This window comes from Anser cygnoides, chromosome Z (assembly GCF_040182565.1).
Source record: "Anser cygnoides isolate HZ-2024a breed goose chromosome Z, Taihu_goose_T2T_genome, whole genome shotgun sequence".
NCBI classification, from domain to species: domain Eukaryota; kingdom Metazoa; phylum Chordata; class Aves; order Anseriformes; family Anatidae; genus Anser; species Anser cygnoides.
The window spans coordinates 55,454,691-55,598,869 of NC_089912.1; the positions used below are offsets into that span (position 1 = coordinate 55,454,691).

A 144,179-nucleotide genomic window follows, 5' to 3' on the forward strand; every position below is an offset into this window, starting at 1 on the left:
CTTTGGAATCTAAATCCAGCAATAAATCTGACTACCACATCCTGCTTCTTATGGGAAGCTGGAAAACTGTCTTTTCTATTGTTTAATTGCTTCCTTTCTGATCTATGAAGGGGAAAACACAGGTCCTTAACTCTGCCACTGATACAGGTTAAAAACAACCCAGTTTGTATGTCAGACTTGGGTGACACTAAGAGCAAATGATGAATTCTGCTGGTTTAAAAAAAAAAAAAAAAAAAAAAAAAAAAAAAAGAGTAGCAAGATTTTTTTCTAGGTTAAGTGAACAACATGTTGCAAATGTGTATTTTTCTATTCATCCATGTCTTTTCATGATCATTTCTGAACTGCCCAATATAGTGATTATAAAGTATTCAGTTCATAAAGTTTTTGTAAAATAGGTAAGTAGTGAAAGGAGTGAGGATGCATTATTTACCCATTTGAGAGTAAAGCAGACATGCAAACTCACCTCTTATGAGACATGAGAAAATCAGCACTGAACTCCAAATTTTATTAATGACCAATGTTCAGGAAAGTCTTTAGTCAGAGCTTGTCTCTTGCTAGAAAGCCCAACAGCATGCCACAAAGCTGTAGGAAACCAAGCATGACATTCTCTATCACCAGGAGATGGTACGGTTTTCATCTGTTTGAGGTTGTTCAGAACTGTTGCCAGATGTTTTCAGAGCAGACAGGGCAGTCAGAATCAATGTGCTTTGTCTTCTGTTCCTCTGATGTACCTCAGGAAGGTTCTGTGAGGGTCCTTTTGAGAGGTAATGTTTAAGATAACATACATATTTGGCATGCAAGTCATCTTCCATAACTGCAAGAGTAAATACGGGCTATGAATCTTTTTATATATATCAGCTTTTCATATTCATTCTCTGACCATGATGCTGACCCCAGTAGTGTCATTGAAAAGTCCTTTAAAACCCAGTTTATTGAAGGAGGGATCTTTCTCAAGGGTAGAGCCATATCCAGCCTGACTCTCCAAGGGAGCAGGAGAGACATCTAACATGTCATGCCAACAGCTAGGCAGGAAACTTTTCAAAGTGTTCTTGGGTTAGATAGCATTCAATGAAGTCTATTGATGGCTTTTAATCTATTCTTCTGAAATATTTTGATTCTGAAATCATTATGGTTGTGAGTCAGGATAAATGTGGCACCTAATTTTACTCCCAGGTGGGTAAACTGTAAACCACAGCATATCTGGAAGAGATTTAGTTGCTATTGTTTTTCTTTACATATGCAGCTCAGTGTGCCTTTGAAGAACATCAGTAGATTGCTTTGATTCTAGATCAACAGTGCTAAAATACTCAACAGATGATCGAATGCCATTGTTTGTAGGGAAAGTTTTGTCAGTAGCAGCCTCAAGCAAAATACAAATATTTTACCAATAGATTTCAATAGATTTCCTCTATCTGATTCTCAGGCCCTCTAAACTTTGGTGAGCCTTGCACACAAGTGTGAATTTGAGCCATCTGTTTGTCTCACAAATATAACAAGAAAAATCAGCCAGTATGCTTCTTTTTTTTTGCCATTGCTTTTCAATATTTGATCTTACAAAGCTTCTCTCATTCTTGCTGGGAACTGTTGGATTCCGAATTTGTCATTTCGAATCTGTTTAAATTTTCTTATCTTTCCTTCAGGAATTTTTACATACATAAACACACAAAAGAAAAAACAATTCACACATACACAAACACATACACAGTACTGATTTTTATTTGCTGTTCAGAACAGGTTTTAACAAAGGAGAAAAAACAAACCCCAAACCTACCCTTGTTTTCACTTCCTTCTGTTTTAACATAGTGGGCAGATGAAAGCTTTCCTGACGTGAAAGGACCCTTCACTTGTCTTGAAAAGGATATTTTTTCAGACTGTTCTACTTAAGCTTTTTTTTAGTTATTTGCAACTTCACAATCCCATTCACAAACTGTTGCCATGGTAAATAATTATATCACAGATGAATTGTGTATGCTTCCACTTCATGGCTAGAAGAGAAATTGTAAAAGGAGAGGTGAGAAGAGGAGGGGTTGGGGGGGGGAGAGAGGAATCAAAATCCTTTAAAATTACAGGAGAGAGAGCTGAGAAATGATTTTCTTCTCGTTAACATAATTAACTCTATGAATTATAAATTGGTATTAGAACTTCTGACAAAAGGAGTAATTATATTTACTCATGTAAAATTAAACAATACAAAAAAAAAAAAAAGTGATTCACCAGAAGCTCTGTTAATATTATCATAAAATTTGGAGATCCAAATAACTCAGATTCAGAGTGATTTAAGCAGCATAAACTTTAGCACTTTTTAGTTTTGGATAGAGAGTGAACATATTTCCTCAGTGGTTTATAACCAAACTGTGACAAAAAGCACATAAAAGTACTTATTCTTCAGATGAGGGAGTACTAATATACAGAGAGAGCTGCATTCTTCCTAAACAGGGACTGCTCATAGGTATCTTCTAGTTTTTGCAGGAAATTTGTACATACACACACAGAACTATATACAGTTACACAGACATTCTCATGAGAAAAATAAATCCTGCAGTTGATCTTGAGCTCTGAGAAAAGGAGATAGATTGTAACAGATACAATGGTAAGGAGAGAGGTAATTTAATGCCGTTGATATTACCACTCCCAAATTCTCTTCCATTTAATGCACATCCACCTCATCAACCTTCTTGCTTAAATTTAGATGTATATAACTTAGAGGTTAGTCTTATATAGTGGGATTTTTTTTTTATTATTTTTATTTTTTTTCTGGAATCAGTGGAGAGAGACAGACAGCTCAGAACAAGTCATTTGGTGTATCCAAAGAAAGAGTTCTATAGTAGATGGGAAGAACCCTGTAGTAGATGGGACCAATTTCCTTTTGGAGCTACCCTCCCTTTTTTTCTCTAAATGTAAAGGACATCTGATGTAAAGTTGTTGTAGTAGTATTTGTTGTTGTTCTTTTGTTTTGTTCATTTGTTTACTTCTTTCACAAAAACACTTTGAGGTGGTTTTGACACTTTTTTTCATTTCCAGGCTCCTATAAATTTTCCTGCTTTGTGTTGAAAATATCCAACAACATTTTTTCCCTCTTGATGGCTTAAATCGTTGGCCATTTCTTAATGCTTCAGGTTTGCAACATGGTTTTATCTATTTGTTTGTCTATTTAGTTATTTATTTTTTACTTTTGCCTTTATTTCTGTCCCGGCACAGAGCACTCATGCAATCCTTCCTGCACCATGATGCATTATCCATGAGGTTTCAGCCATAGGTCTATAAAATAGTAATAACATCTCTGGATCTAAAGAGGTTGGTCTACTGACAGGGGGACAAGGATGGTGCAAGAGGTGGTATAAAGGCAGTGGCCCACTTTAATTGCTCAAGGGTGCAAAATATACCCAGTTTGTAAAGTTCTGATTCTCTAACTCCCACACCAACTAGGTGGCCATATTCTCTTCAGCTTGTGGACATAGCTAGACATTTTCAGTCATTAGATGAATGATATGCTTTGAAATCCTCCCCCCAACAAATTGTATGTGGGGGGCTGCATTTAACTTTCAACAGTGTTTTGTATCTGAGTCCTTCTTTCCCCATCTTGATCAGACACATAGAAAAGAGTATTTATTTCACCCAAGGATTGTCTGCATTTAGTGTTTCAACCAGGGCATTAATTTCAATTTTCTTGTTTCTACAGTATTTTTTCCTGCTCTCTCTTTCTCTGTCTCAACTTTATATATGCCAAAAACCTTACCTGCCAACTGTTGGGGAAAAAAAAAATGTGATTTCTATTGAATAGTGCACTTTGGAATGAAAGAAAACATTGTATAAACGAGGCTGAGGAACTCATTCACCTATGCCTATATTACTGTGAAATCAATTATGCAGGGCTCTTTCGAAAGTTACTGATTGTAGCAAATTGAATGGCCTCCATTTCAGCATAATTTGGAGAGGTTGATGTAATCAGAGACCTTACACCATGGTGAGATACAAGATTCGTGATATTCAGATGGGAAAAAGGCTACAATGGTTAAGCTTATTCCGTACTCTCCGCTTACCGGCTGCAATGCTTTCATAAGTACAAATGAAATTGTTTTGATGAAGGCAGAGATGGTTCTAAGGGACAGGAAAAGGGGAGAGAAAGGGGGGTGGGAGGAATGGTATCAGGTTGTTTGAAATCAAGGTACTGTACTGTTAAGCGAGGCAGCAGTGGAATTTAATCCTGAGCATAATTGGTTGCAAATGAAACACTTTAATATCAAATCTTGAGTTGTGCCCTCGAGCTGCAGTTCAGGTTTGCATGAGATACATGTAAGTGGAGGTAAAATGTGCCTTTTTTTTTTTTTTTCCTTTGCAAATGTATTTTTTATTTCAGCCTGCTGGAAATTTGTGGGGAAAAATAATTGTTCTTCACTTTATACACAAGGATATTCTGCCCTAAGAAGTTTTATCCTCCCCAAAATAATATGGAAAAAAATAATATACAAAGTACACTCAATAACAACAAAAATAAGCAAACTTCTAACAAAATCTGTCTTATAATGTTAGCCTGTGGCTCAGTGTTCTGTGATGTGCGGACGTTTATTAAACTTACAGTGATACTATATAATGACATTTTATTTGTTCTGACAATATTTTGTACAAGAGTTAAACTAAACAGACAGGAAACAGCTGAAAGTGAAGTTGTGTGGCTAAGGGGAAAAGGAATATTAGTACTTCGACTTCTTAATTTTGCCATGCACTGGAAAGCTTCACATTCCAAATCTAGTCGAGCTGAATTCCACCATTTAGAGTAGTCTCTTTTTGTGAAAAAAAATTTACACTAATTGGATGCTCCAGGAACATTTCTGGAGGGAAATAATAAAATAAATAAAATAATAATAATAATAATAAATAGTATAGTTCTTGGATCAAAGTTTAAAGAAAACAGCTCAAATCACTTTCTACTATGTTCAAGTCACTTAGGCCAGGATCCCCCAGTGTATCCTCTCACTTTAGAGGATCTACAAAAAAAAATAACAGTTCTTTCATCTGGTAGCTATTTGTATTTTAAGATTTTTGGAGGTAAGAATGAGACCATATCATTTCCATGAAAAATACCATGCATGTAGTGACAACCTTTTCCTCCTTCCACAATCCCTCTACAATATTGACAATAAATTGAACTTACATTTCTCAATTTTTCCACTTATATTGCTAAGCAGATTTCAGTTTTTCAAGTCTAGTATAACTTGAGTATAGAAGCAGTAAATTTTTCGTAAAGAATCTTCCAGTTACCTTATGACACCTTTCAGTTTAGACAATCCTAAATATGAGTAAATTATTTTATTTGATTTTCAGTGTTTGTAGATGTAAAGAATTATTGCTTTATTCCTAATTCTTATGCTCAGTTCTAAAGAAAAAAAAAATCGCACATATAAATCTAATTATAAATGTTAAAAAGGAATAATTTTTTTTTTTTTTTTTTTTTTTTTTTAACTATCTGAATGTGGAAACCTGAATCTCACACATATTGTGTTCCTTTAGAAGTACTGGGTTCATGCAGTCCTCTCTCTGAAGATGCTCACTGAATAGGTTCCAAGGGACTGAAAATTCATGTATCTTCTACAGGATACATGTTTACTCAGTTACATTTACCCTAGGTGATAGCAGAGCTGTTCATACCCATTTTCCTATCCATGGAAACATGAAATTTGACCCCTTGCTTGGCAGTTTTTGACTCTTTCTCTGAATGACAAATTTAGTCTGTATTATAGGTAGCTGTTTTGCCTTAACAGTGAAAAAATGTTAGAAAACCTGGATTGCACATATTTAATATAGAATGCTCCTTGGCAAAAAATTCATACCAAAAAAAAAAAAGTAAAAAGAGAATGAAGCATAGAAACATTATTGATTATTGACTGAGACTATATGCAAAGATAATTGAATGGAATTAGGTTGATAGGGAGTTTGATGGAAAGGAACTATAGCATCATCTGTTGTCACAGTATCACAGTATCACAGTATCACAGATTTCTAGGTTGGAAGAGACCTCAAGATCATCGAGTCCAACCTCCGACCTAACACTAAGTACTCCACTAAACCATATCGCTAAGCTCTACATCTAAACGTCTTTTAAAGACCTCCAGGGATGGTGACTCCACCACCTCCCTGGGCAGCCCATTCCAATGCTTAATAACCCTTTCGGTAAAGAAGTACTTCCTAACATCCAACCTAAAACTCCCCTGTCGCAACTTTCGCCCATTCCCCCTCGTCCTGTCACCAGGCACGTAGGAGAACAGACCAACCCCCACCTCTTTACAGCCTCCTTTAAGGTAACTGTAGAGAGCGATAAGGTCGTCCCTGAGCCTCCTCTTCTCCAGGCTGAACAAGCCCAGCTCCCTCAGCCGCTCCTCGTAAGACTTGTTCTTCAGACCCCTCACCAGCTTGGTCGCCCTTCTCTGGACTCGCTCGAGCACGTCCATGTCCTTCCTGTAGCGAGGGGCCCAAAACTGAACACAGTACTCGAGGTGCGGCCTCACCAGAGCCGAGTACAGGGGCACAATCACTTCCCTAGACCTGCTGGCCACACTGCTTCTTATGCAGGCCAGGATGCTGTTGGCCTTCTTGGCCACCTGGGCACACTGCTGGCTCATATTCAGCCGACTATCAACCAATACTCCCAGGTCCCTCTCGGCCAGGCAGCTTTCCAGCCACTCATCTCCCAGCCTGTACCTCTGCTTGGGGTTGTTGCGCCCCAGGTGCAGGACCCGGCACTTGGCCTTGTTGAACTTCATACAGTTGACCTCAGCCCATCGCTCCAGCCTATCCAGATCCTCCTGCACAGCCTTCCTGCCCTCGAGCAGATCGACACACACACTTAGCTTGCTGTCGTCTGCAAACTTACTGAGGGTGCACTGGACGCCCTCATCCAGATCATCGATAAAGATATTAAAGAGGACCGGCCCCAGTACCGAGCCCTGGGGGACGCCACTAGTGACCGGCCTCCAACCAGATTTGACTCCATTCACCACAACTCTTTGGGCCCGGCTACCCAGCCAGTTTCTAACCCAGCGAAGCGTACGCCAGTCCAAGCCCCGAGTAGCCAGTTTCTTGAGGAGAATGTTGTGGGGAACTGTGTCAAAAGCCTTACTGAGGTCAAGGTAAACCACATCCACAGCCTTTCCCTCATCCACCAAGCGCGTCACTTGGTCATAGAAGGAGATCAGGTTCGTCAAGCAGGACCTGCCTTTAATAAACCCATGCTGACTGGGCCTGATCGCCTGGTTGCCCTGCAAGTGCCGCGTGATGACCCTCAAGATAATCTGCTCCATGAGCTTTCCTGGCACTGAGGTCAAACTGACAGGCCTATAGTTCCCCGGGTCTGCCCTGCGGCCCTTCTTGTAGATGGGCGTCACATTGGCTAGCCGCCAGTCAACTGGGACCTCCCCCGATAGCCAGGACTGCCGATAAATGATGGAAAGCGGCTCGGCCAGCTCCTCCACCAGTTCTTTCAGTACCCTCGGGTGCATCCCATCCGGCCCCATCGACTTGCGCACATCCAAGCTCCGTAGCAGGTCGCCAACCATTTCCTCATGGATAGCGAGGGCCACGTCCTGCTCCCCATCCCCTTCCACCAGCTCAAGGCACTGGGTATCCAGAGAACAGCCGGTATTGCCGCTAAAGACTGAGGCAAAGGCGGCATTAAGCACCTCAGCCTTTTCCTCACCCTTAGTAACTAGGTTTCCCCTCGCATCCAGTAAAGGATGGAGATTCTCCTTAGTCCTCCATTTCGCGTTGATATATTTGTAAAAGGATTTTTTGTTGTCTTTAACGGCAGTAGCCAGGTTGAGCTCCAGATGAGCTTTGACCTTTCTAATTTTCTCCCTGCACAGCCTCGCTACATCCTTGTAGTCCTCCTCAGTGGCCCGCCCTTTTTTCCAAAGATTATAAACCCTCTTTTTTCTGCTAAGCACAAGCCGCAACTCTCTGTTGAGCCAGGCCGGTCTTCTTCCACGCCGGCTCGTCTTTGGACACGTGGGGACGGACCGCTCCTGTGCCATCACGATTTCCTTCTTGAGGAGCGCTCAGCCTTCCTGGACTCCTCTGCCCTTCAGAACCGCCTCCCAATGGACTCGGCCAACCAGCGTCCTGAGCAGCTCAAAGTCAGCCCTCCGAAAGTCCAAGACAGCAGTTTTACTGGTCCCCTTCCTGGCCTCGCCAAGAATAGAGAACTCTACCATTTCGTGGTCACTCTGCCCAAGACAGTTTCCGACCACCACATCTCCCACCAGTCCTTCTCTGTTTGTGAAGAGAAGGTCTAGCGGGGCACCACCCCTGGTAGGTTCACTGACCAGCTGCGTCAGGAAGCTATCTCCCACGCTCTCCAGAAACCTCCTAGACTGCTTTCTCTGTGCCGTGTTGTGTTTCCAGGATATGTCCGGGAAGTTGAAGTCCCCCACGAGGACAAGCGCCGACGATTTTGCAACTTCTGTCAGTTGCCTATAAAACTCCTCATCCGTCTCCTCATCCTGGTTCGGCGGTCTATAACAGACCCCGACCAGGAAGCTAGCCTTGCCGGCCTTCCCGCGGATCCTAACCCACAGGGATTCAACCTTATCATTCCCAGCCTGGAGTTCCACAACATCAACATCAAAAGATTCTCTAATGTAGAGAGCCACGCCACCACCCCCTCTGTGCTGCCTGTCCCTCCTGAAGAGCCGATAGCCAGGCATTGCAGCACTCCAGTCGTGGGAGCGGTCCCACCACGTCTCCGTGATGGCAACCAAGTCGTAGCCTGCCTGCTGCACGATGGCTTCCAGCTCCTCCTGTTTGTTACCCATGCTGCGTGCATTAGTGTAGATGCACTTCAGCTGGGCCATCGCCTTCTTCCCCGGCCCAGCCATTGTTTCCCCCGGCACAGCTCCAACAAGCCTTGTTTGAGCCCCGTCCCCCTTCTTACCTAGTTTAAAGCGCTCTCTATGAGTCCCGCCAGCTCCTGGCCTAGGATCCGTTTTCCCCTTGGAGATAAGGACCCGTCTGGGGCCATCAGGCCGGGTGCCGAGTAAAGCTCCCCATGGTGAAAAAACCCAAAATTTCTGTGCTGGCACCAGCCTCTGAGCCACCTATTAACCACGCGAGTTTTCCATGTCCTCTCCGTGCCTCTCCCTTCCCCCGTAGGGATGGACGAAAACACCACCTGCACTCCCGCTCCCTCCACCAATCGTCCCAGCCCCCTATAGTCCTGTTTGATAGCCTTGAGGTTTCTCTTTTCAACATCGTCACTGCCAGCCTGGACTATCAAAAGCGGGTAATAGTCAGAGGGGCGAACCAGGTTTGGAAGCTTCCTGGTAATGTCTCTGACCCTGGCCCCAGGGAGGCAGCAGACTTCCCTATGTGTGGGGTCAGGCCGACAAATAGGGCCCTCCGTTCCCCTGAGGAGGGAGTCGCCCACAACAATCACCCTTCTTTCTTTCTTGGTGGAGGCAGTCCTGAGGCGTGGAGTCAACTTCCTCACCTCAGGCATCCTCCTGGGTAGGCTTCCTACCTCATCCTCACCCACCGGTCTCTCCAGCTCCAGGGCCTCAAACCTATTGTTCAAGGGCACCTGGGAAGGCGGCACCGGAAGAGGAGGGCATCTCCTGCGAGGTCGAGCAGGGACCTGTCTCCATTCCTCCTCAACTCGCAGGTCCCCTCCCTCTGCCCGATGGCGACAGGGCAGGGGGTCCACCCCCCTTTGGAGCGTCTCACCCTGGTCCCTCTCCCTCCGGTCCTGCAGGGAGTCGCTCCACCAGTCTATCTCCCGCTCGCACTCCCTGATATCCCTCAACCTCTGCACCTCCTCCTTGAGCTCTGTTGGAGCTCTGTCCTCTCTTTCTCTGTTGGAACTAGAAGACTAAATCTGTTGTATATCCAGATCCTTTACATTTATGGTTATGAAACTATACACATTCTACTCCTAAAAAACGATTCTTGGAAACTATTGCAATCCTATGGATGAAGTTCCTTAAAGCACACCCTGTGTCACCATATGCTAACCGGCAGCTTGCTGGCACAACAGCATTATCATTATAGAAAATGGATTAAAGGTAATATAGACTTCATTCAATTGTAGAATATACAGAGAAGTGCCCAAAGGAAATTTTAAAAGACATTAGCTTTGAAATTTCCTTATTCTTTTTCAGATCTGAAGAAGTGTTTGTATGTCCAAAAAAACATGTACTACACATGTTGTTCAAATAAAGTTCTTCCTACAAACATTTCTTTGCCTCATCTGCTGAAGATTATTTCTTTTCATAGCTGTTATGTTGTCTCTTTAGCTAAATTATTTTCCAAACACTCCAAAATGCAACCTGCTTTATTTTCTCTTGCATTTTCTTAAGTACAACAAAACAAAACCAAAAAGATGTTATCTTTCAATTACAACTAGTTCTCCAACTTCATTCTTAGTCTGTATTGCATGTCAAGAAAAAAAAAAAAGTAACAGCTTAGCTCAGCAATTGCATACAGTAAATACAATTGAATGGCAGCTGAACAATAAATTATCTACAATATAGAATTCCCATTAGCTTCTTCAGGCCATAAATCTGGAGTCCTCTACATAGCTTATAAGTGGGGAAACAGCTAAACCCCTGTCTCCACTGGTGGAAAGATTTCTTGGATACTGTTTCTCATTTGCTTGAATTGCACCCTGGTGTTAATGTGAAAGGAGATGGGAATAGAAGCAAGAAAGGGACAAGAAAAGTGCTGATAAATTTTAAAATTTTACAAGGGGTAAAATAACTATAAACAAGGGGGAAAATACAGTATAACCCAACAAGAAGCATGTCTCTTAGAAATAAATATCACTCAAGCTCATAAACAGTGAGGCCAGTGGTCATGAATGTAGCAGATGTTTATTGCCTTGTGTACCCTCTGCTATTTCGGAATAATCACTTAAATATTGCCAAATCCAGTTTTAATTTAAATTAGCTTCATATTTTCTTTCATGATTATTCCATTAAAGAAAAAGATCATATGATTAGTCAATTAAACAGAGAGGGAGAAACAAACAAACAAAAAACAAAACAAACACACACACACACGAATAAAATAGGAGAGCAATAGCCTTTAATATTTTCAATTAAGATGTAGTGCCACCAATAAAAGATGCTTACATTTTAATTTTATAGGCACCTATGGAGAGCATTATGACACAAATGACTCAAAGCAAGGTAATCGTTTCAAAATATATTGTAGTGGAGGACCGTAAACAGTGCAGTGTATTAGCTTAGATGGTATGTGATGAAAATATCAAGTTTCCAGGAGTGCATTCAGTATTAGTTTCAATATTTCTTAGGGCACACATTTGCGATGCATGTCTTCTATTATGGGAGCCAAAGCAATGTCCTTACACAGAGAAAAACCCATTGCCAAAGGGATAGAGGAACTGACTCCTTGAGCTGTGCTTATGTGTCATGCTGGCTTTTGAACTATACCCAGATACATCAGTTTGAGGCACCAGGCTGTGGAAGAGGTTTCTAACAGTATGCATTTCCATGAAATCATTTGAGGCTGGTCTAAATGAGCCGTGGACAGAGAAGGAAATCACATAGTTATCAGCAAAAAAAAAATCATCTAGAATCCACTATCACTGTCCATACATAACTAGAAAATGCAAAACGAGTTTGTCAAAAATCATGGTATCTTTGAAGTACATACAAAACCTATGTTATCTTCCTTACGGTAACATTCAAGAAAATGTATCCATTCCAGAAACTCTGGGTTTAAATTTTAGCAAGGGGCAATCACTTCCAGCAAACTTCAATATGTGGCTTGCTCTTTAAAAAGGTCTTTTAAATTTTGTTATTTTTAACTAATATTAACTACTTTTTTTGTTTTGTTTTCTTTTGTTTTCTTTTGTTTGTAATTCTTGCCAGAAGACAAAATCTCAGGACAGTGTTTATGTTGACCTTCTCCAACAAAACCAAACAACCTTCCTTCCTTCATTTCTCCCTTTCTCCCTTCTTCTCTTTCTTTTCTTTCTCTTTCTTTCTTTCTTTCTTTCTTTCTTTCTTTCTTTCTTTCTTTCTTTCTTTCTTTCTTTCTTTCTCTCTCTCTCTCTCTCTCTCTCTTTCTCTCTTTCTCTCTTTCTCTCTTTCTCTCTTTCTCTCTTTCTCTCTCTCTTTCTCTCTTTTTCTCTCTTTCTCTCTTTCTCTCTCTCTTTCTTTCTCTCTTTCTCCCTTTCTCTCTTTCTCTCTTTCTCTCTCTCTTTCTCTCTCTCTCTCTTTCTCTTTCTTTCTCTCTTTCTTTTTCTCTTCCTTCCTTCCTTCCTTCCTTCCTTCCTTCCTTCCTTCCTTCCTTCCTTCCTTCCTTCCTTCCTTCCTTCCTTCCTTCCTTCCTTCCTTCCTTCCTTCCTTCCTTCCTTTCCTTCCTTCCTTCCTTCCTTCCTTCCTTCCTTCCTTCCTTCCTTCCTTCCTTCCTTCCTTCCTTCTCTTTCCTTCTTTCTTTCCTTCTTTCCGTCTTTCTTCCTCTCTCTTTCTTCCTCTTCCTCTTCCTCTTCCTCTTCCTCTTCCTCTTCCTCTTTCTCTTCCTCTTCCTCTTCCTCCTCCTCCTCCTCCTCCTCCTCCTCCTCCTCCTCCTCCTCCTCCTCCTCTTCCTCCTCCTCTTCCTCTTCCTCTCTTTCTCTCTCTCTTTCTCTTCTATTTTTCTTTCTCTCTCTTTCTCTGTTTTTCTTCTCTTTTTGTTTCTCTCTTTCTCTCCCATCTCTGTCTCTCTTTCCTCTTTCTTTTCTTTCTTTCTTTTTTTTTTTTTGTGTGGTTTGGCTTGTTGTGTCTTTTTTTTTTTTTTTGTAACTCCACACTTTTGTGTTCTTTGAAAAGGGTCTGCAAAATACAGGAAATGGATAGATATGCTTGGTTAATACCTTACTAAGTGATCTCCCACTACCTTGCTGGCAACAAAACTCATGTCATACCTGCTACTTGTTACTTGTAATTCCCCTATGAGGTAGCTTCAGGCAACATCCATTTCAGGAAAGGTTTTAACTTGACTCTATTTACAAGGGCGTTTCCTTTATCTTTTGAGAGTCTTCTTCTCTTTTAATTAAAATATTAAAATGATTACACAGTGTCACATAGGAAGGCACCTTTGGGCAACTCCACCTTCCTTGCTAAAGGGGAAAAGGTGTCAGGTGAAGGAATGCACAGTCCATTAGGAGTGTGTATAAGAAAAGAGCAGCAACTCAACCCTGAAACAAAAAGGTCATTAGAAGTTGGGGGAATTTGGAACCAATGGAGATGATACAACTCTGTTGTTATTTCATATATGTAATGTGACCAAACAGCATTTTCCATTGTCTCTCTGTAAACTGTACTATACCCTTTCTGTACTGTAAACCCCCTAAGGAAATCTTGGAGAGTAACTTCCAGCTATGTACTAGTATCCACGACTGGCTTAGTGGAACATTGTTCCTCTTTTTAAAATGTAACCTAAGAGAAAGATATATTTTAGTGCAAACGTCACATGAAATTTATCATCAGACAGCTAAGACTCATCCTTGCCTTTTGTTATTTTGCCAAGAAGGTCAAGTTCATGACCAACGTTTTAAAACACAAATATTTGAACTGGAGATCAAATTCAGTTAAAGTTACTTGACCAAACATTGAAATGTCTTCTTTTCAATATATTGAGTAAAAACAGTATAACTTCGGATCAAAAGGAAATTGTCATTATCAGGGTGGAATGACAGTGGAGAATTTCACAATCTCTCTTTCAGTCACTCTGCCACCTTGGATGTTTTTCAGTAAGATATTTTATAATGGGAACAGTATTCATGTGTTTTGCATATCCTAGCAAAAGATTCTGCTAATTTGCTCTACTCTGGTGTTTTATTAGAGAATAGTTTGTCAGACTCCCAACAAAGGAATAGAGGTATACAGACATTACCAGTGGAGAAATTGGTAAATGACACCAATGGAGGATAGGGGTTACAGGGGGTTAATGCTGTGTGCTGTTAAAATTGTTGCTTCCTTAAACTGCAAATGCAACTCCTTAATAATGTTTTTGGGTGCTCTTTAATATTAAAATTTGCAGGAATGGTTTCATTTCAGAGTCAAGTGAAAATCAAGACCTTTATGTCTCATATCTGTATACATCTAGGTGTACCAAATGGGACTGCTGCTGTGGGGAAAGCTGACCACAAACCTTCAAAATGGTGGTAAATCCATGAACAGAGAGGTTGATCATCTGTATATTCAGCTTCAAAACACACAGGAAACTTTCACATCCACGTGCCAATGCCTCCCACTATTCAAGCTGAAATAAGCAGAGATTGAATATATCCAAATGCAATCCAACAAGCATGCCTCTCAAATGTTTGAGTGAAGAATTTAATGGTCAAAGAAAATGATAGTGGCAAGAGGTTTGCATGTAGCAATGTATAAGAGGAATATTTTCAGGTTTTGACCTTAAGCTCAACTAAGCATCATCAGGTGCTAATTTATTTGTCTGTGAGGGAAAGGCTTCAGGGAAAAGGGTGAAGCTAGAGTAGCAATGACAAAGACACATGCTTGTCAAGGTCATAATTCAGAAGCAGGAACTGGACATAATTACTCAATGACATATGCATTGTTTCAGAACAGGGAATGAAAATAAAGAAGCAACATTAATCAGAATGATAATGAGTCAATGATGAAATAATGGTGATCTAGCTGTACTTAGTTAGAACACCTGATGTCCAGGAAAATATCCAGGTAGTCACCATTTTCATACTGATTATATCATGAAAAATGAGGGTAATGATTCAGGTTTGGCATCCACATAGTTTCCCTGCACTAAGAAACTAATAAATGGACACTAAATCTTGATATACTTATCACATTGGACCTGTCAGGTGTGCATAATCTTTTCCAAAAAAGTTTCTTGGTCATTCAGTGCACCACAGTTTACTTTTTTCCACTTGACTCTCACTTTAATTGCATTAAAATACTTAATACTGCATTAACACTTCTTTTGGATATCATGTTTCTGAAATACTCGAATTGTATCTCCCTTCAGTAGCAGAAGGTGCCTCAAATAAGAAGGGACATATTGTGAAACAGCCTGGATAAAGAACTATGTTATATTTCAATTAAAAACTTGAATGAAGACATTGAGAATCTCCCAATGTAAAATCCCATGCCTAGCAATCAGCCAACAATACAAATACAGGCATGAGTGACTGTTCGGGCAGTAATTCATGCTGAAGGGACAAAACAATGTAGAAACAGGAACAGTTTCAAGGAGGCACATAAAAATTTGCAGGCATACCTGGTAACAGCTTATCTGGAAAAAAAAAATAAATAAAAATAGGAATTTCTCTCACTGAGTGTTTTTAAGGAGATACTGGGCAACTGGGGAACGACTGTTCTGTTTATTGCCATACATCATGTGGGAAGACATTAGGGGAAGATAGAGAACTTTCAGATTTATTTACTGTGATTTCTGAAACAGTATTCTCTACTAAATTCCAGCCAGGAAAAATGCAATCATATAATAAGTCCTTCCCACACACATCTAAAGTAATGTACCTGTGTAATGTACCTCTGAGATATCTGATGCATTTTTACAGATCACTTCCATATGTGAATACTCCTGTAGCCTTCTTTCCTCATGGGCGTGTATATGTCTGGGGAAGAGATCCTGGTGAAGCAAAACAGAACATACCTACTACAGAGATATGCTTCTCACTCCATACCAATACCACTGATGCATCCCATGTCCTCTTAAGACATGCATCACTGCTGTGAGGAACCCACTCTCTTTTACGCCCATATCTGTTTGTTCTTTATAAACACGTTATAGGGTTTTGTTACTTTGCTTGTTTTACAAACCTGTCCAGACAATACCAATAACACGGTGCAACATGAAAGCCCATTGCCTTTAAATTGTATTTTCTTCCCCTTCAGTGCCTATTTTGGAGCACCTCTTTTCCCTTTTATATTTCCAATTTATCAGTCACTTAAATACCTTATGGGAGAATGAAGCCAACTAATTGTCCGTTTGATTTCTTGGCTCAGTCAGCTGCTTAAGGATTTCTTTTTTACATGGCATTTCTCATTATAAATAGGATAGACTATTACCCACACACAAATATGCCATCTTTGTCACTGAAGCAATAGCACTTTAACTCCAGGAATTTTCAATAAAGTAGTCCACATTCAGCATCTCACTCTTCCCTATATACCTGCTGTGAATGAGCTTTCTGTTTCCTGCTGCTTTGAAATGAACAATTAAAGGGATTTCAACCTTGAGTAAGTCTGGGAACATGTGAGCATTTCTGTGGTCAATGGAGGATGTCTCATCCTGTGTTATCACCATTTGGTTTTCTTTCTCACAATATGATAGTCATTTCCTTTGTAAAGTTCATACGAAAAATGCAACAAACAAACAAACAAACAAACAAACAAAAGAACCAATCTGGATAAAAAGATAGATTGTTAATAATAATCTGAGTTTACAGTACGTTTTAGCCATTTACTACTAATCCAAACTAGAGACTCTTACCATAAAGTGATTTAATTCAACAAAGGCACAAACTTGACTACAGCTGGAGCCTGTTAGGGTTCTTCAGATTTTCACACATTATTACTTCATTTTTCTGCTTCCATACTCTTCCCTGATTGAATTCCTTAAGTTATACCTATCTACATCGCCTGATTCAAAACCTATCAAAGTCAATGGAAATGGTCATATTAACTTCATTGGGCGTTGGTCCAGGTTTTGAGCCATATGAAGCCTGAACCAACCTTGACCTTAGCGGAGATGAAACAAGTCACTCTGACATCATATCAGTAGTTTTGTACAATCCATCAGTAAGAAATATCACATATACAGCATGAGTGAATCCACCTGCCAAGAGCGATACTTTTGTGTTACTGGCTGGTGGTCAGTGTCATGCTCAGTCATGCTCTTCTCCCTGTATGATATCAGAAGTTATTCATATTAGGCATGTATTCCTCCTATTTAAAAATGAGAGCCTGGGTTCTAACTTTGCATTAACTGCTCATAAAGTTCTGCAAATTTCTCTCCTTTCTTTTGTGATTAGCACATTAATGATCTTCAGATGGTTCAGAGCAATGCTGCAGAAACTTTGGATGACTAACAGACCTTTCTATTGTTACTGCTGGGGAATGTATTAAAAAAAAAAAAAAAAAAAAAAAGGAGATGTAATTAAGCAATACTCAATTATGAATTAAGCAATACAAATTATGAAAGGAAATGAATTGTGGTTTTGAGATAGATGGCAAAGCATTAATAAATTCCTCACAGCAAAATGTCCTTGCATCTTTAGTACACTCAGGTCATAAGTATGCAGCATAGGCTAGCGCTGAGCTGTGATTCACCTCAGTGGGTGAAGTAAATAGTGCCCTAAAACTGACAAAGAATTTATAAACTGTACATAATATGTGCAATGTAAAACTATTCCAATAACTTTATCATAATAATAAAAATTAGGATTTTGTTGCCTAGCCTGTATCACCCATGGACATGTTACTGAAGAATTCTTTGGCTCAATATATGCAATACATTGATAGGCTTCAGGAATTTTTATTTTTTTCTTCTTTTTTTTCCTTCTTACAGGTATTTTCAAGAACTGATTTTTTTTTTTTCCCTGTTCAAGGTACTTGAAATCAAATCAAAAGTCAGAATCTCAAAAATGTCCCTGAAAATTTACTGTCATTACTACAGCTACCATAAACCTAGTAAGACTAACTATTATGTCAGTAAAGTATTCTAAACCTTTTCCTATCAGTATATTCTAACCCTAATTCACAGAATCACAGAATTGTCTAGGTTGGAAGAGACCTCCAAGATCATCTAGTCCAACCTCTGTCCTAACACTAACAAGACCTCCACTAAACCATATCACTAAGCTCTACATCTAAACGTCTTTTAAAGACCTCCAGGGATGGTGACTCAACCACCTGGGCAGTCCATTCCAATGCCTTACAACCCTTTCAGTAAAGAAGTTCTTCTTAACATCCAACCTAAACCTCCCCTGGCACAACTTTAGCCCATTCCCCCTCGCCCTGTCACCAGGCACATGGGAGAATAGACCAACCCCCACCTCTCTACAGCCTCCTTTAAGGTACCTATAGAGAGCGATGAGGTCTCCCCTGAGCCTCCTCTTCTCCAGGCTGAACAACCCCAGCTCCCTCAGCCGCTCCTCATAAGACTTGTTCTCCAGACCCCTCGCCAGCTTCGTTGCCCTTCTCTGGACTCTCTCAAGCACCTCCATGTCCTTCCTGTAGCGAGGGGCCCAAAACTGAACACAGTACTCGAGGTGCGGCCTCACCAGAGCCGAGTACAGGGGCACAATCTCTTCCCTAGACCTGCTGGCCACACTGCTTCTTATACAGGCCAGGATGCTGTTGGCCTTCTTGGCCACCTGAGCACACTGCTGGCTCATATTCAGTCGACTATCAACCAGTACTCCCAGGTCCTTCTCGGCCAGGCAGCTTTCCAACCACTCATCTCCCAGCCTGTAGCTCTGCTTGGGGTTGTTGTGCCCCAGGTGCAGGACCCGGCACTTGGCCTTGTTGAACTTCATACAGTTGACCTCAGCCCATCGCTCCAGCCTGTCCAGATCCTCCTGCACAGCCTTCCTTCCCTCGAGCAGATCGACACACGCACCTAACTTGGTGTCGTCTGCAAACTTACTGAGGGTGCACTTGATCCCCTCATCCAGGTCATCGATAAAGATATTAAAGAGGACCGGCCCCAGCACTGAGCCCTGGGGGACTCCACTAGTAACCGGCCTCCAACTGAATTTGGCTCCATCCACCACAATTCTTTGGGCCCGGCCATCCAGCCAGTTTTTAAACCAACAAAGCGTACGCCAGTTCAAGCCAAGAGCAGCCAGTTTCTTGAGGAGAATGTTGTGGGAAACGGTGTCAAAAGCCTTACTGAAGTCAAGGTAGATCACATCCACAGCCTTTCCCTCATCCACCAAGCGAGTCACTTGGTCATAGAAGGAGATCAGTTTCATCAAGCAGGATCTACCTTTCATAAACCAATGCTGACTGGGCCTGATTGCCTGGTTGCCCTGCAAGTGCCGCGTGATGACATTCAAGATAATCTGCTCCATGAGCTTCCCTGGCACTGATGTCAAACTAACAAGCCTATAGTTCCCTGGATCTACCCTCTGACCCTTCTTTTAGATGGGCGTCACATTTGCTAGCCGCCAGTTGACTGGGACCTCTCCTGATAACCAGGGCTGCCAATAAATGATGGAAAGCAGCTTGGCCAGCTCCTCTGCCAGTTCGCTCAGTACCCTCAGGTGGATCCCTTCTGGCCCCATCGACTTGCGTACATCCAAGTGCTGTAGCAGGTCTCCAACCATTTCCTCGTGGATAGTGAGGGCCACATCCTGTTCCCCATCCCCTTCCATCAGCTCAGGGTACTGGGTATCCAGAGAACAACTGGTCTTGCTGCTAAAGACTGAGGCAAAGAAGGCATTGAGCACCTCAGCCTTTTCCTCATCCCTTGTAACTAAGTTTCCCCCCACATCCAGTAAAGGATGGAGATTCTCCTTAGTCCTCCTTTTTGTGTTGATGTATTTGTAAAATCGTTTTTGGTTATCTTTAACGGCAGTAGCCAGATTGAGCTCCAGATGAGCTTTAGCCTTCCTAATTTTGTCCCTGCACAGCCTCGCAACATCCTTATAGTCCTCTTGAGTAGCCCGCCCTCTTTTCCAAAGATTGTAAACCCTCCTTTTTCTCCTAAGCTCGAGCCACAACTCTCTGTTCAGCCAGGCCAGTCTAGTTCTGCGCCGGTTCGTCTTTGGGCACGTGGGGACAGACTGCTCCTGAGCCATTAAGATTTCCTTCTTGAAGAGTGCCCAGCCTTCCTGGACTCCTTTGCCCTTCAGAACCACCTCCCAAGGGACTCTGCCAACCAGTGTCCTGAACAGCTCAAAGTCAGCCCTCCGGAAGTCCAAGACAGCAGTTTTACTGGTCCCCTTCCTGACTTCGCCAAGAATAGAGAACTGAACCATTTCGTGGTCACTCTGCCCAAGACAGCTCTCGACCACCACATCTCCCACCAGTCCATCACTGTTTGTGAACAGTGACCTTTTAATTGCTTTTAATTCATTTTGCTTTCTGTATAAAAATATTTACTTAAAAGAAACAGTCTACTTTAAATATATATATATATATATTAACCAATTTTTCAAAGGAAACACTGTACCTTTGACAAAGAAAAGTTTTGACTTTGAAAAGTAAATAGGTTGCATATCAGTGAGGAAACAGAGACAGAAAGCTGAAAAACCCAAATTGCACCAGAAAATTCCTAACCAGAGCTACTAAGCCATGTTAAGATTAGACCTCAGCTGAAAATACTCCAGGGATAACCAGTATCTTGACTTTTTGTTTTTAAATTACTACTAAACTAGTGTTACAGAACAGTGTTAAAAGGCTCGCTATAATTTAAATGATTGTATTCTCTGAGAAGTGTTGATAACACTTGATAACTATCTGTTAAGTTACTTGACATCAATTACAGGACATGGCATGTACAATGCAAAGCCCAAATGAAATAGCTTCTTGGCTACATCCAAACTAGCTAACATCTTGTGATTTCTTACAGAACAACAACAAAAGTGTTCTTCCTTCTAACTTTATTGCTCATCCACTTCACTGCAGAAGTAGCTGTGTGTTCCTCAACAAAACAGTTCCTACTGCATGACAACACACATTGTATGAGATAGTGCATCAGGCATTCTTAGATAGGCATTTTTTTTTCGGTTTGCTACGGCAAGAAGAGGTGGCAGTCTGTGTCAGTGAAATATTTCACAGGGATCCCAGGAGCTGATGTTTTCCTAATTATTCTGTGCTGTTTATCTCTGAGATGGTGCTTTATCAATCTCTAGTGGGGATAGACAGACCTTAAAACCCTTAGGAAATTCTTAGCATGGAAATCATCGCATAGCACTAATAATCATTACCTTTCAAAATTTCTGTCTGTGCAGCATTTTAGAATAAAGTATGTGAAGGAGGTGTCTTGCAGATGAAAGGAAAAAGAGAAAAATTTCCCCTGGGAGATGTTAGTCACAGTGTATGGTGGTCCTGTTATTTCTTCCCACTGGCAATAGGTGCTGATTCTAATTTAACAATATAAACCTCCCATCATCGAACTATTTCATATTGGCACAATGCCAGTTATGAATTTACCTATGGGTTTCTTAGTTCATGTCGGACTGAGTGTTACAAGTCACAGGTCTGGCAGCTGAATGATCTTGGAGAGCTCTGCAGAAATATCTCCTCAAATCAGTCTGATATACACAGCACAGATGGCTACACAGATTTATTTATTTCTTTATTCCCTTTCAAAGTATGAATTGGCTTTTTTCTCTAATCAAGTAGCCTCTGTGTTTGTACTTGGATTACTGCATATTTTAGGCTATATCTAACAAATTGTTCATAGAGAAGTAATTGTGCTTCCAGGCTTCAACTTCTCTCTTATTCTTATTGGTCATACAGGCATCATTTCCACAAAGGTCAGTTGATGAGACCAAATTCAGAAATGCAATATCAGAAACACAATGACTGTGTAAGATTTATCAACAACAAAAGATTATTATAAACAGCTGTGAATGCAAAATAACTTTTAATTTTTAGAGGAAAAGCACGAGGGAATAATGAGAACTTTTTATAAAATCCAGAAATTCCTGCAACTCACAGCACCTATTATATAGGTTCACTAGTAATGAGTATGTGTCCGTAAGCACAGGTTGCACAGTCTGTCTTTGGGGACTTCTCCATAGCAATATGCTCCAAAGAAAGGTATTCTGTAAGTGGGGATCATTTATATTGAATTATTGCTTTTGTCTTCCATTACTTTTTCTAGGCATAGTTTGGACCCAGGGCTGGAATATCTGTTGGGAAAGGGTCCCATATTTCTGTCTGAGATTTATGCACCAACTGTGCAAAAAGTTCAAGGTGTCCAATCTACTGCATGAACGTAATGGGAGTGTACTCCCATATGCAACTGGGACATGTTGGCTATACGACAGGCACATGTAGAAGGTGACAGCCTAATAAGTGTACAATGAATCTAGAGCTCCAGGATACATCACATTCCCAATGTATGTACTGCACAGTTGATAAAATAGTTGTCAGAAAGCTTGGCACATCTGGAAAGCCTTTGGACTTGCAACACCTGTGCAGGCAATCTTGCAGTGTTTGTGCACCCAAGGTAAGTGTTTTCAAGGCACATCTGTGTTGTGCAAGCTTCATAAAATTGATTAGGGTGCAAAACATTACACAGTGACATTTTGGCCAGCACTCCAGGTGCCCATAAGTCTGTTACAACCAATTACTCAGTCAGGACAAAGTCTTCATGCTTTTGTTTATTTGCTCACTTGTTTCATTTCTACTCCTTGGAAATATGTCTGGGAAACTCAGTCAAATGGCAGCCCTACTTCAGAGGAATCTGGCATCCAAGACTGAATTTACCATTGCTGTAAGAATCTGCTATGACCTTGATTTAGTCACTTCTTTTTGTTCCTCATCTTCTATCTGTAAAATGGAGATAAATGTATTTCCATACCTCACGGGGGCCTGCTAAAATGCATTTTTTAACAAGAAGTACATTTTATCTCCAATTTACACATTTTTTCTCCACTGTCATTGCTAGAAATCTGATTGTCCAACCAGTCCCAATAAAAACCCTCTTGTTTCTGAGTGGATGCCAGGATCTACCAACAGAACTTTTTTGTAATTGTCAATTTTGTAATTTCTCAATTATTATTATTATTATTATTCATATTTTTCTTCTTTGAAACCATCATCACTACTTCTTTATATACAGAATTCTGGACCAAACAGGCAGCTTTTTTGACCCAGTCTAACTGTTCCTGTATTGCTGATTTTGTGTGCTGTGTACAGTTTAGTGAATAGTGTCAGTGTTTAAGAACAACTATCCCTAGGCCATCAAAATGCAGCCATTGTTAATAGAGGAACTTGTGCTAACTAAATTGGAGAGATACAGATTGGAGAGTTTATGGAGATCATCTGGTCTTACATTTTCAGATCACTAAAGAGAAGGGAAACAATCTCTGGATCAATATCCATCTGCATAAAAAGCATCCTTTTTATGATGTAATATCTTCGGAGAAGCATTACCCTACGGTGCTCTTCTAGAACACTGATGCTATCCTAAATCTATTAAATGCAATCTAACATTTATATATATATATAATCATACATATATATATGTGTATGTATATATGTAAACATACATAAATCAAGAGAAAGATGTGCTGGTGAAACACTAAGAATGGTTTATAAGATGTTTTGTAGAACAAAAATGAAAATGTTAAAAAAATATCAAGATACCTTCTACTTCTACTCATGGTGTTTTTAATTGTATTTTTTCACCCCTGAGCATACAATTTCTTTCGCCTAGGCTGGAGTACATTTTATACTTGTTATATGGAAAAAGTCACTTGGCTGTTATTTCTAGCTTGTTTTTAATGTGGACTGCAGGAAAAACAAACAAACAAACATAAACATATACATACACATACACATACATATTTGTATCCTATATTCTGATCATTTCTACTTTAAAACTTCAGATGAACAGATGTTTTCAGGAAATACCACAATCACAGAATAGTTAAGGTTGGAAGGGATCTCTGGATGCCATCTGGACCAACCCCTAGCTCAAGCAGAGCCACCCAGAGTAGGTTGCACAGGACCATGTCCATGAGGCTTTTGAAGATCTTCAAGGAGAAAGACTGCTACCTTTCTTTGCAGTGGAGTCTTTATCATATATATATCATATCATACATATCTCCATCATATATATACATATATACCTGAATGGGCCAAAAGACGCTTGCTTTTCTGTAGTTTGAGAGTTGGGACAAGAGGATTAGATGCCTTTAGTGGAGGGGTCACCTTTGTCCTCAGCAGTGAGGTCATAAAGATCTAAGAAAGACAAGAAACAATATAGCTTTTGCTTAGAAATCCATCTGTGACAGGCATGCAGCTGGGATCCTGTCTACTATTGAGTTCATCATTTAAAAGTTCAAATTTAACACAGATGCTGAAGTTATCTAACAGTTAGTACTGGGCTATTAATTAAAGAATTATATCAACACACTGTACAGGACTTAATATAGAAATGGCACTTGTATATTAGCCTTGTATGAAGGCTTGGATACATTTCACCTAATGTTTTGACACCCAGCTGAAGTTCACTGAGGATCTGAAAATGCTCGAGACACTACCAGTTTTCTCAGTTTTCTGAAAAAGTAGCACAGGAGTTTAGGCTTTCTGTTTATATAACTGGGTGTGTTAAAACGAGATGAGGTGAGACTGGACCAGTGAGTTTCAGCTGCCACAGTGTCACCCTCTATGATTCTAACAGGCTTAAAGTCTGGAGCATCAAATATAGTGTGTTCTGAAATGCCTTGCTGGCCAGCCATTTGTCAGTGCTTTAATAGAGCCATAGGACTTTAACGGCATTTTTGTTTCATAACAAATTGCTTTTTGCTAATCTCAGTTATCTCATGAACTCCTAGTTGCAGGAATCCTACATTTCCATTGTGGATGTACCATAGACAATTCCATAGCGCAGTCATAAAACTTTGTGTATGCAGACTTGAAGTTCACTTTCCAAGGTCAAAAAATCTCCCCACTCTGTGGAGTTGCAAGGCCACTGTTCAAATATTCAGTTAGGCATCTCTTTCAAGTTGTATCTCCAGCATATTCCACACAGAGAGCAACGCTGAGTTGACTTGACTTTCATGAGACAACTCTTGCCTTTAGCTCTGCGTCTTTGATATGCCATGGGCTTCTCTGCATTGTAAGCTGGCCTTAAGCTTCAAAGCCTGGCTCCACATGAGAAATCCACAGTGTCACTTTTTTATGGCAGTCAGAGAAGTGAGACTGCACATCAGATGCTGATTAAACCATCTGTTCTGGGGCAGGTGCTTTCAAACCATATGGGGCAGGAACATCTGATTGCTATTTGCAAAGCTCAGTAGCAGTGCTGTTTACTACATTGTACAATCCACTGTACTTGTCACCTGAGCAAGCCCTAGCACAATCTTAAAGACTTGCACTGTTATTTGTCTTAAATGCAAAAGAGAGAGAGAAAAGCGAGAGTAAAAGTTGCCAAAGCTCAGAACATGGGGTTAAACATGACATTTTCTGAGCAAGGGCAACTCCCAGCTGTACCTCTGAAGAGAAAGTGTCTAGGACAAGGAAATAAGTTGCTATCGGACTACGCAAACAAAGATTACTTTTTATTGTCTTAGTTCCTGTTAGCTATCTCTAATGTGCTCTCCACTTGCTGAAATTGCTGACTTTTTTTTTTGTCATAATAATAAGACTCATAACTGTAATTGAAAACTGAACTTGTTACATTAAGATAATCATTAATATCTACAAAAGTAGTGCATGTCAGAAGATAACATTGTTGGTGTAACTTCCTTACAAAGAAGTCACAAATTTCAGTCTTTCCCACAATGAATGTAGCACCCTAGGGAAATGGTAAGACCAATGACTGACGTGATTGTTACTAAGAAGAATCCTCTTGATATTGGATGAGCATATTCTATCCCACACCTCCCCCCTCCCCTGTTCCCCCCCACCCCCAAAGGAATAGTGATGCAAAATGCCATATTTTTTATTTTTTAAAAATGTTGGTTGGTTGTTTTTTTGTTGCTGGTGGTGGTTGTTCTTTGTTGTTGTTGTTGTTGTTGTTATTATTATTATTATTATTATTATTATTATTATTATTACTACTGTTATTATTGGAAAACCTGCCACCACCACCACCACACACATGCACACAATAGGATAGAAAGGATTTTTATAGGTGGAAAGAAATTGCACAAACATGTAAAAAAGAATTACTTGGAGGAAAAATAAGCAAATTTTTCTTTGTGTTTATTTTGCTTTCTAAGAAAACCAAGCACTATACCTCTCAATCCATTAATAAATGTCCTCAAAATGTTGAAAAAAATGTCCCATACATACTGGCAATTTGTGAGGGAAGAGGGTAAAATCCAGACTATCTTGCTTTCTCTTAAGAGGGTCACAGTCTGTGGGACATCAGGTGCACTAAAACCTAAGGAAGAACAATTCAGCTGGTTTTGTTCATCCTCAACAGTTTTTTTTTCTTCCTCTATTACTTTATCTGAGTTTTAATTGTCCAGTCTCCCACAAATGAGGTACACAGAAGGATGCCTGTCTGTGATGGGTCAGAGAGGAGAAACCAGAAAAGTATGTTATTACATAGTATAATGTTTCCAGCTAGCCAACTGTTGCATCATTTTCCATTCAATGAGCACTTGAGTGTTAGCAGATTGCCTCCAGGTTGAGTGCACAAAATGCTTTAGGTGTTTTTTTGTGGCTCACAGAAGGGAATGTAACTGATACTGACACTATCTGGAGCTGAGACAACATTAATACAATGAGACAGAAACCGGGTCAGGCCACGGGAAAAGAATTTGGCCTGAGTGCTGGTTCCAGATTTCTTTTCTCTTTTTCTTTTGGGAGCTGCCCATGTTCCACCTCAAAGGTGACTGCATTGGAGCAATCCTCTGCTCCAGTACATTACAGTCTTTTCTCAAATATATCCACAGAATTTGTAGGGACTTAAGGGGAACTTGACAAAAGAGTGTTTTATTCTTGCTTGGTAAATGTCTTCAGAAGCACCTGGAGTGAAAGACATATGACAGCATGAGGCACTTGACTATCACAGTGCAATAATTAATCTATTTTTATCAAGGATCCTGTAGGAATATCTGTACAAATAAATTGAACTAGTTTAGTGCTATGGAATATATCTGGGCATGGGAACCTGATCAGCTACCATGTTATTTATTTAGACCAGCCTGTGGCATATTTTTGACCAAAGCCAATGTGAAATCGTTGAAATAATTCTCAGACACGGATCAAGAGTTAGCTTAATCCAGAGATGATTTCATACATTGTACGTTCACATAAAATTACTTGGTTTCAGAGGATAAACAAGTTAAGCTAATAATGTTCAGGGTCATTCAGCTGTTTTCATTGTCCCAGAAAAATCTCAGGTGCTTTTCATTTTTTAGGATAGATGTAGCCACTAGTATCACAGTGGAGTTTCACTGTACTCTTCCAATATCAGAAAAGAGCCTGGTCACCTCTGCATTAACATTTTATTTTATTTTTTCCTTGGATGAAACCAGTGAACACAAAAGATCATTTTTTTACCTATTCTGGATGAGGTTCCCACTTAAAAGTTCTTGTGGCAAGTTATTTGAAGGGAATGAGGAGAAGGACAAAAGCACAGATGGTTCACCAGGCTACAAAATGGGTATAAAAGTAGCAGAACTAGCTCTGGATTCACAGAAATTCACAGGTGTGCCATAGATTCAGCACCAGGATGCAAGTGAGTAAAATAGCTAAGGGGCTTTCCACAAAGAGACAGCCGTCAAGGTCACCTCACCTTGTGGTTTAACTTGGAGGCAGCAAACACTATGCAGCCATTCACTCACTCCCCTGTCCCCTCAGTGGGATCTAGAAGAAAACTGAAAAGAAAAGTGCAAGAACTCATGAACTGGGATAAGGACAGTTTAGTAAGAAAAGAAGAAGAAAAAACAAACAAAAAACAGACAAAAAAAATCACGACAAAAAGAATAAACAAAACAAGTGATGCTCAGTGCAATTTCTTACCACCCACCAACCAATGCCCACTCAGCCAGTCCCTGAGCAATGGCAGCTCCCCTGGTCAACGCCCCCAGTTTTATTGTTCAGCATGATGCAGGGTATGGAATACCCCTTTGGCCAGGCTGGGCCAGCTGTCCTGGTTCTGTCCCCTCCCAGCTCCCGGTGCACCCCAGCCCCCTTGCTGGCAGGGCAGCACGGGAAGCTGAACAATCCTTGGCTCTGTGTGAGTGATGTTCTGCAACAACTGAAACATCGGTGTGCTATCAGCATTATTCTCATCTTACATGTAAAACACAATGCCATGCCAGGTACCAGGAAGAAAATGACCTCTATCCCATCCAAAACCTATCCCAGTCAAAACATTATCAGAGAAAATACTTCATGAGAAATTCAACACATCCTTGCAGGTTGATCTTCAGAGATTTATTTAGTTCTTGAAAAGATGATGTCCAGTATTACACTGTGGGTGATATGGACTGCTTGCAAGGATGTAAGATTGTCCTTAGTGACTGAAAGCCCTGAATCAAAATGTCAGTTATCAATTAAATAGAGAATGATCCCTGCTGAAGAAAGAGGCATAACAGCAAAACATATCTAAATCTTGGTTACAAAGATAAAGAAAAATCAAGTGTGAGCTCTCCATTTAGTAAAGAATACATATACATAATATTTAAGCAGTTTAAGGCATGAGATGAAGCCCAGTAAAAGCTTTTAAGAGACATCTGAAATGAACCAAAAAGATAGTCACATCATAAAGTGATGTGGGTAAGAAGCTGAGACTTTTGGAAAGTCAGTCTCCATTACCCTGACAAATAAGCCACTGTTGTGATAAAAATAAAAGAGAAGCATAGTATAGCTTTTGTATACTTCTGCATTGAGTAGTTAGAAGGGTTTATCTTATTGAACTATCATAGTTGAAAAATGTTAAAGATAAAAAAATTTCAGTAATATAAGCAGTTAATTGTCATAGGTCATGAGGTCATAACATTACTTCAAAACACTACAAGTGAGTTTGTTTGAGTAGTAAATACAAACATTCAATGTTCAAGGAATTTGGCCACTTTCAAATCTACTTCTATATGTTTCCTTTATGCCTAGGCTCAACTTGATTCCTGTTGCTTCATGACCCACCACTTTAGGAGCTGTAGTTCTCAGTCCCACCTATCCTCCTTGTTCTGCTTCTCAGGAGACATCCAGCTTCATCATTACAATGAGCTACTCTGATAACTTACTAAAACGAAGCAAAACAAAAAACTTTTTTTTTTTTTCTTTTCAGAGATATCATTAAAAGTGAAACAAAGATCAAATAAAACATTCCCAGAATTTTTAGAATTGTTAGACTTTTTGGAATTCAAATTTCCATTTCAGATTGACTTTAAAATTCAATGTTACTTTTAATTTAATAATGGCAAAGTATATATTTTTAAAATCTGAAGTCAGCATGACATATTTTGATTTCACTGATGTATTTCAATTTACCTTAAATATTTAATATTTTATTTCACAGGAATGATGAGTAGTGTGTGCACATTTTAGTTGCTTTTGTATTTTTTTTTTCTTTCTTTGTTTAATATGTTCATAGAAAAATATTGAAGTAATGTTATTTAACATATTTACGTGCTAAGAAAAAAGAAGAAAAAAAAAGCCAATTATTTTCTGTCTTGGAAATGTCATGTTAAGTAGTCCTGACTATAACAGAATGTTGAATTTTCAGGCAGAGAGATGTTTTCTCACTTTGCAAGGACATATTACTTAAATATATCTGAAAAGTATATGTTCGCTAACTTTGAATTTCTAAATGAACACAGTGAAGTGAGTTTTGTAGGAAGTATTTACATCTCAATGAAATGGGTCATGTTACATTGTCACAAAGTTCAATTATTTTCTGTACTGCACCCTGTGTTTCACACCTATATATTTTATACTTTGTGATACCTTAGAGGAATGAAATGCAATAACATCAAATAATTCAATACTAAGAAATGCTTCTCTTTTAATAGTAAAAATGGCAATATGTTCAAAAGGATGTTTATGAGTAGGCAGATGGAAAAGTCAGAGTGAGAGAAGCTGAGATTGGAAAACCAAGAGTGTTAAAACAGAAATGAAAATTACAAGAAAAAAAAAAAAAAAAGGAAAAAAAAGAAAAAAAGCCTACTTTTTGTTTTACTTTCAAGTAAGCTAAAGGAATCAAGGAACTGATTTGTGATCACTAGAGTATAATCAGACATGTTTTGTTTCACCTATGTCTGCTTTGGCTTCATTATAACCACATATCCCCTTAAAATCAATCATATGCAAACCACTCAGTGTCATTCCACACATCTTTAACTCCTTATGTCCTATGAATGATTCTTTATTCCATAAGCATATGTCTATACCTCTCTATTTGTATTAATATATATATATATTAATTATTTTTTGAAATGTAAAATTTACTCAAAATTAGGATGTGTCAGAATCAAGGTTCCCTAAGCAACATAATTCCCTCATGCCTGTACATGGAAATGCATGGTCCAATGCTATATGATTTCCATGCTGGCTAAAGCTGTGTGAGTCACTGCAGTATCACAGCAGTTGTAACTCCATTTCTTTCATGTTGTTTTCCTAAGCACTGTACTTAATCTGCCCACCTCCTGTATGGTGGGTGCACTGATGTCTCTCTCTGTAGCTGTGGGGCAGCTTCCACACCAAAACAGTTCCTGTCTTCTGTCCTCTCCAAATCCCCGCCTCAGATCCTCCCTCCCCTTTGGACCTTTCCTTCCAATAAGGTCTGTGCCATGCTGCAGGAGTGCAGATGTAAAGTGCCAGTGGAAGGCACAAAAGAGTTTCTACAATTGTTTCGCTAAACTCAGAATACTTATTATGATCCTCAAAAGAAATGAGTTAGAGTATGTGATTTTCAAATAAAGGTATTAGTAGCCCAGGGATCAGTATGACAGACTGGTGTTTTCCTTTGGTTGATTTGAGTGTGGAATCCATGAGAAGCTTTAAGAAACCTTATTTTCAGTGCTAGCACAGAACAAATGTCTATGGTTTTTCATGACAATGGAAGCCCTCTGTGAAAAGTATGAAAAGTAAAAGGTTTCTCTCTCTGTCTTTTTTTTTTTTTTTTTTTTTTTTTTGGCTTGTTAGCTGACAGGATTTTAAATCCATGAGATTCATGAGGGTCTGTTTCCTGTGTCGTGGCAGTAAGCTTTTCATGTTACAGGACTAGAATCTGTAACATCACCATCCTTTGAGGTCCTGTGAAATCATGCCAGTAAAGACTGTTTGAGGAGAAAATTTTGCAGACTGCATCCCTTTCATTAGTAAGGAAATATCACTGGGGTTGTTATCAACTAGATTTCTCTGGTGACATTTTGTATTCCTTTATATAAGCTAAAGAAAGGCCTACAATATTTAAATACCCCAAATTTAGTTTCTATTGGAGGGATTGTCAAATGAATCCTAAGCAACATATATTGTAAAAAATATGGATTATATGTCTATTATTGTTTTTAATCCAAAACTAGTATCTCACTGAATTCTTATTTATTTATTTATTTATTATTTTTCATGAATACATGTTTATAAAGTGGTAGGTTTTTTGTGCGTTTCTGTGTGTATTTCCTCCAAAATACTCAGTATCAAAGCATGTGGAGGACAAAAGCTTTATGAAGTAAGAGTTTCAATACTGATATTTGTTCTCATTTTTTCTAATGACTTTCCAGCAATGTAAGAAAGCGTGTGTGCATGAGGGAACTGCAGGGGAAAGGAATAGTACCACCTCTTCCTAGTTTCTAGAAAAGTAGAATAACATGAAAAGAGCATCTTGAATTGGGGAAATATGGGAAATATTCAGGTCTTCTAAGTAGATGCAATTTAAAAGAAACCCAAAGAAACCTGAGGAAAGCAGAATAATTTCACGAAGGAAACATTCTTTCTGTTTTCTATGCAGAAACCACGGACTCTTTTACTAATCAAAGAACATAGAAAATTCAGTTTGAATGCTATTATGCCAAAGCAAGAGAGAAAATTCAATCTTTCAGCTGTAAAAAAGAGATTTTACTCTTATTTTAAATGCAAATCCCCAGACATGTTTGCATAGTGTCTCTAGTCACCCATTATAACAAATGGATTCTTCACCACCGAAATCTTGAAATCTTTATCAGAACTAAGTGCCTTTCACCATTGTGTGTTCTAGTTCAATGACAGGTTTTAGGATTATGTATAGGGACGGTGAAAGCCTATGCTATGACTCACGCAGGTCAGATTATTTATCCACAAGGTCCTTTGTGGTTGTAAAACCAATGAACCTAATAATCATATATAAAGGTGTAAAAGTACATGGGTGAGAAAGGAGGTAAAGCAGAGGAGGAAAAATCCAACAGTTTTATAAATTACCGACTGAAATATAAAATAACAAAAATGTCTCGGAAGGGGAAAATATGAAAAAAATATTCTAATTTTCCTATGCATATACATACACATATCACATATTGGAGATGTTCTTAATTTAGAAGCTCAGAGAAGTGTAGACTATTTTTATAAGATGTTGCATTAATGCAGTTTATATGTCACCTGCCACAGCAATTGATAACCAGATTTTACTTTATCAAAAACTTGTTTTGCTGTACAAAATCATTAAAAAGGCAGTGTAACTACAGGCCAAGAGTGATTGCTGCTATCCTGGACATCCTGTAATTGGGAAGCAACAAATGAAACTTTGCAAGATAGGAATATATAATTCAACTCACAAGATACAAATCCTCAACACGATGTTGCCTGATGTTTGTTAAAGTTATATTTCTCTTCACAGTAGGTTATACAATGGGACAAACAATCACAAAGCATTTCATGATTCAGTGCTTGTTCAAACCATTGATGAGTCACTACTCACCATCTGAGATATGGACTACATGCATGTTTCCAGCCTGTTGCAAATAAAAAGTAAAATGGTTTACTTGAACCTTTATAGTTATTCAGTATGGGATGTCTAGAATGCAGAGAGCCTAGACAGTGTCAGTAGGTTTTCTTTATGTTGTCAATCATTTGGCATATAGAAGAGATGTTTTGGAAAAAGCTATAATAAATTTCTTATTGATGACCATATATATAGAAAGGTGTCTTAGAAAGACATAATGAATTAGAGTGAAGCATTATTTTTGGTTATTACAGCTTGACTGACTTGCTGAAATCATGTTAATGATCATCTCACAATGATATCGATGTCTCTGACACTGAATTTCATTCAAATTATTGGATTTAATGGAATTTCATTCCACTTCAAAATCATATTCTATGGACAAGTACAGTGTTTGTGGAGCAGAGAAAGAAAACTCCAGTGAAACAGATGACATCCATCCCTAAACAGATAATCATTTTGAGACTTAGAGTAATGAAAAAATAGTGTGTCTTCATCCACCTCCCTGTCTGGGGGCAAAATTTTAGGCATTACTCTCTAGTCATGCTATATGAGAGGCAGAAAACACTTGTTTCAGGTTTAATGATTTTTTGTTTGTTTGTTTGTAAGTGTTCAGGGAAAGAGTAATATTACAATTCTTCTTTCTTTTTCTTTCATTTACTATTATATGTGGGTGAGTAGGGGATAGTGAACAATAAATTACACTACTTAGAGATGTAGGCTAAGGCTTTTCTTGTCAGTTGTGTCAATAAAGTACACACATAACATCAGTTTCCCATTACACACATCATTCAGACTCATATATTACTCAGTATAATGGGAAAAGGGGCCACTGAAATCTAAAATGAAAAGAGAAATTGAAGTACAACCAGCAAGCAGCAGCTGAGCCAAAAAGCAGCTGTGGCAGTGAAACATTTAGTCACTGCTGCTGTAAAGAGAAGAGCTATCAGCATTGAGGGCATACAGTGCCACATGCTGGGAAGATTCACAGCAGATGGTTTTCTGTGGGACTGCACGGTTCTCATCTCTTATTTATTTTTATTTTTATTTTTATTTTATTTTATTATTTCCTAATGCATTTGCATTTCATTTAAAATAATTGAATACAAGTGAAAAACACAACCCAGGTCATGCTTACTGGTCAGGTCCTGCCAGTACCTTTATTGTTTGTTCACACTACACAGCAAATGCTACAATTTTTTCTCAGGCTAAATTCTTATCTTACAAGTTGTTTTACTGGGTTGCTTTGCAGTAATGCTGGAAAGCTTCATTTCTGAATCTCTTTAGGTTCAGAGTGCGTGATAGATCTTGGAATGATAAGGTTCACTCATATTACTTGTAAGACCAATCTTCCTCTTTCAAGCAAAGTCCATTCTATAAAATTTAGTGGTCAAACCAATGTTTTTCCATGTAGAGTTTGTAATAACACTCAGAAATATGTGAAGAGTGGCCACAGGACCATTCACTAAAAGCTTATGGATAACATGTACAAAACCTCTATTATATGCTGTCAGAAAGAGACAATTAATGTTCCACGGAAGTATATACTAGTCTTTGAACAACTTTTAACAATTATTTACTACTGTTAGAAATAAGAGATGTACGTTTAGAATAACGGTAAGAAAGCAGAGGGTGTATTATATACAGTCTAATGTTAAAACTGGCAAATTCTCCCTGGCTTCACCAAAGCTGTCTAGGATGCATGGAACGCTCCTGTGATGCTTGCTATTGCTGTTGCTTGAATTTGATTGTTATTTTTATTTCATAGTAAGGCAAATGCATATGTAACTTGCTGGACCAGTTAGTCTATTTGGATAGCCAATTGTTTCCAGATATTGCTATTCAATATCTTAGGAAGGGTCATAGATAGCTTTTTTTTTTAAAGGACACATGCGCTAAAAAGAGAAAAGATGTTATCAACCCTATTTCACAGAAATATGGGAAGACTAAAGAGTAAGGAGGCAGAAACTGAATCCCAGATGATTGTTTTAACATATGAGTAGTCTTTCCATAAAATTTATGAAGTGAATGAAAGATGGAAGAGCAGCCTTAGTTCTGACTTCAAAGCTGTGAAGAGGAAAACAATGCTGAGGTTCATTATTAATTAAAAGAGGGAGGTGGTGGTGGAATTAAAGTCTATTTTCTGAACTAATACTTATAAAAACTGGATAGCATCATCTGTGATTTCATAAATGTTCTGGAAGAAAGTGTAGTGATTACATAATAACCTCATCAAAAGGGTGGTTGATTAGTTTAGTCAATTTGGCATACATTTCAGCTATTATTTTCATTTGTGAAGCAGAAGATGAATGACACTGCTGCCTTTATCCTGTGCACTTTACAAATGAGCACCCTAATGTCTGAAGTGGTTCTTCTTACTTCCTAGTAACTTGGGACATAACTGTGCCAATAGTGTTAGCAGATTACAGAATCACAAAAGTACTCAATACTTCAGATTTGAAATGATATATATATATGTCTTATCTGCAACCATCCATTCAAAACAGGGCCAATAACCTACATAATTTACATAATCTCATATGGGTATTCCAGGTTATTTCTTCCATTACTAGATCACTGGAATACATCTAGATTATTAACAATATTATAATGATGTTACTCTTTGTGCCATTTGTCAATCAACTAGACATTTCCATCTTCTCTACTCCTATCAAATCTATGGTAAAGCCCTTTGGTTGGAACTGGGTGCTCTGTGAAACATTTATCCAAAAGAACATCATTATCTTCAGGAGGGGTGAAATTCATAGCTGACACTGTGCTGGAAAACATATAGACAGGCTCAAATTTGGACCCCAAAACGTCTATTTTAGAAGATATTTTTCTGATAAACTCTTTAGTTATATCCACTCTCAATATTTTACACAAATCTGAAGTCATCAGATTCGTTGTCGTTTGGGACACATTTGTTGGTTCTAAACAATACTTCAATGTCATATCCTTCCCCACTCATCACATTCAGAGCAGGATTCATTAGATCAAATATAATGTTGCATTAGTATGGCTCTGTGGAAACCACACTGATGTTCTGAACAGCTTAACTTGTGAGAAAAGGAGTTTAATCTTGTTTTCACGCATCTAAATAGTCATGTCCTAGATGAGACTAGAAGAGATGCAGATACTGAAACTACACTGTCCGCATCTAAACAGGGGGAAATTGGAGCACTCTGAATTTTTGAATCCAAGGTATAGACCATTCAAGGTCTAGATCTTCATCAGAAGGAACTAGCCATGTCCTACAGGTCCTTATCTTATATTTTTGTTTCCACAGAAAAGAAAGCTGTATGAGCAGAGCTAGCATCACTGACAGTATGTTAACAACTAAATCTTAGTCTAGTCTACTGGGAGGAACAGGATCTTGGTGTGTGTTTTGCTGCACAGCCCAGGCCATTTGAGACATATTCACTGACCTGGACTGATAATGATATGAAAAGATTATCATAAATTACTTTTATTATCTCTGTAGCACATATTCTTTTGTCTCCCAGTCCTTGCTACTGTTCTGAAATGTACTTCACTCTAGGGAGTTTTGGTAGATTTTCAGAATAGTGTGAGAGAAGTCTAAGAAAGGAACAAAACCATCATTGTCCATATTTGCATATATGTTAACAGATACACAAAGTTAAATGGGATGTAGAGCCAATCTATGTATCGTATGGCTATAAGAATCCCCCATGTCTCTTACCGGGGACCTTCTCTTTTCTGTACAAACCTAGAGAGCACCTACGCAGGAGCAGAACAACTATGTCTTCTCCCCTTGTTGTACGAGAGAGGCAATACCAGTTCTTCCAGCCATTTTCTTTTATCCATTCTTATCTTGTCGTCTCTCCCCAAACTTCCTTTGTATTCCTCTCTTTCACATCCCTATTCTTGTTTGTAGTCTCACATTCACTTTCTTGCCTTTTGTCTTATTTTTCCTTTTCTTTCTTCCCTCTACAGTCACTCCCTCTTTGTCAGTTTGCATCCCTCCCCCCTCTATAAAATAAAGCTTTCAAAGTTTATGTAGTTAGTGAATGTTGCTTGCTCTGAGAGAACGAGTGACACAGAAAGTAGTGACTAATATCAGAATCATGAGTGAAGATATGTTTTATTCATAAACCCTGCATCTCCAGTGAAATTAAAAGCAAAGCAAAGGGTCGAAGCTCTGAACCCTCTTTCCTGGAGCCTGTAAACCAATAAAGGCTTTATATTAGCTATCGATATCTATCTCTGACTTGGCTTAATAACATCTTATTCCCTGTTTTCAGCAGCCATCAATAATATTTCTGCCTGCCCGCTCAGGTCCCCATCTCTGCGTGCAATTGCATTATAAGGGTCTATAAGCCCAATTTGCTTCACATTCTTATTTTTGGAAAAGGCTGGCTGGCTTTTGTAATGAGAGCAGCTGCCAAGAAGGCTTGACAGAATTTGTGGCCCATCTGGCTTATAATCTTCATTCAATATCGCAGGAGCCTAAACTCCCAGACCAACTGATAAGTCAGAGCATATAGGCAAGCGATGGCAGTAATCTTCCTTGTGATTTCTCATTAAGGACAGGGACATCTCAGTGAATCTCTCATATCCTGGATATCACATATATATATATATTTACTAAAAAGACTAGTGTTCCACTTTTTAAAATTACGATTAAAAAATACGGTAGTTTAAAAAGCATTTGTGTTTCTTGCATAGCGCTTAAGAAACAAGGAAACTGAGGATCTGATTATGCCTTTGAAATCAATGGCAGTTTGCCACTGTTCACACTTAAATTATTTGTGCATATGTTGTCCTCACAGAATACAGAAAGCAAGGTAAGAAATTACACTGAGAAATTATGAAGTGCATTACCCAACCTTAAAGCAGGATCAGTTGCATCTCCAGGATCCTCAGGTCTCAGTTATCTCTGTATCATCCCCAGACAGTCTCTTTAGTGTTTTAAAACCTCAGTTTGAAGGGTTTGCCTCAAGTTTTCCATAATGTGCAGTTACCATTCCAAACACAAGAACTAGATGACTCTTCCTGCATGCAGCAGTGTCCCACATGTCCCTCGCTTCTTGAACATAAAACCTTGAGTTCTTTTACTCTTCCCTTATAAGTTTTGTTGTTGTTGTTGTTGTTTTTCATCTCGTCTCCTTTCACACTCTGTCACTCAATTCATTCTGAAAACCACTAAATGATGTACAGAGATAAACTGTGCCCCAGGTGCATGTCCCACATAAGACACCCCCCCAAATAGAACGCGTGGACAGCTAATCATTCCACCTAGTTTAGATATTATCTTCAGAAGGGTTGAGATCTCTTTTGAGATACTGGACTTTCTCCATTGACCACAGTGGGGACAATCGATGATCAGAGACCCAACTTTTATAGGACTATCAAGACCAGCTCTTCTGTTAACAGAGGATATATATATATATATATATATATATATATATATATATATTATTTTTTTTCCTTATAGTTCTGCATGTCTCATCATTCTTTTAATATGAGAAATCCAAATTCCCCTCTGCTAGGGCATTCATCATCCTTGTGCTAACATTGAGCTCATACAATGGTTATCATTAATATCTTTAGTGTGGTTTTGTGATTTGATTTGATTTTTTTGTTTTGTTTTGTTTTGTTTTTGAGATCTCAGAGCCCTCTGCCACAGCCAATCAGAAACAGGCCAGGAGATATTTAGGGGAAGGGACAGCAGTTCAACTAGAGAAACAGGAAAAAGAATACATTTGTGCCATGTTTTTTCACACAGCTTTATGAAACAATTTTATAATGTTGAAAACCTCTCTCAAATAATAAGTACATAAATAATAATAAATAGATTAATAGTAATAATGAATAAATAAATTATGAGTGATACTAGCTTACCTGAAAGGACAGTTTCATAAATATGAGGATAAAAAGTATCTGAAAGGCATATGAACTGGCATTAGAAAAGGGAGTGGATAGTTTCAAAAATTTATGAACCTATAATCCAATAATCTTAATTTATTATTATTATTATTTTAAAAATAAATAAATAGTTTATTATTATTATTATTGTTATTGTTATTATTATTATTATTATTAATCAGATCATGCTGCAAACGGGTTAAAAATTATCATAAAAGTATTCAAGTGGACATTTTTCTTTAAAACCTTTTCAGCTGTGTGGTTGTCTTCTGTTTCATAGCATGAGGCTTTATGGGGATGAAGAAAAATTAAAAAGAATGTTATGAAACCATGGCACACATGGCTAATAGTTTACTTCACAGTTGGGTCTACTGATTTTTATAGGGCTCATTGCAGTTTGGGTAAAGATGTTGCTTAAGTTTTAGCACTATTTATTGTACTGCTACTGTGTCATAAGAAATATAGGTTAAAAAATATAATTTGTTAAAATAATATATATATATATTACTTCCCTTTTTGTCTAAACTCTTCTCTGCCCAAGTCATTCTCTATGGTCTCAGTTACTGTGGACGGGTGTGGAAAAGTCATACTAGTTTTCATACGCATGACAAGAAGGGATTTTGAAGTTTGACATTTTGTTACACAAATGTATAACTGAAGTTAGAAATAGGTAAGCCACAAACTTAAAACTGCATATTATCACCTTGAAGCAGAGAACCTAAACTCAATAGATTATTAACTCACAAACTCATTAACTCTCTGCTTATTAACTACTTAGTTCCATTTAGCTTGCTGGTCATCTTTCTATTCAACTCTCACTTATTATTTGCTCTGTGCACCATACCTGGACTCATAGTTCATGTAAGTACCATATTTTGTTGAAGCTCATTGAGGTTCAATTATAAAACTCCCACCCCCTCCCGATCCCCCATCTCATTTTGCATCTGTATTATATAGAATTTATATGATGAGAACAATAAAATCAAACCAAGCAAAAACATAGTCACCAGCCTTTAATGTAGCTGGGAAAAATGGCAGAACAGATTTGTTTCCAAATTTAGTCCTTATTGTGTTTTTTTCATCAGACTTGAAAACCATATTTTCCTGAAGGTTTTAAAACTGCAGATTGGTTGGCATGTGAAGGACCGATGCTTGTTCAGTTCAGGGATGCCTGCTTCTGATTTGCAAAAGAATTTCAGCTCCTTATAACATTAAAAACATTATTATAGTCACTGAAGTCAAAAGGATTAGTCATGCGCTAAAAGTGAAATGTGTGGTTAGGTGCATACTTGAGTCATTTTCAGAATATGCTACAGAAAATTTAAAATTGAAAGAAAAAGCTCATGCTGACAACAAAATGCTAAACTTAACTGATTTGTCTGAACTAGAATCAGAAGAACCTGAAACGTCATAAACTCGTGGCCTGGGAAGCTAACTTGTACTTGTGGATCTTTACAAAAGTGATATAGCCTAAAATGCATTGTTATTTACATTTCACGAGTTTCAGAGCTTCAGACAAGATCAGTGTTCTACCATGCCAGATATGTTAAAGAAGCTACTGTTCTGAAGGGCTGAAACGATAAAAAAATCAGGATAGACAAATCATAGAAAGGACAAATTTCCCCATCTCAACATGCACATTTGGAATCCCCATTTCACCTCTTTGGAATGGAAACTTGTATAGGGTACTTCAGATAAAAAAATCATCTACCAACCCTCAAGTCCTTTTCTCATGCCTTTGATTAAAAAAAAAAAAAAAATCAAACTAAACCAAAACAAACAAAAACAAAACAAAAAATGTCTTGTTGTCCATCCTTTTAAAGCAAACAAACAACAACAACAAAATTATTGGGTCCCACTTGTCTGTAGTTACATGCCTGATAATTCATTTCAGCTACAGCAGTTTGCCAGAGCAGTTACAATTCCTTCTTCAAGAGAGAGGTGCCCTATTTACAGTGATGTAACTCAGACCGGGACTAGGCCAAAAACACTTTTATTCTGACTGAGCCTCAAGGAGGAACATCATTATAACTTAAAGTAAAATCATGTTGCCACATTTTGAGGTGATGAGACTTCAGATATTACCTTGTTCTGGTTATATCTCCTAGAGCTGGTTCTGCTGTTTATACTTGTCAAACAGGTATACAATGACTGCAAAGGTGAAGAAGAAGCAAAAATAACACCAAATTGAAAGTAAGTAAAAATATTTCTAAATGTTCCCAGTGGGGTCATTACTTGTCTACATCCCTAACAATGTAAGAAGCTAAAAGAAACTGAGGGGGAAAGGGATGTGAGGTGGAAAGAAAAGAAAGCTCTATAAAAATTCAGCTTCATTAATGGGAGATACTGCAAGAGGGGAGTTCAGGGATTCATTATCTCAAAAATAGCAGTCCAAACTGACAGGAGTGGGTGAAAAATTCCTGACCCCATGGACTAGTGGATTTCACAGTTCCTTGTATTTGTCTTTTTAAAAGTTAGAAGGTGGGGAAAAGAAGAAAAAAAAGGGACAGCCTGTTCTCTGAAGCCTTGGGGCTTTTCTGCTACTGTGGAAGGAAAGTAGAGGGAAAAAGAAGCATAAACAAACTAGAGCTCTTTCTCGCAAATAACCAATAGAGACTAAAAATATTATTAAAACTGTACAATAGTTTAAGGTCAATGTATACCCTCTTCTAAGTCTGTGAAAACCTGACCCAGAAAAGATATTAAAATTCAAAACACATGAAAATTAGGAACTCCTGGAAGCAGTTTCTCCTTCTATAAGTACAAATTCTCCCTGCCTACTTCTAGCATTTAAAGGAAACCATCCAGATAATTAAAATGCCTATAAATGAAATGTCAAAGTTATTATTATTATTATTATTTTTTAAGTCCTAATGCTTAGGGAAAGTGAAACCTTTATTCTAAAATAATATGCCTTAAATACTAGTATCTTTGTAAAAGAACAGAACAATTAAGATTTGCAAAATAAAATGGGTCTATAGGTCTAGCCATTTCACTACTCAGTATGTAACCTTTATGAATGAGGGGAGGTTTATAATAAGTGTATATATTGTTTTAAATACTGCCATAATTTCATTATTTTAAACATGAGTCAGAGTGCATGTAGCCATCAGTCCAGTGTTCAAGGAAGAAATTAATCATATATATAGCAGAAATTAATAAAAAAGTCAGTATTTGGCAGCCTTCAGACTCTTTTTCATAACTCTCATTTTTCTCTGATAGATGGAGCTGATGAAACAAGGAAATAAATCATGCACAATTAAAATGAGTAAAAACTGAAAAGACGGTATCAGTGATCATGTTAAATAAAACGGGAGGTGGAGGGAAGCTGCACCATTAGGATTCAAACATGGGTTGGGTTCCCTCATTTGTCATTCATTGACACTGTTACGTGAATTTTAATTGAAGCCTCTTGTGTGGTTGGCTTCTGTCAGGATGAAATAGTTCTTCAGCAGGGACAAGGGCCAGCCTTATTATGTGCTGGATTTCGATGGTGATGAGAAGTGGTAGGAGCCCTGCTTGTCAGTACCCATCATAGTACCTTCAGAACTACGGCTTTGTATGATCTTGGAAGCTTGTGGGATTCATCTTCTCATCATGAATGGAAATCAATCAACATACAGCATTTTGTTTCTCATCACTTAGTCAATTAAATGGGTGTATTGTTTGGTACATTGCATAGGGTTTCTGTGGCAAGGGCTTGGTAGCAAGGGGGTTGCAGGGTCGGCCTCTGTGAGCAGAGCCCAGCAGCTGCCCCACGTCAGAGTAGAGCCAGCTCCAGCCAGCTACAAAAGGGACACGCTGCTGGCCACAGCCGAGCCATGAGCGACGCTGGATGGGCCTCTGGGAGAGCAGATCGAAGAAAGTGGAAAAAAAAAACTGCTAATCTACAGCATCTGGGAGAGAGGGGAATGAGAAGCAGCCCTGCAGATCTCAAGGTCAGTGCAGCAGGAAGGCAGGAGGTGCTCCAGGCACGCAGCAGCAGTTCCCCTGTGGCCTGTGGAGAGGCCTCTGGGGGAGCAGGCTGTCCCCCTGCACCCATGGGTCCCACACGGAGCAGATCTCCACGCTGCAGCCCGTGGAGGAGCCCCCGGTGGAGCAGGTGGATGTGGCCTGGAGGAGGCTGCGGCCCATGGAGAGCCCCCGCAGGAGCAGGCCCTGGGCCAGAGCTGCAGCCCGTGGAGAGCAACCCACACAGGAGCAGGGGTCTGGGGGGAGCTGCCACTCGTGGGGGACCCATGCTGGAGCAGTTTGCTCCTGATGGATGGACCCCATGGTGTGGACCCATGTTGCAGTTCTTGAGGAGCTGCTGATGTGGACAGCCCATGCAGGAACATTTCAGGAAGGATGGCATCCTGTGGGAGGGACCCCACGTGGAGCAGGGGCAGGGAGTGACCACGAAGGAGCAGTGGAGTCAGTGTCCGCACTGACTGACTGCAGCCCCCATTCCCCATTCCCCTGCACCGCTTGGGGGAGGAGGTAGAAGTTGTTGGATGGAGGGGGAAGATGTTTTCAGTTTGCTTTTACTTTCTTACTGTTTTAGTCTGCTAGTGATAGCCAATGTATTATATTAATCTCCCTATGCTGAGTCTGTTTTGGCAGTGATGATAATTGGTGAGTGATCTCGCTGTCCTTATGTCAATCCTTGAGGAGCCCTTTCCCTTGTATTTCTCCCCCTTTTACTTTGAGGAAGGGGAGTGAGAGAGCATCCATGGTGGAGTTTAGCTGCGCGATCAGTTTGGGAAGGATGGCTTCCCATGGGAGGCGCCCCACGTGGAGCAGGGGTAGAGAGTGTCTGTGAAGGAGCGGCAGAGATGAAGTGTTAGGGTCTGACTGCAGCCCCATTTACCTGTTCCCCTGCACTGCTCACAGAGAGGATATAGGGTGGATATAGAGTAACAGGGTGGTAGGGTGGTTTTAATTTGCTTTTAATTTCTCACTGCTCTCTTCAGCTAGTGATAGCCAATATATTATATTAATCTCCCTATGTTGAGTCTGTTTTGCCTGTGACAATAATTGTTGAGTGATCTCCTGTCCTTATCTCAACCCTTGAGCCCTTTCCATTTTATTTTCTCCCTTTTTCTTTGAGGAGGGGGTGTGAGGGAGAATGGTTGTGGTGGAGTTCAGCTGCCCATCAGGGTAAAAACACCACAATTGTAAGGGCTGTAATCCATTCACAGAATAACAACAGTGATGTTAAATACAAGGAACCAACACACATATCTCTAAGGTATTGCTTTACTTTTTGAACAAGCTTGTTTAAGCTGCATTTTTTATTATTATAATTCAAAAATCAGGGAGGAGGGAGAGCAGGAAGGAGCAAATCAGAATGATGACAATGCATTTTTAACCACAGAGCCATCCTTTTTACATAACATTTCTGATTACCTTTAGTTAAGATCCATAAAGAATATTGTATAAAGGAAAAAACAAACAAACAAACAAACAAAAAGAACTGTATTTAAAGAAGAATCTTTCTTGTGGCTACTATTATCAGCAGGAGTACTAGATTTGTCAATGTTATAGTCTTAGGGGAAAAAAAAATCATCACTCTGATTTTTGCTAAAGAACTAAGCATTCAGGTTGATATAGTTGAACAGATTAATTCCTTTTGTGGGCACAGAATGGCACTTATTGACCAGTTGGTTTCCTTTGTGTGGACTCTTGTTTTTCAGGTTGAAAACACTCAAGCCATGCCCACCTAATTTATTCTTAGTTCTTTCCTTCTGCTTGGTGTTGAAATATTGCGTGGGAGGCAGATAGGAACTTAACACTAATTCAGTCAGCATATCTTGCACTAATAGCTTTGGGCAGCAAGAGTCTAGTAAGGAAATCATTCAGCAGCATACTATGTTCTAACATTTTCTTATCTACTGAATGATGGTCAAATTTTATTACCATTTTTTTCTGGTCTTACATCAGAACATGAAGGAAGGAACCTCCTATTCCTAAAGAAAGAATGGAGGAAGGATACACTTGACCTTTATTGTTTATACAGTATCAAATGAAAACTCTATTACCTGACTACAATATAGAGCGGATGAGTAATTTATCCGGTTCTGTGCTACAGGTAATACTGAAACGAGTCCCAAGCTATACCTGAGGATATAAAGGGAAGGATTACCAAGGTTGTCTACTGAGACATGTAAACTCAGTTCTCACCAGAATCTTAAGGGAATTAAGCTTCAAAGCTTAACATTCAACAGCCTTAATAATAATCCATCACTTATAGGAGAAAAACTGACCGAGGTGTTGGAAAACTAAGCTGAAACCAAAAAAATCCAGTTTGTGTGTTTAACTGATAGCACTAGCTTCTTCAACAACGTTTGGCAAGTTATTTCACCTGTTAGTTCTTCAGTATTCCTGCTGTTAAATGAGGATAAACAAATTAATGTCTCTAAATAATGCCAAAAAGATTTCCTTTTGAAGTCCAGATCACCTGGACCTAGTGGAAGTCAGACAAAGGGTTAAGATAAGCAAAACAAGTGAATGTAAAGAAAAGAAAAAAAAAAGTTTTCATTAGACTTGTGGTATTCTTTCACAATCTCAGCTGATTCCATGAAATAGATGGGTCTTTCCTAGGTTTGCATGTGAAAAAGAAAGGCTAGCTTTCAATCAACACTTATGTAAATGGCATGAACTTCAACAAAGTTAAATGCCAGGTTCTTCACCTAGGATGGAGTAATGCTGGACACAGTTACAGATTGGGAGACAAGTGGCTAGATAGCAGCTCTACAGAAATGGACTTGGGAGTGCTGATTGACAGCAGTCTCAACATGAGCCAGCAGTGTGCCCTGGCAGCCAAGAGAGCAAAGTGCATTTTAGGATGCATTAAACATAGCATAGCCAGCTGGACAAAAGAGATGACTGTAACCCTGTATTTAGCATTAGTGAGGCTTCATCTTGAATACTGTGTGTAGTTCTGGGCTCCTCAAAATAAAACGGATGTTAAGATACGTGAAAGTGTCCATAGAAGGGCAAGAAAGTGGGTAAAAGTGTGGAAGGCATGTTCTATGAGGAGAAGCTGAGGCCACATTAGTTTTCTAGTTTGGAGAAGAGAAGGCCAAGAGACAATTGTTCTTTGCAACTTCCTGAGGGAAAATGGGAGGGTAGTGCCAGTCTCTCTTCCCTGGCAGCTGATGACAAGGCACAGGGGAACAGCACAGAGCGGCACCAGGGGTTGCTCAGACTGGATATTAGGAAATACTTCTTTACTGTGAGGGCGATTCAACACTGGAACAGACTTACCCCTCAGTGTTCAAGAGGTGTTTGGATAAGGCCCTCAGTAACATGCTTTCACTTTTGGTTAGCCCTGAAGTAGTCAAGCAGTTGGACTTGATGATCTTTGTAGGTCTCTTCAAAGTGAATTACCCTTTTCTTTTCTTTTCTCTTTTCTTTTCTTTTCTTTTCTTTTCTTTTCTTTTCTTTTCTTTTCTTTTCTTTTCTTTTCTTTTCTTTTCTTTTCTTTTCTTTTCTTTTCTTTTCTTTTCTTTTCTTTTCTTTTCTTTTCTTTTCTTTTCTTTTCTTTTCTTTTCTTTCTTTCCTTTCCTTTCCTTTCCTTTCCTTTCCTTTCCTTTCCTTTCCTTTCCTTTCCTTTCCTTTCCTTTCCTTTCCTTTCCTTTCCTTTCCTTTCCTTTCCTTTCCTTTCCTTTCCTTTCCTTTCCTTTCCTTTCCTTTCCTTTCCTTTCCTTTCCTTTCCTTTCCTTTCCTTTCCTTTCCTTTCCTTTCCTTTCCTTTCCTTTCCTTTCCTTTCCTTTCCTTTCCTTTCCTTTCCTTTCCTTTCCTTTCCTTTCCTTTCCTTTCCTTTCCTTTCCTTTCCTTTCCTTTCCTTTCCTTTCCTTTCCTTTCCTTTCCTTTCCTTTCCTTTCCTTTCCTTTCCTTTCCTTTCCTTTCCTTTCCTTTCCTTTCCTTTCCTTTCCTTTCCTTTCCTTTCCTTTCCTTTCTTTTCTTTTCTTTTCTTTTCTTTTCTTTTCTTTTCTTTTCTTTTCTTTTCTTTTCTTTTCTTTTCTTTTCTTTTCTTTTCTTTTCTTTTCTTTTCTTTTCTTTTCTTTTCTTTTCTTTTCTTTTCTTTTCTTTTCTTTTCTTTTCTTTTCTTTTCTTTTCTTTTTTTCTTTTCTTTTCTTTTCTTTTCTTTTCTTTTCTTTTCTTTTCTTTTCTTTTCTTTTCTTTTCTTTTCTTTTCTTTTCTTTTCTTTTCTTTTCTTTTCTTTTCTTTTCTTTTCTTTTCTTTTCTTTTCTTTTCTTTTCTTTTCTTTTCTTTTCTTTTCTTTTCTTTTCTTTTCTTTTCTTTTCTTTTCTTTTCTTTTCTTTTCTTTTCTTTTCTTTTCTTTTCTTTTCTTTTCTTTTCTTTTCTTTTCTTTTCTTTTCTTTTCTTTTCTTTTCTTTTCTTTTCTTTTCTTTTCTTTTCTTTTCTTTTCTTTTCTTTTCTTTTCTTTTCTTTTCTTTCCTTTCCTTTCCTTTCCTTTCCTTTCCTTTCCTTTCCTTTCCTTTCCTTTCCTTTCCTTTCCTTTCCTTTCCTTTCCTTTCCTTTCCTTTCCTTTCCTTTCCTTTCCTTTCCTTTCCTTTCCTTTCCTTTCCTTTCCTTTCCTTTCCTTTCCTTTCCTTTCCTTTCCTTTCCTTTCCTTTCCTTTCCTTTCCTTTCCTTTCCTTTCCTTTCCTTTCCTTTCCTTTCCTTTCCTTTCCTTTCCTTTCCTTTCCTTTCCTTTCCTTTCCTTTCCTTTCCTTTCCTTTCCTTTCCTTTCCTTTCCTTTCCTTTCCTTTCCTTTCCTTTCCTTTCCTTTCCTTTCCTTTCCTTTCCTTTCCTTTCCTTTCCTTTCCTTTCCTTTCCTTTCCTTTCCTTTCCTTTCCTTTCCTTTCCTTTCCTTTCCTTTCCTTTCCTTTCCTTTCCTTTCCTTTCTTTTCTTTTCTTTTCTTTTCTTTTCTTTTCTTTTCTTTTCTTTTCTTTTCTTTTCTTTTCTTTTCTTTTCTTTTCTTTTCTTTTCTTTTCTTTTCTTTTCTTTTCTTTTCTTTTCTTTTCTTCCTATCCTGTCCTGTCCCCTCCTGTCCCCTCCTGTGCCGTCCCATCCCATCCCATCCCATCCCATCCCATCCCATCCCATCCCATCCTATCCTATCCTATCCTATCCTATCCTATCCTATCCTATCCTATCCTATCCTATCCTATCCTATCCTATCCTATCCTATCCTATCCTATCCTACTCTACTCTACTCTACTCTACTCTACTCTACTCTACTCCATTCTAAATTTTTGTCTTGATGTCTTGACTGGCTGAACATTTTAAACCACATCATTTTTCTCGCAAGGAAATTTTATATAAAGGAGGAAGGACTTTACTGGGGTGATTAGCAATAAAAAGAGAATACAGCATTTTGTTTGCACTGTAAAATCTATAGGGGAATCAGCGCAAAAAGACTGCACTGGCAATAGCATGTGATAATATGGATGGAAAAAATCATTAGTCTGACATTTCTGTTGAGCATCTTAGTATTTCCTTCTGTTCTTTTAGCAGAGAAAGGGAATAAGAACAAGAAAAATGAATCATTTATGAATAAAAAGTGGGAGGGAGTAGCCAGAATAAAGCATAAACTGATGTGTCATGTCACATGTAAGACTTGGACTTCCTAGACTTGTCAAGGTTTTACATACCAAATCATATGTATTAGAATGGGTCAAAACTCAGTGCTTCTGATTGTAAATCTCCACATCTGTAGCCTGGAGAATGTTACCAGTGTCTGACAGTACAATGCTTGTGAATTGCAACTGGTTCTGCTGATTTTGTGGTGTCCTACAACTTGACATTGCATATTGGACACATTTGTTTCACAATGTGTGAGTGCTGTAATTCATTTAAATTCAGATGCCTATGAATAGATTTGGAGTCGGAAGTTGTTACAGGACTTTAAATTAAAGGTGATGATAAATAGTGGTGTATTGAGTTGTGGGAAAGTATCTAATGACATGCCTTAAGGACTAGTGTTGGTCCATCTTTATCTTCACTAATGATCTGCAAATGAGAGTCAATAGCACGGTTATTAAATTAATGGATGCAACTGAATTGGGAAGTGTTGCAAAACTGGACGAGTTGAGAAGAGTAGTGTAAAATTATCTATGAGGCATGGTGTTAAAAAAAAAAAAAAAAAAAAAAAAACAACTATGCACAACCGAAAGCTGTATCATGGGCTGAAAAGCAGGCAGAGAATATATACTAGAGAGAGAAATACTTGGAAAGTAAAGGAGAAAAAAATAGAATCAACATTGTTCAGCAGAATGGATGCGAGTTGGCAATGTGATACACTACTTGGAGCAGACAGAATAAATAAATAAATAAATAGGAAAAAAAAAACAATAGAAATACAACACTTTTGTTTGCATACTCAGAGGTTTTATTTCATGGACATGGATGATGTAGCCAATTGCCTTTCTGATGCACTGTAAAGACAAAAAGTTTTGAGCTGTGCAAGTAAGAGAGAGGCTTTCATCTGGGTGAAAAGGTGTTAGCAAGTTTCACATTAGTTCCTTATTACCTGGTGAAAGACCAAGGATTAGATTCTTCAGAGTATTCAGGTATTTAGGTATATGCCTAGTGAGATTTTCAAAACCATCTATGCATTGATTTTGATGGGAATTAGGCATATGTGAACAGTTGGAATACTCATTTGATGTTTGGCTGCCTCTCTATGCATGTTAATAGCTATATAAGTGTTTAAACTACTTTTGAAAATGGATCTTAGCTATTTAAATGAATTGGGTCTTACAATGCTGAGGCTGAAATAGCTTTGAAAATCTAGGTGTTAAAACCTGACTCCTAACACTTACAGCTAAATGTGGGAGTCATCTTCCCTAGCGCTGGTTGCCTAAAACTTTAGCCTCCTGTTCAAATTAGATTTCAAGACTTTCTGTGATAAGTGAAGGGAGCTATATACCTCCAGAAGGTGATTCATCCTAAAACGGTGGTTAAGAGAGGTGGCCAATTTCCACCTCTCTCCATTAACTACAGAGACAAACTAGATAATGATCCCAGCCCAAAACTCAGCTTTTAGACAGCTGAGTTAGGGAAAATCATCCCCACTGTTACGATTCTCAAAGCTAAACTCCTAAGACATTGATTTCAGGTTAATGTCATCTGTAAAAGAGAGAGACAGAGATAGAGAGAGAGAAAGTTTGATTTTAAGTAAAGTGGTGCAAGAGAGAGAGATAGGATGTATGTTACAAACAACAAGAATTAAGGAGAATTTTGTGTCATTGTGCATTATTTCTTTTGTTGCCTTCCTAATGAATTTCAGAATAATTATAACTGTTTTTTTTTGTTTGTTTGTTACATCTCTCTTTATCATATGAAGTGAAGAATACTTCTGTTTTCCCAGGCACTTGTTATTCAGCTTTCAGCAGGTAATCCAGGCAAAACAGGACCTTATTCCCAGATAAAAATAAGATCCCCAGGCAGAGTTTGGAAAGGGGAAAGAAGTACATGTGACTGAAAGACAGTGCTGCCAGCATGGTGCTGTGTGCTAGCAGACTGCCAAAAATAATAGCAACAGCTTTTCATTTTTTTTCATTTTCTTTCTTAAGGAGCTGGTTACAGAGGACCTTTTATGTTTAGACAAGAAAAAAAAATCTATACTAAATTCTTTTTAAACTTTGCTGCTTTGTTGTGTTTCTTTAAGGCTGTGTCCACAGGGAGATGCAGTTCCTGTGGTTTGTTGAAGATGGCAAAGATATGATTAAATTTCAACAACAACATCAAGAAAAGTTTTCACAGTGCAGTAAGGTCTTCTAACAGAATGTGTTGGGGTTTTATTTATTTTTTCATGTTTCATTTTTAATGTGAATTAAAACAGCATTTGTTATTCATTAATAATACCTAATGCTTCCATATTAAAGAAGCTTTTGTCCAAAGAAGTCAAATTCTTTAATAAAGAGGCTGATGGCACGACAGTTTCCTTTTGTGGATGTGAATATTAAGGCAGAAAAACATTAAATGAGTTACCCAAGCTTACACAGAAATTCAGGAAGTCTTGGCAGTTACACATATGCACATTGGCTTCACAGGAGCAGGAAAGACAGTAAAACTGAGCTTCTGTGAAACCAAAGTACATAGTACAACCCAGGATTCACAGCAGCGCATGAAGACCTATGCATACTCTTTTCTTTCTGCATATCCTTGTTTTATTGCTGCTTTTTATCAGAACAGTGTTCTTTCATGAAGGCATACAGTTATACAGTTTCATTTTTCTTCACAGAAAAACAAAACAAAACAAAACAAAAACACTCATATCATTCACTACTATTACTCCAAAAGCTAACTTTTAGATGGACAAATAAAAAAAGTATCTATGAGGCTATTTGAGGACTTAGGAGCTGTAAAGATGAATCTGCACAAGCAGGAGCCTTCCTTTGGGAAGCTTTTACATTGGACTCATGGTTCCAATCTGCATTAATTTTATGAATTACATTTTCAGCATAAATTTAAAGTCACAGATGGGTTATAAACAAATAAATGATTGAACAGTGCTCAAATGCTAATACGTTTGACATATTATCTACCTGGGTTCATCCGTGACCTACATGTGGAACCTCAGTGTGTTCTGTAGCCCTTCTCATATCCCTGGGGACCAACAGCCTTCTAAAGGTATATCACTAGTTATATCTATATCAGGAACATTAATCTGAGGATTATACCCTTAGGCCATTTAAATTACTTGTTGGTCAAAGAGATGATACTGTCAGATACATGCACAATTACCCAATCTGCATATGCAAATGTAGGTTCTAAATAATGATCTTGACTAATTGAACCCTTATGGGTTAGTCCAATAGGATTTAACACACATGAATAATTTCCAGAGAGATTTTTAATCATTCTCAGAATTCTTCACTGCACAGTTCAAACCATCTATGGGAAATTTACTGCCTCAAAATTTGGAGAAACTTCTTAAATATCAATTTAAGGAGAAGAAACATGAGAATTGCATCACACCCCTTCTGTTAGGCATTTTCACAAGCAAGCTTTGCACTTAATTAGCTTCTTATAATGGAAAGAAGGCTGCATTTTGAGAAATGAAGACCCAAAACATAAAAACACTTATTGAAATGGGCAATTCACTTCAGATATGAAAAATGATTGCCTTTCATTTAATGTATTAAAGGGCATTCAGTTATTACTATTCTAGCTGGAATAAATGTGCTTATTCTTACTACAAATTTATTTACTATTATTTAAATCCTGTTCCCTCTCTGTGTATGCGCTTGTGTTTTTAGCAGCATATTATGTAGTCCTTTATAACATATGAGCAGCTTCTTTAATTGTGAAGAAGAAAAATGGAAGCAAACAGATGAGACTAAAGAGTAAAAATACAGAAAATGAAAGTTGGCATTGAATCTTTATGGTCACTCCTGAAATAGCCGTAGTCGTCTTAATCATAATTATTATCGACTAAATTGCAAGTGCACAATAAGTCTTTAAATGACATAATATCTTTCTTTCCACCATTGCATGGACAGAATTGCAGCAATAAACTTTATATTAAAAAAAATAAAAATAAAAATGCATCCCTGGTTATTAGATGCTCTCAGAGAATACAGCTGCAGTTTGGGATAGTTTTTCTTTTGAAATGTGGACTTTGAGGCAGACCTTCATACCGTCTACATTTTGGCATCAAGCAAGGTGCTGATCCCAGGATCCTTTTTTATACATACAGCAATAAGTACCTTAGGAAAATGAAATAGGATGAATCTCATATTATGCTTCATAAAAAAGACTTGAGATGACTCTTCAAATGAAAACTTTCTTTAGGATAAGAAGAATTACTTCCTTTCACTGGGTATAAGTCTTTGAATTTTGGAATTGGTTGAATGTTCATGGAATAAGTAACTCCTAATTATATAGGTTGCATTTTCATGTAAAATTGAAAATGTGATTGAAGGAGCAATGGGGGCACTTATTTGACCTATCCTGACTATGTCTTTAACAGAGCTAGAGTGAAGAAATAGAAGTGAAAAAGTAGAGGTGAATATCTACCATTCTGTGCATAATTCAGCCTGTCTGACAGTCTTGAGCTGTGGTTATTACTCTATGCTGAAGTCTAAAGTGCAGTGTATTCACAGTTGTTAACATCTGAATGAACTTGACAGAAAGACATACACTTATTTCATTCTAATCTTAAATTAATGTTCTTTTAGACGAGTGTCATTTAAAATGTTTTTAAAAATCAAAATCTACATCACTATGTAATGTTTAAATCTGGTGTGCATTTAAGTTAAGAGATATTGGATTAGGCCCTTAAAATTCAGTACTGCAGGTTCTGCTTAGTTCATTAAGGGCATGATCCAATGCCCAGTGACATCAGCTTTTGTATTGACTTCACTAGCATTTTGATCAGGCCCTAAATCCCTGATCATAAACTTATGCTAAATTCGTTGCTGGATCCAGTCCTGATTCAACATAGACAGTGCCTGTTACAGTTCTCCAGATTCTTTGTACAGTTTCTCTTGTATTGCGAGTTTAAAATAAAGTGTGGGGACAGTATTTTCACAAAATCCCTGATATGAGTACAGCTGAAACTTACTTTCCGAACTGTTTTCCCACAGAAAAGAGCACAGGATATATCATGAAAGAACTACGGACTCTCTAAACAAAAAAAAAAATATATCACAAAATATTTAGTTAAAGCTGAACGTTTGTTTGTCTGTTTTCAAAACCTTAAAATGGTAAAAGAATTGAGGACTATATAGCAGTGGTGGAAGGAAGGAAGGAAGGAAGGAAGGAAGGAAGGAAGGAAGGAAGGAAGGAAGGAAGGAAGGAAGGAAGGAAGGAAGGAAGGAAGGAAGGAAGGAAGGAAGGAAGGAAGAGAAAGAAAGAGAAAGAAAGAGAAAGAAAGAGAAAGAAAGAGAGAAAGAAGGAGAGAGAAAGAGAAAGAGAAAGAGAAAGAAAGAAAGAGAGAAAGAGAAAGAGAAAGAGAAAGAGAAAGAAAGAGAAAGAGAAAGAGAAAGAGAAAGAGAAAGAGAAAGAGAAAGAGAAAGAGAAAGAGAAAGAGAAAGAGAAAGAGAAAGAGAAAGAGAAAGAGAAAGAGAAAGAGAAAGAGAAAGAGAAAGAGAAAGAGAAAGGAAAGGAAAGGGAAAGGGAAAGGGAAAGGAAAGGGAAAGGGAAAGGGAAAGGAAAGGAAAGGGAAAGAGAAAGAGAAAGAGAAAGAGAAAGAGAAAGAGAAAGAGAAAGAGAAAGAGAAAGAGAAAGAGAAAGAAGAAAGAGAAAGAGAAAGAGAAAGAGAAAGAGAAAGAGAAAGAGAAAGAGAAAGAGAAAGAGAAAGAGAAAGAGAAAGAGAAAGAGAAAGAGAAAGAGAAAGAGAAAGAGAAAGAGAAAGAGAAAGAGAAAGAGAAGGAAATAAAGAAGGAAAGAGAAAGAAAGAGAGAAAGAGAGAAAGAGAGAAAGAGAGAAAGAAAGAAAGAAAGAAAGAAAGAAAGAAAGAAAGAAAGAAAGAAAGAAAGAAAGAAAGAAAGAAAGAAAGAAAGAAAGAAAGAAAGAAAGAAAGAAAGAAAGAAAGAAAGAAAGAAAGAAAGAAAGAAAGAAAGAAAGAAAGAAAGAAAGAAAGAAACCTAACACAAACCCGCCAGCTGCAAGAGAAGTTATCAAGTTATCTCAGGAGAAAAAGAGCTTTAATTTTAGGTTACAGTGGAACTGCAACTACTGACAGATGACAATGTGTGGACTCTGAGCAATGCTAGACTCTTCTAATGTTATGGATTTAAACATAATTATCAATGCATTCCTTTCAGCTATTATGCCATTTTAATTGCATGCAGCTTATTTCTATGGTTTATAGAGCTATATTTGCAACAAGAAAATGAAAGCAGCAAAATGGAAATGGAAGAATTATGCTAAAGAATCTTCTGAGTTCTGAATCAGTGCTTTCTACTTTATATTTGATTTTTATTTTTTTTTCCCTTTAGACTGATGGTTATTATAGGTCAATGACTGTCTACATGTGTGTGTGTTTTGTTTTGTTTTGTTTTTCTGTTGAAGTCACATTTGCAAAATTTTCAAGCTCCAAAATCTCTGAAATGTGACTTGAGAAAGTTGTATTTTCCATACCATTTTTAATAAACTCATGTAAATAATCAAGAAAGCCTTTCTATTGTCTTATGTGTCTTTTTCATTTATGTGTTTCTTTCTGTTCCGCTCCCAGACTCCAGATAGATGTTTAGCACTTAACCACATAACTTAGACATATCCAGGCCCTATAGGAGTTGCCTCATCACACTGTATTTCTCTCTTCTTTTCATGGTCCAGTGATGTTAGTTCATTTCCTTATGCTCCACTGAAATAATTTTCTGTGCATTTTCAACACGAACTGGTTGCCTTCACGATTTCACTGGATCTGAGGTTTACAAAGAGACCTGCTCAAATGGAGTTGTTCATCTCCTCTTGCCTTTACACTCTAGAAGCCTAGGAATTTCAACATGATTAATGTTATTACAAAGATTACCAAAGAAACTATTAATAACTAGGTACCTGGTATGAAGTTCTAGGTAGGGAGACTGTCATTTGTAATGTATGTGCAAAGCATCTAGCTCAAGAAGAGTCCACCTTTGTCTAGGGTCTTCCAGTCAATACAGGGGGTATATTAAACATGATACTATATATTCACAATACATGCAAGAATTTGGTCAGCCCTTGCTCTAAGCCATGGAGTTGCTGTTGAGCTCAGAGCTAAAAATAATAAGCTCTGGTGGGAGGAAGACTGAATTATCTTGGGCTGAACAACACAATAACTCTGCCACACATCTTTTAAATTGGAGCTGGCTTGGGTCTCACACCATGGTCAGAACTATCTCACATCTGCCCCAAATCAGCCAGCCAGATAGATCTTAACACATACATAACTGTTAATAATAACGGTCTGTTGCAGTGCTTTTATTACAACAACATTATATTTACCTTCCAGGAACCGATATCAGAATCTTGTCCCCTGTTTATTTGTACATGTATAAATATAATAACTGCCAGCAGGTATGCTGAAGAAAAATAAGAGGGTTAGAAAATGTCTTGCAGATAAGAGTTTCTTTTTAAATGTTAATTTTTTGTCTCTCTTTTTCTTTTCCCTCAGTATGTCTGACTGTAAACTTCATCTTTAAACTTTTATTATTATTATTATTATTATTATCATCATCATCATAGCTAGAGCACATAGAGGCAGAACATCAGTTTAGTGTGACCTTTCTGAAATCATAAGCAATTCTTTCTCTTTGTCATAGTGATAATGGAATGGATCATATACTTCCTGAAGACATTATAATAGAGTTCAACTGTCTAAGCTTTACATCAAAGAAAAATGTAAAAAACATCTCTTCTCTACTGTGGTTTGTAGTAGAACGGAGACGCTGTCTTGCAGAGAGCTTTCCATATGGTACCTTGGGATCTCTGATATTTCTTGTACTCTCGTAGATTTCAGCATGGCCATTTTTTTCCTTCCCCTTCTATGTGTCACTTCCATAAAGACATGAATGTATTAACTAATAAGCTTTCACCTACCTCTGCTTACTCTTTCCTAACTTCCCTTGCAATAGCAAACTATGGCGTAATACATTTTCTTTTTCAGAGAAATGAGACAGTGGATAAATGTAATAAATGCTTAATTTCTTTGGCTTTTTATACAGAGTCAAATCCTTCAGCAGGTATAAATCAATGTAGTTCCATTTAATTCACCACACTTTTGCAGCCACACTAGCTGAGTATCCATCTCATATTGTTTAAAAAATAAAAATAATAATAATAAAAAAATCCTTGGTTTGTTTTTGAATTTATGTGGGAAAAAAAAAAAAAAAGAAATATTTTAAGCATTTTTAGATATACGTTTTAGTACCAGTGTGTTTTCCTCTAGAAAAAGTATAACATTGCTAATAAAGCTGTCTGACTTGCCTTTAACTCCTCAAAAAAACTTTTTTTTTTTTTTTTTTAACAGAGATGTCATCATTGTCAATCCTTCCTCCTTTGTCTTCTATTAACCTCTCGATTTGCTGGAGAAGCAAGGGAACAGAGTGAAAGATAATAATGCAACATCCTGATGGAATTGACAATTTTGTGAAGTCAAAATGATCAATGAGCTGTTGCATTTGGATTGAAAATAGTGAATTTTGAATTGTGACCTTTCCCAAGAGACACATTTCAGAATTTTTTTCTTCTATAACATGTTCATTAGTATGACTTTTCTTTGTGCTTCAGAATAGAAACATATACTGAAATACCAGAATTTTTACTGGACAGGCACTCTGTTTTAAGGAGAGTTCTAATTTCGGTTCTTGGCCTCTTTCGTAAGACTGCCAGTAAGTCTGCTAATTAGTGTTCATTTTGATGGTGACATTTTTTATCTACACCTCTATATATTAACTTTCAAAAAGGAAAGGACACTGTGTTCTTAGTTCAGTTGTATACTTCTCTCATTTCAGGAATATCAGTTAAGCAATCCTTTTGTAATGCTCTTCTTAAGATGTTCTGTAAGTATGCAAATTGGAGTTTTAGCCAGGGATTTGGATACTGATATAGAGCAAAACAGACTTGTATTTTCCACCTCTGCCACTGTTTTCATATTTTATTTTGGATAGGTCAATTGCCATCTGTGCCTTCTCATCTTATTTTTCCAGTTCTGCTAAGGTATCCAAAAATAACACTTCAGATGTAACAATAGTGAAACTTAAACTTCCTTTCCAACAACCCGAGGAAATAGGCTAGGTTTTAATTTTTCTCTTTAGTTTTGGAAAGCAGAATGTGGTACACATAACTGTGATTTCCATCTGATTTTCTGTTGCTTCCTCTCAAGGTTCAGCCCTGGTTGGGGGCATTTCTGTAATGTTGGCCAGAAATGATGAGAAAGGAATATAGTGTAGTTCTGGTTACTGACTTCTGTGTGAGATTAAAGTGATCAAATGACTATCTGCTATACTGGTTTGCATGACTAGCCAGAAAAGTAATTGTTGTTTTGAAGGTCCAAGGAACTAAAATTAAGGTGGCTGGAAGATAAGCTTTTGTTCTGTGAAAAATGCCAACAGCAAGGTTTTAACTGCGGGTCTCAGTGAGTGCAAACTTTCAAACTTTACTCTAAAAAAAAAAAAAAAAAGACCCTCCAATAGCTTAGTGACACTGCTTCACTTATACCAGGTACAAAAGATACACATTCAAATAACTACCAGATCTGGCATAGGAATACTGGTTATGTTTTAACATAGCAGGTGAATGCCATGCTTCAACTACCAGCATGACAGATTACCCTCTTTCTCCCTCTGAGACTTCCTGAATATTTGTAGGAAGTAAACTGGTTTCAGCTGAAAATGCTCAGAATTTAATTCCAGAATAACAAGTATTCTGGTAGTTAAAATACTGAATTAGGACAATGGAGGCATCAGTTCACGCTCTAAATCAAACAATGTATACCTGAAAATATCTTCATCAACTCAGTGGACAGCTAGAGAAACTGGACTACTGACTAAGTGAGGAAAATTTGGTAGACTATTGAATATCTGTGTATCGCATGATGAAAGTCAATAATTCTCAATCAGTTTGAGACATATCAATGAAAACCAAATATGTGGCGAAAACATGGTGAGAAATCAAGCCAACTGCAGTTTGAAGTGAGACAAGGAGGAGATCAGTTTGTGTCCTTGTCTCTTAATGAACATCACATATCCATTTACCTATTTCACTGTGCTCCCCCGTCCCCCAATCTCTTAATGAAAAAAATGGACAAACAAAACCACCACTGCTTTCAAAGTCCTTACGTACGTAGGTCTTCAAAACTTGCAAAAACTTGCAAAAGTTGAGCAAACCAAGTATTTTCTGCAATGATGCTGCTACAGGAAATAAAAGAAAATCTGATTGATAGTGAGATCGTCATTGTACCTGAAAGACATTTTGTAGAAATAGAGTACAAGAAGAAAATCAAGAGCTCCTTTAATTGTCTCCATCCATAGGGAACAAAGCGCTTTCCTAGGAGTAGACTTTCAAAAGTTAAGTTCTCATTTTCTTGTTGATCATAAATTGTAGTAAATTATAAAGCTAATTTAAGAACCAATACTTCTCACTCTGAGAAAATCATTTTGGTACCAGTTTTCTGCTATTGGTATTCTTTTATTAGATAATGAACTAATTGATAAGATCATTGATGATAATGCTTAAAAGGATCCTCAGAGGGGCAGATAGTCCTTCCCTCTGTTTGAAAATAGGATCAACCACTGCAGTGTTATACCTGAAAGATATCTGTTTAGCTTAGCACTTACAAACTTGAACTGAGAAAAATCTCCAATCTTCTCTGGGAAATCTAGTTAAGAAATTTTATGTTCTTATCATTACAATGACTCTTCTAACTTCTGAGTAAAATCCTTCATGGTGCATTATGTTGCTTGTACCGAACACAGAAAGTAGGTTTTCCCTTTGCAACTTTTCCTTTATATATTCAAAGTGTGTTTCTTCACTTTCTTGATATAATAAACAATTTTTTTTTTTCTCCTCTTAGCTCATATTCTCTAGACATTTGGAAAGTCTCCTTACTTTCTTCTCTTTCGGAAACTGACCCATAAATATCTTTCATTTTCACATTCTTCAAATGTGGGACCTCAAACCAGCTGTTGTACTTCAGGTGTAAAGTGTACAATAATAAGAAAAATAGAAATATCTTGCATGTGACATTTTGCATATGTTTCATTATCTAAGTTTTTTTTTCCTTTTGCTTTTATTTATTTATTTATTTATTTATTCTTTTCAATCTGAAACTGTTGAGTCAATGTGACTCACAAAAAGCATCAGATCTGCTTTATTCAGAAATTGTGCTGGTCACTGGTTCTTCATCTCGTATTTGTGCAGTTAGTTCTTTTTAAATGCATAAGTCCTTTTAAAACTGCATCATATTTTTCCAGACCATTTCTCCAATTTGTCAAGATCATTTTACAGTCTAATCCTGTCCTCTAAAGTGCTTGCAGATCCTCCCTGCTTGGTATCCTCTGCATATTTAATAACCATAATCTCTCTTCCATTATTCAACTCTTTAATGTTTTTTAAAGGACCAAGTACTGAAATTAAGTCTCAAAACTCCATTGGATTACAGTGTCACAAGAACTTCCCCATATTTTTTAAAACATATATAGTACAATAACTTTCCATTAACCCCATGACAGTTTAGAGAAATATTACTTGTCACTGTCAAAACTCTGTCTAAAACAAAGAAGAAAAAGTAGGATTAGCAATATTAACTATTGATCCAATTGTTAAATGTGCTGAAGAAAGAATTTTCCATTTTGGAGAATCTGAATGCCTGAATAATATCAGTCCATATTTTTGCTCTGAGGAAAAATCACATGGTAGGATAATAATATTATGGCAAGCAATTTCAGGAAATGGTCCGACACACTCTGAAAGGTGCTCCAAAATCACAGAAATGATTTTACTTTTTTTTTTTTATGATTATACTCTTAATTTTAAATCTAGTAAGATCCAAAATAGTTTCAGATACAGCTGACAAGACTGACTCTTATGAATATAGTGCAATTCTTCCACATTAGCTAAGTTACTTTTGTGTACTTGCAGTAATAACCCTCAGTTACCTTTATAGCTCAGATACCTTTCAGTTGGCTTTAGATATTGAGCAGCTAACTAACCCTAACCCTATTGTACAGTAGCTCCAGCACTGAAGCTCTCTAACTGATATTTTTTTAACCTTCAAACTCTCTTAGTATATATTTTTTTTTTGCTACAGACAGAGGAAGATCATGGAGTATAAGGCTATATTAATTTTATTTATTTCTTCATTTTTTTCCCAAGGTGATATTTCTTCCCTCTTAAAATGTAGAAAAAGAAAACCGTAGCAAGTGATCTTTCACACTTTAAAAATAAATAAACCCATCTATATTTCTTTGTGTAGAAGAGAAAAATAAACTCTATGTCTGTGAGCAGTGTGAAATTCTTTTGCCCCTAGAAAAGGATGTTTCTTGTTTTTGTTTGTTTTGGTTTTTAGATTTTTTTAAGAGTTTTTTTATTTTATGGGTACAACTCCCTCTTTCTCTCCTGAATGTACTTGTTATGATTTCAAGAAGAATAAACAATGAATAGGATTGCAGTTTTTATAGTGGAGCTGGAAAAAAAATACATGTGAAAAGATAAGCTGTTGTGATAGGGGCCATAGTACATAGATGTACAGATTTTAATTTCTCAAATTGTAAATGGTAGAGAAATAAAATAAATATTGAAACATCCATTGCTGAAGCTTTTTTTCACCTCGTTTGCATCAGACTGACAGACATCATACAACAGCAGAGGCTGAGGGCCAGCTGGGTATAAACTGGGCATAATTTTTCTGCAGTATAATCTCTGCAGAAAAGACTGAGGAGTCCTGACAAGTTGAACATGGCCAGTAATGTGTCCTTGGATCAAAGTGATGACAGTCACCCTGGGCTGCATAGGCAACAACATAATCAGTTCATGGGAAATGTAAATTCCTCCATATTTGACCCACCTGAGACTGTATTGGGAGTATTACCGTGTCCAGCTTTGGTGTCTCTGGACAAGAAAGACATTGAAAGATGGGAGCAATTCCAGGGAAAAAGATCAAGGTGGGCAGGGGGCCACCTCTCTCATGAATGAAAGAGGTAGATTTATTCAGTTCTTCAATGGAGAACATTATGAAACAGCTAATGGGAAGGAAATATAGGACAGGGCAAGACTCTTCCAAGGAGTGTACAAAAGAAGGAAAAAAGCAACACAGGTTACAACACAGGAAACTCTACTTAAATACAAGGTTATTATTATAATCACCATCATCATCTGAAAGTGGAAAATGCTGGATCAGGGGCTCAGAGGAGCTGTGGGATCTCCACCCTTGAGAGTTTAAGGGGTCAGCTGGAACAAGCCTGAGAAACCTGCTCTGACTGGATCAGCTCTGAGCGGGAGTTTGCATTTGAGGACCTCCTCCCTGTAAGCATACACAATTCTGTGACTGTATACGTTATTTTAAATTTTAGGGCTTTGCTTACAGGTCTTTGCCTAGAGAATGCAAGGAGGATGGAGCCAGGCACTTTTCAGTGGTGCCCAGTGACAAAACGAGAGATAATGGTCATGAACAGGAGGTTCCCTCTGAACATCAGGAAGCTTTACTGTGTGGGAGGCTGAGCACTGGAACAGGTTTCCCGGAGCTGAGATCTTCAAAAGCCATCTGGACACATTCCTGGGCAATCTGCTCTAGGTGTCCCTACTTGAGCAGGTGAATTGGACCAGATGACCTCCAGAGGTACCTTCCAACTTCAACCATTCTGTGATTCTGTCTTACAAAGAAGAAAGTCAACACAAAGTTGAGAGAGGCAACATAATCTTAAGAAACCCCAAAGAAAACCAAAAATTATTCTTACAGAGGTGAATAAAATCACTGGGGAAAAAAAAAAATGCTTAAAGCACTGCCATGTGAAGATGAAATAGTTTCTGTGAATGGGAAAGAAAGCTATCATTCATTAATCTTTCTGAGTAGATATTGTTCCTCCTGTGCAATGTCTGAGGATGTCTGGGCTACGGGTTGGGTATGGTGGATGAGTAAGAAAATTTGTTATCAAATACGAAAGCTCTGACTGAAGAGAATAAAAAGGAAAAAAAAATACCTTCCCCCAGCTTTTCTTTATTTTCTTTATTGTGATGGCACCAGAGCCAGGCCCCCACAGTGTCTCATTCCTAGGGAAACAAAACAAAACAAAACAAGAAAACACAAAAAAAAACAACAAAAAAAAATAAAACAAACAAAAAAAGCCACTCATGTTGGGACCCCTGAGTGAATCTCTTTTTAGTAAGCAGGCCACTCTGAAAATCTTGTCCACTGAGTATGATTTTCAAAAGCATTTAGTTGTACTTGATATATTCAGACAAATCTTTCTGATCTCAGTTGCAATACACCTATAGTGCTACTATAGTGCCAATAAGAACTAAGCCTCTAACTGCCTCCATAATTCTCAGAGAAAAGAAAAGAAAAGAAAAGAAAAGAAAAGAAAAGAAAAGAAAAGAAAAGAAAAGAAAAGAAAAGAAAAGAAAAGAAAAGAAAAGAAAAGAAAAGAAAAGAAAAGAAAAGAAAGAAAGAAAAGAAAAGAAAAGAAAAGAAAAGAAAAGAAAAGAAAAGAAAAGAAAAGAAAAGAAAAAGAAAAGAAAAGAAAAGAAAAGAAAAGAAAAGAAAAGAAAAGAAAAGAAAAGAAAAGAAAAGAAAGAAAAGAAAGAAAAGAAAGAAAAGAAAGAAAGAAAGAAAAGAAAAGAAAAGAAAAGAAAGAAAGAAAAGAAAAGAAAAGAAAAGAAAAGAAAAGAAAAGAAAAGAAAAGAAAAGAAAAGAAAAGAAAAGAAAAGAAAAGAAAAGAAAAGAAAAGAAAAGAAAAGAAAAGAAAAGAAAAGAAAAGAAAAGAAAAGAAAAAGAAAAGAAAAGAAAAGAAAAGAAAAGAAAAGAAAGAAAAGAAAGAAAGAAAAGAAAAGAAAAGAAAAGAAAAGAAAAGAAAAGAAAAGAAAAGAAAAGAAAAGAAAAGAAAAGAAAAGAAAAGAAAAGAAAAGAAAGAAAAGAAAAGAAAGGAAAGGAAAGGAAAGGAAAGGAAAGGAAAGGAAAGGAAAGGAAAGGAAAGGAAAGGAAAGGAAAGGAAAGGAAAGGAAAGGAAAGGAAAGGAAAGGAAAGGAAAGGAAAGGAAAGGAAAGGAAAGGAAAGGAAAGGAAAGGAAAGGAAAGGAAAGGAAAGGAAAGGAAAGGAAAGGAAAGGAAAGGAAAGGAAAGGAAAGGAAAGGAAAGGAAAGGAAAGAAAGGAAAGGAAAGGAAAGGAAAGGAAAGGAAAGGAAAGGAAAGGAAAGGAAAGGAAAGGAAAGGAAAGGAAAGAAGGAAAGGAAAGGAAAGGAAAGGAAAGGAAAGGAAAGGAAAGGAAAGGAAAGGAAAGGAAAGGAAAGGAAAGGAAAGGAAAGGAAAGGAAAGGAAAGGAAAGGAAAGGAAAGGAAAGGAAAGGAAAGGAAAGGAAAGGAAAGGAAAGGAAAGGAAAGGAAAGGAAAGGAAAGGAAAGGAAAGGAAAGGAAAGGAAAGGAAAGGAAAGGAAAGGAAAGGAAAGGAAAGGAAAGGAAAGGAAAGGAAAGGAAAGGAAAGGAAAGGAAAGGAAAGGAAAGGAAAGGAAAGAAAAGAAAAGAAAAGAAAAGAAAAGAAAAGAAAAGAAAAGAAAAGAAAAGAAAAGAAAAGAAAAAGAAAAGAAAAGAAAAGAAAAGAAAAGAAAAGAAAAGAAAAGAAAAGAAAAGAAGAAAAGAAAAGAAGGAAAAAAAATAATATTTGAATCCCAAATCAATAAATGTTACTCAAAGAGCTCAGAAGTCCTGCAGACTGTAATGATCAAAAATATTTAGGCACCATAGAGAGAGGCCCCCTTGAACTTGGCCTGAGGCACTTCAGCAAACCGTATCCAATTCCCTGTCATACTTTATACTAGGGCCCCCACCTATAAAACAGTTTACAAAGAACTAAAACATGATTGCTAGAAGCTACAGACATAAGAAATCTGTGTTATGGATGGCTAGAGGGACACAAGTGAAATGTGTTATAGATAGCTATGAGCCAACTATTGACCTTTTAGACTCCCAAACCCACTCTAACCATTTATCAAAACCTCTATTAATCATTTATTAACCATTTAGAAGCTATAAAAGAAACCATAATGTGAAGACTGGCTTCTGTGTTCCTACATCTCTTGCTGGGGGGACACAGTGAAAACAAAAGAGACATATTGAATATGGCAAGGTTTACTGTTTCCAGAAAAATAAAGATCTATTATGGGCCCTTAGCCAGGATTTAGGAGACAAAAATAAATATATCTTCCTTTTGCTGCTCTTTAGTCAGAAGTCCATCCTCCTCTTCTTAGTTGCAATGTGAAACTGCTTGTAGAACTAAGTCTTCTATATTTGAAGGAAAAAGAAGGGGACCAGAAAAAAAAAAAAAAAGTCACACTACAGTGCAAACTAAAAACGTCTGTTTTCTGTTTTCTGACAAAAAATAGGGAATTCACCGTATCGTAACACAAGCAGCTCAGAGAACAGGACTTCTGCAGTAGCTTCTATATCCAGCCAAACTCTGAAGTCACAGCAGCAGCACTATGCTGTGGTTTTGCTCTTCTCACTTGGAAAGGCCTTTCTATTTCCATGGCTGTAATAAGGATGTTACATGCCAGTAGTCTAAGGAGGGTTGCCAAAGGCAAGTGACAGTGGTGTAGCTGACGGAGATAGATGAGATCTCACTGAGCTGAAACCCTAACTACAGTGCATTCTGTGTTCTCACAATATTTGAGTATCTCATAAGTGCTAATGTACTTAAGCTGAAAAGTTCCTACCAAGTAAAGAAGTGCTCACATCCCCATATTTCAGATCTGGAAGTAAATATTAAAAATAACAAGAAAAATCGAAGCCAAATGCACAATAATTTTGTCAGATCTGGGTAAATATGAAACCAAATGATTTAGCCCACTGTCATACCTTCAATGAGAAGTCATGAAGTCTTAGATGAATGATACTTTTGCTTGACTAGATATGGCGAAGTCTAATTCTACATCACTTGTCTTTGTTTTGATTTTATACACAAGAGAACCTGCCCAAATCCACCACAGATTGTCCAGTTTATTTGGACAATTATTTGGAATGAATAATGTGTAACTGATGGACATAAGGAATCTGTGATACAGCAGTCTCCAGGTTAGCCATCAGATCGTCCTTCCATAAGAGCAGAGAGAAAACTGTGCTATCAAAATGGTATCAGGATATTTTGGTCTCTCAGAGTCTTTCTCAGTTACAGCTGCTAGTGTATTTTCTAACTGAGGTCATACAGAAAGTGATAAAGGGGAAAAAAAAGACTTAAAAAAACTTCATCTGTTCATCAGGCATCATGATAAAAAAGTGCCATATATACCTCAAAGATGTTCTGATTTTTATTTTTATTTTTTCCTCTGGAATAATATTTTAGACTTGCTATACAATTTTTAAAGGTCTTTGGAACTGGCACACAACAAAATTGTGAAGAAAAAAAATAATAAAGAAAGGAAAACAAGCAGAGAGCTTTTTCAAAAATAACCCCATGTTATAGATCAAACTTCTTAACAATACAGCTCCATTTGGCTTAAGCTAACTATAAATTCCACATTTTCCACATTTTTCTTCTGCTGGTCATTGGAGATACACTGCATTTCTAATGATCCCAAGTGACAGAGCTAATGTCATTTAGGAGCTATTTTTTATCACCTGAAATGCAAGAATTAATCATTGTTCATTGGAAATATGTATTAAAAGTGAATTAGTTTAAACCACATTATAGAGTCTGTTTAAGTCTTTGTAAGGAAAAATGAAGTAAACACATGCATGCATTTGTTATGTCTCTGCTGAACGGTCATAACTTTTTTATGACATTTGATTTCATTAAACTACTCCACGCTACCATTACAACGATCTCTATCATACCAACAGCAGTTACTCAGACTTTTTCTCCTATTTCCAACTGTAGCAGGTACAATACAAGGTACCTATTAAATAAATTGTGAAAAAATGCCATTATCCAAACAGTTCAAATCCTGGATATAAAAATCTGGAAAAGTGGGATGAAGTTATTATTCAAAATAGAACAAGTATGTAACAGAGTTGAGAATGAAACCCACATCCTCCAATTCCTCAGTCAATATAATTTCCACAGGATGGTGTTTCAAATGAAAAATAAATAAATAAATAAATCTGCTCAGGTTTTCAATCTGAAAAAAAAAAAAAAAAGAGGAACAAAGAAATGAAATCATATATGCCACAGTAACTTAAAGTTATCACTATGCCTTATTTATCTTTCCTGTAAAAGACTTTAAAGGTCTCAGGTTATCTTATCTAAATTACTATATTTGAAGACCTAATAGTACTGCAACTAATTTTAACAATCCCTGTTATAACAAAAAAAAAAAAATTCTCAAAATAATAAAAAAACAACATCCTAGAACCTGATAAAATTTGTTATTCTGAAGCCCACTTGCATGACAGAACTCCAGATGAAGATTCAAAGTCACATATCCCTGTTAGAAAAAGTAAAGAAATTTCTCCTTAATCTGACAACGTCACTAATGGTGATTGGAGCAATATCTTCAAATTTGAAATCAGAAAATTTGCATCTCTGCATGACTCGCTACAAGCTGAACACTTGGGAGTTCTCCACTGCAAATTTAACCACTATTTCTTAGAAAATTATGTTTCTAAGACTAGAAGGTTCTTCCTGGACCATTAAAATCAAGCCGCCTCCTCTTGTAGGCAAGCATGGCATATGATCTCATTTATAAATTTATCAAGCTCTATTTTTAAACTAGTTATGTTGTTTGATCTCACTACTCCTATTGAAGGGCTGTTCCAGAACTCCACTCTGATGGTAAAAAACCTCCTAATTTCAAGACTAAATTTATTCATGGACTGTTTATATCCATTTGTTCTTGTGCCAATATTGGTCTTTCGTTGAAAATGCTCTACTCTCTCCCTGAAGTATAATGAACTGTTAAAGTATCTGTTAAACTGGAAATACATTAGACACTGGGTGAAAATCCACCCCTTCAAAGATTAATAAACGTCAAAGACAAAGGAAATACAATCCATAGTTGTGTCTTTAGCCTATAAGCTCTTTTACTGTAGGGAACAATGAAATTTGTTTATTTTATCTTTCCTCTCTGGACCAAACCAATGCACCTTATAGTGCTGTGTCCCTGTAGAACCATATTAATAATGAATGGCAATGGTACATCAGTTTTTCTCATAAGAATCAAGAAATCCCACTGGTAATTCCTTTCCTTAGCTCTATGAATCCAGATTTAAAATTTGGATCTTCAAGTCATGCTTTAATAAAAATAAAATCATGAATGCTTTTCTGATCTGCAGATTCCTAAGGCCCTTCTTCAGTTTTAATCAGTACGATTTTCTTCTCCACACAGACACCTTTGGAACTGAGACTTATGAACTGATATGGAAGATAAGTTCTTTTTCCTTTATTTTTTTCCCTTTACTTATTTATTTATTTATTTTGGTAATAGGAGCTATTGCATTGTGTTACACCTTAATTACACCATGTCATGTCACGTCTCAATGTAAAATGACACAGCATAACACTTTGTGACATGTGATAACTGATGAATTACATTCAGAACAAAGACCTGCTTTGAAAGGATATATCTGATCTGGGGATAGCAGGTATTTCAAGCACTGTATGGATATTTTGGATTAACGGATAATTCTCCATCACATATCACGAATGTTTAATAATAAGATTATGAACATGCTGGCAGAGGATTTTTCCTGACTTTTATCCTAACATATCATTTTTTTATTTACTATAGCAAATTAATAACTTCCATGCTTACAGTGTATTTATATATATGTGTGTGTGTCTATATAAAGCTAGCTACTTTCAAAGAGATAAACTTCCTATTTGATTTCTTGGAATAATCATATTAAGCAATGAAATTAATGTCAGAGAGAAGAGAGGTGTTCACTCTAGGAATAGTGTTCCCTTAGTATATAAAAAAAGAACAAACAAGCAAGCAAAAAACCTATAGTAATATGCCAATAGGAAAAAAATATATTTAGCAATTTGATCATCCATCATAAAAAGTTTAAGAATGAATTCTCTTAAGCTGTAGTATAAAACTAAAAAAAAAAAAAAAAAAGTATCTGAAAAGTGTCTAGAAAATGCCATTTTTAGACTCTTACTGAGACTTTCAGATCAAATGTGCCTGATTCATGTCAAAACACAATTTTTTTTCCCCTTGACTGCCAGTAGTACAGCTGCAAGTTGGGATATGAAAATCAAGCCGTGTTCTTCTGTCATTGCGCCATCACCAGCAATGAGGATCTTGCAAAGAGAGCTTAGCTGCTGACAATTTTGTTGATGATGCATGAGGCAGAGAAGAATCCAGCACTCTTGTACAGACTTGTATTGATTGTGCAATGGGAAGTTCATAAAAATGATTTTTTTTTTCATCAGTAAAGTTGGCATATATAATGAAAAACAATCAGGAGCAATGCTAGAGAATAAGGAGTTATGTTTCGTGTACATATTTCTCTAACTTCAGAGGTATTTCTAGTTCTTGTGTGAGAACTCATTAAATGAACAGTGGCTTCTAATGCTTCGCTTTATTTTCTGAAGTTGTTATGTACTAAAAGTTACCTATTTTAATACCTGTCTTGGTTCCTCAAAATCTGCCCTATTCAAGGTGGCAATGCACTTGGAGCGCACTGGGAGTTTCTCCAAATTCCAAAGCACTAGGATTTTCACACCATTTTAAGGCAGGACCACCGAAATATATTTAAAGGAGCTCAAATATGGTTTTGCAAAAACTGATGAAAAGAAAATGTGCGACTGGAAAATAAAATTTAATAAAAAAATAATAAAACTGTGAGGAAATTACACTTGTAACTCTTGTTACATTAGAGGACGTTAAAATGTCCTGTAGTTATGTCTGCAACCCACTTTCTTTTTAAAAGCATCACACAGCACCATGGAAGACAGAGAATCACAGAATCACAGAATTGTAGGGGTTGGAAGGGACCTCAAGAGATCATTGGGTACAAACCCCCTGCCAAAGCAAGTTCCCTAGAGCAGGTTGCCCAGGTAGGTATCCAGATGGGCTTTGAATATCTCCAGAGAAGGAGACTCCACAACCGCCCTGGGCAGCCTGTTCCACTGCTCTGTCACCCTCACTGTGAAGAAGTTCTTTTGCATGTTGGTGTGGAACTTCCTGTAACACATGGCTGAACAGCCCCTCTCCTTCTCAGATCCTTATCCATCCTCGCATTCCTACCAGACTTTGCATCTATATAAAGTCCATATGCTTTGTCAGGCTGAAATTTGCTCTGCCTCTGGGAAAACATTTCAGTACTCTGATATTTGGTGTTTTAGATGTGGTACTTCAGCCCTATCATTTTAGAACTGTTGCTTTTTTTTTCTTCCCCCCCCCCCCCCGACATTTTCGAAATTCAAAATGATGGCTCAATTTCTGACAAATTTTCCATTTATCTCATGTACAGCATGGCTCCTCCTACTTCTGGGAAGATTAAAAAATATTAGAGAAGTTATCGGAGGATGACTGCAGCTCTCTGTAAAAGCATATGCAGAAATATTCCTCCAAAGCAAGACTAAATAGAAGGGTTGCTGATAGTTTGTGGTGGCAACCATTTGGTGGTTCTAGGAGGCATGTTGATGCCAAATCACATTCATATACTCTGGCAGAAGAAACAAGGCAGGGAAGCCAAGGGTAGTATACTGTTGCTTGCAGTTTGTTTTCCTCAACAAATTTCTGCTTTCCCTAAGCCCTGAGGTGACCTTATACCAGCTAGAAGTTTGAACCTTTTTTTGCTAAAAATCTAAGAACCACCCCATAGGCAAGTTCAAATATGACTGAAAAAGAGCACAGCAAGTCAAGTCACATCTACCTAAATCATTCCTCATAGTCATTTCTCTTAACTGCTTTTAAAGTCCTCTAGAAGTGGACATCTTACCACCTTGATCTTGTCTGCCTCACAGGACTCAAGACTTTCTTTTTCTAAAACAAAAATAAAACACAACAAAAACAGCTGTTGGAAAGGTGTCTTGTTAATTTGTAGAACTAATTTAGAAGGGATTCTAACCATTTCTGAAAGATAATAAATTACACATTCTCAAGGCGGATATGTGAGTAAGGCTGCTGGACATGTTGCTCGTTTTCGACATGGGGAATTATTATAGCTGAGCGCCAGCTCTGTTTAACTAGAAGGGAAGATGAAAGACAGTGAGAATAATGTAATCGTGTTTACTGAACAGGGGACCCAAATGTGCTTAAGGTCAAGCATTGCTAATATGCAGTCCTTAATAGGAGAAACTTACATTTTTGGACTGAGAAACATTGCCTTTATATCAGTTATGATGTAGAATATATTAGAATAGAGGTGGTTGGATAAATTACAAGTAGACAGGAGCACTGCTGTAACATTAGAGGGAGAGACCACAGAGGGGATTAGGACAAGAGGAGGAAGAAAAGAAGAGTTAGGCCCAAAGCAGTTGAAACACAATTGCAGTTCCTGGGAGCTCTTAAGAGCCCCCAGGAATTATCTGTTTTCCAGCTGAATTCTGTAAAACCGTATTTAGAGAGGAGAGACTAACTGGACAAGCAAAGCAAATTTGCTTTTGTAATCTGGGGAGCTGTGAGTCCCAGCTTTTCCTACACTCCATGAATATGCTAAATCTATACTTGAAAGGATGTGGTCTGCTGAGTCATGCCATAGTCAAAAAATCCATGTCTCTCCTTCCTGCAGGGAAGGTCAGCAGTGAAAAGGGAAACAGAACTTGTGTTCATGAGGGCCATACAGGCACACCATGTCAGGCATGAGCACAAGCAGGAGTTGTTAAAGCATCTTGGGGGTCTGTGCACCTTTGGGTAGAGAAAGTAGAGTGAACTCATTTTCAGTACTTACACAGAAGCACCAGATTTTCTTAGTAGAAAAAAGGTTTTATATCACATCCTCCCCTACACATGCCTTGTTCCCTGAAAGTTCTTTGCTATTCAAAAAGGCACAGTGTAAGTCTGTGTATTATGAGTGTATTGGGTCATCGCTCAAGGAGGGAAGAATTAAGGTCAGATTGGCATGTACCTTAACGCTTCATTACTTGCTTTTCAGAAGATTAATTTTAGGCACTCTCCACATTCTGGAAGGCCATTAGGTACCACAGGTCCACCTTAGCTCTATAACAATGAAGTCTGGGTCACTTAATATTTATTTATTTATTTATTTATTTTCCCAGAAATAGAATAAATGTTGTGACGTCCATGGTGTCCCTTTGGCTTTACAGTGTTGTAATGGGGAGCAGAATATGATCCAGTACAAAGGACAGGTGAAAGCACAACATCATTGAATATGCATAGTTTAAATAGGTCCACTATTTCATTCAATGAGCCTTAGCCTGGGGGATGCCCAGTTATTGATCCTTGATGAACTACCTAGACAAAGAGATTTTTTTTTTCAGTGTATTTAGGAGGAGTTGTTTGAATGGATCCATTGTTGAACATTTCCAGCTGGCATTGGTACTGTAAAAGACCGATGCTACTGAAAATCAAATTCCTTCTCACTGAAGTTTGTCATTAACAACATGGATATCAATAGGAGATAAATAGGCCTAAGAAAGATGTGCACCATTCCTCAAAGCCACAGACTTATTTGAAGAGGAAAAAACAAAACAAAACAAACAAACAAAAACAGGGCAGAAGGCTGCATATTAATTCAAAAAAATGTAACACGTTTACACTGTAATTCTATCATTTACGGGCATAACTAAGTTGTTTCTCTGTAGGCGAATGTCTTATGTCATTCTTTAATGGCATATAGTAGAAGGCATATGTATAGTTCACACTGCACAAAATTATCTATTTCACATCCCTAACAATACATGGGAGGTAACATTCACATACAACCACACAGTTGCTCAAGAATTGAAATATCTGAAAGATGGGAAGCAGAAATTCAAAATACTCCCTCCTTTTTAGAAAGAAAAAAAAATAACACTAGAAAGATACAAAATGGCTGTGTTAATATCTGGAGTGCACAAAGGATCTTGAATTTTTTTTTTCTTTTTTTTTTTTTTCTTAAGAAATGTCTTCACTTTAGAGAAAATGCACAGCTGTCCCTTTAACATTTTATAATTATAAGACAGGCAGAAAGTGTTGGAACAGGGAAGTGTGTGTGAATGGGGGTTAGCATGCTGAGACATTGTATTTCAGCTGTGAAAATCAATACATGCTCCAGAGATAGGGCACTTGATCAGAAAGGATATTGCAAGATACAAAAGAGCAGATATGAAATACCATTCCTGTGAAGTTCATTTCTTGCTCTTATTACATCAGTTCAGCAGAAAAACACGATGTGCATGAAACTATGGCAGTGCCAGCAATTTAACACACTGCTCTTCCAAGATTTTTAGAAGATTTGCATGAGATTTTAGCAGAATTGTGCTTTGTGCTCCTTCTTTACTAACAATTCTGGAAACCTAAATGTTGCACTTGTGAAGAGTTTGTTGTGTACCACTCTCTCTCTCTTTTTTTTTTTTTTTTTTTTTCCTGTTCCCAGTTAACATATCAGCAGTTCTGCAGTTCCACCCAGAAAACAAAATCTTTATTCAAGATTTCAGGATTTTTTTTTTTTTTTTTTTTCCCTGTAAAAGTGAATTGAAAAAGAGGAAGAGAGGCAGAGGAGAAAATTAAATCTAGGAATACTTTAGCTTAGGAGACTGTTCTCACATTGGGCTACTGCAAATGGATGTTTGCACTTTATTTTTCTTCTTGTTTATGACCAGAAATTGAACCCTGGGTTTGACAAAGTCACACAAAATCACCATTATACAGAGATGATGATGATGATTATAATGATCATTAAGAAGTTGATTTAAGATATTGGAATATTGGCAGTTTCCAGTCAAACAAGATGCTTCTTAGGACAACTCATAACGTGTTCTTACGGGAACTCAGCAGCCCAGAAAGACCTTTCTCTGTTACTAGCTGTGAGGTAATAACCTCATTGAAATCATTTCACATTTCTACTTTTTTTTTTTTTTTTTTTGCATGTTGATAAAAAACTTACCAAGTTATACAAAATAACTTAGATTCCATAAGAAAAGTAACTCTGTGCATGTTAGGTCTCCTATTTATTACTTTTTCACTATTATTTTCATTATTTATCAAAGAAAACGGTAATAATAGACAAGCTTAACTTTTTTTGAAGGTCCTAAGAAAAATAAAAATTAAAAAAAAAAGTATCTTAAATATTAAAGTATTTTATATGCTGTAATAATAAAAGAGATATTTTAAAGTTTTTGTTTGTTTGTCTGTTTGTTTCAGTGGTGTTCACCACCATCTTGTTTAGACTCCTGAAGTGATGCTGGATCTTTAAAAAATAAGTGTAGGTTTGGTGAATGTACAATACATTCACTGTCTCTGCAGACCAGCTCATAGACAGCTGCAACAGGAATGCACCAGAGATTTCTGCTAGGCAAGGTGGTACAGACCGTGGTCGCCTCCTCCAGCCACTCCAGCTCTGGCTCCTGCCCAGCTGCTGGGGCCCACCCTGGTGCCTGGGACCCAGGGTTTCTGCCCAGGCCAGGGGCTACTGCTCTCCACTTTGCATGCCCAGACAGTTGCAAAGCTGGGCACATACCCCAGGGACACACAGGGTTTTGCGAGCGGCTTTAGTGCCAGCAGCCAGCCCCAGGCACAGGGGCTGTGACCCATGGCCCTGCTGGAGCCCTCACTCCTCCCTCACACCGGTCCCCCAGCAGCTGGTTTGGGACACACACCGCTCCCACCCTGGGGCTAGGAGGAGAAGACCCGACTCCTCCAGCAGCTGATGGCAGGGCCCCGCTGCTTCCCGGGGCTCGCACCACAGCCAATGGCCTAACGGCCCCCCCCCCCCCCCCCCCCCCCCCCCCAACTCCAGCAGCTGGCATTAAATTCACTCGCACACACACAGGTCCACCAGGAGCTGGCACCTGGTTCTTCAGCACACATGCACACGGGAGAGTGTGAATAAGCAGAGAGAGACTTGAGAAAAGAGTTAATGAGAAAAAAAATATAAAAAGACAGGACAGACTGTGGTGACCAGGTGTGGGGCTTGACCAGACAAGCATACTGACCACTCCCTTTCCACGTACCCTCCTTTGATCCTCCTGCTGCCCTGCCCCTGCACACCCCCATGGTTGCAGAGCTCTGTACTCTCTGCACCCTCCCGGTCTGGGCCTCCTGGTTCACATCTTATCATCTGCAAAGTCCAGGCTGATCTTCCTGGAAGCAAGCCCATCAAAAAGCCCATCAACTAGCATGACTGCAAGGTTTGTTTCTTGTCATTGTCTCCATTTTTGCTTTGTTCAGTCTGTGTCTCAGTATTTTGTTCCCCCTGCTCTTCTTTTTATCATCCTGATCTAGAAATCCTCAATCAGACAGCCTTGCCTGAATCAGCATTCACAGATTCCATCTCTTCCCTTATCAGTTAGTACAACTGACCAGATTTGATTCCCATGACTGCCTCCATATCTTAATATCCATTGTTGCAATGGAAAATGCCCTTAAGCAGATACCTTTAAAGGAGCAGACACTGTCTATAGACCCTTACAACTTCACGTACCGTATTGGCCTTCTCTAGTAAGAAATTAATAATTTACAAATTTTCTTGATCCTTCCAGCTTCATCTTAGGAGTGGAACAAACTTTGTGTGAAATCAAAAGCTCATGTTTCAATTTGTGACTTTCTGACTATACCTCAGCTGGGTATTTTTATTGTATGGTATTTGACTGTCCAAGTCCAGATACAGCTATACTTGTAAAAATGCTCTTTGCACCAGTGTAGGAGGAGGATTCCCCATGAGTGAAACACTTTAAACTGGTAAAAGTCTATTTCCCTCCTGTTTCCCACTTCCCTAGTGAAATGGCATCTCTGGCACTCGTTCACTGCCAGAGCTGTGCTGGCCAATGCCTGTGTCATTGTCATCCTTCAAATTGCAGCTGGTTCCTAGCCCAAACTTGCAGCAGAGCCATGGCACTGCCCCTTCTGCGTGGCTTGTAGCAAGAGATATATTTAACTTAGAATAACATCCCGGAGAGAAGGTGGAAAAGACAAGTGAAATGGCCTATTTTGGCAATCATTCCAAAGCTGGTGTTAATGTCTGGATAGCAAAGTGGAGAAAAAAATAAATAGTTCAAGTGCTTTACCGATTAATGCAAAGCAAATAACTCTCAGCAAACCAGGGTCAATGACTGTCACTGTTGCAGCTGCAATCATCACACAAACTGTCCTCACTTCATTCGTATAATGTCCTACACCTGCACAGTGGCTGTAAAGAGTCCCCAAAGTGCCTGCTGCGTCACAGCAAATGGCACTGCTATGGGAGGAGACATATCTGTTTAACTGTCCAGACAATGATGCTTGTTGGGGTACATTTGGTTAGCATCCAGAGCGTACAGACAAAAGTTTTTTCACCACCAGTATCATCCCAGCTTCGTCTTTCTCTCCCACTGTAGGTTTCTCTAAGAGGGAAAATAAATAGCTAACTCAATTAAATCTAGCAAACAGAACATTTGCTTTTTTAAATGCTTGTCAATAACAATATACTTATTTCATGTTTCTATTTTAACATAATCCCAGAGATTAGCAATTAGAAGGAAATAATACGGCCTGATCTTATGCGATAGGGAGAGTGTTATTATTTCTGCTATAGAGATGAAAAGAAAATTGGAAAAGGTTCAGAAAAAGGGCTAAAAGGATAAGTCATGCCTTCTAAACATGGCTTATAGGCAGCTCTGTCTACCTAGCTTATTAAAGAGAAGACTAAGAAGTGATTTGATTGTAGTCAATACATATGGAAAATTTTTCACAGAGGCTGCTGCAAGCTAGAAAACGAAGTATAACAGGTTTCAGGGTCTGGAAGTATCCAGCACATTTGTAACAGCAGAACTCAAATAACTTAGAGTAATAATGGACTCACAACTACCTAATGTCACATCATCAAGATTTCATTTCCCCCCACCCTATAATTCATCCACCAGATAAGTATTTGCTGTACAAGCTAATGAGTGAAAATCAGTGGTTATACTAGATCATGATAATACTGTTTTCTGCTCTTATAAATCTATCTGCATCTCACAAATGAGTTCTGCTTCTCTTGTTTCTGTGCTTATGATGCAGAAGGTCCTAGGCTCTTCTTTCAGAATATACTGCTAGAAGAATTTTAAAATTTTCCTTGCAGCCACCTTCAAAGATTCACACTGTCCTCTGTATGCGGAAAACTGGAGAATCTTCTGTCACATTCAGGCACTAGTTAATACTTCCAACAGTGATTTCCTGAAGTGAAAAGTTCTGCAGTATTTTCTGCCATGCAGTGTAATATGATTTTTATATGACACAGAAGTTAAAATGCTTAGGAAATCAAGATGAAATGCAGGTAAGCCTGGCCTTTAATTTTGGAAATGTCTGCCACTTAGTAGTGTAGTACAAGACACAATATAGATTTTATTTAATTTATGTCCTGGTTTCAGTTAGGACAGAGTTAATTTTCCTCCTAGTAGCTGGTAGGGTGCTATGTTTTGGATTAGGATGAGAAGAGTGCTGATAACATGCTGATGTTTTAATTGTTGCAGAGCTGTGCTTACACCAAGCCAAGAACTTTTCAGCTTCTCGCTCTGTCCTGCCAGCGGGCAGGCTAGGGGTGCAGCAGGAGCTGGGAGGGGACAGACCCAGGACAGCTGACCCCAACCGGCCAAAGTGGTATTCCATACCATCTGGCATCATGCTAAACAATATATAAGGGTGGCTAGCCGGGGGGGGGGGGGGGGGGGGGGCGGCTGCTTGGGGATAGGCTTGGCATCGGTCAGCGGGTGGTGAGCATTGTGCATCACTTGTTTCGTACACATTATTATTATTAGTACTATTATTATTATTATTATTAATTATTGTTATTATTATTTTCCTGTCTTAATAAACTGTCTTTATTTCAACTCACAGGCTTCACTTTCCCGTTTCTCTCCCCCATCCCAGAGAGGGATGGGGGAGGGTGAGTGAACGGCTGTGTGGTGTTTAGCTGCCGGCCAGGTTAAACCACAACAATTTATTTATTTATTTATTTCCTTAAGCTGCAACATCTTTTGTATTTTCTGCATTTATTGGGAACTGTAGTTTCCTAGTTCAGACCTCAATATCTTGGCCAAGATAGCATCTATCACATTTAGATACAAATGCTTAATTCAGTGCATGGTCAGTCAACCATGAAGTTCATATTTGGTTCTGGATATTAAGTTCCCAGGTATTCTAGGAGAAGGCTTGTGTCTGCTGAGTTGCTTTGGGGCCATGTCTAGTGCGATGCAAAAGAGTATAAGGTACATTGGTGCATAGTAGAGACACCTTGGGCCTCTCTGTACATGAATGAGTGTCACAATCCAAAAAGGCTGCTAAACCATAAGCACCTAAAGAAAATGGCAGCGAGAAATGTAGCTAGCACACAAATACTGTGAATTTTTACAGCAAACCAACATCATATTATTTAGCACAGGTTCTATGTAATTCTGATACAGTGGGAAACATCACAGTGTTCAATGGCCCTTAAACTCTCCTTTTCATCTCTGTGATGGGGTCATCTTACTTTTGATATGTAGGGTGCAGAGGGCTGAAATACAAAACATGTAGAAATAATGGCTAACTCTGGTTCTGTTAAAGAACCTTTTTGTTTCCAATGCTGTTACTGCTTCAATTGTTTGTCTGTGTCTTTGCCTCAGTATTTATAGAAAGGTTCACAGTTCCTTTGCCACTCCTGCTGTGTTACCATCAACCATTAACTTTTCTTTGAAATCTCTGAAACGCAGGATGTACCTGGTTCAGTCAGCACTGCAGGAGGCTGCAATGCACTGGGGCATTTTCAGGCCAGTCAAAAGACGATCATATGCCGGTTACCAAGGGAAAACAGTAAACCTCCCTGAAAAGTCAGAAAAAATTGGCATTTACTTCAGACATACTTAAAGAGATGGGAATAAGATTGATAGATACTAAGTGGGAAGGGAAAAGCACCCCATGTTTTCTACCAGGTAATTTGTAGAACTCATGGGGAAAAAAAAAAAAAGAAACTGGATAAGAATGTGAAAAATTAAGCTAAAGTGAAGTATGACAACAGAAGAAAAGTCCTGGGAATCTCATTTTACTGCCAAGAAGGTATAGGGATATAAAATACGGAAGGAGAAGTGGACAATGTCAGTACAATGAACTCAATATCTGAAAAAACGAGTCCAGAGACCTAAGAAGTTATGAGTACAGGTAATAACAGGCCAACCTGGGTAGTATTTACTGAAAATCGAATTACAATAACATCATAAAGGGCAGGCAGAACTAGAAAATGCCAAATAGAATATGACAATGTGTACATAACCAAGAAAAAATAATGAACTTTAGCCAAAGAACATTATCTGGAAGGAATATATTTTGCATCCAAGTACCATCTCAATACTCATTCCCCAAATGCAGCGACTCTGAACCCAACACAAATCCACACTCCCAGCAAACCCTTTGGTGTCTTGTTCATGTAGTCCAGAGCACTGGCAGGGGATGCACTAGGAACCGTTGGCTATTTAAACTTCATGCAAGTTCTATAACCATGAATTGTTGCTATCATCACCACTCATGTTTGAAACACCTGTGTCTGCCAGCATTACACAGAATCACAGAATGGTTGAGATTGGAAGAGACCTCTGGAGATCATCTAGTCCAACCCCCCTGCCAAGCAGGGTCAGCTAGTGCGCATTGCATGGGATTGTGTCCCAATGGGTATTTTGAATATCTCCAAAGAAGGAGACTCCACAACCTCTCTGGGCAGCCTGTTCCAGTGCTCTGTCACCCTTACAGTAAAGAGATGTTTCCTTATATTCAGTCGTAACTTGCCATGTTTCAGTTTGTTCCCATTGCCTCTTGTCTTGTCACTGAGCATCACTGAAAAGAGTACATCCCCTTCCCCTTACACCCTCCCTTCAGATATCTGAATACATTGATAAGATCCCCTCTCAGCCTTCTCTTCTCCAAGCTAAACAGGCCCAGCTCTCTCATCCTCTCCTCATAGGAGAGATGCTCCAGTCCCCTAATCATCTTCATAGCCCTCTGCTGGACTTGCTCCAGGAGCTCCATGTACTAGTAACCGGGGAGCCCAGAACTGGACACAGTACTTCAGGAGGCCTCACCAGGGCAGAGTAGAGGGGCAGGATCACCTTCCTCAATGTGCTGGCATTTTTGAATGTGATGCCATTTTCCAACCTTGATCTTGCCCACATCATAGTAGATCGCTGTCCACTGTTCTGTTCCTTCCAGAGAAACCTGAAAATCCATCTAAATTATTTCATCTGGTCACCAAGATTTATTTATTCAGAAATAGCTGCAGGGTTTTCACAGACTATTTCATGGTTACGGGATAAAATTTTGGATCAGTTCCTGCTCTGACTGAAAAGGGCTTAAAGACATGCCACATTGAAACAAAACTAGACAACTTAGAGAATTCAGCTCTCAGTTTGAAAACACAGCACTGATGAACAGCTAGAGATTACAGATATGTATCCATTTGAGGGCATTGTTATGGCCTAGTTAAACTGAAATAAACTGCACACTTTTAGACTTGCAAGTTTTCCAGTGGGAATACTTCAGTGTAGAAGCATGTTCTAAATATTGGCCTAAATGGGAGGGTAGAACCTAAGTGAAAATCGTTGATCAGCTTTGGAATGAAACATTGTTCTTTAAATATGAATGGGTTTACAAATGAGGATTCTATGACATGGAGCACCCTTTTTTTTTTTTTTTTTTTTAAATTATCATTACCATAATAAACAAACAAAAAACAACTACTGAGCAGGGTAATTGGAGTATACTTCATTCTGATCTGCAAATTCATTGGAATAAGGTACAAGACATTGAATGTGGAAGTACATTTGTCAGGTGAAGAGACATTATCAAATTCTTTAGCAGTCTAAGTGCTACAGTCCAAAACATGCTGGAGAAAGAGAGTATGCCTGGTTGTACATATATAGTTACATGATTTACAAGCATAGCTTTTGGTATTTTGGTGAATAAAATATTTTCCCTAGAAGCTTTATGAAAAGTAGATCATGGCATTTTTGTTTTAATATATATTCTTTTTGGTTTATTGTTTTATTTTATTTTATTTATTTTATTTTATTTTATTTTAATTATTTTTATTTTTCCCAGAACAGCAGGGGGGGTGGGAGGGGGAGAAGATGAAAGTTTGCATTTTGAAACTGAAAAACTTGTTTTAAGCTGTAATTTCCCTTCCCCTCCAGTAGTTTTCAAAATAATTTTATTTGGGATTTGGGAAGGAAAGGTTTATTTTTAATTTTAACTCAGTATTTTCTATGAAAAACGTTCTTCAAAATAATTAAATACATCAGACATGATCTCTCCTCTCCTCTTTCTTTTACACTTGCTAATTCACACAAACTTATGAACCACACTGATTCTATTAGCAAAACTTATATAAACAGTACAATTATTTTATTATTCTGTCCTGTCTAAAAGTAGTGCTCTAAATAACAGACATTTGTTGATATTTGAAAATGTTTCGTGAAAAGACCTTACATAAATACTGATCTTTCAGTGCTGAACAATGAACAATGAAGTCATTGTCACATATTAATCCAGCCATCCACACCTACTTATAAAGGGGGAAGTAATATCCCATTCCTTACACTCGAACACATGAATGAACAGAGAGGTAAAGCATTGCATAAAAATACAAAATTTAAAAGGGGAGGGGGGAGGGGGGGAAGGAAATGTTTGAATAGCTACCTGAAATTTGGAATAGCTTCCTTCAGTTTTATTCTCCAGCTATGAAATCATGTGATTTATTTTCTTGCTTTTGGAGAAAACCAGCTGCTAACAGGTTAATCCCCGAGCACAATATCACACCTGCAATTGCCTTTCCCTTCTGAGTTCCCAGCAGACAGTCTGCAGCTCTGCTGATGTAATGCTGTTTAGCTACTCTCTAACTTTCCTGTTTGTGCTGTGTGTATGTACTCACTTTATTATAAGGGAAAAAGATAACCCATTTCCAATCCATCTATCCCAATACTATAAGAAGCTAAGGCAATAACAATTATCTCTATCCTTACATTTTCTCTCTTCTCTGGGTAGTTCTTGTACAGTAATGAATTGTAACAGCTCCTTCACACAGACTTCTCTCTCATATAATTAATGTCCTAAGATATTCTATTTACTGGTGAAGCAGTTTGAATCAAGAAGTGATTACTTTTGAAGTAAACAGAGCTGCTAACTACATTCCACAAAGATGAAAGCAGTTTTCCTTAAAATAGAAGGGGAGAGAGAGAGAAAAATAGAAAAACAAAAACAAAAACCCAACAACCAAATCTTTGCTAAACCTGACTCTTTCCATTAGCATATTTTCCCCTTACACACAACCCAACCAACAAACGCTACCTTTTTTTTTTTCCTTTCTTTTTTCTTTTTTCTTTTTTTGTACATTGAACAGGGAGTGATCATCAGCAGGCTGTTTTTAAACCCTGGATCTTGAGAGGTTAAATTAGAACTGTTATTTTTCACCATATTAAAAATGTAGTCAGATTCACAAACCAGCAGAAAGTGTTTTGTTTTGTTTTGTTTTGTTTTTGGAAAGACAGTTTCCCAAAGCAAATTCGGAGTGAAATATTTTCAGTCTTGAATATGTATGATAAACTTCATTTTCTTACACAATGGTAGATACAAAGTGAGCATGCACACAGCATGAGATAAGCAGTGCTAACTGGCAATGGATTGATATCCCAGAATATCCCTTATAAGCCATCCCCTACAGTCCAAACAAGGGCAAGGAAGACTTCCCATTTCTTAGCAGAGGAATTGCTTTTGTGGAAGCATTGCTTATTTTCCAGCTCTACCTGCTTCCCATCTCCTGTTTTTAGGTCTTCAGTTTTTAAAGGAATTTAATGTATGTGGAAGAAAATGCTAAGGAAGGGATGTCTGATGCTTTCTGATAGAAACCAAAGGTCAAAACCTGATTAATTCTATGTATTTACAATACTGGGTGTAACCAAGCTATATTGTGCTTTAGACTTATACAGTGCTACACAACAATTTTAGAAGTTCAAAACAATGCTTCTGGTAGCCTGACCTATGGTAAAATCATTTTCCTGGAGGATGTGAACTGATCATCTGTGATTCTCCCTGTCCTCCTGTACAGAATTGAGTTATTTCATATTTTGGCATAAACCATAACCACTGGGCTGTTGCAAGGTCTTCTGCCATATGCCCAAACAATTGCATCTGATTTGAATCCTAAATGTATTGCTACAAAACTCAAAACTAATAATCTCTTCCACTGTTCCTGTGCCTATAACTTCTACTAGCAATTTCTTAGGTAGTTCAGTTTAGGAAAATTCAGTCACCCAGCAGAAATGCTTAGTCTCCTACCCAGATAATGAAAAGGTAATAATGAAATATAATTTAACTAGTACACTATGAATCATCCTTCAGAGGCACCAAGCTCTCTCTGTTCATTGTACAAAGAGCCTGTGCATCTGATGAACACACTCAAGCATCCTGTTGGTGCCAGGCACCTACATTTCTGATGCTGACAAGCCTGAATTAGGCTTCTGAAATAAACCATCAAGGTGTGGTCTGGATAAGCTATCATAGAATTGTAAAATCATAGAATGGCTTAGGTTGGAAGGGACCTTAAAGATCATCTAGTTCCAATCACCCTGCCGTAGGCAAGGATGCCACCCACTAGGTCAGGTTGCTCAGGGCCTCATCTAACCTGGTCTTGAACACCTCCAGGGATGGGGCATCCACAACCTCTCTGGGCAATCTGTGCCAGTGCCTCATCACTCTCTAGTGAAGAATTCTGTCCTAACCTCTAATCTAAATCTCCCCTCTTTCAATTTAAAACCATTCCCCCTTGTTCTTTCATTATCTGACTGAGCAAAGAGTTTTCTAACCCAGAGTTTTCTATTCTTTAGGCTGAACATCCCCAGCTCTCTCAGCCTTTCTTCATAAGAGAAGTGTCCCTTGATCATCTTTATGGCCCTCCTCTGGACCCGTTCTAACAGCTCCAACTCCTTCTTGTACTGATCAGGATCAGTGCTTGCTTTCTTAGGCATTACAAAGACCAAGAGTTGTCTGTACTATATCGTCCAAACATAACCTGAGGTCAAAATAAGGAATTGAATCTGAATGGCTCATATTGCCATTAACTGCATTTGCTTTCTGTTTTGAACTTTTTTACATTTTTTAGGTCATATTTAATCATCTCCAGCTCACTGATGGATCTCAGTAAGGACATATCTGTACTCATAACAGAGGACATAATTTCACATTCATGAGAAACAAAGTACCTAGTAAGTCTCATAACATCAATAGACACTTACAGCACACATCTTCTTAATGTTCTTCCCACCCCATACCCTTCATTACCTTTTTCCTACTCTGTTTGCCTTTGAAATGTTTGGAAATCCTTGACACTCACATTTTAATATTCATCTTCACAGTTTTGTGGAAGATCTTGCTCAAGCAGGTGATGTGTTAGGGAAAGACAACTAAGAATGGACGCTCATACAGAGAAAAAGAAATTGTCTTCCAGCAATGATTTTGGTAAAGGTTTGCTAATAGCAAATACATTTTGGAGCAATTCTATACAGATGAGTTACACCTGCATGTTATCATCTGGAAATATGCTTTAGATCTTCAGTCAAGAAGGCTCAACAAATGCAAAGCAGAACAGACAAACACAACCCTATTTTTTGGACTAAGGGAAGGCTGTGGCCTCGTAGTTTCATAACAATTCCTCCTTTTCTAGAACTTGGGCTGAACATCACCTAGTTTAATGAGTGCTCATGAATGCAGAACTATCATATTTGGAGATGGTATAGGGGACTTGTATATATACATATACAGGGACTTTCAAATTTGAGGCTATGAATTGCAGAGGCTTAAGCTAAGGGCAATGCAAGTCCCACAGGTGGTAGTGGTAGGAGACCCATATGTTTCCATGCTCACAAACAGATGGAATGTGTAATAGACAGCGAACAGCTGAAGATGTGAAATATCAACTCCAAAAACTGAAGAGGTAATGTGGATCTAGCATTCATTAAAGTGTAGATACTAATTATGTCAATTATGTCCCTCTGTAACAAGAAAATCAGATCATTACTATAAGACTTTTCTTTTTTTTTTGTATCCCAGGCTAATTATTTGTCCATTCAGTATCCAAGCAGTTTCAACAAAATGTCTGCCTTAGCTGAAGAGAACTCTAAGTTTCTCTTTCATATATATAGGTAAATTTTAGGTAGATAACTAATCTTCTGCTACATCATGTTTAACATTTTATTTGTCTTCACTGATGAGATTCATTAATATGATAAGAAACATTCACATTATTTTATAACATTATCACCTATTTATATTCTTTTAAAAGAATAACATGCAACGACGTTTGTTTAATCATTTATAATTGTCATTATTTTAGAAATAATTATATTTCCTCATATGAAATTATTCTCAACTGCTTTTCCAGCATATGTCTCTATGAAATCTGGAACATACTAAAAGTATGTATTGTACAAGTTAATACAAAGCCATATTTGAGACGCAATTATTCCTGTGTAGAGACCCTACCTGACTATTGCTCTTACTACCTCTGATAGTCATAAACCGCTGGGTAAAATGCTTCACTGTTTATTCCAATTGTCTCTAAATAGTTTGGTATATAAAATGTGATCTTGGATTTGAAAAAAAAAATATATATATATATCCTTCTGAAAACATTACTTTTAATAATATCCTTATTATTAGTTTCAAATGTCTGTAGTTGCTTTATTATTTGTTCCCCTTTAATAACATAGAAATTTAGATTCTCATAGTATGTGCAATAGACTATTCTTTCATGTAAAATAGTGGAAAAGTGTGTTCTTGGTAGTTACAAAGAATTAAAAAATAAGAAACAGATCTTTTCAGGCTCCTTTAATTCAGGCATGAGGTAAGATTTTTGTTTAACAGCTTACTGAAAGCAGATTTTATTTTTTTTTCCTTTTTGGATGACAGAGCACTCAGGTTTTTGTAGTGGGACTTGACTGTTAATAAATGCATCAGATTTGTATGGAATTATTATTCTGTGCTGTTATTTACTTGTTTCCATTTGAAGAACATCATGGTTCAAAGTTCAGACGAGATGAGAAAACAGAACATCTGTGTACTTTAATTTACAATTCAATTATTTCTTTTTTTTTTGTTTTGTTTTGCTTTTTAAACACCATCTTAAATAAATCATGAGCAAATAAGTGAATGAACAAAGAGGAACAGTAAAAGTGATACTTAATGCTGGAGGTCTTTGTCCAACTAGAAACAGAAAATGTCCTATTACAAAAGAGGATTAATCCTATTGTTCTCTCCACTTATCAAAAGATATTGTATTACTTAAGTGTCCATAAAACAAAAGTGGTTGTGTACTTTGAACTACATAAACTCATTGGAGTGTTTGGATTATATATTTTAGTAGAAATTAAAAAAAAATAAAAAAATCTGTAACACCTGTGAGAAGAATGAAGACTTTTGCGGATGGACTGTCATATGGTGAGACTGATGAAATGAGTAGAGCTTCCCACATTCCCTACCCTGAGGAGAAGCCTTTCATGTGACTTCACAAAATAATCTTTTCACAGTCTGACCTTTAGTTTCCTACTTACAAATAAATTATAGTATTGTTTCATCTTCCTTGCTGTCGCTACACTGAGAAATTTTTCAGACAGTGACTGTCTCAATAAATGTTTGTATGATGCTTAAGACTTTGTGACTATGGAATTCCTTGGACAGTTATTTCTGCTGCAAAACAAATGAAAAATAAACAGGAAAATCTATTCTCAGACTTGGTGTGGCTGTAGGAAACATGCTCTCTAGCCTCTTGCTTGTATGGAAGGGAACTGTAAGCTCTTTACTAATGTGTTCAGACATCTATGTACTGGGCTCAGCAACATATTACCTGAAAATCTTGCATGTTTTCAAACAACATTAACATCTCTCATTTATGGTTCATACTTTTATTAGGTCCATGGAGTAGCATGAACAAAAAAAAATAGAAAATGTTTGTTTGATTGATTGATTGTTTATGGTGTGGTTTTCTGTTCAGATTTTGAGACTTGAGGGGGAAGGATTTTCTCTTTTATTATATTCTTATGTATGCAGGCAGTTCCAGGTTTTTGCTAGAAATTCTATTTCATTTGGATGCCAAATCTTTAATCAACCATTCTTTAAGCACATTATCTTAAGGGACAAATCATCCAACACAGTCTTCATACTCATGCTTTTTGGCTACTCGTTTAGATTATGTTGACCTCATTGATTCAGATACTGAAGACCTTTAAAAGTTCTGAAGTGGTTTCTTAAGGAGGACAGGGTAGGAAGCTGAGGATATTTTTGATTTTCTCATAGCAGGCAGTGGTAGCAGCAGCTAGTGCTGAGCAAGTATGGTGCAGCTTTTTGTGTTAGACTTGCTCACATGCAAACAAGTCCATGTCTAGATCAGATGTATTTATTTATATAAATCAGATTAGAGACAGATGCTGTTTGAAGTGAGACTAAGTCATTAACCACCAGTTTGGAAGTTTCTTAGACTACAGACAACTGCATTCCTCAGATTTACTGATGTATAGTAGTTTCACCACCAAGAGGAACCCAGTGGCAGCCTTGGACTCCAGTTGGTGAGTAGGTACTCCACAAATGCCTGCTAGAAAGCCGTAAGATTGGGACATAAAATCTTACATAGGGCTTTTATAGACTATCTTTGCTACAGCTATTTCCTGAGGAATATTAGCATCAATTTTCCAGAAGAAACAGTCCTCCCTAAGTATGATAAGTGTCATATTAAAATGGACTCTGTTCCTACACAGGAAGGAAGCAGCACAAATGTGGCAGTAGTGACACATAAACTACTGTTATAACAGATTTTGGCCGCTCTGATTTAATGTCCCATATTAGATTTCATTTGGAAAAATGATCACATAGACACTGGAACAAATTCACTGAATGTGGAGAATCTTCTGTCTGGTGAATTCCCAATCCCATTCATTCAATGGGACAGGTAAATGTCAATATTATCTTTATCCAAAGCACAGGCATCCATATATATTCAGGCTACATTGCTGCAGATAAGCGTTGAACCCAGATTCCTGTCTTTCCACAGGGCTCTACAAGCTGTGCCAAATGGGACCCTTCTTTTGCTTGTGCCAGTAGGCACCACACTAAGACTGCCTCAGTTGGAAGCCACCCTCAGTATCTATTACAACACTGCAGCTGTGTTAATAATATTTGGTAACTCCTTTGATTCCAATTTGAAGCTGAAATGTGCAATCTGTACAGGATATGAGCTTATTTCTAAATCCCGATGGATGAATGTTCTGTATCTTAATAAATTATTTGTGGAATATAAAACCTGGTTGTAAATTAAGGCGTCTGTTCTGATGTGAGTTTATCTTGGATAATGCTGGCACTTGCTGGAGGGCTTAGATACGATAGTTTATAAACTGCATTGGATTGCTCCCTTCCTTCTCCAAACTGAACAGCCAAAACCTGGCAAGCTTGATTCTGGGGAGTCTGAAAGGATCATCCAATCATTTGATATCAGGGAAAATAAATAAATTTTAATCTTCTAAAATAATTTTGTCTAAATGTAGTCTGAAGTATGTACGTCTCAGGGAAGCAGAGCTCCCTCTTGTTTGTGAAATATGGAACCTAAAGCAACAGTCCAAATAAATATAATTACATTTTGTTATTGCTCAGTAAGTATATAAGCTGTAGCTTATAATATATATATTATATATAATCTTATATATAATCTTATATAATAAGCTTATAAATCAGCCCAACCCTTAGATTCAAAACTTATTGAAGTTAGAATTTTTACCTATCAGTTAAGAAATGTTTCGGATCAGGCTGAATCTGGAAAAAAAGGATCTGGCTACATATCAGGGAAATAAAATAAAATCATAAGACTAGTTTATTAGAGGAACTGTCAGCAACATCATCACATTGAAGTTAGACAACACAAAGCACTGAAAATGGTATTATAGCATTTATTAATTGTGCAATGGCTAGTCATCTCTACTTCATGTAAGATTTTGCTAACATTTGAGTTTGGGATGGAGCAGTGAAGCATGAAGTCAGACTGGGTTTTCAAGCACTCCAGAAGTTGCGTTTGTTCAAATGAGGTGAGGGAAAGGTTGCAATGTGTTAGATATTTGCTTGATTATGGTTCTTGGGATTGAAAGGTTTATGAGGACAATCTCTTCTCTTTTCTCCCCTCTCCATATTCCTGGGGTCAGTTCTTGCATCAAGAGAAATTATTCTAAGACTAATTAGAGAAAATCACTCGTATTCCTCTTTGGCATTCATGTTTTTCCTCTTCTCATGTTACAAACAACCACTTCCTGGAAATTCTTTTTATTTTTTTTTCATTAGCTTAACACTTTAATACATTAACTTAAATTTGAGAGATTTTAATTAAATAATTTGTTTCACATATATCACTTCAGAATATTTGGAAGCTTCTGTCTCAGTCTGTGTTATAGTTCAAACTTTAGAGTTGGACTAAGCTTCTGCAAAGACCAATTACAATACAAATAACACTGCAAGAATAGAATACCGTCTTGTGTACAGGAAGCACTTTTCCTCAAATTTTCAGGCAACATTTGGAAGAAAAATTGTGGAAAAAAGAAGAAAGAGAGAGAGAGAAAGAAAATAGGTTTTGCTTCTCTCATGCAGATTTCCAGTGGGAACGGGAGGAGGGGGGAAAACACATAATCTCTTTCTATTTCTATTATTTTAGTAGCAGTTCCAATGTTCAACATTCTGTTTCTTGCAGGATTTGGAATTTTCCCATTGTGTCCTGCTAGAGATCTTAAAGTGCAAATGTACTCTATAAAATGGACAAGAAACAATAAAACATCCATTACAGCAAGCTTTTTAGCCTACTGAAATGAGATATTGATACTACAGTTTATATGCAAATGTCTGTATTGGCACCTGAAATATAACATCTGACCAGGCTCAGCAACCTATATTTAGGCTTCAAATCTTCCCACCTTCTGGTGTTTACAAGTACAACTGGAAACTTAGCTATAAATATTGAACAGCATCTAAATGTTCAGAAAAATAAAAGGCTCAGGGGAGAGCTTTAACTATTCGTACTTCATGGAAAAGATGGTTTTATCAATAGAGTTAGAGGTTACTGTAAGAGCTAGATGCAGGATACTCTTAACACTTACTTTAATATTATTCAAGCAGCAATATCTAGGGATGAATTTTCAAGTGGTGAATCTCAAAGGGCTGGAATTCATCCCATGCAGCTTTTGCCGCCCAATTAAGAGACAGTTGCTTATGCTGTCTCTACAGATAGTAAAGAAAATTAAGTACCTCCGGAAACCAAGTCATCCCATCCTACAACTGATTTAGACTAGACAGACATTTTAGATGGCTGAAGTTAGGGAAAACATATCTTTTCAAGGAGTAAAAATGCTTGTAAATAAAGAGATGCATATGTTTTACTTCATAATAAATATAATAATAAATATTATATGAGAGAAAAGTTACATTCAACTGAATGGTCTCTCAGCAGGTTGATATCCCATTCCCTAGTTATATTTAGGACTAGTATTTAATAAAGCCCTCTCTGGTGAGTTTCTGGGCTCGGAAGACCTCACCTCCCATCCTCACAGAGGGGAGGAATCCACAGTGCAGTGCTTTCAGGGTCTCAGTGCAGTTTTCACTTAAGACAGGAGACATTTCACAACTTCTGGCCCCGGTCTTTTTTCTCAAGAGACAGTGGTAAGGAGGAATGCTGGTTTTGCACAGAGCTCCTAAGCCCTCCTTTGCCAAAGGCAGAGCCTTACCCATGCTTTTTTCACTTAGCAGTCCCTCAGGAAAGCCCAGATGTTCATCTTAATTTAGAAGTCCAAGTTTTCCCTTGTAATAAGCAAATACTTTCCACTGCTCCTTCTCTTACAGCCTGACCTGTGAGGGAATGCATGGGCTCTGCTATACACTGCCTGACCATTTTGTCTTCTTCCAGGTGATCAAAGATCCTTACGAGGTGATGCTGTTGTCAGGGCAATCACTTACCTGACAACCCAGTTGTTAGTGTATTTTGTTAAACGTTTTTGTTTGAATTGAGGACCATCTCTACTAAATGATCCTCAGTTATTACAGTTATTACTCCTGCTCTTCCTTGTCTCCTCATCTCCTTCCAACAAGAAAGGGGAAAAAAATGACAGAAGAGGTAGAAGGTTCTACATCCACATAGAACTGTCATTTTAAGATCCATTAACAATTCATAGCCACAGGCAGTATTCGTAGGTTACACAGATGGATATCACAAATTGTGACTTTGCTCCTATCAAAGATAGCACATTGAAATTTGATAAAAGGAAATGAGCAGAATACAATTAGTCTGCATAGCTCATTCCCACAAGATGTCTTTGTTTCCAGGAGCTCAGCGACATTCGACTTAATATTTTTTATTTTTATTTTATTTTTATTTTTAAAGGACATTTATTTATAAATAATATAATATAATATAATATAATATAATATAATATAATATAATATAATATAATATAATATAATATAATATAATATAATATAATATAATATAATATAATATAATATAACATAATATAGTATAATATAATATAATCAATATAATATCATCATATATATATATACACACATATATTAGGAAAGGAATTAAAGAAGAAACATGAATGAATCTGGCTGGCATACAACTGAGAGGTGACGAGGAACAAAGTTTCCGTGTCAGAAGACTGCTTCTGTTTGGCCTGTTACAGCTTTTCAGGTATTATTGTCAGAGGCATCTGGTGTTTGCCTTTTTTATACTGAGAACTGTGGACAAGAAAGACCCTGAAAACCATAATTGTTGTCCTTATGTTCCTATAACAAACCAATGCAAGAGTTTCTCATTTTATACATTTTCTCAAATCAATTGTATCCCGATGGGAACAAAATACCCAATCAGTGAAGGAGCAAGTATGCGACTCCATGCTACTTTCTCATTTACTGAAGGACACAGATGTTCATTTTCTATCCAGTTTCTTTATCTTTATTGCTACTTGTCCTGCTTGCCTCTTACAGGAGGCAGAAAAATGTGCAGCATTTTATTCTTCAGCACTCCTCTGAAGAAATAAAATTAGGTTTAAAAGTAAAGTGTTTTATAGGCAAAATAAATTACAAGTGAGTCTTGTGGATAGTTGCAAGGTAAATTGATTTCTGTGTACAAAATGTCCTTTCTGTGATTTGCTGATAAAATTTTAATGTTATACATGTTAGAACTGTTAAGCACATTATCATGACATGGAAAATTTATTTCCATAACCATTTTTTTTCCTTTATTACTTTATTTTTAAAGGCAGTTTCCAGCATAATATTGGAAATCATACAGTTCAGGTAAGTAGCAAATAGAATCCTTGGCCATTATGAAAAGTGCATTACAGCACAATGCAAACTTTCATATCTCAGCTATTTCATGCTTGGATATTTGGTTGTTGTGTAATCGGGGGAAGGAGAAAAGAAGTTAAAATTAAAACTAAAGCTGTGAGAAAATACCAGGAGGAAAAAAAATATATATATTATTTCAAAATTGCTGAAAAAAATAATAATAACTCTTAAATTTAGAATTTAGAAAGTCCCAATGGATGGAGCGTGTTCAAATCTGCAAACACATATGCACAAAGGTGGAGTGGGAATTAGGAATGTTGTGTCAGTACATGGAATGAAAACCTTTCAGGAGAGATTAGTTAAATTTTTTAGAATGTAGAGGAGAGAGGAGAGAGGAAAGATAACACAAGTACTTCACTCCACCTTCTTAGTATCTTCCAGAGATGAACAGGATTAATTTTGTGTCTACTGGTTACAGTCTTAATGCTTTGTTGAATCTTATTTGAATGACTCAAGAAATGGGGCTTTTGCTATTTCACGTTTTCTCTTGCCCATTTCCATCCCATTATTCTTAATTATACACCCTTGAACCATCCTAAGGAATTTCTATCTCTTTTTTCTTCACATTTCAAATGCCCTTGGTCATGTAGACTGTTCTCCCATTCCTACATCCTTGTTTATTCAGGCTAAACAAATTCCACTCCTTATGTCTGTTAACTTCTTAATATAAAGTCTGAAAGTGAAAGAGGGGGATGGTGACTGGAATTGTTTCATTCAGAGAACAAGGTTAAAAATACATTTCTGGCTGAGTATCTTGTTTTATTAACGGTGCTTAATTGATCATGGTGGAAAGGCTGTTATAGTCAAGTGGAGGAGGGTGTTACCTTCCAGAGCATTTTCCAGCAAATTTACTTAATTGTTTCTGTTTACTGCATACCCATTAGTGCTCTATCACGCATTAAAGACAATGGACAAGATTAATAACAGCCTGTTCACCCCCAAAATATCAGAGCCACTTTATGTATTGATGGCAAGTGACTCATTAAGTTTAAATGGGTATAAGCTATAATTTTCATCACATTCCTGTCTTTTTTTTTTTTTCTTCCTGAAACTAGACATAAAGTTTAATGATTTAATCCTTCATATAAGTGGAGAGGGTAAGATTTGCCAACCCTCCAATCATGAGGAAGAATAAATACTTGGTAATATTAATGCATTACACAACAACAGTTAATTCACATCTTTAGCGTGTTTGTTGCATTTCTTAATTGTAGATCTCAGGATACTTTTGGAAGGTAGTAAGCAGTGTCTAGAAGAGACAGTAAGAGCAATGTTCTTGGTATTTTGTAGGTCTTACAGCACAGAAACTTGCTTCTACTCTCAAAAATGCACCTGCTGCCTTAGACTTAAGGTAAATGCATTTCTATAAATCTATGAGAAAAATAAAGGACTCAGAGAGGTCTGTAACAATCTGTGCAATGAATCACTTATATATATTATAATAAGATAACAAGGAAATTCCCTTGTCTCCCCAGCTATTCATTTTCTTTACTGGAGAAAACTAAGTAGAACAAAGGGAGTTTCTGCCCTCAACTTCCCAGTTCTCCCCAATGGTACAACTGAATACAACAGAATTGCATTTTTCCAAAGTAATAGTCCCATTTTTTATTTACTTCTTTTGGACACAAATAGAAATTCAGAAAACTGTGTTTCCTTCTAGCTCAAACTGATCTCAGTCTTCATTGTCTGAATCTGCCTTTCCTGGAGTGTGAAATTCCCAGGCACTTTTCAGGATTTGAAACTTTGTTTTTACCTGTTTACAAATCATGAAATTAAATTCAGGCTAATACTCAGTTACATCAAAAGTAACTGGGGAACTGGTGAATATTTCCTCCAGCACTGGATGATCCTCTGCAATCTAAAAGGAACACTCCCAAAATCATAGAAACAGAGTCTTTCCACACAAACTAATCTAGTGACTTGCTCAGCACTGTTCTTGTAAGAATCACCAAAGTTGCTTTAAAATCTTTCAGTGGAACGTGAAAAAAATAAATAAACCAAAACAAACAACCAAAGCCAAAACCAAACAAAACAGAGGGATTATTTGCACCTATGACCTGATCATTATCAAGTTAGTCTTATTTTCTTCCCCTTTCGCTGTTTAAGGGAGATATGAAGCTATGTCTTCTGTCTGTTCTCCAGATATTGTTAGCTCTGCACATCTTTAATTCTTTTTATAAAGTTGACTTTCGTGCATGAAACACTTCAATCTCTGTGCCTGTTTCCTAATTTTCATATAAAGTAATGGGTTCTGTTGACTTAAATGGGTTAAACCAATTGTAATTTTTTAATTACAAAAGAGAATGAAGTGTATTTTAACATAGCTGTTCACAGGATTACGCTCAGGAACATTTTTCAACACTTTCAGCATAAAAACAGAACTGAAAATCCTTCTTTATTTAGCTATTCTTCCTGCCCCCTCAGTCGCACTATGTATTTGTCTCTAATGCAAACCCATGAAATATATTTGTGCTTGGTGAAAGCAGCAGATTTCTATTTATCATCTGTTTAAGTCAGATAAGATCCTCATTCTGTACGAATTTTCTCTTTATCTGAAGACTCTTTGTGACTCTCATTTTTTCCTTCATTTTAATGACTTCATTTTCAGCTTTGATTTCATTCTCAGTATCTTTCTTAGTTACAGGATCTTCAGGACTGTTTACCCCTTGGAAAGGCAGCTGATTAATTTTAAGACTCACAGAGACAGGTTCTCAAATGATTTTTGTTATGGTCACCATTCTTCAAGTTTTATGTTTTCAATAATACTGATAACAGAATGAGCAGCAATAGTACCAAAATAATGATCTCTTTTAGAGTTTAATTCAATACCCATTGAATCTCCTGAAAGTCTCCCCAGTAATTTGAATAGAAGTCATTTTGCAGACTCAAAAATGAAAAAGATAAACATTTCTTTTTTGCTACTTACAGGAACTTGTATTGCAAATAGTTTCTCCAAAATGTTTATTAAAAAGGTTAAAGTAATTGGAGTGTTAAACTTTATGTTTAGTAACAAACGTTTCTACAAGGGAACAGTAGCCCTTGAACTATTTGTCAAAAGTCATTTCATATGAAAGGTTGCTTTTAAAGCCTGCTGTCCTTCATGTGTGTCCCTCTGGGTTCATAACCATGCATTTGTACTTGCAGTTTGCAGGCTGAGTAGATGTGCTGCTTGTTAGCTAACTGGTCCGCATAAAAATTGCCCTGTGCACAAAACAGGTGCGTGTATGAATATAGCTGGTTGAATCATCCATCTAGAATTTTGTTCAGTTTGAAATCATTGTCTTAATTTCAGGAATCTCTTTTTCTTTCTTTTTTTTTTTTTTCTTAACCCTTAATAAAATATGCATGCATGCCTCAGTGTAGGTTCAACTTTAACAAATGCTCAAGGGTAAAATTCAAAGCAATTTATCTAACAATAGAAATAACACACCAATATTTCATTTTAATTAGTACAGCCTGTGCTTTGAGTGGTGTGAGTGTGTTAAGGAAAAAAATAAATAAAAAATGAAGCCAGCTACTGGAATCTTTAAGTGACAGCAAATCCTCTTGGTTAATAAACATCCTTTCATCCACTTACTGGCTTCTTTCTGCAGCTGTGATGACCAGCTGGATAATCTCCAGAGTTTTGCAACTGGTGACTGCTACAGCATCTTTTCTGGAGTTATTAGAAAAAGTGATCTATAGTATACTACTATTAGTAGCTTTCTGAATATCCTGCACTCTTCATTCAGCATAACGTAAGTGCTAATTTACATCCCCTATTACTATCTACCTTTCTGAAATACCTTCTGTCTGAAGTGTACAGTTGTCATCACCTAACTTGGAGTTTGTTTGTTTGTTTGTTTTAACTTAGTAAAGAAATCTTTCATTTACTTTCGCAGGGGTCACCAATTGTCTGCTGCACATGCAGGTACACTTACATCTCCTTGGAGTTTGTCAGTGCTTAACAAGGGCTCATTTAGAGGAAATGGTGCATTTTAACACCCTGCTTTTAGGAACAGTTGTGTCACTCTTTATTTCATCAAATAATTGTAAAAAGTTGTGAGCAATTGCACTCAGAGCTTTAGAGTGTAAGCTGCTTTACTATCTAAACTGTAACTTTCTCCTAATGTGAGGGCTGTATTATCCTTTTTAACCAGTGAAACAATGTGAAAGAGGTTTATAAAAGAGAGAGAGAGACTTATGGAGATTATCACACAACTAAACAGTACTCCAGCTGTTATATTGACTAACTGTGAATGAACTCTTAAAATAAATAAATAAATAAATAAATAAAATAAAAAAGTCTAAAATTTCAGAATAGACTTGTGATTTTGTTGTGTAGTATTGCTAACTACATGCTCTTGAAAACAAGTTGAATTTTCCAAAATGATGAAATTGTCATTAAAAATCTATCCATGCATCTTGTGTATGTATTAATATTATTACTCATATTTTCCTACAATTTCTTCATATACTCCAGGCCTTCTATATCGTTTTTCAGAAATGTGGGCTAAAAAAAAATCTTTATAAAAATAGAAATGATTATTTTTTTAGTTAGTAATGCATGCGATCTGGTTCCTTCATGTGTCAAGTACTGTAAAAATTGCAGTGAGATAGAAAGAACTGAAGAATGTAAGGAATAGCAGAGAATAGAAGGACTTTTTGAGATGCTTCCTTTAAATATGGTAATGTAGTTGGTCTGTCTTCAGTCATATGGTTGCTCATTACTTCGAATTGCTTCTCAACACTCATTTTTCTGTTACATACTGAAGTTGGCCTTCCAAAAATGGATACAACAAATATTAAATGTCACTTCTGAACAAGAAAAATATGTACTGTAAATCTTTTAAAACAAAATGAAATTGATTTTTATTCATATTAATTTCATTTTCTTACTATAGTAATTTATGAATCATGGAAGTATATTTATCTGACTAATGTTAATCTTGCTCCAGATAATTGTGACGACTCTCTTCTGACCCAATACATAATTAAAAATCAAAATAATATGATTTATATCTATTTGTTTATTCATTTTGTAAATCTAGAGGCCATTTTGCTTGCAAAGTCTGGAGTAGAAAGATCCACGAAATATTGATTTTTTTATTCTTCATGACTATTTAATTGGTTAAAGTGTGCACCATTCTCACGAGCCAGCAAGTTGATGCCGGTTATGTTTTAATAAATGTACTGCTCACCCAATCAATATATCCCTGGGAAAAAAGTGCTGCTCCATCATATGTTAATGGGAAGAAAATCTTTTTACTATAGTCAGCCATCATGACAAACAAGAATATGAAAAGTGTTAATGAAATGACCAGCTGTCTATAAAATGAAAGACTCACAAGACGGTTTCCTTTCTTCCTTTAATTCAATGAAACAAAATGGGAAATTACACCAGAGCTTGTTGAACAGGAGGTAATGTTCAGTCAGAAATCAAAATGCCATAAAAAGAGTCACAATTGGACTTAATATGTTTATGAGCCAGAGAATGGAATTTGCTATAGCCATGTCAACATAGAATATATTCAGATGTGCATAATGGGGCAATTCAGGCCCAGTCCCAAAGATAGATTTAGAATTCTGACTCCTGTTTGAGTTTCAAGCCTCCCATTGATTTAATTGATTTAAGGAAATCAATCTGAAGTTAAGAGAATTCTAAACATGCTTAGAGAGCCTAACCATGTTGTTAAATCTTGCACTTACTATTTAATGATGCATTTTTTTTCCTCTATCACTCTTATCTCATTAATATTCCCAGTGAAGGCGGTCAGACTACCTAAACCATGACATCTCTTGTCTGTGTACCACATTATGAGCCTAACCTAAACAGATCAGATGTCATCTCCTGGATTTCACATATTTAAAGATTTTAAGACCTGAAGAACCGTTAGATTAGTCTGACCTCTTCTGGATCACAGGCTTCTGGTATTTATTGGTAGACCCCATTAAATTACTTTAGTGCATCAGATCTTCAGTGGATGCAAGAACAGGGATTTTTAGTTATAGAACATCCTCATAAAGGGGAGCGGAGAGGCAGGTGGTGAGTTCTTTTCTCTGGTGACCAGCGATAGGACCTGAGGGAATGGCTTGAAGCTGTGACAGGGGAGGTTTAGACTGGATATCAGGAAAAGGTTCTTCACTGACAGGGTGGTTGAGCACTGGAACAGGCTCCCCAGGGAAGTGGTCATGGCACTGAGCCTGCTGGAGTTCAAGAAGTGTTTGGACAACACTCTCAGACATATGGTCTGATTTTTTGAGTGTTCCTTTGGGGACTCAGGAGTTGGACTCAATGATCCTTGTGGGTTGCTTCCACCTTGGATATTCTATGATTTTATGATTCTACGATTTATTTATAGCAAATAATAATATAATCCAGTTTTGATTACCACATCAAGTGTTTTTTTAAGGCACTTTTTTTTTTTTTTTTTCTGTAATTAACTATCTGATTTTGATGTTGAAGATTAGATCCAAAAGTTATTTAAATATCACTTGGAATAAGCTGTCTAGTTCCATGAACACAGTTTAACTGCTAACTGAACAGGTTTGGACCTGTGCTCCCTACATACCAGTCAAAAAAAGGTAAATAACTGAAGAAAAGAGTCTGCAACAGCTATTATATAAGGCATGAAGCATGACAAAATCTCTGTGAGACAGCAAGAACAACTAAAGAGAAAGGCCTACAGTTTATATTTTATTTCTTTTCCAGGCATGGACACTGGTACTAAAGGTGTAGTCAGGCCACCTTGTTAAAATAGAGTTTCAAAGACAAATGAACACTTAAGCATCAGGCACCTCCAGCCATTATTTAAGAACAATAGGAAGAGTCTGCTGCATGACTTATTTGTTATGAATCATTATTTAAGAAGTAGAAAAGCTTTGTTTAATGCTATTTATTTTATTTATTTATTTATTTTCTGAAATGGGTGCTTTCTAAGCTGAAAATCTATATTTTATGTGTGGAAGCTGGACTATGACACTGCAACCCCCTCATTAGGAAAGAATTCAGTTCTGGAGCTCATTGCCAGTTGAAACTGGGATCTATGTAGGGTACATATTCTCTGCATTTTTGATGCTGCTTCCTTCCACTGCAATGACCAAAACCAGCTTAATTATTCCTTTTGGGTGCTCTTTTGCTCTTGTGTTTTTTTTCCAGTCCTCTTTACACAACAGCCTGTACTGTGTGGTGAAGACTACAGTCGCCAGCATGTACTCAACTAAATTCTGAGAAAGTTCCAACTTTCATCTTGGGCTTCTTCCTCTCAAATTGCCAATGAGTATGAGCAGTTCCTTACTTTAGAGTCACTTTGGCTTAAATACTATTCTATCAAAAGTGAAAGCTATTCATCAGACTAAAACCTCAGAAAAGATGGGATGGGATAGAAGGGGGAAAATAACTGAAAGTCTGCTCTTAAGGTCTTGAAGAACCTCCCTTCAAATCTCTTTTGTAAGTCACAAAATTATTCTCACATAAAATGTTTCTTAGTGCCTATATTCCAGGATAATTGCAAGGGGAACAGCAATTCTTCTACATTCCTTTTGAACCCCCGTGTCTTAAAACCCATCTTCAGTCTAATAGACATACTCAGCAAACTTTTATTCTTTTCTTTTCCTAAACCATTGTCAGAAATTTCTTTCCAATTCCAGTGAAAATTTCTTTCTTCAAATATTGTTTCTGAACTCCAACTAAATTGTATTAACAAATCACTTGCATTTCACTAACACAGACATATGCTCTCTATCTTTAAATGTATATATATATATTATAATTTTAATTCAAAGTTTCCTACCTTGTTTTTCAAAACCACTGGGAAGAAAAAATGTGTTTTTGTTGTTGTTGTTTCTTTTACTTTCTTTCTGTTTATCTTACATTGACTTTCTTATGTCCCTCATGCACATTTTTTTTTCCTACAAGTAAGAAAATTTTCTTCCAAGACTCATAAAAACATTTCTGACTAATTTTAGTTGATTTGAAAATTCAGCTAATAACAGATCTCATTTTAGTTGCTGTCTATCCCCTGTTGTAATATATGTTCTTTAGCTATTTAAATGTGAGATAAATACTGAAATAAACTTTTTGAGTAAGCTGGACAAAAAAAAATACCTAGCAAAGCAAATTATTGACCAGATGCTTTTCCACTAATGTAAATAACTTTGGTTATCTGGAAGGTTAACATCTATCCCACCCTGGTCAGACAGCACAGAAAAAACCTCCAAGAATATGTCGGGGATATCTGGCAATGTCTAGCCCTTACTATAGGCTACAGGAAACAATCCCCTTTAGCTAAACACATTGCTTTTTGAAAATAACATTAGGTGTGAAAAAGTTTAGTCTAAGTGTGGTAGAGATGTTGACTTAATTTTTTAAGTAAATGGTTATTACAACCTTTTTCAAAATACATTTTTCTGTAACTGATAAAATGCTTTGGTGGTTTTTGATTTTTTATTTATTTATTTGTTAATATGTGTATCTGCTTTGTTTATTTTTAAGGATACTACAAAAAAAAACAACCCAACAACAAAATAACAACAACAAAAAACAATGTTTGCAGTCAGATGGCTCATAGAAAACTGCATGCAATGACTGATTTTTTCTCTGTGCTACTTACTTTGTTCCATTCTTTTATTACTTTTATGATCTTAACAGATGAATGCACCAATAGCTCATTTTGGCCCTAACTCAGCTCTGCCTGTCTGGTTTACTGCCATCAATATTGTGGATACAATATTGCATCTGGAACTTGAACTCAGTGAATGCTTTAAACATTGCTAAGGTCTTGATCCAATTCTCACTGAAGAGACTCACTGAATGTGAATCTTCCTGCTGATTTCAATAGGCTCATCAGGGCTTAACTGATATGTTACATCAGAGACTATTCACTAAATTTAGGTCTAAATTCATGGGGCCTGTTAGTTTCTATTTCATAGCAAAAGGACGTGGATAAGAAGTATTTATACTCATGAAAGTGCAGAAGAAAGAGCAAAGGCTGTCTAAATAAGGGACCATTTGCAAAACATAATGTACCTGATTGTTTAAAAGCTGACCCGACTGAAGACGTTAAGAAATTGAGTTAGACAAGAAAATTTGGTGGGGACTCACAGGAAATATATTTTGCTGTGAGATGTCTTTTTTTTTAAAGTATGCTTTAACTTCTAAGTTAGGAACATTATACACTCTATTATGTATTCTGAGATAATAGGTGTGTTAGACTAAAGTCTTATTTAGTAAATTCTTATTTAGTAATTTATTATTTCATTTTCTCTCATTTTTCTTCTTTCACTCTGCCTCTCCTTCATCTTCCCCCCCCCCCCCCCCCCCCCGCCCCCGCTCCCTTATATTTCTTGATTGCTACTACTTTTCAAGGAACTCCATGGAGACAGGCAGTAGAATACAAAAAACCTGAAAAACTAAAGAGTTTCTGAAGCCTTAGTTCTGAAGTGAGGCTTTAATCGCAAAAGACACAGGTGATTTTTTTCTACCTCTGGCAAGTGAACACAATGGAAGAAGAAACCTAAAGATTCTAGCCTAAAGATGTGGTAATTAATGAAAATGCTAAAAAGTCCCTTCATATGTTGTGATGAATGTGGATCTTTTGGGGATTAGGTTCTTACTACTGAAGGAATTGATTCCGCCCCCCCCCCCCCCCCAGGAAAAGAAAAAAAAAAAAAAAGTAATGATTTGAAACAAACTTTCTCACTTCACACATTTCCATACCACCACCCAGTGGTAGTGGCATCCCTCAATCTCTGGCACCATTTTCTGACAATATCTTTATGCAAAGATGTATACCAGCAGGAGCATTCAAAAGATAAAATATACCAGATGATAAATCATTTCTTCTTCAGGTGGTCTCCAGATATTCTCACTCACTGAATAACTTGTCTTCTGAAGAAGAAGGAAAAGCGTGTCTTGATTTAAAAGACATTGGGGAACTGCTCTTTCAAATATCAAAAACAGGTGCTAGATCCTGGATTCCTGATGGATTATAAATGGGAATAGGGAGTTATATGCTGCAACATATTAGTTTCTGAAAATGGGATGTGCCCCAAATAACTGCTCTTTTTACATAGGACTTTGTGAAGTTCAGTTTAATTCCTTCTGCAACAAGAAGGGGTGACGCCATGTAGGAGTGCCGTATTAATAACAAAGTTCCTCTTTACAACAACTTGGAAATTACTGGGTTATTGGGGAAAATGAGCAGGTAATTTTCATTATTAACAACTAATAAACTAGACTATTTACTGATTTTTTAATCACAAGCAACCAGTTAAAGTCTTCTTGAACTGAAATGCAGAACATCCAAGAATGTATGATCTCAGAAAGCATATACTAAAAGTTGATTGAGTGATAATTAACAAATGTGTCTGCATCTGAAGAAGAATGATGGGAAACATATGTGTAACGTATTTATAAAATTAGCAATACTGTTTGCCGCTTGTAATTATCAGCAGCATTACAGAATCACAGAATCACAGAATCGTCTAGGTTGGAAGAGACCTCCAAGATCATCTAGTCCAACCTCAGCCCTAACATTAACAAGTCCTACACTAAACCATATCACTAAGGGCTACATCTAAACGTCTTTTAAAGACCTCCAGGGATGGCGACTCAACCACCTCCCTGGGCAGTCCATTCCAATGCCTAACAACCCTTTCAGTAAAGAAGTTCTTCCTAACATCCAACCTAAACCTCCCCTGGTGCAACTTTAGCCCATTCCCCCTTGTCCTGTCCCCAGGCACGTGGGAGAACAGACCAACCCCCACCTCTCTACAGCCTCCTTTAAGGTACCTATAGAGAGCGATGAGGTCTCCCCTGAGCCTCCTCTTCTCCAGGCTAAACAACCCCAGCTCCCTCAGCCGCTCCTCGTAAGACTTGTTCTCCAGACCCCTCACCAGCTTTGTTGCCCTTCTCTGGACTCTCTCGAGCACCTCCATGTCCTTCTTGTAGTGAGGGGCCCAAAACTGAACACAGTACTCGAGGTGTGGCCTCACCAGAGCTGAGTACAGGGGCACAATCACTTCCCTAGACCTGCTGGCCACACTGCTTCTTATACAAGCCAGGATGCTGTTGACCTTCTTGGCCACCTGAGCACACTGCTGGCTCATATTCAGCTGCCTATGAACCAGTACTCCCAGGTCCTTCTCTGCCAGAAAGCTTTCCAACCACTCATCTCCCAGCCTGTAGCGCTTCTTGTTGTTGTTATGCCCCAGGTGCAGGACCCGGCACTTGGCCTTGTTGAACTTCAGAACTTCATTCTCAATCTTTCTTTGGATGATATAGATATGAATATAAATATATGTTTATATAATAAAATAAAGGTCATTTTCCATCACTTCATAGGAGAATTTTACAAATTAAATAGAAATAAACCTATAGCTCTGTGATGGAACTGTCTCTTTGTATTGCAAATATCATCCAGTCCTTCTCAGTGCTCTTTTTTGTTTCCAGGATAGATGTTATCTACCTATAAGTGTGCCACCTAGATGAGAGTTGATGTCTAAATTTATCAATGTATATATAAATGTCTGAAGGTTCTAGGATTCACTGTATAAAATTTGGATACTTTTTAAAGCCTGTTCAAAACAAGTAACTCGAAGTTATCAAAGTCCCTCCAGAGTTTTTAGCACCCAAAGCTATGTTTTAGTTTGAAGAGCTTTGAATCAGTTCCTAATTCAATAAGATAAATGAACTTTGAAACTTGAACCACTTTGAAACTAGACAACTTTGGCCATGCTGTATAAGATGTATTGGATACGTGGCCTTTGAAAGCCAGGGTATCTTGCATGCTGGTTCAACAAGATAATTTACCTGGTAAGATAATTTACCTGAAGATATGGATCTTTGAAACCTGAAATCCCTGCTGACTCCTTAGAATCATTGGCTTTGGGTTGCCAAACCAAAATAAATTAAGTTGGTAAAAATCTTTTAGAAAACACACACAGATACGCACGCACACACACACATATATTAAGAAAAGCAGTATCTAATCCAACAGAAACCTAAATGTGTTTTAGTGTTGGTTAGTGGCAACTGATACTTCTATGAAACATTTCAACTTTGATGAATTAAGATTTTACATCAAAATCCTATTTCATCAGAGAATTCCCAGGTAGTTCTAACTGGATGTTTTAATCAATAGTAAGCAGTAATTGCTTTTAACGATTAAAAAATAAAATAAATAAAATAAAATAAAATAAAATAAAATAAAATAAAATAAAATAAAATAAAATAAAATAAAATAAAATAAAATAAAATAAAATAAAATAAAATCCTTGCATGTTAAATTTGGACATATTGTGGTATGATGCACTACAAAGTCTAAGGAAGTGTGGAATAACATTAAAGATATTAAAGATATAACAGCAACAAAAGAAAAAAAAAAGATAAACTTTGAAGTTAACTGCACAATACAAAGTCAAATTCCTACATTTCACCAATGCTACAGTTTTTGAAAGAGAGCAATGATCAAAGTACATATTATTTTGTAGTGGAAAAAGGGACAAGTGCTAAATTGAAACAGCACATCCTGCCTGAATTTATTTTGACAAGGTATTTCTAATTAACTTTAATGGAACATATACACAGTTTTAAAAATTATTAATTTATTTTAAAAAGCAGTCAGAGTCTAAGAGAGCGTGGTATCTCTATTAAGCATCAATCTCCAGGCAGAAAAGAAGTCCTGTGTGTCAAGAAAGAGTTACTGAGTACATACAGCTTGTACTGAAAACTGTAATATAAGCCTATAAGAGAAAAGGAAAATGATCTAAGTGTGTTTCATCACAAAGATAAGCTGGGATTTCACATAAGTAATTCAGCACCAAAGTGTTTTCTCTTTAATCTAAGAAATGGTACTTTAAGGGTGCCAGAGAAGAAAACCAAGATTACATTTTGTTTGTTTGTTTGTTTGATTGATTCTCGTTTTTTTTCTTTTTAGAAGTCATGGTCCAACAGACCAAAATGAAGTATATTACAAGTAAAATGTTAGAGAGAAAGAAATGGAAAGGAAGAGGGAATTAATACAATTTGCAGCTTCCAGAGCCATACAGCCTTATGGTCAAGGATTTTGTTGAGTTGATTAAGAAGAAACTGTTTTTCACAAATTAACAGTGAAATTAATTGCTTTGAACTTCAAACACCCGGTGATCAGAGCCCCAAAATTTAGCTAAGCTAAAACAGTTAAACAGTAAAACAGTTAGCTCTAAAGGGTGATTCTTGTCACTTATCACAAAATCCAATGCTTGCCTTGTGGATTGGCCTATTTCTGCTCGCTGAACTGGAAAGGGAGCAAGCGATGACTAAGTCACACTTATCTGGATGATGCTGTGTTTATCTAAGTGGCGAGCAGTGCTAGTGCACAAATATGTCTGAATACAACCAAGGTGCATTTGATGAGTCATCTGGATCTGAAGGTCACTCAGCACTCTCCTTCTATGGACCTTTTGGAGTGATTCTTAGTAAACTTGACAAAATTTCATTGCAACTTAGGAAAAAAAGAACAAACTAAACCAAAACAAGAAGACATTGTTGCAGAAAATGTTCGAACAGAGCTAAGCAAATACAGAGAACTCAGAGCTCAACTTTATGTTTTCTCAAAAAATAATCAGTTAATAAAAAAGAATATATGAGTTTTAGTTTGGTCTCCTAACCAAGAAACAAAATATGTAAGCAAATAGCAAGTTTTGAGCGTGTACCAAGAAAAACAGACTTCTCTCTCCCCCTGTCCCATCCCCCATAGAAGTAAAAACTACATGACAAAACTACTACATGACAAAAAAAGAATTTCGATAAATACCTGAAAATTCTGTGAGAGAATGACAAAAGTGATGGTTTTGTTTTCACTGCATTTTCTTTAAAAGTGCGTCATAACCAAAAGATCCCAACTCTAATTAAAGAGAGCTGATAGTGTGCTTCAGGCAGAAAGCTCAAACAGATGTAAAGAATATTATTTCCTTAACAAACAGTCAAGGCTATGGAAGAAATTATCTATTCTGTTGCTGGAATGTTATACCCATGTGCCTTTTTGTTTACTTGTCAGCAGATAGTGTATCAAACCTGTCCTTCAGCCTTTATGCATCTTGTAATAAGCATTTTATTTGAATGAATCTTTATTCTGTGGTCTAAATAAATTCATCTGTATAAATAAGTAAAAGCCTATTTTTGAAATATGCACTTATTTACGTCTATTCTTTTACAATACATCACTGAAAAGTATTTCATTTGATTTGGGAAGGAACAAGGAGACTGGCCGGAAAAACAAAACAAAACAAAACAAAACAAAACAAACAAACAAAAAACAGTACCATTCCCATAAAAAGCTATCTTTTTTTTCACAAATACTTGTGCATTTCTGGGAGTGCTCTGTGCAGCCAGGAAATGTCACTGCAGATGAATTTTAAATAAAGTGTTCATATTTCTTTGGGGACTTTCAGATCAGAAAAGGAAATGGAATATTTACAATTTGGTGCATAATTCATTTTCTGTGGGTAACTACCAGTTTTATTTCCACCCTCAGCCTGAATGAATTGAAATTTTGTTAAAAAAATAAAAATCATAAATATTCAGCTATAAACAAGAAGACTAAGAGATGGTAGTAATACTAATAATAGTAACAATTATTATTAGTTTAATTATTCTTGTATTTAACAACCCATATAAAATAAAACAAATTGTCCTGGTTCCAGTTAGGACAGAGTTAAGTAGCTCATAGTAGCTGGTAGGGTGCTATGTTTTGGATTAGGATGAGAAGAGCGCTGATAACATGCTGATGTTTTAATTGTTGCAGAGCAGTGTTTACACCAGGCCAAGGACTTTTCGGCTTCTTGCTCTGTCCTGCCAGCGAGCAGGCTGGGGGTGCAGCAGGAGCTGGGAGGGGACAGACCCAGGACAGCTGACCCAAACTGGCCAAAGGGGTATTCCATACCATCTGACGTCATGCTAAACAATATATAGGGGTGGCTGGCCGGGGTGGGGGGGCCGGCTGCTCGGGAATAGGCTGGGCATCGGTCAGCGGGTGGTGAGCAATTGCATTGTGCATCACTTGTTTTCTTACACATTATTATTGTTATTATTATTTTCCTGTCTTAATAAACTGTCTTTATCTCAACTCACAGGCTTCACTTTCCCGTTTCTCTCCCCCATCCCAGAGAGGGAGGGGGGAGGGTGAGCGAACGGCTGTGTGGTGTTTAGCTGCCAGCCGGGTTAAACCACAACACAAATGAAAAAAAAAAAAGAAAAAAGAAAAGACATATGCCTTGCATTATTCTTTGAGGAAGAAGTATGGTTAAACAAAACACAGGCACTTTGACATTGTTCAAATATAGATTTTGGACACCTGCAGATTGTTTGTCTAGCTCTCATCCTATAACGAATTTTACCTTAATCTAGTACCATTTACTTCAGTGAGCTGCTTCAGATCCACAGCTGTGTAACTACTGCACAATCATTTGGCCCAGAAATTTCCATTCCACTTTGGCATTGGATTTGCACTGAGTTGAAGGAGTCTTTTTTCATGAGTTGTTTTGAGCTTAATAAAGTAAAATAGAGCCCTAATTCTTGCACAGTATTTTTTCTATGCCACCTTAACAATGATAATCCACTAATAATTAATTGTTGTGATGTTCATACAGTTCTTTAAGATGAAAGATGAAGATGTATGTGTGCAAAATACTGTTTTATATTTTGTTTTCCTTTTTGGGGAAAAATATCTTGCAAAGGTCATCTCATCTCACTGCTAACCTGATATACAGCAGATAAAAAGTTTCAGTCTGATTTCATGCCTGTCACAGACCCTATATCACTCTGCATTTATGGAATATTTCAAAGTTGCGTTCATTTCTGTCCCAGTCGGATCGCAGAGAGAACTTTGCTCTTGATAACAGAATGAGGCTGCCAAGTTCCTTATAAAGGAGGAAATAGCAGGAGTGCATTTAACCTGTTTTGAACAAATTGCATTGGCTGACAGTCAGATATTATATTGATTTTAACATTGCTAGCTTTATAATTTGCTACAGGTCCTAGGCCAGCATATCTCTCTGACCTTCTTATACCCCTGTGTTACAGGAGGTTGCAGATTTACCGAGGTATGAGCCTAATTTGTTTTAATGATAGAGTATGCATCGGCTCCTGCTGTAATGCTACCAAAAGGCTTTTTGTTTGTTTTTTGTTTTTTTTTCCACACCAACCTTTCTTTTGTCAAACTACACTGTCACCAATATTGGATATATGGATGATTTTAGGGCCTCAAGAGATGTAAATTGCTCACTTACTCATTTAGGTCTCTGAATAGTTACACCACCTAAGCTTTTGGCCATTCAAAAGCCTTATTGGGTGCTTCTGGCTTGTATCTCCAGCGTCAAATCTTGTAGCCAGTGTTTTAGTTCTCTGAGCAATCACATTGTTAGCAGAAGTTACATGATTTTTCAGTTAATAGATGTCTTTTGGAAAAGTTTGTCAGAGTGCATTTGGAGATATATATCTTGCCTAACTTCAAACATCTAAAATTGAGCTATGTAGTCTAACCTACCAAAATAGGTTTCTACTTTAGTCCACCGAGGGACACCAGGACTCCAGAACGCAATTCATCCCTTCTCATACACTTGTCATAGGATGAGACAAATTCCTCCCTCTGTCTACCTCTCCCTCATTCACCAAGTCCGGTCAGACTGTATAGCTGAACTTACAAAAGATGATTCTCACATTTAAACCACATTTGAGTCCTGCTGAAATATATTCTAGGTCTTTAAAATTAAAATAAAGAAAAAAAAAGAAAAAAAAAAAAGCAGTAATTTTTTTTTTTTTTTAGATTTGGTACTTTTTGAGGATATATTTCTTCAAAAGCTGTTCACGTTAATTAATTATGAGTAATCCAATATGTAAAAAGTCAGCATGCCTTTATGATAGTATTATTAATAAATAAATAAATAAATCCTTCCTCAAGCCCAGAAACCACGGTCCTCCCTGCAAAGCAACATCAGTTCAAACTGCAGCTCTTTACCTTCTTTTCTTCTCCTAACTGACAATACACAAATTTAACACAGAAGACGTTTGTTTTTCCTATCTGTGATCAGACACTATTCTGCTTTGGACTGCATGCTTGCCCTTCCATGGGCCTACTGTACAGGACAATTATTTGCATTACTAAAGAACTGGCAGATTAACCTCCCAGGCTTTTGCTAGATCTATTTTCCTTCCTTCCACTATGTCAGGCTGCCTGGGGGCTGTTGGAAAGTTTTAACCTGCAGCATTAACTCATATTAATCAATGGCTGGGCTACAAATAGAGGAAGATTCTGAGGACTCTCATAACAATATGTTGCTTGCCTCCACTAATTCAGATGGCTGTGTCATTTTGCACATTGCTCTTGGACAGAGATTTATTTTATGTGACATGAGGAACAGTTAAGATTACGTGGTTTGTTCAGCTCAGGCTGGAGAGAATGAGGGGAAGTTCATGGAGGCCTGCAGCTCCCTCATGAGGGGAGTGGGGCGGCAGGCCCTGAGCTCTGCTCTCTGGGGACAGCAACAGGACCCAAGGGAACGGCGCGGAGCTGGGAGGCCCTACGTGGAGCCAGGATGTGGCATAAGGACCACTCGGACACCAGGGTTCTTTTAGGATCAGTAACTGCTACTACTTTATTGATGACGTAACTTCAACTCCCTCTTATTGAGGGCATAACTTCCATTCTTATGCTGAGGGCATAACTTCAACTCTTATACTGAGGGCATAACTTCATCTGCTTACTGAGGCCAGGCTCCCTTCTTATACCATTCGCCCCCCAGCAGTACTTTTCCACTAACTATTCATTGGTCAACAACTTTGCCTGGCAACCGCAAACACCCAGCAACTTCCATGTAACAAGCAGTCCAAGACAGCAAGGTGTCTCCTGAATCACCCTTTTTTGTTCCTTCTCAAATCTTTATATTCCTGATGGCCTCATCTTTAAGAGTCTGATGTTATCACCAACCATGGGGCTTGTCAACCCCCATGGCCACACTCCCACACCAGGATTTGGACTCCACGATCCTTGTGGATCCTTTGCAACTCAGGTTATTCTATGATTCTATGATTATTGGACCACTTGATGAACATGCAGTCACTTTTCCTGTTGTACTTTTTTTTTTTTTTGTAATTTTAAATGGATAAGTATGAAAAGAATCCCACTCATTTCACTGAATTTCTTTATTCAACTTATATGTCTTCTTCAAGAGAAATAAGCATGTATAGCTGCAGAAATTCTCCACTGAATTCACCTTCTGTGGTGTCACACATCCTTAAAAAGCATCCTGCTGCTTACTCTTATTCATCTCTTCATTCCCAAGCACTTGCCTTTGGTTAAAGTATAATGACCATTTCTGTTTGCAGAAATCAGTGCAGACTGCTAAAGAGATGTGTTTCTGATGTGCAGAAAGCCTTGCCTCCTAGGGTCACATGTGGTTTGTCCTGCTTTTTTATGGTACTGTCTTTGCCTGAAAATAGCTTTATCTTTTTCCTACCTTTTATTTACAAAGTATGTGCTTTAAGTCAGAGCTTGTCTTTTGATCTCCGTTCAGACAGCACAATGATATTCTAGTACCTAACAGCTGTTCTTAAATATTGTGACAACTGCTACGTAGAAGGCAACATGGTCATATTCATTCTTTAAACAACTAACAAGATACCTAAGTCAGGGAAATGATTAACTTAGTCTCCCTCTCTAGACACTTAAACAATATATGGCTTGTGTGTCTATAACAATATTTGGTTTGTGTTCCACTAGAATATTTACAGATACTTTGCTGCTACTTCTCCTCATTCGTTAACTCCTCTAAATGGGTATGAAAATAATACTACTTATTGAAGAATTCATTTGCAGGACATAAGAAGACTCTGGAGTGCCTTTTAACTTGTTTACTTATTTGGTTTGTAAAAGTGCCCCTTGTCCTATATGTGCTGAGAGAAGTCTCTTGTACTAATAAATATAGAATAAGCTAAAACACATAGCAGAATGTTTTAGCTTAAAATTATATTGAAAAAGAAAAGTTTGCTGGCGTTGAATAAACATCAGGTTTATTAAGGTCAGCTGAGCCATTTTACATTAAGGTGGTTTAAACCTCTATAACCCAGCCTGAAATTTCATACTGACCAATAATAACAATAAACTTTATGATTTATCTAATGCTGAAACACTTTGTTATTTCTAGAAAGCTGAATTGTCTTAATAGTAGACAAATTGTGAAAATCATCCTTATCGTTGTAAGTAAATTAAGGTTAAATTAATGACAATCTCTTTAATTTTTTTTTCTTTTAATGTGCTCAATTGAAATGTCCCTTTATGTGTGTGTGTGAGCATAGTCAATTTTTGAAATAAAAAAGATTTAAAAATAAAATGCATAAATAAACCATATTTTCAGTACTTTTCTACCAATACCAAAGCACTGAATTTGAGTTAGCTTTGCAATGATTTGACTATCAGAAAGAAATAAATTTCTTAACAACTAAATCATAATTGCTACAATAATAAAGATATGTTAAAATAATCACCTCTTCTACTCAAATTGCACCAGAAAATGTGAAGGCAGAAATTATGCAGAATCAGGGAGCACTACCGACTCTTGATTTATCAGGGCCTGCAAATAGTTTTTTGTACTCCAGAAGCTTTAAACATATGTTTGATTGCTTCTCTGAACCAGGGTCTGAATCACGATTTGCACCTATTCTTTGTCTACCTGCATCAACATTGAAACAGTGGCTGTATTTCCACTTCCAATTTTTTGAGACACCATCAATGCACGAACAAGATCTCTGCAGTTTTTTTTTTTTTCCCTCACCTGCAGATAGTTTTTTATAAGAAAGGCTGAATCAAATAACTATCCAAAATCCTGCAGATATTTGTTTATCTTACACTAAGAAGAAATAAAATACACATTATATCCTCTTGGAGACACACACAGATGTGCTAAAGGGATGAAGTGCTGCTTTCATTGCAAATGACAAAGAAACCAAACGGATTGCTAAAAGCAATATAGCCTCTTCTCCCTCTGCAAGGGGAAATGGCTGTAGCTTCTCTGTTAGCTGTCTGGAAAAAAAAAAAAGAAAACTTTATTATGATTTCTCTGCCTGCTCTTTTCCTTCCTTTCTCCCTCCTTTTCCCTTTCAGTTTATTTGTTCATCACATAGCAAACGCAACATCTCCTCAATATATCTCCATTTCAGATTTCATTGACCTATGACCTATAATGTCCCAATTTGTTTCAAGTACTTTTATTTATTCTGTTTTATGGACCTATACATTTTGATCTAAGAAACAGTATTTTTTTCTCAGTGCCTGTGGAGTGCACTTTGCAGGTACCATCAGTTCAGAAAAAGCAGTCACCCAATATATGAGATTGTGACAAGGTATAATGTAATGGTAGTTATGTGAACCTCCAATAAACTAGTGGTACTTCACAGATTACTTGGAGAGAAAGTCTTTTAGCGTGCTTGAAGAAGTATGAAATGAATTTCATTTCCTTCTCATTTGCCTTGCTTTTGAAAGGTTTCATGCAAGATATGTGACCAACTATTATAGTACTAATCCATCCATGACAGAGCTCAATTTTCCCTGAGAATTTACTTCTGAATGGGCTGCAGAAAAACTTGAAAGCTCAAAATTAAAGTACAGTGAACAGAGCAACCACTGAGCTGCGGGCAGCTGTCTGTCAAGAAAACCAGTTGGAACAAAAACATAAATTAGATTTTATTTTTGTTTATGTTTTTAAAGCAATCTGCAAAGGTAAAGTTTTACAGCCCTGTGTGTAAACAAGAGCAACGAGATGGAAGTGATGAGAAGCTGCTGTTGTAGTGAGCTATTCTCATTAGAGTAAATAAATAAATAAAGACTACTGGTTACTGACAGTGTAAAAACAGTACACTGTGTTGCACTTAGTCACCCATCATGAATGAGCAGAAACTCCATGGTAATTCAGACATTGATTTTATATATTTTTTTTCTTTCCTGTCACTAGCCACATAACTTCAGCCTGTTATAGCCAAAATCCTTGGATAGGATCCCGAGAGTGGATAAAATGTATTTTAAAATGCACAGTATGATTAGGTAATCACGTATAAACACAGGGTTCAAAAGTGTGAAGTAAGCCTGTTTCTGCTAAGGGATGAGCAAGGCTATGATGATGTGATGGTGTAGTACTTGCTCCAGTGATGGAGAAGGTGCATCTCACACTACGTGGTGCAGGCAGGAAGACTGCTGTTCTGCTATTGCTTCTTGTTAGAGGCACAGGGATGATGAAAGGTGAGTTGGACAGGATGCTAGTCAAGTAACTGTGGCCTCTTCAGCTCACTCTACACCAGGGAAGAGATCCCATTAAAGACTTTTAAATTCCTTACTGTATTAATTGATGCCAAACCTCATCTGGCTTCAAGTACACTGGATACAAGTTAGATGTATTGGAGGCTGACTTCACACAACAGCTTCACATCTACACAGTTCATATCACCACATGCAAAACAGGGTGGGATTTCTTTTTTCTGACGAATGGAATATAGATGTGTCTATGTGAGATAGTTACTATGATTCTTACATTCAAGGGAGGAAATCAAACCCTTTAATGGCATGCTTCATTATGGGCACACCTCTATCTTAGATGTGGGCCTGGGATGAGTATTGTCACAAAAGCTCCCATTTTTCCCCACTGGGTATGAAGGAGTAGCTCAGATAGAGATGTATATGCAGAGCAATCTCAACCTGTACCCTTATATTAAAAATATAGTAATTCTCACTTTGCAGCAGCCTGTACATAAGGACTAATTTCTTCACAGATATTGACAAATTTAATCTTGGCCTAAAGAACTCCCTAGTTTGACTGTGATATTTTTTTTTCCTGTGGCACATATGATTACATTCTACCTCTGCCCTGCAGCAAAACTGCAAACATTTGTGAATTTGCCTGAGGCAAAAAGTCACCGTTTCCCAAATTACATGTTGTCTTCAACATCTGATAATCAGTGCTCTGGAGAATGAAAGGTGAAATAGAAGGATATTTGGTGAAACCAGAAAAACATGAGATTCCCTCCCTCTCAGATAGAATCGCAAGTGATAAGACAGATGAGTAAAGCTGCAGCAATTTATGCCAGTTAACAATATGACCCATAGCCTATTTCTCAAAAATAGTCTTTTTTTTTTTTTTTACCAATGAAAGTTACAACTAATATAAGCTAGAAAAGAAAAATATGTCCAGCCCTCTGCCACTGTGTGACACTGAAGAAATACTCCTGAAAATATTTTTACACTGCTTTGACAAGTACATTGTTCTCAGATCCCTACAGAGAAGTTTCAAGGTGTTGGCTGCAGGGAAGCTCACAGCATCTGTGAAATAGTTGTCCATAAAGTTGCCAAGTAATGCAAGAACTTCATTGGAAGGAACAGGCTTTTTGTGGAGATAGTCCATACATAAAAAAGGCATTTTATGTGCATGTCAAACTTTTTCACACTTACATTGAAATAATTACTGCCAGTCCCATGACTGGTCCCAAAATACCTTGAAAATTTCGTGAAAATGCCTTCAGCCTACACAAGTGATTTACATGCTATCCAGTACACAGTTACACTTTTCTGTATTTAATCCTAGATAGCTTTTCTTACCTATTTTAATCATATCACAGTTCCACCCACAGGTGTACATACATCATTTAGTATGGCATATTTTCCCTTTCCCTTTCCCTTTCCCTTTCCCTTTCCCTTTCCCTTTCCCTTTCCCTTTCCCTTTCCCTTTCCCTTTCCCTTTCCCTTTCCCTTTCCCTTTCCCTTTCCCTTTCTCCCTCTCCCTCTCCCTCTCCCTCTCCCTCTCCCTCTCCCTCTCCCTCTCCCTCTCCCTCTCCCTCTCCCTCTCCCTCTCCCTCTCCCTCTCCCTCTCCCTCTCCTTCTCTTCTCCCTCTTCCTCTTCCTCTTTTTTTCTAATTCCTTTTCTACTTTTTCTTATTCTTTTTCTACTTTTTCTTATTCTTTTTATTTTTTCAAGTAGTAGCAGTATTCCTGGTGAGACCTCACTAATACTGAGTAGAGGGGAAGGATCACATCTCTTTACCTGTTGGCAATACTTTGCCTAATGAAGCCAAAGGTACTGCTAGTCTTCTTAGCTGCAAGGGCACATTTCTGATTCATAGTCTACCATGGATTCATGTCCCCCAGGATTCCTAGGTCCTTTTATGCAAAGCTGCTTTCCAGCTGGGTGGTTCCCAGCATGTCCTGGTGCCTGGAACACTCCACCAGGTTTATGTCATCTGCAAAAGTCTTTCTTGTTGTGACTGTGAAGGGAAAAAAAAAAAAAAGTGTCAGAAACATGTACCTTCATAGATTATTGCTATTTTCAATTACCAATTCAACCTAGATACTTACAGGCACCTATGGGCGAGGAGGGTAATATAAGACCTTAGCGCAGATACTACTTCTGCTGTTTGGATAGACCATATGATAAAGATTTGATCCTGATTAGTACCAAGTGCCTAATGCAAGCTACTGACCACTTTCATCTATTTTTGACTTCTGTTAATATTAGTTTTCTTACATTTATCCTTCTAATTTAAATTATTCCAGTTTCATTGTATACTAGGTCTGGCTGTGATAAATACCACTGCAGCTGCCCATACAGTGCTGTGCTCTGCACTTGCAGCTAGAACAGCATTGGTATCACACCAGCGTTTTGTCTATTGCTGAGCAATGCTGCCACAGCATCAAGACTCCCTCCAAATCCTCCAAGAGCCAATAGGCTGGGGGTGGGCAAGAAGAGGGGACATCACCAGGGCAGCAGATCTAAACCAACCAAAGGGATATTCCATACCATATGATGTTACACTCAGCAGTAAAAGTGGGAAAGGGGAAGGAGAAGGGGGCTCTTGTGAAGATGTCTGTCCTCCCAAACAACTGCTATGCGTATTGAGGCCCTGCTTCCTGGGATGAGGCTGAACATTGTTTTTTTTTTCCCACTTTAATTAAATAATCCTTATCTCAAACTGTGAGTCTTTTTTTTTTTTCCTCCTCTTTCCAGCACACTTTCTTCTCCCCCTCCCCCCCCCCCCCCCCTTCTTCTGAGGAGGGGGAGTGAGAAGCGGTTGTGGTGGAGTTCAGCTGTCCAACAAAGTAAAACCACCACCACAAATCACATTTTGACATAGTTACAATGAAATGCACTTGTGTATGAAATAAGAAATATTTCAGTCAAAATATTTCTTGAAAGTGGATGTTTATAAAATATTTAAGACCTTCCGATTTTCAGGGATTTTCAAAACATTTTAGTTATGTTCCAATCTCTGTCTTCCTGTTTCTCATGGAAGATAAATTTTCTTAGTCTTTCAATAAGATAAATGACTTCTAGGCTCTTCAAAGTAAGGGACAGTGTGTATCAAGGTGCTTTAGCTCTAAATATAAGCTTCTGACTAATTTTGACACAAGCTGCTTTTAAGCAATATACTGGTATTACTTATTACTGATATATTGAGATACTAATATTTCCTGTTTTGGAAACTTTAAAAGGAAATACTTTTACATCATACTTAATAAATCAGCTCTGAGATAAAAAACTTTTTTTTTTTTTTTCATTTAATTAGATCCCTTGTTTCTTACTACATTGAAAAAGAACAAACACAATTTTATATGATGTGAACTTTTTGCTGAAGTACATTCCCATGAGGAAAGAAAAAGTGCCAGGACTTTATTTTCAAGTAAAAGCTTAGAAATATACCTTAGAATATGAAAAGAAAAAGAGAAAGAGAAAGAGAAAGAGAAAGAGAAAGAGAAAGAGAAAGGGAAAGGGAAAGGGGGAAAGGGAAAGGGAAAGGGAAAGGGGAAAGGGAAAGGGAAAGGGAAAGGGGAAAGGGAAAGGGAAAGGGAAAGGAAAGGGAAAGGGAAAGAGAAAGAGAAAGAGAAAGAGAAAGAGAAAGAGAAAGAGAAAGAGAGAGAGAGAAAGAGAAAGAGAAAGAGAAAGAGAAAGAGAAAAGAGAAAGAGAAAGAGAAAGAGAAAGAGAAAGAGGAAAGAGAAAGAGAAAGAGAAAGAGAAAGAGAAAGAGAAAAGAGAAAGAGAAAGAGAAAGAGAAAGAGAGAGAAAGAGAAAAGAGAAAGAGAAAGAGAAAGAGAAAAAGAGAAAGAAAAGAGAAAAAGAAAGAAAAAGAGAAAAAGAGAAAGAAAAGAGAAAGAAAAGAGAAAGAAAAAGAGAAAGAAAAAAAGAAAAAAGAAAAAAGAAAAAGAAAAAGGAAAAAGAAAAAGAAAAAGAAAAAGAAAAAGAAAAAGAAAAAGAAAAAGAAAAAGAAAAAGAAAAAGAAAAAGAAAAAGAAAAAGAAAAAAAAAAGAAAAAGAAAAAGAAAAAGAAAAAGAAAAGAAAAAGAAAAAAGAAAAAAAAGAAAAAGAAAAAGAAAAAGAAAAAAGAAAAAGAAAAAGAAAAAGAAAAAGAAAAAGAAAAAGAAAAAAGAAAAAGAAAAAGAAAAAGAAAAAGAAAAAGAAAAGAAAAAGAAAAAGAAAAAGAAAAAGAAAAAGAAAAAGAAAGAAAAGAAAAAGAAAAAGAAAAAAAGAAAAAGGAAAAAGAAAAAGAAAAAAAGAAAAAAGAATAAAAAAATAAAATAAGAAGGAAAGCTTGCAAATGTAATGTGGATTTTATTTTATGTTACACTAACTGCTACTTATTTTTGTATGGCTGTAGATTGGAGTGCCAGTTAATGAGACAGCACACAGGTATGTAACTTGCTGAGGCATTTTAAAGGAAAAAAAAAGTGTAATTTTCACTTGCATGTATGAGTGGCTTTGAAAATGTAGTTTAGTCCTTTTTATCTATCACTTCTTTATGTCCTGTAAAATAGTAATATTCTCTCTATTATGCATTCCAGCAGAATGTGTTTAGGCAGTGTTTAGAACATGAGGCTCTGGATTTAAGACTTTGAGCTACTACTGTGTTTAAAATCATTTGCAAACAAATCCAAGTGGGAATCTGCTTTGTCCATTCTGTCTCTTTGCCTTTGATTCACATGGGGAAGCAGGATTATTTATCTTCCAGCAGAAACTTGGAGAACTTTTTTTTTTTTTAAATAACTTTTCATATTTTGATCATATGCCAAAACCATGGCCAGAATATTTGTTGCAAGAATTTCTTGAGGTCTTTAAATTCGTAATATCCTGCAGAAAAAAAAAAAAATATATATATATATATTTATTTATTTATTTACTTACTTTTTTTTTTTTAATGGAATCTTGATGCAAGTGGCTAAACTTTCCTGAAGTAGAAAAAGCATAAGTAGGAAACATAATTTCAGACTTTATGGTTTTATTTTCTTACCTACTTGTAGTTTCAAAACCCACATTTTTCTGCGTTTTGAAGACTATTGATAATCAGATACTAAAATGAGGTTAAAAAGAAGAAAGAACAAAAACAACAACAAAAGAATGACAGAAGCATGGAAGCAGGAAGAGGGAGAATACTACAAAATACTTATATTATATATATAAAGAGAAAAAACAAAAAAAAGTACCAGGACAAATAGGCAACTCATAGAAACGCATGCTTTTTTTTTTTTTTTTTTTTTTTTTTCCAGAAGGGAGAGCCTGGAAAACAAACACAAAGTCTGTGCTTAGTATATGCCTTTAAGCCATCGGCATTAATTAAGATTCTATGGCTTTACAAACAATTATGACATAATTAAAGTAAGATCCTTTCTACAGTAAAACAATAAGAACTGACTTTTAGAAACCGTGGGAACTATTAAAATGGCACATCAGTACCAAAATGAGCAATATTTACTAGTATTAGCACAATTAAAATGTCTTTTGAAGACAAACTTAGGTAATTATTACTCAGAAAAAAATCACACTTTGAGATATAGAACAGTGATAATTAAGTTCCTTTCTATATATACCTCTGGTTTTGGTGTTTGACAGAATGGAGTCTTTAAGAGAACCTATTTTAATGGTCTTGAATTAGCAAGATTTTCAAACGGAGAGAGTGTACTTAGCAGGAGGTTGATACCTACTTTATGGCTTAATTATTGACATTATTTTAAAGGTTGGGGAGCTCTTTTAGGTGCCCATACTACAGTCTTAGAATCAAAGAATCATACCCATGTATAAGTACTGTAATATCCTGAAAACTTTCTGAAGAAGGATATTGTTGTGAATGCCCTTACATATTGCAGGAAGTTTAGAAGACAATCAGATTATTTCTTAGATTCATGCCAGCATGAAAGAAAGGAAGGAAGAAAGAAAAGAAAGAAAGGAAGAAAAGAAGAAATAAAAGACAAAAGGAAGGAAGAAAAGAAGAAAGGAAGGAAGAAAGGAAGAAAGAAAAAAATGAGAGAGGAAAAGAGCGAAAGAAAGTGAAAGAAAGTGAAAGAGCGAAAAAGCAAAGAGAAAGAGAGAAAGAGAGAAAGAAAGACAGAAAGAAAGATAAGAGAAAGAGAGAAAGACAGAAAGACAGAAAGAAAGATGAGAGAGAGAGAGAGAAAGAGAAAAAGGGAGACAGGGCGAAAGGGAGAAAGAGAGAAAGAAAGAAAGAAAAAGAAAGAAAGGGAGAAAGAGGGAAAGAGAAAGAGAGAGAGAAAGAAAGAAAGAAAGAAAGAAAGAAAGAAAGAAAGAAAGAAAGAAAGAAAGAAAGAAAGAAAGAAAGAAAGAAAGAAAGAAAGAAAGAAAGAAAGAAAGAAAGAAAAAGGAAGGAAGGAAGGAAGGAAGGAAGGAAGGAAGGAAGGAAGGAAGGAAGGAAGGAAGGAAGGAAGGAAGGAAGGAAGGAAGAAAGAAAGAAAGAAAGAAAGAAAGAAAGAAAGAAAGAAAGAAAGAAAGAAAGAAAGAAAGAAAGAAAGAAAGAAAGAAAGAAAGAAAGAAAGAAAGAAGGAAGGAAGGAAGGAAGGAAGGAAGGAAGGAAGGAAGGAAGGAAGGAAAGAAAGAAAGAAAGAAAGAAAGAAAGAAAGAAAGAAAGAAAGAAAGAAAGAAAGAAAGAAAGAAAGAAAGAAAGAAAGAAAGAAAAAGGAAGGAAGGAGGGAAGGAAGGAAGGAAGGAAGGAGGGAGGGAAGGAAGGAAGGAAGGAAGGAGGGAAGGAAGGAAGGAAGGAAGGAAGGAGGAAGGAAGGAAGGAAGGAAGGAAGGAAGGAAGGAAGGAAGGAAGGAAGGAAGGAAGGAAGGAAGGAAGGAAGGAAGGGAGGAAGGAAGGAAGAAGGAAGGAAGGAGAAAAGAAAGAGAAGCAAAGAGTGAAAGAGTCATCTGACTTGATTTGAGTTGGCTACTAAATCTGCTGTTCAGAAGCAGAAAAGATCAAATTTCTTGGTCATTATCCTTAGTGTTGTTCATTATAGGTAATGCTCAGTTTTGGAATACAATTCCAGAGCTTACAGGAGTTCCTGAGGGGGTGGAAGACACCTCAGTAAGAGATCTGCTTGTACCATAGGTAACCAACTTGTCTGTTAAAAAAAGGAGGAAGAATGGACAGCAGGGCTATGCATATTGAGGTAGGAAAATGATGTTCTCCTATTTGCAACTTCTTACCTTTCCAGTGTTACACAGAAATGTTGATTGCAGGTAGCATTCAGATGTCATTTAAAAGCTTAGGATTTTGAGAGTGTCACTATCTGTTTTTTAACAACTGGGGCTTCACGGGACAAGCTAGGTGATCAGGCAGCCAAGGTGAAGCAAAGTGAAGCTAAGAAATACCTGGCCAGTATTTTCTACCATTTTTCTTATCTTTTCTATTTCCTTTCCTTCTTCTTGACTTATTGCTTGGACAAATTGTAAGAGAGTAACACTATATAATAATATACTCCAAATAAACATGGTGGTCAGCATTTATGAAACACCGTTGTTTGTGTTTAAAAAAGTATTGACTAAGCTGCCATTTATTTGTGTATTTATTTGTTCTTTTCTCAAAGAAAGATTAGACTCCTCCTAGAACTGAGTGGAAATAATTTCACAACACCAACATCCGAAATAACATTTTTTGAATAAGGGAATCCTTTATTTTTGAAATATACTATTTTTGTTGTTGTTGTTTTTCAAATCCCATACAACTCCAAAGCTGCCAGACTCATTATGGACAAGTCACGGTTCATGAGCTCTGTTCTCTGGCCTTTCACATCAAATTACGAGTAAAGTTTCTTGACTTTTTGTCTTCAAGGTAATCTTCTGAATGTTCATCCACAGTTGAAGGATCAAAATTGCAGTGGATTTGTTTGTGGATATATTTATTTGACAAAATCTAATTACAAAGACAAAACACATCAGCATAACTGATCTGTTTCTTCAGAGGACCAGCCCAAAAGGAAACATAAGCTGCTTATGTTTGACTTCATGTCATTCCGTATGCAAGTGTCATGTTACAGGACAGAAGTGATGAGAACTTTATGCAGTTCTATATAGAATAGGCTGTAGTATAACAGATGAAGTTGGATTAGAGGAGATCAAATATTCTTCAACCCCATTTAAAAATAATAAATTTGTTAGACCATCATGGAGCAGGAACAAACTGATTCTTGTTTGTGATTGACACTGGGTGAATATCTATTGAACTTATTATTACAGGGGATTTGATACTAGGTGCCATGATACAGTCTTTTCATAATAAAATTCAATCCTTGATGCTGTTTATTCATTCTGCATCAATTAGAGAGATGTGCAATATCATTTAAGTATGTTGATGCAAATTTGGGTTATATAGAAAAGGAAAAGGTCAAAGTTTGCAATGAATAATAATATTTTATGTTATTTAAGCATAAAAGAGAATGGAAAGTGTAGATAAGAATAATTATAATAAATATTAAAAATATGAAAATGTTCTGAAGTGAAATTTGATGGAATTTCAGTAGCTAAATATTTTATATTAATAAACATGATTTGAAGAAAATAATGATAAAAATGCTCATAAGCAAGTCTTTGTGTCACTTTGATTTGATTTGAAATTTAAATTTTGAAAAGACAAAATGGTTAATTTATAGCTAGTTCAAAGTCCAAAAATATTAATCGCAGCTGCTCTGGAAGTAATTGTTGGAAAGTTCATGACAATCTTGATTCTGATGAGTTGGCACCTTCTGCAGAATTTTATATCCCCTGATACATTTTGATCTATCGGTCCAAATAGAAGGACATTTATTCTATATACACACCTGACTCATAGTTACCTGAGACATCCATTCTGCAAGTCTCTGCAGCAATTATTTTGACTCAAGTCAATCCTACTCAGTTTTGAATAAATTGATGTTACAATATGTTACAAAACCTTTTAGTGTGTTTTTTGTTTGGTTGGTTGGTTTTCCATGTTTTGCTCCAACACTGGAAGAGTTATGAACAGAACGAATGAAAATTCTGATTTTCAGTCTACGTTATTTCAGAAATAGAATCCTTGTCAGGAGAATCCCACTTCGTTCAATATAGTATAGTACAAGATAAAGCCCTCACCTTAAAAGAGTTTTAAACTCTAAAACCCAGGGCATGTTTTCCTTTAAAAAGAGCTGTCTGAAACCCACTGAAGTTAATCAAAAGGTCCTACTTCATCACAGGGAGCTAGAACTGCTGTGCATAACCCTCAAATGAGATTGCTGGCCTGATCAGCCTTGCGTTTCAGATCAGCAAGGCTGTGTAAATCCCTCTTTAAAATTCTTTGCTAGACAACAGCAGTGTTAGGCAAATGTTATTTCAGAGAAACTAACTTGCGCGCTTGTTGACCTATCTGGATCCCTGAGTTTTGATCCTCAAGGCAATAACAGGGCACTATGACATTGGTTTTTCTGGTCAGTTTATCGCTTCTTCAGAGACCATATCTGCCTGAGAGCTATTCCTGCACTAAAGATGATATGTTTACCCTTCACAGATATGAAAAAGTTTTGTTTCAGTTATGTTCCATGTCTGTGAAACAAGGAACTTCCTCTCTCCATCAAGGAACTTGGCATACTACAATTTTATCACTCACCATTAAGTCTTACTTATCTATTGCAATTCCTTCCTGTTTAAAGTGCTAATCTGGCAAAAGTAGTGAAACTAGTTTTCTTATCATTTTATGATTAGGAAATTAAAAAAGTCCGAAAAAGTGCTGCAGCTTATATACAAATTGGTCTAAAAACTAATATAGTTGGACTCATCATCTCAGCAGTGGGAAAAAACAAAACAAAACAAAACAAAAACATCCTGCTTAGCTTTTCTTTTTTTTTCTTTTTTTTTTTTTTTTCCCCTGGCTGAAGTGACAAAGTCCTGAAATTTTCTTTGAGAATTTTTTCTTATTTCTTTGGCATAATTCTAATGTCAAAAAAAAAAAAAAAAGTTATACTTCAGTAGATGACACCTTTCTCTTTCCTGTGCACTAGCAACTTTATCTGATGGCAAACAAAAATTGCATAGGAGCCAGGACTTTGACATATATTATAGTGTTGCTCAGAGTCACATCTGGGTACAAATTTTCACTGTTGTTTTCCTGATCATATTTTCTGTTTGAACTCCATTTGCCAACCTAATGAGTCCTCAATAGAAATGTCTCATTTGGCCCCACAGCAAAATAAAAGTGAAAACAAGCCAAGCTGTAATTCTTCTTGCAGCTCTCCCTTTATTTTGTGCCTAGAAAACAATGTGACAGGGAATATCTGTGTTTGACTTTTGAACATCATTCAGTACTTGGTTCATCATTCCTGTAAAAAAAGTATATTAACACATACAGAACAGCAGCACACTAGCAATCCTAATTCTTTCAGGCATTAAAGGCAGTTTATTTTGCTGGTGCAAAATGCCTCAAGTATTAAGTATATGGTATAAGAACTAGAAAAAGAACCCCACAAGAAATTTTAAAATAATAGTGAGGCGTAGCTACATGGAGGTTTAACATAATTTCCATAAATGGGAATTTCTATAAATGGACACCCTGAATATTGGGTTATCTGATGTGATTTTTCTGTGATAAAGCATAAAACCATAGATTCAACCACTTTCATGGCTAATCTTTTGCATATCCTCTAATATAATGCATTTAAAAATAACAATAATAATAAAAAAATCACTACAAAAGGGGAAATGCAATGGCTCATGAAATTGATGAGGGAATCTTAGGTCTTTGGTCAAATCTGCTCTTACGCAGGTATGAGTTTGTAGCTATAAGACTGCAAGCTCCAGTCCTCTAGAACAATGTTTAAAACCTTAAAACTTGCAAGAAGGTCAGCAGGAAAATGAAAGAATAAAAACATTTTCTGCTTGTTCTCCCTGCAGAGGTGAGCAGCAGAGCCTCAGCCATCTCCAGCACAAACTGCGACATGGTGAGAACTCTTTATAGGTGCTCTAGCAGACCTGTCTGAATTGCAGCTTTAACAGAGGTTCCCTGAACATGGGGGCCTTGTTCCTTGCCTGTTCTGTTTACAGTAGGTGTAAGGTTTTAATGGGTAAATACAAGACATTGGTATGGTCATCGTTTATATGCAGAAATGTTAGCTTTAGGTTGGATTGAATTGCTGTAACTTTACCTGTGAAGCACCACAAATATTTACTGCAAAACAAGATCAAGCTCAAACATGGGAAACAGATGTTTTTTATGCTGGTTTGTATCTGAGTACAGCTGGATCTATCAGCATCAAAAGTAAAAATCTATTGGTTTTAAGGATAAGAGGCAAGAAAAGGAAAAGGATACCAAGATTAAGATGATGATTATTTTCCAAAAGAAAGGACCTTAAAGATCAAGACCCTAATCTAGTGGGAGGTGTCCCTGCCAATGGCAGAGTGTTTGGAATTAGATGATCTTTAAGGTCTGTCACAAATCATTTTATGCTTCTATGATTCTATGTTTCACACTACATGAAATGTGGTATCTTGTTTTTCCTAATGAGGACTAACAGAACTTATAGTCTGTAGGAATTCCTCCATTACAAGAATTTAAGGCAATATTTAAAGGACATGTAAAGGCAAAATTTAAAGTTGTTATGATTATTTAGCTTTAGCATAAGTAATTATAACTTTTGAAAGAATATATAGAAATTAACAAAACTAAGTATATAACCTGTTAGCCTAATACTGAGTAGACTTTACAAAATCCTTTTCACAGTCCTTTGGCTTGAAGGTGTATATATATGCTAAGAAAAAAAATTGCTGCTGTAATTAGACCAAGACCAGGTTGAATGAGGCCCTGGGGAACCTGATCTAATGGGTGTCATCCCTGCGCATGGCAGGGGGATTGGAACTAGATGATCTTGAAAGTCCCTTTCAACCCGAGCCATTCTGTGACCCTACGATTCTGTGATCTGATTGGTGTCCTCTATCACCATGGCCTTACTGAATCCTTTTGAAGTGAAAGGGACTCAGACGGTTGAGAGACTTTGGATCATGTTGTAGATCTACAAAGATGTTGGGTGAATGAATACTCCAGCTGCTTTTTGTTGGTTTGCAAACCTTCAATTCCCAATAGCTGGAAAACTATTCACCAGCCCTTAGGAAACAATAAAGTAAGTAAGTAAATAGATAAAAGATCTGAGAAGGGAGTCAGAGAAGACATACAGAGGTAATGCTGGCAAAAATGCACTAGGTCTTATACCTTCAAAAACAGTCTGAAAACCCACTCCAGTCATCTTAGACCAAACAAAATCTACAGTATCTCCAACCCAGCTCTGCATAAAGCGGTTCAGTATCATGCATTTGTCTGTAACACACTGATTTAAAACGTTCTATTTTGGGGGGGGGGGGGGGGGGGGGGGGAAGGATGGATAATGAAGTGTTATACAACTGCATCTGTCATTCCCAAAGAAATAGGTCTTTCCAGATGAGGAGAGAAATTTGTTGTTGGAGAAAGGCCACAAGTCTCTTCCTCCAGCTGTAACAAGCAACATGAACCTTGGTACTGCAGGAGCAGGCATTCATCATCTGTTTAAAAAATAAGAGGAAAAAAAAAAAAGAAAAAAAAAGGACATCTGAAAAGTGAAACAACTAAAAGTCTAGAAAATGTTAGTAGTGTCACCAGTTTGAATCACTTAAAAAGAAAACACAACAGCTCCTGCAATAATACATTTATTTCATTAATATAAATGCAAGGAAAACAGTATTTTTCTCTTACCGAGGATCACACATTCACACACACACACAAAGCTAACAAAATCCTTACCTGACCATAGGTATTCTAATCTGGTAGCTAGGAAGAAGCTGGTGGGTCTATCTTAAGTTTCCAGATTAAATAGTGATATATAGAATTACAACAAAAATAAAATAAAATAAAATAAAATAAAATAAAATAAAATAAAATAAAATAAAATAAAATAAAATAAAATAAAATAAAATAAAATAAAATAAAACAAAGCAAAATAGATAAAATAAAATAAAATAATAAAACTATATTAAAATGAAAGAAAATAAAATAAAAATAAAATGATAATAAAATAAAATAAATAAATAAAAACAAAACAAGAACAAAACAAAATAATCTTTTATTTACCCTGAATTTGTCTGGACAGCCACTATATGAGATTGCTATATGATCCATACTGCAGTCCCAGAAGCTGCTAAGGACTATTTCCCTAAACATTTCCATGTATCTTCAGGTGCCTGGAGAATACCAGAACATTTCATGCTTGTTCTCCAGTTGCCATTTCCCTGAATGTTCAAGTTGCTAAAATCTATGAAATGACTGGTGTTTTTATAGACATATAGGAGATATTAGCTCAGATGCTGCAAAGTGTGCAGGAATGCCATCACCAAAATAGTGCAAGATTTTAAGTTCACTTTGTGGACATGGAAATACATGCATACATAAAAAAAATAGTTCACATTTAATTTTTAGCTGCTGTGAGCACTGCTACAGTCAATTCTGGTGTTTGTTGATTTAAAACAAATTTATGTATCAAACAGCTACGGGACTGCAGGCTGTTCCTAGTCCTTACCTATGCTGAAAAAAAAAAAATAATAGTTTCATTGTAACTATACTGAAACTGTTTTGTCCAAGTGTAGCCAGTGTGAAAGTGGAAGGGTGACTCTGGATTCAGGTAGAATTGAGCATATCCTCAGTCTGCACAGGGAGCTGAAGAAAACTCTTAGCTCTATAACAGGCTCCAGAGCACAGCCTAATGTTACCCAACTTTTGTACACAGTCACCCTCAACCACTCCCCAGGGTGTGCAGAGCCTCTAAACTTCTCCAGTGTAATTTCATACAGCTTATATTCATCACTAAACTAATCCAGTCAGGCTGCTGGAGGTACACAAATTCCCCAAAGCTACTTTGGACCCCACAGGCCCATTCAAAGGAGGCATATATTGAGGTGGTCAAATGTAAGGTTTGTCCACATCCTTTGAAGTGTGTGCATGCTTTCAATAGATATATATCTATAAAAATGAAAATATCAAATATACATATGGCATGCACATGCACACTGACATACAGACAAATGAACAATAGCAGGTACAGACATAAAATGTGAAGAAGAAATAAGGACGTATGTACATAAGAGTAGTAAAAGATCCAGGCTCAAAGGTATGAAAAGGTTGTGTGATTCTTGAGCATATAGTCAAGAGTACGCTGTAACCACCAAGTGGGAGGCTGTTTGGGAATGCTCCTCCCTGCTGTGGTACCAAATTTTTCACAAAGATTCTTAAAATCATAGAAGACACAGAAAAAAGACATAAGGAATGTAAGGTGGAGAAGAGGATACATATATCTATTTCAAGGACCTAGACTGTTAAAATTATTTATAAGATCAAGAATGGTCGTATTTATAGTGTATAACTAAAGCCGTGAAAAAATATATGAAGAACTTAAGGGCCTTCAGAGAAGAGAGACTGGGCCAGGATAAGGCTACAACCAGCTAGTTCATCATCTTTCCTAAAACCTAACAATGAACCAAGAACACTGAATCTGACCATTTCTAGAAAGCCACTTAGTACTGGTGGAAGGTGGTGGAAAAGTGCATTCTCCACTTCTTATCCAAATGGAGATGACAGCCTAGAATTGATATATATATACATACATATATATATATATATTTAAATTAAGGCTGCTCTGACGAAACTAATAAATGAATTTAATTTCTGAGATTAACTTTATATTTCCATCTCTTCTATAGATCTAGTTAACTGTCAGTTCAGTCTACAGGATGGTTATTAACTTAAAGATGTTTGCTTTCTTAACTTGGGTACACATACCTACACCAGCCCTCTCACCCTTCTTCTGTTTCTCTTTCTCTCACACACACAGATACAAAACACAACCCAAGATAAAATAACATCATTAAGGTTACAAAGTCAAGCCTGCAGAAATTAGAGAATGTGAAAATTAAGTTTTCCTGTGAACCTTAATTAGCTGAAGGTGGCAGGCACCCTGTGGGGAAAAAAATAAATAAATAAATAAATAAAATGTGATCATGTAATTAAAGACTGTACCATAATGCCCCCACACAAGGGTGCCAAATTAATGTTGCACAAGCAAACTTAATTCGAGCATTCCCTAACTTGTTTTGAGTGCTTGACTTTGCAACCTTAATAATATTCCTTTAATGTATTTCTGTATGTGCAATTTCAGACAGAACTAACTTAAAGAAGCTTTTTGTCTGAAATATTACTGTCACTGAATCTTATTTAGACTCTTATTATATTATCATGATTTCATGGCAATTTAATTTATATTACATTATTGGACTGTTAACGTACTTCCACTACTCAATTAGGCTGGCAATATTGTTTCACTTCTAATATGCTTCTCTTGCTGTTCAACATAGTATAATTATTAGAAGGCTATTTACTATTTACCTAGTGCCAGCTTTTCTTACAGTTAAGCAAGATTCTGGTGAGTGTCACCGTGTAGCTACAAATCTCAATAGGAAAGAAATTATCTTAATACAGTTTTATAAATATGTTTATAAACTTCTCAAGCTCATGGTCAGAACATAATAATACAAATAAAAATAATTCTGAAAAGGATAATGTAAGACCACATTTAACATAAAGTGTCAGATTTTGATTAGATTCTTTGCTTATTTGATGTACATTTGAAAATACTGCATACCTGCTTTTTATTGTTATCCCCTATAAACTTACATAATGCTATGACCATTTAATAGATTTTTGTGTATTTAATACTTTTTTTATAATAAAATATTCTTATGTTTCACTGATATCTTTCTTCCTGTTGTTCAAAACATCACTAAAGTTAGAAAGCTATAAAAATCAAAATTCACTGATATGTAAACTCAGAAAGCTGCACTTGCATTAATAGGTGTGATTTTTTTGAGATGGTGTAGATATCTAAAATAAATAGATTTTTTTTTTTTTTGGTCTTTTGTCTTTTGTCTTTTTCTCTCTATTGATTACATAGGATACCAATACAATACAATAGGTAGTAATTACTTCTGGGATCCAGTCTGGTCAGCCTCTTCTGAAGATTTATTCCTGGTGGACCTCAACTGTTAAAAGAAAATATATTGGACAGTCCCTTCACATTTAATCTTTACTTGGTGGTTTAGACAGTGAGCAAGTCTGCCACTGGAATATTTTCAACCTGGGTAGTTGAAGCCATCTCTTCTGATGTCTATTGCTTTGGAAAAGATTGCAACAGACAGACTGTTTTACAAAAAAAAGGACAAAAAATAATTCTTCTATTTTGGGAGATCTCTAATGACTTCATCAGATTTAGGTAACCTGGAACATAACAAACCTCTACAGGAGGCAACAACTCCTCCCAAAACAAGCAATTCTGAGCATCTGCACATGCTGAAATTTAAATGGTCAGGAAATACTCCATGGTCAGGTCAATGCCAGCAATTTCATCTAGGCCAATTTTGTGGGTTGTTAGGTTCACTTCCTGGGATGCACATATGTTTGAAAATGAATAAGGCACAAAGCTTTTCAGGTTTTAGTCCAAAAGTTGTGTGCCATCCCGTTGCACCATTCAATTTTCTCTTTATTGATATTAGTTTTAGTAATGTCTTCAGGAACAAAAAAGTGATTTAATCCCTCCCTAGAGTTTAAAATGCACACTGCATATATAGGTAACTATGTCAGGTGCCTTCCCCAGTAATCAATTAGCAAAGCTGTACCACTTGTGGGGGTGCATGAAAGGGAGCTTAACTCACCTAATTTCACAGCACAGTTTAACAGCTTTCTTCCTCTAATTAATTTTGCTGTTGGTCTGGACTCACTGTGACTGGTATATCCAAAAGAAAGTATTAGCAGAGTGGACCAAACCATTTGCCTGTTTACTTCAGCAGCTTGCTTTTGACTATGGATTGTTATAGGAATGCAGGAAAATGGTACATGAAGCCCAGCGACAGACAGATGCAATATAATGTCCTGTAAAGATCCTATCCTCTGCAAATTTCTTGCATTTGCTTGCTTAATATTTTGCAGGCAAGGGAGAGTTTGGAATTCCAGTTGTCCAAGCATAATCAATTCTTCACCAGAATCCCAATAACCATTTGCTTGCACTTACACAACTTGAATGTACATCTGTGCTGAACATGGCTGCACAACTGTTCTTTCATAGAATCATAGAATCATAGAGTCATAGAATCATAGCATAGTTTTGATTGGAAGGGACATTCAAGATCATCTAATTCCAACCCCCCTGCCATGGGCAGGGACACTTTCCAATAGACAGAGCTCAAAGCCCTATCCAACCTGTCCTTAAACACTTGCAGGAATGATGCATCCACAATTTCTCTGGGCAACCTGTTCCAGTGCCACCACTCTCACAGCAAAGAATTTATTCTGAATATCTAATCTAGATCTACCCTTTCTTAGTTTAAAGCCATTCTCCCTTGTCCTATCACTCCACTCCCCAAGAAAGAGTCTTTCCTGTAGGCCCCCTTTAGGTACTAGGAGTTTGCTATAAGTTCTCCCCGGATCCTTCTATTCTATGGGGCTGAACAACCCCAACTCCCTCACCCTGTGTTCATAGGAGAGGTGCTCCAGCCCTCTGAGCATCCTTGTTGTCCTCCTTTGGACTGTAATACTTGAATGTCATTCTTGTGCTGGGAGCCCTAGAGCTGAACACAGTGTTCCAGGTGGGGTCTCACAAGGGAAAAGCAGAAGGGGAAAATCACCTCCCTCATCCTGCTGGCCATACTTCTTTTGATGCATCCCAGGGTATGGTTTGTTTTCTGAGCTGCAAATGCACATTGCTGGCTCATGTTGAGCTCTCATCAACCAAAACCCCCAGGTCTTTGTCATCAAGGCTGCTCTCAATCCATTCTCTGCCCAGTCTGTATTTGTGCTGGTCCAGATGCAGAACCTTGCACCTGAGCTTGCTGAACTTCATGAGGTTTACACAGGCCCACATCTCAAGCCTGTCCTGGTCCCTCTAGATGGTATCCTTTCCCTTCCTCATGTCGACCGCAACATACAGCTTGGTGTCATTGGCAAAGCTGTTGAGGGTGCACTCAATCCCACTGTCCATGTCACTGACAAAGATGTTAAACAACACTGGTCCTAATACTGACCCCTGAGGACCACCACTTGTTACTGATCTCCACTTGGACATTGAGACATTGATTCTTTGAGTGTGACCATCCAGCCAACTTCTTACCCACTGAGTGGTCCATCCATCAAACCCATGTCTCTCCAACGTAGAGACAAGGATATCATGAGGGAGAGTGTCAAATGCTTTGCACAAATCCAGGTAGATGACAACGGTTGCTTTTCCCCCATCCATCAATGCTATAACCCCATTGTAGAAAGCCACAAGATTGTCAGGTATGATCTGTCCTTAGTAAAGCCATGTTGGCTGTCACCAGTCACGTCCTTATTTTCCACGTGCCTTAGCAGAGTTTCCAGGAGGATCTGTTCCATGATCTTGCCAGGCACAGAGGTGAGATGCTTCAAACCTGGATAATTTAAACTGGCTAGTTTAATTTTTAGGCTGTTCTTTCTTGGATCTGCTTGGAAAATCCTATTAGATATATGCTGTACTAGCGTTCAGTTATTCTCTGAAGCACATGCACTTCCCATTATCTCCTCAATAATGAGGTGCAAGGTGGGAGCACAGTGAATACTAATTCTGAATAGTGGTGGGAAAAAATGGTAATTTGGTTGGCCATTTGCATCAAAACAAGTAATCCATAAGTACTATGTGCCAATATGGCAGAAGAATCAGTATAGAACACAAAGCAGATGACTAAAGTATGTCAGATTAGTCCCTTCCCATTAGTCCCTTCCTACCATTTTTCCTGATCCACCACCATTTATATTAAGAATGCTTCTGCAGACTTCCCATCCCATTCCTGAGGCAAAGCTCTCTGTATCTTCTGGCACCTGTGTTTGAACAAAGTTTGACAGAAAGTCCTAAAACAGCGTTTTCAGAAGTCTTCAACAGCATGAAGAGCAGGTCTGAAAGCCACCCAGATGGTGAGGTATGTAGAAGGAAGATACATAACCACATACTTGAAAAATATTTATTTGTTTGTTTGTTTGTTTATTTATTTATTTCAGTTTTGCTACACTCCTTCTTCTCAACCTCATTCCATTCTGTTGATAGCGGAAGTTTTCCATTCCTTCCCAGCAATCATCTCTGACATGGTGGCAGTCTTGTCTGTGAGAATCTGCCTGCAAGAACCTAGGCCAGTCTCAAGGAGAAAAAATGCAGATGCAGCTCCTTTGAACAGCGAAGATCTAAAAGGCGCTTTTTTATTGTTGTTTTGCTTTGTTATATTTTAAGCAGAGACAGAGTGAAGGCCAAAATCTGTGGATAAGAAAGATTCATTTGCTGTGAAGCAGGACACATTGATCCTAAAAGGAATAACAAGTAAATAAATAAATAAATAAACATGACTCCTCTGATATTTCTTAACAGTAGGAGGGAGTCACAGCTTAAAGTTATGTGCTTGCTTTTATGACAGGGCTCTCATCATCTCTCTGTAAACTGCTGGACCAAATTCTCTGCCATGATTTCAGTGGGGTTGTGAGGAAGAAGAATTTAGCTCCCTGTTGATAGATAGCTGGCTGGGTATGTGGGAGGGGGCTGAGGGGAAGGCTGTTAATTAAATTTGAAGGCGAGATTCTGCTCTTTGCAGCTGAATTAAAAATAAAATATCAATTGAAGTTTAATTACTGTCTTTGCTTACTTGTGCATTCAAACTTGAAAGATGACTTCACACTCTGTTTTTAAGCTCCTGTGGCTCAGAGACGATTATGGAATTTGAGTGCTATGTGACACGCAGTCTTATCAAATACCCCATGCTACCACAGAGGCATTTATGCAGCTGATAAGGGAGGCAGCAAGTGAAGTCTCTGGGCCAAATTGGGAAGGATGTTACCCTGCAACATGCAAATAGGAAGGGGCTTGCTATAGGAAACCCCAGACTCCCATTGGCTTCAGTCAAGGTAATGATTACTCATTAACCAGTAGCAGTTATTCATTACTGGTTAACTGTGAGATAACTATTGTCCTGCAGTGGGAGAAAAGATTTAATTAAAGCTAAGTAAGAGAAGGAGAACCTGAAAATACTTCTGAAATAGTGCCCTTTCTCTCTGTGAAATAGGGATATCTTGTATGATGAAGACTGGGAGACTATAGACTGGATCACTGTTGTTTCTGCTAGAGCAAGCAGAGTGTACAGTTGTGTAACTATATGTTTTATATTAACATTTGCCAGTTAGTAACATCTCTGGTGGTACATCTTTCTATTCCCTCTTCTTTATCCCAAAGCACAAGTCTTCTGTTATTTTTAACATCATTATTCAGGAATTATTCTGTACAGAGTGTACCTGGAATAAAGCATTTTTTTTTGAAGAGTCTTAAGGAGTTTTAAACTCTCAAATAAGAAAAAACAAATAAAATAATAATAAAAAAATGCAAGCGCCAAACCCCTCCGAGTCTCTGAATCCTTTTTAAATCTTGCAAATCTTACCCTAGGGTACAGCTATGTTTAAGTAAGAGTGTCAGGGCCAGTCCCACAGACTTCTTTACTCCCCCAGATGCCTCTGGCTCTCCACTTCTTCTTTTCAGTAATTCATTGGAAGCTTAGATGGAGTTGGTGGCCTATAGCTATAGTAAATCAAACTAATTACATTTTCACTAAAATTGAAAAAGTCTTCAGTGGATTTTTTTTTCTTTCTTTCTCTCTCTCTCTTTTAAATTTAAAGTACAGATTGTTAATGTGTTTTTACTTAGCCTAAGTTATTCTTCTAACAGAAAACTAAGCAAAGAAAAGGCAGTTGTTTCTTCTTTCAAAGTCTGAATATTATTTGCAGTTCCGAATCATTAGGATCAAGGCCTTCAAAATGAGAGCTGATGTCAAGGAAGACAAGCACATGGCACTGAAAAACAGGATGCAGGTGATCTATATCCTTCATAAAGGCTGCTAGAGGCAAGACAAGTTTCACTGAGGTGTCTAAAATGACAACAGGTATTAATATTTTGCTATATAAATTGTGCCTTTGGGAACTATTCAGTTTATCCTGAAGTTCACATACATTTAGTGAGCAGAACAGCTCTCCAGCATTCAGTGACTATAATAAGCTAGATTCAGCTCTGCATGGGCAGATATTTTGTACCACTCCTGATGTGATGGGTTGTTCTATCTGTGCCCAGTTGCCACTCCAGGAGATCACAACTCATGTCTACTCATGTCTTTTATCTGTGTTATAGCACTTACAGTTCAGTTGTCTGGTTCTTTGTCAAAACATGGTAGCTGGGGTGTTGCTAATACTGTCAGACACCTTCATGTAGGCAATTGAACTGAACTCATCAACAATTTCTTCACTTATGAGAAAGACAAAGAAGTATAGGAACCTACATCAGAAATATTTTAATCTGTGAGCTTAAACTCACCCCCTATCTCCAGAAAGTTTCTCTAGCTATCTTTTGGCCAACAGACAATCTGCTGAAAAACAGACACAGAATCTTATACTGCCTGGTACTTGCAGATATTTAAGACTTTGTCACTGGCTGCTTCCATAGACAACAACCTATTGTTGAGGCAGTTGGCCTTCTTCTGTTTAAGTGATCAGGGGTGCCCCTCTTTTGGGTACTTACCCTGTGTAATCAAGGATCATCTGCAGACAACATCCTTCTTGACAAACATCTAGTGTTGCACAAGAAATGGTAATAACTACTAGATGAAGGTAAAGACAAAATGTAGTTTTTCAATATTTTCATTATTCAACTGTATTGTTAAAGTAGCGAAATGCAAAGATAATTCAGGGGTAAACACACCTTTTTCAGGGCACCAAACTAAGCTTATCCAGACATTTCTGTTTTTCTATGAAATGGTTAATGTTTGAAGCAGGGAAGATAATGCAAACAAAAACTATTATGCAGAGTTAGTTTAATGATACGCAATTTAAAACTGTAGCAATTGTTTTTGGTCAGTTTCTTGCAATTTGCAAGGTAATTTTTTTCAATTTATTTGGAATTAGTCAAGTGCGCTGTTGAAAAGGCAGAGTGAATTGATGTTAAATAGTTTTTGGAAGATGTAATTGTCTGATGATTTGTAAATAGCCAAGCTTATCAAAAAAGTAATTTAAATGTTATGCTGACAATTTTGTTCAGTTTGGTGTACTCTGTAAAACTATGAATCCAATTTTTAGCCCTCATTAGCATGAGAATTCTCTTCGCTCTGCTAAATATTTCAGGTATTTTGTGTGTGTGTCCAAAGCATCTGGTGCTGATATTTTACTGATCTTTAACCAGCACAAACAGCATATAGTCAAGTTGTAATCAAAAGTGTTCCTGTTTCCCAGACACCATGAAGAGAAGACAGGGAAGGGAAGGGAAGGGAAGGGAAGGGAAGGGAAGGGAAGGGAAGGGAAGGGAAGGGAAGAGGGAAGAGGGAAGAGGGAAGAGGGAAGAGGGAAGAGGGAAGAGGGAAGAGGGAAGAGGGAAGAGGGAAGAGGGAAGAGGGAAGAGGGAAGAGGGAAGAGGGAAGAGGGAAGAGGGAAGAGGGAAGAGGGAAGAGGAAGAGGGAAGGGAAGAGGGAAGGGAAGAGGGAAGGGAAGAGGGAAGGGAAGAGGGAAGGGAAGAGGGAAGGGAAGAGGGAAGGGAAGGGAAGGGAAGGGAAGGGAAGGGAAGGGAAGGGAAGGGAAGGGAAGGGAAGGGAAGGGAAGGGAAGGGAAGGGAAGGGAAGGGAAGGGAAGGGAAGGGAAGGGAAGGGAAGGGAAGGGAAGGGAAGGGAAGGGAAGGGAAGGGAAGGGAAGGGGGAAGGGAAGGGAAGGGAAGGGAAGGGAAGGGAAGGGAAGGGAAGGGAAGGGAAGGGAAGGGAAGGGAAAATTTAGTTAACTCTAGCCATTTTCTAGTCATCTATATTCATGCAGCTTAAACTACTGTGATGATTTCTCCTCAAAATTAATGCAGTTTTTAAAATTATTCTTTTAATTCAGATTTTTTTTTTTTTAGCATTTTTTTCCTGTTTTTATAATTTGCCTCGGAATCGTAAAATATGAAAAAATCCCTTCCCTAATAAAACAAAATTAGTATTGCTCATTTAATCTTAATTCACCTTTCTTGAACATATGTTTTCCAAAAGAGTATGTTTATGATGTAATCACATCCCAGTTCTTTTACTGGACTCTTCCTGATCATCATATTACTCTAAGTGATTGTTCTATAAGTCTGAAAATAAGGTAAAGATGAAGGAAGACTGGTGGATGTAGACAAGCATAATGCAAAATTAGTTAAACTTAAGAAATAGGCATATCGGAGAAGTATAAAGGTGGGAGAACAATGGAAGTTGTAGAATATCCGTGATCTGAATTTCCAAACACAGATGGAAAAGGTGCAATAAAAAGAAACAACCCCCCCCCAAAAAAAAAAAATTCTAATTGGCTTTCTTAAAGGATAACCTAAAAAAATGTAAAAATACAAAATAAACTGTAATATCAAAATGTGGTTGGAAAATATCTGAATATACAGAGGAATATACGTTCTAGGGTAAGCAATCACACTTGTAAATAAAGTGTTTTTGTTTGTTTGTTTGTCTGTTTTTTCGGTCGAAGTCACTAAAAAAATACTGACATTTTGGTAGTGAAATATATATTTCTGGAATTTCATGTTCTTTATTATAAAAACTGCCAAAGAATAATTGTTTTCACCTCTGTAAAACAAAAACAAAAGAAAGAGAGGATAGGAGGACGGGAGGACAGGAGGACGGGAGGGAGGAAGGAAGGAAGGGAGGAAGGGAGGGAGGAAGGGAGGAAGGGAGGAAGGGAGGAAGGGAGGAAGGGAGGAAGGGAGGAAGGGAGGAAGGGAGGAAGGAAAGAGAAAGAAAGAAAGAAAGAAAGAAAGAAAGAAAGAAAGAAAGAAAGAAAGAAAGAAAGAAAGAAAGAAAGAAAGAAAGAAAGAAAGAAAGAAAGAAAGAAAGAAAGAAAGAAAGAAAGAAAGAAAGAAAGAAAGAAAGAAAGAAAGAGAGAGAAAGAGAGAAAGAAAGAAAGAAAGAAAGAAAGAAAGAAAGAAAGAAAGAAAGAAAGAAAGAAAGAAAGAAAGAAAGAAAGAAAGAAAGAAAGAAAAAGAAAGAAAGAAAGAGAGAGAGAAAGAGCAAAGAGAAAGAGAGAAAGAGAGAAAGAGAGAAAGAGAGAAAGAGAGAAAGAGAGAAAGAGAGAGAAAGAGAGAAAGAGAGAAAGAGAGAAAGAGAGAAAGAGAGAAAGAGAGAAAGAGAGAAAGAGAGAAAGAGAGAAAGAGAGAAAGAAAGAGAGAAAGAAAGAGAGAAAGAAAGAGAGAAAGAAAGAGAGAAAGAAAGAGAGAGAGACAAAGAGAGAAAGAAAGAGAGAAGGAAAGAGAGAAAGAAAGAGAGAGAAAGAAAGAGAGAGGAAGAGAGAGAGAAAGATGGAGAGAGAGAGAAAGAAAGAGAAAGAAAGTGACAACAAGAGAAAGAAAGAGAACGAGAGAGAGAGAACGAGAGAACGAGAGAAAGAACGAAAGAACAAAAGAATGAAAGAAAAAGGTGAAGGAAGGAAGGAAGGAAGGAAGGAAGGAAGGAAGGAAGGAAAAGAAAGAAAAGAAAGACAACAAGAAAGAAAGAAAGAAAGACAAGAATGACAACAAACAGTGAAGTGCAATTTTCATGGTTACCATTTCCATCAGTGGCTGGTGGAGTGTGCCACAACCCACCCGTGCTGGCTTGGGCTTCTTCCACCTAGCTTTAGTTATCTGCAGTGCAAACATCCATCTGAGCTCGTGCCCTTGACTATCCTTTTAACTTATAGAGAAGCTAGAGAAGAAGACACACATTCGTTTCAGAAGTAAGATAAATTAATTTTCTTTCTGATTTAGGAAGAAAAAACAAAAACAACAAAGAAACAGAAGAACCATACTTTATGTAGCTTATTTATTTATGTCTCCCTATTACTATGAAGGTATCTAATGTCTGTATACCCTAAAGAGTAGCCTTCATGTACATGTCTGTATGCTAAAACTCTGAAGTTAAGGTACAAGCCTGGACTCTGAGAGAATTAAAGAATAAGTCAAGTTTATAACCACTCAGACAACTTTAGCTTATGAAAAAAAGAAGAATAGGGTAATTTTGTTACAATCTACACGTACCTTGACAGGAAAAATATTAACTAGTAAAGTGCACTTTAATTTAACAGAGAACGCCATAAAAAGCGCTCGGAGTCATACAAATTCAAGTGACAGAGAAGACATTTCTAGTAGTGAGAAAGACCAAGCATGCTCCACAAGTTCTAGATAGTCTGTCACTGATGTCTCCACATAAGGAGTATAAGCTTTATTGGAGAAGTACTCAAACGTATGCAGAAGGGTTAAAAATGGGAACAATTTTGTTGTGAAAGAGGTTAGAGAATCCAATTTGGCAATCCTTCTTAATTTAGAAAATAAATATCTGAGAATTTAATTCTTTGCCTTCTTCTTCCACACATCTTTATTATATAATATTATCAATTTATCAAGTTGATGTGGGACTGTTTATTGTTTCATGCACGCAATGCAACACAGGTCTAATAGTTGTTATTGATATGCAGTCTTACCTTTTATACATTTCAGAAATTAATGGAATGGAATGGAATGGAATGGAATGGAATAGACTAGACTAGACTAGACTAGACTAGAATAGAATAGTTCAGTTGGAAGGAACCTTCAGAGACCATCCAGTGCAACTGCCTGTCCGATTCAGAGCTAGCCAAAAGTTAAAGCATATTAATGAGGATATTATCCAAATGCCTTTTGAACACTAACAGGAATCAGTGGGGTATCAGCCACTCACTAGGAAGCTTGTTCCAGTGTTTGACCACCTTCACAATAAAGAAAATTTTCCTAATGTCCACTTTGAAACTCTCTTGACACAGCCTTGTGATGTTCCCATGTGTTCTCTCATCAGTTACTAGGGAAAAGAGACCTGCACCTTCCTCTCCCACTTCCCTTCATTGGGAAGTTACTGAAAGCAATGAGGCCACCTCTTAGCCTCCTCTTCAAACTAGACAATGCAAGTGTTCTCAGTCTCTCCTCAGGGAACATGCCTTCCAGCACTTTCATCAACTTTGTTGCCATTCTCTGGACACTTGATCTTCACCATTTATTTTCTGTGTAAATGAGTTGCTATTCCAACATCAGGCCTGAACCTAGTCCACAATCTCTTAAGATCACACTGTCTTTCAAACTAAATACCACTACTTTAGTACAACGCTAGAAGCATGGGGCAGTTCCACTTGCTGTACTTCTCAGAACTATATTTTAATTAAAGTTGGATGAATCTTCCTTTCCTTGTATCTTTTTCTTCCATTTCTCCACTTCCCCCTCCTGATGTAGTAGAAGGGGAGCACATGAACCGCAGGTATATATATATTCTGCAGGCATCACTGCTCTGCTGTTATGTTCTACTGCATTGAAGAAAATGAATCTTTTCAAACAGGTGAATTTTCCAACAGAAATGGACCAAACAGACTCAGTTCATTGAATAGAAAATGTAATGGTGATCTAAACCTATTACCTTCAATGGAGTCTGTGACATTTTCTTCAAGAATATTGATCTGCTGGAGAGAGGTGGGGGACCGAGGGAGAAAGGGAACTTTTTTTACTCACCATGTTGCGCCAGTCATTGTAATGCTAGTCACAATGTATAAAAGACTCATAGAATCAACAGGGCTAGTCTTTTTGTAGGAGCTGCAATAAATGCTTCTCTGAGGCAGAATTAAAAAGATACTTCCAGAATCAACCCTAAGTATATTCTAAAACTGCTACAAATACATTGCTAAGAATAAATGGCATTTTTTCCCTGCTCTCCAGCATTATCCCTTGCACAATATCCAAGCTGATTTCAACCAAACTCACCAAGCACTTGTCCAATGGTCCATTCTTCTTTTGCAATTTGTAATACCTTTCAGGTAGTTAATCACATTTTTCCCCATGCATATCTCTTTCTACAAGGCTGCTAATAGAGACAGAACTAATTTCAAATCTTATTTAACTTAATTTGGATTGGCAACATGTTCTTTAGGAAGGAAAAAAAAATAATAATAATAAAAAATCAGCCTCAGAAGATTCAGCCCTGTTAGTTGTATATTTTCTATTTTTTTTCTTATTTTATTTTGTTGTAGCATCATGTCTCTAGAGATTAGCAGAGCAGCACAGAATTTTGCCTCATTACAAAACTGACATTTGTGCTGTTGTAGTTAGGGTCATGTCAGTGTTTTTATTATAATGTAATTCCTCAGCTTTGCTGAATAAAAAGCCTTCTTATTTGGATTTTTTTACATCAACATAGTGAATTTATCTTTTATTCCTAGACTTGTGACAATAGATATGCCATCTTTCTATTATATAGATCTACTTTTGAATGTGTTGCAAATAATTTTGTGGTGAGAGAATATTAGTAAGAACTTCACACATAATTTGCAGACAACATTACTGGTGTAGATAGAAGACACATTAAAATTCCTTGGCAGGATCAGAGTGCTAGTAAAGTTCTTTAATATTAACATAATATTGAGTCCATTTATTTCAGCATTATCTTAATTTGATCCATTTTGCTCCTTGTCCATGGTACATATATATATATTTTTCCTTTGTGCCAGTGCATGAAACTATTGCATTTTGTTTTAATCTGAATTTTATAATCTTGCCTATTACTTAAAGGAATCTGCTGCTAAAGTTTTTCCTAGGTGTTTTTGTAAACTACTTTAACATCTGTTTGTACTATATAACTGTATCAACTTACAAATGGGCAATAGAACTTAGCATTTGTGAGAACTACCATGCAGATAGAGGGAGTTACATTAGTAGAAGTAAAAAATACTCAGTATTTCATTGTAAGCTCCTAAATAAGCTTTGTTATCAAGATTGTTTTACTTTCAGTAGGGCTTATAAATTGAAAGGCTAGGTCATTTACATGAAACTATCAGCCAACATGTTTCATTTTGAAATAAATAAAAAAATACTTTAAATCATAGTTAAATTGATTTTTAAAGTTCCAAACCATTCTTTATCCATAATGTTATTCTGGGATCTGAAGGCATATATACAGTACATGTTAGCAAGTGAACAAATTTAAAGTGGAAGTTAAAAAAAATTGCTCTGAGTCATTAGAAAGATTTAATTAAGATACAAATCCTGTAAACTTGTCTGGAAAGAACTGAAAGTAGAATTTAGACCCCAAAAATATCAGCCCAAAGCACTGAGCATAGATGTTATAAACACCTTTGTTCAAATATGTTTACTTACTTTGGCACATTTAATAGGAAATGCATTGTATAGTGCTGCTTCTTTCCATTGGGTCTGTACTTTTGCCAATGCTGCTCCTGCTACAGGTGATAAGAATGATATCATTAGCAGAGATAAGATAGGGGCTCCTAGATATCCACTAAGACTGAGGTCTTGTTTATAAATGCATTGCACATGTGAAAATAAGTCTCTGCCCCAAAGAACTGAAAGGAGATAATGATTCCTGTCTTTTTGGAGATAAGGTCTGATGCACAGAGAAAGGTGTTTTGTCAAGGGTCAACATGTCTGTAGGGCAAAATGGATCTGTAATTCCTAAATACATGTATTCTCAAACTCAAAGACTACAGAGCATGACATACAGCCTTCCAGAATTCACTGGTCCAACTCAGCTGACAACATCTCAGTGATCCTACATCTTGGCTAATGAGAATTCCCAGTCTTCAGGATTTAACAGTATGGTACATCAAGGTATCAAGGTTAGATTAGATTTGAAGCCAAGATGGGGCTGTCAGCTGGATCTGCATGCAGATCTAGATCAGAAACAAACCATGTATATTCTGTTCAGTTTTGTCTCTAACAGTCAGTGTAAATAAAAAATAAAAATAAAAAAAAAAAAGACAAGACTAGATATTCAATGTAAAGTGCCTAGTCTGTGGTATTTCCTGTGTTGGTACTCTTTATTATCATTCACTGGGCAGCAAAAAGAATCATTCAAGGACATTTGAAGACACAAAAATGAACAGAAAAACATCCTCTTTTGATGAATTTTGCCTTTGACTTTACACTGTTGCCTACTACCAGCAAGATAATAAAATGAATGATTTAAACAAAAGTATGGTTTAAATGTGTTTGGGATTATAACACGGGCAGGAGGAGCTGTGGAAGAAGAAAAGAAAAAAAGAAAAGAAAAAAAAAGAAAAAGGAGACTCAAGGAGACTCAAGGAGACTCGAGGAGAGGAGACTCGAGGAGACTCGAGGAGACTCGAGGAGAGAAAGAGAAGGGAAGGGAAGGGAAGGGAAGGGAAGGGAAGGGAAGGGAAGGGAAGGGAAGGAAGGGAAGGGAAGGGAAGGGAAGGGAAGGGAAGGGAAGGGAAGGGAAGGGAAGGGAAGGGAAGGGAAGGGAAGGGAAGGGAAGGAAGGGAAGGGAAGGGAAGGGAAGGGAAGGGAAGGGAAGGAAGGGAAGGAAGGGAAGGGAAGGGAAGGGAAGGAAGGGAAGGAAGGGAAGGGAAGGGAAGGGAAGGGAAGGGAAGGGAAGGAAGGGAAGGAAGGGAAGGAAGGGAAGGAAGGAAGGGAAGGAAGGAAGGAAGGAAGGAAGGGAAGGAGAAGGAAGGAGAAGGAAGGGAAGGGAAGGGAAGGAAGGGAAGGGAAGGAAGGGAAGGGAAGGGAAGGGAAGGGAAGGGAAGGGAAGGAAGGAAGGAAGGGAAGGGAAGGGAAGGGAAGGAAGGAAGGAAGGAAGGAAGGGAAGGGAAGGAAGGGAAGGGAAGGAAGGAAGGAAGGGAAGGAAGGGAAGGGAAGGAAGGGAAGGGAAGGGAAGGGAAGGAAGGAAGGAAGGGAAGGGAAGGGAAGGGGAGGGGAGGGGAGGGAGGGAGGGGAGGGGAGGGGAGGGGAGGGGAGGGAGGGGAGGGGGAGGGGAGGGGAGGGGAGGGGAGGGAGGGGAGGGGAGGGGAGGGGAGGGAGGGAGGGGAGGGAGGGGAGGGGAGGGGAGGGAGGGAGGGAGGGAGGGGAGGGGAGGGGAGGGGAGGGGAGGGGAGGGGAGGGGAGGGGAGGGGAGGGAGGGGAGGGGAGGGAGGGAGGGGAGGGAGGGGAGGGGAGGGAGGGGAGGGAGGGAGGGAAGGGAAGGGAAGGGAAGGGAAGGGAAGGGAAGGGAAGGGAAGGGAAGGTCCAACAATTTAAGCAATTGCCTTTAGCTTCTGTTTTTTTCCATTAGCAACAAGAACATATTCTTTCAGTGAAACACAAAAGCTGGTTGCCAAAGCTACTACTGAGTTCTGTGGCATGCCAAGACCTCATTCTCTAAGAGCAACTCAGAAAGGTGGTTAGAGACTTTTTTTCTACTTTATTTGTCCTAATTTTTTGTTCCTGCTATTAGAGTGAATGAAACATCACAACATTGTTTATCACAGGCTTTACATTTGCTAATAATACTGTTGTTTATTACTCTGAACATGTTGTATGCATTCAGTCCTGGTTCTGTTATTCTTTCCTTCTAATCCCCACAAGCTTTAGGCCCATTTTTTCTTCTTTTAGAGAAAAATATAAAGTTAAAAAAAAAAAAATCAAATAAATAAGTACCCTTCTGAATGAATGAAACTTTCTCCTACAGTTTTTCATTTGAAACTTGCCTGTGGTCATTTAGATTAAGGTTTCTAGCCTTATTTCAGAGCTGTCCTTGTTTATAATCCAGCCAAATAAAAATCCTGGACTTCATCCAACCAGATATTTTGGAATTGGATGTTTATTCAATGAATCATAATTATCACTGTTTGAAAAGTTCAATATTGTTTCACTCGTGAGAACAGATCCTGTTTCTCTCTTTCATCACTTTACTCCACTGTAATTCCATCAATTTCAGGAAAATACGTCTAAAACTGACCAACAAATTGGTGCAAATTCAGCTCAATAGCCCCATGGGAGTCTAAATAGGCTTCCCTAAATTTAGATGCAGTGATAATGGAGTCAAAATTTACCAGACAGGGTCCACGCTAAATTAAGATCTAATATCTTGGATAACTGAGCATAATTCATAACAACAATGTGCAGAGTCATCTTACTGAGGTGCTATTAGATTTTCATAGATTTCACAGCATGGACATTTGAATATGACTGTTCTGCAAAATTCATTGCACATTGCATCATCCTAGTAGTGTAGGAAAAGATGCTGGCAGCTGAGGCTGTGCCACAGTGAACTCTCTTACACAGCAGATTAATCAGAATATAATGTGATCATCTATCTAGTTTTTTTTGTATAATTTGATGAGCTGTCACTTGAGAAAATTTATGCTATATCACAGGATTTTGGGGGAACTTACTGAGATGAATTTTCCGCTAAAGTGAAAATTAGAGGGTAAAATAGGTAATGCAACCTTCTTAGAAAAAAACTTTTTATCTTTAGGTTTTGTTTTTAGCGTGGAAACATTTCAT

At 37.3% G+C, this 144,179-nt stretch overlaps 1 long non-coding RNA gene across 1 annotated transcript; it reads right to left on the reverse strand.

Annotated features, from left to right (window-relative positions):
- Nucleotides 1-12,553: 12,553 nt before the first annotated feature.
- On the reverse strand, nucleotides 12,554-81,144 carry LOC106037299 (uncharacterized). The gene is made up of 5 exons (XR_007160174.2): nucleotides 80,799-81,144; nucleotides 27,430-27,511; nucleotides 23,807-23,918; nucleotides 15,510-15,621; nucleotides 12,554-14,256 (listed from the first exon to the last, which is right to left on the reverse strand). It is a non-coding gene; the product is annotated as an uncharacterized lncRNA (long non-coding RNA).
- Between the last annotated feature and the right edge of the window lie 63,035 nt (nucleotides 81,145-144,179).